Source organism: Cetorhinus maximus, chromosome 21 (assembly GCF_964194155.1).
Source record: "Cetorhinus maximus chromosome 21, sCetMax3.hap1.1, whole genome shotgun sequence".
Lineage (NCBI taxonomy): Eukaryota > Metazoa > Chordata > Chondrichthyes > Lamniformes > Cetorhinidae > Cetorhinus > Cetorhinus maximus.
Genome location: NC_135899.1, coordinates 23,946,968 through 24,091,146, shown reverse-complemented (window position 1 = coordinate 24,091,146; position 144,179 = coordinate 23,946,968). Strand labels below are relative to the sequence as shown.

The 144,179-nt window shown below is 48.7% G+C and overlaps 4 protein-coding genes across 4 annotated transcripts in view; 2 read left to right on the top strand and 2 right to left on the bottom strand.

The window, feature by feature from the left end:
* Positions 1 to 79,380: 79,380 nt before the first annotated feature.
* On the top strand, positions 79,381 to 89,342 carry LOC144695536 (nuclear factor 7, brain-like). Its single transcript, XM_078566410.1, has 6 exons — positions 79,381 to 79,791; positions 79,882 to 79,977; positions 80,070 to 80,300; positions 84,077 to 84,099; positions 84,196 to 84,311; positions 88,807 to 89,342. Exons 1-6 carry the CDS (start codon positions 79,381 to 79,383, stop codon positions 89,340 to 89,342), a joined length of 1,413 nt encoding a protein of 470 aa, XP_078422536.1.
* Positions 89,343 to 97,124: 7,782 nt separating this feature from the next.
* On the top strand, positions 97,125 to 102,887 carry LOC144695364 (zinc-binding protein A33-like). The gene is made up of 6 exons (XM_078566264.1): positions 97,125 to 97,536; positions 97,627 to 97,722; positions 97,821 to 98,054; positions 98,988 to 99,010; positions 99,108 to 99,223; positions 102,335 to 102,887. The coding sequence occupies exons 1-6, from the start codon at positions 97,126 to 97,128 to the stop codon at positions 102,883 to 102,885; spliced, it is 1,431 nt and encodes a 476-aa protein (XP_078422390.1). The 5' UTR covers position 97,125; the 3' UTR covers positions 102,886 to 102,887.
* Positions 102,888 to 112,226: 9,339 nt separating this feature from the next.
* On the bottom strand, positions 112,227 to 119,284 carry LOC144695362 (zinc-binding protein A33-like). Its single transcript, XM_078566263.1, has 6 exons — positions 118,824 to 119,284; positions 118,638 to 118,733; positions 118,306 to 118,539; positions 115,778 to 115,800; positions 115,566 to 115,681; positions 112,227 to 114,146 (listed from the first exon to the last, which is right to left on the bottom strand). The coding sequence occupies exons 1-6, from the start codon at positions 119,232 to 119,234 to the stop codon at positions 113,596 to 113,598; spliced, it is 1,431 nt and encodes a 476-aa protein (XP_078422389.1). The 5' UTR covers positions 119,235 to 119,284; the 3' UTR covers positions 112,227 to 113,595.
* A 23,621-nt stretch (positions 119,285 to 142,905) lies between these two features.
* LOC144695760 (gamma-aminobutyric acid type B receptor subunit 1-like) overlaps positions 142,906 to 144,179 on the bottom strand; it is an 84,574-nt gene continuing 83,300 nt past the window's right edge. Inside the window, 1 exon segment of the mRNA XM_078566733.1 lies at positions 142,906 to 144,179. This exon segment is cut by the window's right edge and continues 1,259 nt beyond it. The gene's annotated coding sequence lies outside the window, so the exon portion shown is untranslated.

Here is a 144,179-nt window from a genome sequence, read left to right as displayed (position 1 = left end):
ATTTCGTTATGGGCCAGGATTTTCGGCTGGTCGGTGAGGGTGTCAGTGTGGGCTCAGCGGGCAGTACCCGGGAGTGGTTGGGATGCCCTTCACTGTCCGCGAGTGGGTTCCCACCGCGATTGGCCGCTTAACAGGCAGCCAATGTGAAACACGGGCTACAGCGTTCAGCACTGCTGGACTGGGGAGAGACGGGAGGAGCGCGAGCATCCGAGGTTCGTGCATTCGCTGGGGTTGGTGTGCGCGGTACAATCTCTCAGGCACAGAGCTGCCTCAGGGAGCTGAAGGTCTTTAAAATCAATGATTAAAAACTCAAGATGTGTTAGAAACGGGTCCCCCTCCTCATCGGAAAATGTTATGAATGAAATTTGTACATTTTTATTTCATTTTTCTTTAATATCCTTCTCACGGAGCTTGTGCATATTTGTAACTGCTGCTGCCACCTTGTAAATAAAGTTCAATGTATCCACCAAGAAAAGTTGCCTGGGAAGTCAACTCTATAGCAAACTGGCAAGGAGGATAAATCAGACCCGGTGCTGCCCCTCATCCAGAGGTTGTGAGTATCTAAGATAATTAAAAAGGGAGGAAGATATACTCATCCGAGATGCCGCAGTTTGGTGGAATCGATCCCTTTGAACCAGCCGCAGGCGACTGGTCTCAATATGTGGAACGTCTTGCGTTCTAGTTTCAAGCCGACGAAATCACCGGGGAGGAAAAGAGGAAAGCGATTCTCCTGAATATTTGTCAGAGCAAAACCTATAGTTTAATTCAAAGTAGACGCCCCCCCCCTCCCTAAGTGTCCCAGATTTGAAGACCTTCAGTAAATTAGTTGACTTTGTTAAGAGACATTTTCAACCCAAGACCTCAGTCACAATGCAGAGGTTCAGGTTCAATGCACAGAATCAAGCCCCAGAGGATACCATTGCTACCTAAGTGGCGAAATTAAAGCAACTAACGGAATATTGTGATTTGGGTGAAACCCTGAATGACACGCTCTGGGGTCGTTTGGTCTGTGGCGTGCAGGAGGAAGGTATTCAGCGAGGATTGCTGGCTGAAGCGGGTCTTGATTTTAAGGAGGTGTTTGAAAGAGCGCTGGCGATGGCAAGCGCTACAAAGGGGCTCACAAGCGACTCAAGGGGCGCGAAATGGCGCCGTTCCCCCAATCGGGCGGGAAAGGTCAGCCAAAAGTGAAAGGGAAATCCAGGACTCGGCTGCGAAGTCGGGAAACAGCTCCCACTCACCGCAAAACTCAGCAGCAAAATGGAAAATGATTTCTCACCGACATGCAAACAAGCAACACTCCGAGCGATGGACAATTTAAAAAGGTGGAGTGTTGTTTTTGCCCCAGGAGTGGACATCTAATGAAACATTGCAAAGCGAGATTTAAACAGGCTTCCAGGCAACAATTGCAGTTCAATGAAGTCTATAGCGTAGGAGAGCCAGAGACAACCAATCCTGACATTCATTCCTTATTCAACACGAAAGTTGGGGAGACAGAGCCAATTATTGTCACAGCGCAAGTGAACGGTAAATCCTGAAAAATGGAAGTAGACCCGGATGTGTTTTCGGAGAACACGCTTTCAGATATTTAAATAAAGATGATCAACAATTACATTTGGAACAAACATCTGCCAAGTTGAAAACGTACACAGGCGAAGGAATCCAGGTTAAAGGTATCAGCAGAGTAACTGTTCATTATAGACACCGATCGACACAACTCCCAGTGATGGTGGCAGGAGATGAAGGACCAAGCCTTTCTACAGAGTAAGATAGCCAGAAGCTTTTTTCCCAGGGTGCAAGAGTCAATTACTCGGGGACATAGATTTAAGGTGAGAGGAGAAAACTATAGACGAGATGTGCGGGGCAAGTTTTATACACAGAGGGTAGTGAGTGTCTGGAATTCGCTGCCAGAGGAGGTGGTGGAAGCAGGTACGATAATGGTGTTTAAGAGGCAGCTTGACAAATACATGAATAGGATGGGAATAGAGGGATACGGACCCCGGAAGTGCAAAATGTTTTAGTTGACGGGCAATATGATCGGCGCAGGCTTGGAGGGCCGAAGGGCCTGTTCCTGTGCTGTACTTTTCTTTGTTCTTTGCTCTTTGTTCTTGGGTGTAGTTGGTTGAAAGAGGTTAAATTAAACTGGACCGAAACTTTCCAGTTGTGGGCAGGGCGACTGTCAGAGCTGCTAAAAAAATGTGTCCTCAAGGGTGAACTGGGGAACAATCTAAAGCCTACAGGCCAAGATTAACATGGATCCAGGAGCAACCCCTCGCTTCCTGAAACCAAGACCGGTGCCAAATGCCCTGAGAGAGAAGGTTGATGCTGAGCTGAACCAGCTAGAGAGGCTGGGCATCAGAAAAGCGCTTCATTTCTCAGAGTGGGCAACACCCCTAGTCCCTGTCCTTAAACCAGACCAGCCCGTCCGGATCAGTGGGGACTGTAAACTGACGGTCAACAGAGCAGCCAAACTGCACAGATACCCTATTCCCAAGATTGACGACCTCTATACCATACTAGCAGGAAGGACAACGTATACAAAGCTCGACATGAGTCACACGTATCAGATAGGTGGAGGGACAGGTAGTATCAAGGAGGCAGGGAGGCTGCAGAAGGATTTGGACAGGTTAGGAGAATGGGCAAAGAAGTGGCAGATGGAATACAACGTGGGGAAGTGTGAGGTCACGCACTTTGGTAGGAAGAATAGAGGCATAGACTATTTTCTAAATGGGGAGAGAATTCAGAAATCTGGAGCGCAAAGGAACTTGGGAGTCCTAGTCCAGGATTCTCTTAAGGTTAACTTGCAGATTGAAACGGTAGTTAGGAAGGCAAGTGCAATGTTGGCATTTATTTCGAGAGGACTAGAGTATAAAAGCAGGGATGTGCTGCTGAGGCTTTATAAGGCACTGGTCACACCACATTTAGAATATTGTGAGCAATTTTGGGCCCCATATCTCAGGAAGGATGTGCTGGCCCTGGATAGGGTCCAGAGGAGGTTCATGAGAATGATCCCAGGAATGAGAGGCTTAACATATGAGGAAGGTTTGAGGACTCTGGGTCTATACTCGATGGAGTTTAGAAGGATGAGCGGGGATCTGATTGAAACTTACAGAATACTGAAAGGCCTGGATAGAGTGGACGTGGGGAAGATGTTTCCATTAGTAGGAGAGAGTAGGACCCGAGGGCACAGCCTTAGAGTAAAGGGAAGACCTTTTAGAATAGAGATGAGGAGAAACTTCTTTAGCCAGAGAGTGGTGAATCTATGGAATTCATTGCCACAGAAGGCTGTGGAGGCCAGGTCACTGAGTGTATTTAAGACTGAGATAAGGGGATGATTGGTAAGGGGATCAAAGGTTACGGGGAGAAGGCGGGAGAATGAGGTTGAGAAACTTATCAGCCATGATTGAATGGCGGAGCAGACTCGATGGGCCGAATGGCCTAATTTCTGCTCCTATGTCTTATGCTCTTACGGTCTTATGCTCTAATTCTTGTGTTCTTGTGTTAAGGAGTGCGGCATGCGTGGAGGCAGGATTCCTCTGGAGTTCCCCAGCAACCCTCCCTACGGCCAGGTCGGATGACCCCACTGCCCATCTCTCCCTACCCCCACAAACCCCCCCCTCCCCCCAACTTTCTCTCCCTCTCTCTCTCCTGCCACCCATGGGATCTCGCACAGCCGCCACGTGGGGCCTGGGCGTGGCTGCGGTTGGTTGGCGCACTGGACGGCGATGTGGGTGAATGACGGGGATGGGGCGGTGGTGTAGGGGGGGGGGTGGTGGTGGAGGACCCCCCTCAATCAAATAAAAACTGCCAATTCCTCCGCTCCCTACCCCCACCTCCACCTCCCCTCCCTCTCCTCCACCTCCCCTCCCTCTCCTCCACCTCCCCTCCCTCTCCCCTCCCTCATGAGTGCCGGAGGAGGGAGAGGGGGGTGGGGCCGCCAAAAAAAAAATCCTCCCCCTTGTGACGTCACAAAGGGCGGGGGCAGGTCCTCGCCAGCTGGCCCCGCCCACTAGCCGACGGTACCACCCTCAACCCCCTGAACCAATCATCACACAGCTCCTACCCCATCCCTCCCCTGATTGGCTTGATGAGGTTGTGACCTAACAATGGGAGAGGGGCTGGGCGCCACTGGCCTTTATAAAGGGGGCAGGGTGCGGGGGTGGGGCCAGCCCTGGCCCCGCAGTCCGTGCTCCGCTGTTACGCACTCGGTGCCCGTTTGTGGTGAAGGGAGAGGGAAGAGGAGGTGAAGGGAGAGGGAAGAGGAGGTGGAGGGTGGGTGGCTGGTCAGAAATGGTCACCCTTGTTGTGGTTGGAGGAGCTCTCGGTGCTGCAGTTAGAGGAAGGAGCCAGGAGAGAGAGAGAGGTGGGAGAGAGAGAGAGGTGGGAGGCGCACCTTCCAAACTGTCCCCATAACTAGCTAAACTAGCACTCCACTAATCCTGACTCCCACTAACCCACCCCTCACTCAAACACACACCACACCTTCTGAACTGTCCCCATAACTAGCTAAACTAGCACTCCTCTCACCACCCCTCACACACACACCACGTCTTCCAAACTGTCCCCATCACTAGCTAAACTAGCACTCCACTAATCCTGACTCCCACTAACTTCTGGCTTCTAACTTTTGGCCCCCACCTCCCCGCCTCCCCCTCCGCCCCCCCCACCTCCCGAAAAAAAAACAAGAAGTTATCACTTGTCACAACCAACCAGGGTTGTTAACTAGCAGGCTGGTAAAACTTGCCCACTAGGTAACTAGGTAGGTGAGTTTAACATTGTTTTTTGTTGCTCGGCGCCGCTGCTAACTAGCGACGTTGACCGTTCGTTTGTTGGTCGGCGCCCCGCTAACTAGTGATGTTGACTGTTCGTTTGTTGCTCGGCGCTGCAGCTAACTAGTGACGTTGACGTGCATTCGTTTGTGCCACTGCTAACTAGTGACGTTGCCCTGTGTTTGTTTGCTGGTCGGTGCCGCTGCTAACTAGTGACGTTGACCTGCGTTCGTTTACTGGTCGACGCCGATGCTAACTAGTTGAGTTCACTTAAAGGTTTTGCTTGGTTAACCGACCGTTTGTTTCGTGCCGTGACACCACGAGTGATGTTAACCATTGTTGACACACAATAAGTTAGAGGCTTTAAAAAAAAACTTAACTTTCCACTCCTATTACTAGTGGCTGCTCACTTTGTAAACCATCAGACTTTTGAAGTTAAACAAATGGTTTAACCAACATTTAAAGCCTGTTATTTCAAGTAGTAAATGGTTCTATCAGTTATTCAATATCAGTAACCAGTAATTTTCTTACTCTGAAACTAGGTGACTCCATCGCTGCAATATTAGCAGGCTGAGCAGGAAGGACATGTGCAACTGATGCTCAAACTGCACCACCGCTGGAGGACATGGACTGCTTCAGTATCTGAGGAGTGGTGAATGGTGCTGAACATCGCGCAATCGTAAGCGAGCATCCTTCAGCTGGAGAGTTGGGGGTGGGGGCACACGAGGGGGATCGGATTATGACCTGGATAGGAAGAACGTGCAGGGCCAAGAGGAGAAGCTGGGGGAGAATGGGCACCCACTCTCAGGTACCAGCTACTCCCTCACTAACACACAGCCTGTCCCACTCTCAGATACCATCTCCTCCCTCACTAATACACTGCCTGTCCCACTCTGATACCAGCACCTCCCTCACTAACAAACATCCTGTCCCACTCGCAGATGCCAGCTCCTCCCTCACTAACACACGGCCTCCTCAGATGCCAGCTCCTCCCTCAATAACACACAGCCTGTCCCACTCTCATACACCAGCTCCTCCTTAACACACAGCCTGTACAAATCAGATACCAGCTCCTCCCTCACGAACACACAGCCTGTCCCACTCTAAAATACCAGCTCCTCTCTTACAAGCACACAGCCTGTCCCACTCAGTTACCAGCTCCTCCCTCACCAGCACACAGCCTGTCCCATTCTCAGATACCAGCTCCTCCCTCACTAAAAAAGCCTGTCCCACTCTCATATACCAGCTACTCCCTCATTATCATAGCCTGACACACACCCAGATACCGTTAACCTCCCTCACTAATACAAAGACTGTCTCATTCAGAGACCATCTACTCTCACTAACACGCAGCCTATCGTACTCTCAGATACCAGCTGCTCCCTCACTAACACAGCCTGTCCCACTCAGTTACCAGCTCCTCCCTCAATAACACACAGCCTGTCCCACTCTTATATACCAGCTCCTCCCTCAATAACACACAGCCTGCCCCACTCTCATATACCAGCTCCTCCCTCAATAACACACAGCCTGTCCCACTCTTATATACAAGCTCCTCCCTCATTAACAAACAGCCTGTCCCACTCTCATATACCAGCTCCTCCCTCACTAACACAGACTGTCCCACTCTTGGATACCAGCTCCTCCCTCACTAACAAACAGCCTGCCCTACTCTCAGATACCAACTGCTCCCTCACTAACACGCAGCCTGCCCCACTCTCAGATACCAGCTCTTCCCTCAGTAACACAGCCTGTCCCACCCAGACACCATCTCCTCCATCACTAGCACAGCCAGTCCCACTCAGCTACCTGCTCCTCCCTCACTAACAGAGCCTATCCCACTCTCAGACACCATCTCCTCCCTCACCAATAAACAGCCTGTCCCACTCTCAGATGCCATCTCCTCCCTCACTAATACACAGCCTGTCCCACTCTGATACCAGCACCTCCCTCACTAACCCACAGTCTGTCCCACTCTGTTACCAGCTCCTCCCTCACTAACACACAGCCTGTCCCACTCTTATATACCAGCTCCTCCCTCGCTAACACAGCCTGTCCCACTCTCAGATACCAGCTCCTCCCTCACTAACACACAGCCTGTCCTACTCTCAGATACCATCTCCCTCACCGACACGCAGCCTGTCCCACTCTCAGATACCAGCTCTTCCCTCACTAACACAGACTGTCCCACTCTCAGAAAGCAGCTCCACCCTCACTAACACACAGCCTGTCCCACTCTCAGACACCAGCTGCTCCATCACTAGCACAGCCTGTCCCACTCTGACACCAGCACCTCCCTCACTAATATACAGCCTGTCCCACTCAATACCAGCTCCTCCCTCACCAGCACACTGCCTGTGCCACTCTCAGATACAAGCTCCTCAGTCACTAACAGACAGCCTGTCCCACTCAGATACCAGCTCCTCCCTCACTAACAGACAGCCTGTCCCACTGTCATACACCAGCTCCTCCCAAACACACAGTCTGCCACACTCAGATATCAGACTCTCCCTCACTAACACACAGCCTGTGCCACTCAATAAAAGGTCCTCCCTCACCAGCACACAGCCTGTCCAACTCCCAGATACCAGCTCCTCCCTCACTAATACAGCCTGTCCCAATCTCAGACACCAGCTCCTCCCTCACTAACACAATCTGTCCCACTCTCAGATACCAGCTCCTCGCTCACTAACACAGCCTATCCCGCTCTCAGATATCAGCTTCTCCCTCACTAACACAGCCTGTCCCACTCTGATAACAGCTTCTCCCTCACTAACACACAGCCTGCCCAACTCTCAGATACCAGCTCCTCCCTCACTAACCCAGCCTGTCCCACTCTTAGATACCAGCTCATCCCTCCCTAACACAGCCCGTCCCACGCTCAGATATGAGCTCCTACCTCACTGACACACAGCCTGGCCCACTCCGATTCCAGCTCCTTCCTCACTAACACACAATCTGTCCCACTCAGACACCAGCTACTCCCTCACTAACACAGCCTGTCCCACTCTCAGATACCAGCCCCTCCCTCACCAACACACAGCCTGTCCCACTCTCAGACACCAGTTCCTCCCTCACTAACACACAGCCTGCCCCACTCTCAGATACCAACTCCTCCCGCACTAACACACAGCCTGCCCCATTCTTAGATACCAACTCCTCCCTCACTATCACGCAGCCTGTCCCACTCAGATACCAGCTCTTCCCTCAGTAACAGTCTGTCCCACTCTCAGACACCAGCTCCTCCATCACTAGCACAGCCAGACCCACTCAGCTACCAGCTCCTCCCTCACTAATACACAGCCTGTCCCACTCTCATATACCAGCTCCTCCCTCACTAACACACAGCCTGTCCCACTCTCATATACCAGCTCCTCCCTCACTAACACACAGCCTGTCCCACTCTCATATACCAGCTCCTCCCTCACTAACACAATCTGTCCCACTCTCAGATACCAGCTCCTCCCTCACTAACGCAGACTGTCCCACTCTCAGATACCAGCTCCTCCCTCACTAACGCAGACTGTCCCACTCTCAGATACCAGCTCCTCCCTCACTAACACACAACTGCCTGACTCAGATAGCAGCTCCTCCCTCACTAACACAGACTGTTCTACTCTCAGATACCATCTCCTCCCTCACTAATACACAGCCTGTCCCACTCTCAATACCAGCACCTCCCTCACTAACCCCCAGCCTGCCACACTCTCATATACCAGCTCATCCCAAACACACAGCCTGCTACACTCAGATACCAGACTCTCCCTCACTAACACACAGCCTGTGCCACTCAATACCAGCTCCTCTCTCACCAACACACAGCCTGCCCCACTCTCAGATACCAGCTCCTCCCTCATTAACAAACAGCCTGTCCCACTCCCGGATACCAGCTCCTCCCTCACTAACACAGACTGTCCCACTCTCAGATACCAGCTCCTCCCTCACTAACAAACAGCCTGCCCTACTCTCAGATACCAACTGCTCCCTCACTAACACGTGGCCTGCCCCACTCTCAGATACCAGCTCTTCCCTCAGTAAGACAGCCTTTCCCACCCAGACACCAGCTCCTCCATCACGAGCACAGCCAGTCCCACTCAGCTGCCTGCTCCTCCCTTACTAACACAGCCTGTCCCACTCTCAGACACCATCTCCTCCCTCACCAATAAACAGCCTGTCCCACTCTCAGATGCCATCTCCTCCCTCACTAATACACAGCCTGTCGCACTCTGTTACCAGCTCCTCCCTCACTAACACACAGCCTGTCCCACTCTTAGATACCATCTCCCTCACTGACACACAGCCTGTCCCACTCTCAGATACCAGCTCCTCCCTCACTAACACGTACCCTATTGTACTCTCAGATACCATCTCCTCACTCACTAACAAACAGCCAGCCCTATTCTCAGACACCATCTCCTCCCTCACAAACACACAGCCTGTCCCACTCTCAGATACAAGCTCCTCACTCACTAACAGACAGCCTGTCCCACTCAGATACCAGCTCCTCCCTCACTAACAGACAGCCTGTCCCACTCAATACCAGCTCCTCCCTCACCAGCACACAGCCTGTCCCACTCTCAGATACCAGCTCCTCCCTCACTAATACAGCCTGTCCCAATCTCAGACACCAGCTCCTCCCTCACTAACACAGCCTGTTTGACTCTCATATACCAGCTCCTCCCTCACTAATACACAGCCTGTCCCACTCTGATACCAGCTCCTCTCTCACTAAAACTGCCTGTCCATCTCTTAGATACCACCTCATCCCTCACTAACACAGCCTGCCCCACTCTCATATTCCAGCACCGACTTCTCTAACACAGCCTGTCCCACTCTCAGCTTCCAGCTGCTCCCTCACTAACACAGCCTGTCCCACTCTCAGTCACCAGCTCCTCCATCACTAACACAGCCTGTCCCACTCAGCTACCAGCTCCTCCCTCACTAACACACAGCCTGTCCCACTCTCATATACCAGCTCCGCCTTCACTTAGACACAGCCTGTCCTGCTCTCAAATACCAACTCCTCCCTCATTAACACACAGCTTGTCACACACTCAGATACCAGCTCCTCCCTCACTAACACAGCCTGTCCCACTCTGATATCAGCACCTCCCTCACTAACCCACAGCCTGTCCCACTCTCAGATACCAGCTTGTCCCTCACTAACACACAGCCTGCCCCACTCTCAGATACCAGCTCCACCCTCACTAACACACAGCCTGTCCCATTCTCAGATACCAGCTCCTCCCTCAATAACACATAGCCTGGCCCACTCTGATACCAGCACCTCCCTCACTGAAACAGCCTGTCCCTCCCTCAGATACCAGCTCATCCCTCACTAACACAGCCTGCCCTACTCTCAGCTAGCAGCTCCTCCCTCAATAACACATAGCCTGGCCCACTCTGATACCAGCACCTCCCTCACTAAAACAGCCTGTCCCACTCTCAGCTACCAGCTCCCACTAACACAGCCTGTACCATTCAGACACCAGCTCCTCCCTCACTAACACACAGCTTGTCCCACTCAGATACCAGCTGCTCCCTCACTAACACAGCCTGTCCCACTCTCAGTCACCAGCTTCTCCATCACTAACACAGCCTGTCCCACTCAGCTACCAGCTCCTCCCTCACTAACACACAGCCTGTCCCACATTCAGACACCAGCTCCTCCATCACTAAGACACAGCCTCCCACTCTCAGATACCAGCACCTCCCTCACTAACACAGCCTGACCCACTCTCATATTCCAGCTCCGCCTTCACTAACACAGCCTGTCCCACTCTTAGCTACCAGCTCCTCCCTCACTAATATACAGCCTGTCCCACTCTGATACTAGCACCCCCTCACTACCCCACAGCCTGTCCCTCTCTCATATACCAGCTCCTCCTTCACTATCACAGCCTGTCCCACTCAGTTACCAGCTCCTTCCTCACTAACACACAGCCTGTCCCACTCTCATATACCAGCTCCGCCTTCACTTAGACACAGCCTGTCCCACTATCAGATACCAGCTCCTCTCTCACTAACGCAGACTGTCCTGCTCTCAGATACCAACTCCTCCCTCACTAACACACAGCTTGTCACACACTCAGATACCAGCTCCTCCCTCACTAACACAGCCTGTCGAACTCTGATAGCAGCTCCTCCCTCACTAACACACAGCCTGTCCCACTCTCATACACCAGCTCCTCCCTAACAGATAGCCTGTCCGACTCAGATACCAGCTCATCCCGCAAGAACACAGCATGCCCCACTCGCAGATATCAGCTCCTCCCTCACTAACACAGCCAGTCCCACACTCAGATACCAGCTACACCCTTGCTAACACACAACCTGTCCCACTCACACACCAGTATTCCCTCACTAATACACAGCCTATCCCACTCTCATATTCCAGCTCCGCCTTCACTAACACAGCCTCTCCCACTCTCAGCTACCAGCTCCTCCCTCACTAATACACATCCTGTCCCACTCTGATACCAGCACCTCCCTTACTAACCCACAGCCTGTCCCACTCTCATATACCAGCTGTGTGTCAGTGAGGGAGGAGCTGGTATCTGAGAGTGGGACAGGCTGTTTGTTAATGAGAGAGGAGCTGGTATCTGAGAGTGGGAGAGGCTGTGTGGTTGTGAGTGAGGTGCTGGTGTCTGAGAGTTTGGGCTGGCTGTGTTAGTGTTTGAGGAGCTGGTATGAGAGAGGGACAGGCTGTGTTAGTGAGGGAGGAGCTGGTGTCTGAGAGTAGGGCTGGCTGTGTTAGTGTTTGAGGAGCTGGTATGTGAGAGGGACAGGCTCTGTGTTAGTGAGCTAGGAGCTGGTATCTGGCTGCATATAAGTGAGAGTAGATGGTCTCTGAATGAGACAGTCTTTGTATTAGTGAGGGAGGTTATGGTATCTGAGAGTGGGACAGGCTGTGATAATGAGGGAGTAGCTGGTATCTGAGAGTGGGACAGGCTGTCTGTTAGGGAGCAGCTCATCCCTCGCTAACACACAACCTGTCCCACTCACACACCAGTACTCCCTCACTAACACACAGCCTGTCCCATTCTCAGAGACCAGCTCCTCCCTCACTAACACATAGCCTGTCCCACTCAAAGACCAGTTACTCTCTCACGAACACACAGCCTGTCCCACTCTCAGATACCAGCTCCTCCCTCACTAACACATAGCCTGTCCCACTCATATTCCAGCTAATGCATCACAAACAGACAGGCTGTCCCACTCGCAGATACCAGCTCATCCCTCACTAACACACAGCCTGTCGCACTCAAATTCCAGCTAATCCATCACTAACAGACAGCCTGTCCCACTCTCAGCTACCAGCTCCTTCCTCACTAACATAGCCTGTCCCACTCTCAGATACCATCTCCTCCCTCACTAACACACAGCCTGTCCCATTCAGACACCAGCTCCTCCCTCACTAACATACAGCTTGTCCCACTCAGTTACCCGCACCTCCCTCACTAACACACAGCCTGTCCACTCAGACACCAGATACTCCCTAACTAACGAACAGGCTGTACCACTCTCAAACACCAGCTCATCCCTCTCTAACACAGCCTGCCCCACTCTCATATTCCAGCTCCGCCTTCACTAACACAGCCTGTCACACTCTCAGATACCATCTCCTCCATCACTAATACACAGCCTGTCCCACTCTGATACCAGCACCTCTCTCACTGAAACAGCCTGTCCCTCTCTGATACCAGCTGATCCCTCACTAACACAGCCTGCCTCACTCTCATATTCCAGCACCGAGTTCTCTAACACAGCCTGTCCCACTCTCAGCTACCAGCTCCTCCCTCACTAACACAGCCTGTACCACTCTCAGACACCAGCTCCTCCCTCACTAATAGAAAGCCTGTCCCACTCTCAGATACCATCTCCTCCCTCACTAACCCACAGCCTGTCCCACTCTCATATACCAGCTGTGTGTCAGTGAGGGAGGAGCTGGTATCTGAGTGGGACAGGCTCTGTATTAGTGAGGGAGGAGATGGTATCTGAGAGTGGGACAGGCTGTATATTAGTGAGGGAGGAGCTGGTGTTAGAGAGTGCGACAGGCTGTTTTAGTGAGGGAGTAGCTGGTAGCTGAGTGGGACTGGCTGTGTTAGTCAAGGAGAAGCTGGTATCTGAGAGAGGGACAGGCTGTGTATTAGTGAGGGTAGAGCTGGTATCTGAGAATGGGACAGGCTGTGTGTTGGTGAGGGTGGAGCTGGTATCTGAGAGTGGGACAGGCTGTGTGTTTGTGAGGGAGGAGCTGGTATCTGAGAATGGGGCAGGCTGCGTGTTAGTGAGGGAGGAGTTGGTATTTGAGAGTGGGACAGGCTGTTTGTTAATGAGGGAGGAGCTGATATCTGAGTGGGACAGACTGTTTGTTAATGAGGGCGTAGCTGGTATATAAGAGTGGGACACGCTGTGTGTTAGTGAGGGAGGAGCAGGTGTCTGAGAGTGGGAGAGGCTATGTGTTAGTGAGGGAGGAGCTGGTATCTGAGAATGGGACACGCTGTGTGTTAGTGAGGCTGGAGCTGGTATATGAGATTGGGGCAGGCTGTGTTTTAGTGAGGGAGGAGCTGGTGTTAGACAGTACGACAGGCTGTGTTAGTGAGGGGGTAGCTGGTAGCTGAGCGGGACTGGCAGTGTTAGTCAAGGAGGAGCTGGAATATGAGAGTGGGGTAGGCTGTGTTAGTGAGGGATGAGCTGGACTCAGAGAGTGACAGGCTGTGTATTAGTGAGGGTGGAGCTGATATCTGAGAATGGGACAGGCTGTGTGTTGGTGAGGGTGGAGCTGGTATCTGAGAGTGGGACAGGCTGTGTGTTAGTGAGGGAGGAGCTGCTATCTGAGAGTGGGACAGTCTGTGCGTTAGTGAGGGAGGAGCTGCTGTCTGAGTGGGACAGGCTGTGTGTTTGTGAGGGAGGAGGTGGTATCTGAGTGTGGGACAGGCTGTGTGTTTGTGAGGGAGGAGTTGGTATCTGAGAGTGGGGCAGGCTGTGTGTTAGTGAGAGCGGAGCTGGTATTTGAGAGTGGGCCAGGCTGTGTGTTAGTGAGGGAGGAGCTGGTATATGAGAGTGGGACAGGCTGTGTTACTGAGGGAAGAGCTGGTATCTGAGATTGGGACAGGCTGTGTTAGTGAGGGAGGAATTGGTGTCTTTGAGTGGGACAGGCTATGTGTTAGTGAGGGAGGAGCTGGTATCTGAGAATGGGACAGACTGTGTGTTAAGGAGGGTGGAGCTTGTATATGAGAGTGGGGCAGGCTGTGTGTTAGTGATGGAGGCGCTGGTATCAGAGTGGGGCAGGCTGTGTGTTAGTTAGGGAGGAGCTGGTATCTGAGTGGGACAGGCTGTCTGTTAGTGAGTGAGGAGATGGTATCTGAGAGTGGGACAGGCTGTGTGTTAGTGAGGGAGGAGATGGTATCTGAGAGTGGGACAGGCTGTGTGTTAGTGAGGGAGGAGCTGGTATCTGAGAGTGGGACAGCCTGTGTTAGTGAGGGAGGAACTGGTGTCTGAGAGTGGGATAGGCTTTGTGATAGTGAGGGAGTACTGGTGTGTGAGTGGGACAGGTTTTGTGTTAACGGGGGATGAGCTCCTCCCTAACACGCAGCCTGTCCCACACTCAGATACCAGCTACTCCCTCATTATCACAGCCTGCCCCACTCTCAGATACCATAACCTCCCTCACTAATACAAAGACTGTCTCATTCAGAGACCATCTACTCTCACTTAAACGCAGCCTAACGTACTCTCAGATACCAGCTCCTCCCTCATTAACAAACAGCCTGTCCCACTCTCAGATACCAGCTCCTCCCTCACTAACAGCCTGTCCCACACTCAGATACCATCTCCTCCCTCACTAACACACAGCCTGTCCCACTCTCAGATACCAGCTCCACCCTCACTAACACATAGCCTGTCCCACTCAAAGACCAGTTACTCCCTCACTAACACACAGCCTATCCCACTCTCAGATACCAGCACCTCCCTCACTAACCCACACCCTGCCACACTCTCATATACCAGCTCCTTACTCATTAACACACAGCTTGTCACTCAGATACCAGCTCCTCCCTCACTGACACACAGCTGGTATATGAGAGTGGGACAGGCTGTGTGTTAGTGAGGGAGGAGCTGGTATCAGAGTGGGACTGACTGTGTTACTGATGGAGGAGCTGGTATCTGAGAGGGTGACAGGCTGAGTGTTAGTGAGGGAGGAGCTGGTATCTTAGAATGGGGCAGGCTGTGTGTTAGTGAGGGAGGAGCTGGAATCTGTGTTTGAGACAGGCTGTGTATTAGTGAGGGAGGAGCTGGTGTCTGAGAGTGGGACAGGATGTGTGTTAGGGACGGGCTGGTGTCTGAGAGTGGGACATTCTGTGTTAGTGAGCAAGGAGCTGGTATCTGAGAGTGGGACAGGCTGTTTGTTAATGAGGGAGGAGCTGGTATCAGAGTGGGACAGGGTATGTGTTAGTGAGGGAGGAGCTCGTATCTGAGGATGGGACAGGCTGTGTGTTAGTGAGGGTGGAGCTTGTATCTGAGGGTGGGGCAGGCTGTGTGTTAGTGAGGGAGGAGCTGGTATATGAGAGTAGTGCAGGCTGTGTGTTAGTGAGGGAGTAGCTGGTGTGTGAGTGGGACAGGTTGTGTGTTACCGAGCGATGAGCCCCTCCCTAACACACAGCCTGTCCCACTCTCATACACCAGCTCCTCCCTAACAGACAGCCTGTCCCACACTCAGATACCAGCTACTCCCTCATTATCACAGCCTGTCTCACTCTCAGATACCATAACCTCCCTCAATAATACAAAGACTGTCTCAGAGACCATCTACTCTCACTTAAACGCAGCCTATCGTACTCTCAGATACCAGCTCCTCCCTGACTAACACACAGCCTATCCCTCTCTCATACCAGCTCCTCAAACACTAACACAGCCAGCCGTACTCCCAGACACCAGCACCTCACTCACTACCACACAGCCTCTCCCACTCTCAGATACCAGCTCCTCCCTCACTAACACACAGCCTGTTAGTGAGGGAGGAGCTGGTATCTGAGAGTGGGACAGGCTGTGTGTTAGTGAGGGAGGAGCTGGTATCTGAGAGTGGGAGAGGCTGTGTGGTAGTGAGTGAGGTGCTGGTATCTGAGAGTACGATAGGCTGCGTTTAAGTGAGAGTAGATGGTCTCTGAGACAGTCTTTGTATTATTGAGGGAGGTTATGGTATCTGAGAGTGAGACAGGCTGTGATAATGAGGGAGTAGCTGGTATCTGAGTGTGGGACAGGCTGTCTGTTAGGGAGGAGCTGGTGTATGAGAGTGGGACAGGCTGTGTGTTAGGGAGGGGCTCATCGCTCGGTAACACACAACCTGTCCCACTCTCAGATACCAGCTCCTCCCTTACTAACACACAGCCTGCCCCACTCTCATATACCAGCTCCTCCCTCACTGACACACAGCTGCCCCACTCTCAGATACCAGCTCCACCCTCACTAACACGCAGCCTGTCCCATTCTCACATACCAGCTCCTCCCTCACTAACATACAGCCTGTCCCACTCACACACCAGCTACTCCCTCACTAATACACAGCCTATCCCGCTCTCAGATACCAGCCCCTCCTTCACCAACACACAGCCTGTCCCACTCAGATACCAGCTCCACCCTCACTAACACACAGCCTGTCCCATTCTCCGATACCTGCTCCTGCCTCACTAATACACAGCCTGTCCCACTCTGTTACCAGCACCTCCCTCACTAACACACAGCCTGTCCCACTCTCATATACCAGCTCCTCGCTCAAAACACACAACCTGTCCCACTCTCATATACGAGCTCCTCCCTCACTAACACACAGCCTACCCCACTCAGATACCAGCTCCTCCCTCATTAAGAGACAGCCTATCCCACTCGCAGATGCCAGTTCCTCCCTCACTAACACACAACCTGTCCCACTCATACCAGCTCCTCCCTAACAGACAGCCTGTCCGACTCAGATACCAGCTCCTCACTCAGTAACACAGCCTGTCCCACACTCAGTTACCAGCTACTCCCTCATTATCACAGCCTGTCCCACTCTCAGATACCATAACCTCCCTCACTAATACAAAGACTGTCTCATTCAGAGAACATCTACTCTCACTACCACGCTGCCTATCGTACTCTCAGATACCAGCTCCTCCCTCACTAACAGGCACTCTATTGTACTCTCAGATACCATCTCCTGACTCACTAACAAACAGCCAGCCCTACTCTCAGACACCATCTCCTCCCTCACTAACGCACAGCCTGTCCCACTCTCAGATACAAGCTCATCACTCACTAACAGACAGCCTGTCCCACTGTCATACACCAGCTCCTCCCAAACACACAGTCTGCCACACTCAGATATCAGACTCTCCCTCACTAACACACAGCCTGTGCCACTCAATACCAGCTCCTCCCTCACCAGCACACAGCCTGTCCCACTCTCAGATACCAGCTCCTCCCTCACTAATACAGCCTGTCCCAATCTCAGACACCAGCTCCTCCCTCACTAACACACAGCCTGTTTGACTCTCATACACCAGCTCCTCCCTCACTAACACACAGCCTGCCCGACTCTCAGATACCAGCTCCTCCCTCACTAACACAGCCTGTCCCACTCTGATACCAGCTCATCCCTCACTAACACAGCCTGCTCCATTCTCAGCTACCAGCTCCCACTAACACAGGCTGTCCCATTCAGACACCAGCTCCTCCCTCACTAACACACAGCTTGTCCCACTCAGATACCAGCTGCTCCCTCACTAACACACAGCCTCCCACTCTCAGATACCAGCACCTCCCTCACTAACACACAGCCTGTCCCACTCAGACACCAGATACTCCCGAACTAACAAACAGGCTGTCCCACTCTCAGAACCCAGCTCCTCCCTCACTAATACACAGCCTGTCACACTCTGATACCAGCTCATCCCTCACTAACACAGCCTGCCCCACTCACATATTCCATCTCCGCCTTCACTAACACAGCCCGTCCCACTCTCAGATACCAGCTCCTCCCTCACTAATATACAGCCTGTCCCACTCGGATACTAGCACCTCCCTCACTACCCCACAGCCTGTCCCACTTTCATATTCCATCTCCTCCTTCACTATCACAGCCTGTCCCACTCAGTTACCAGCTCCTCCCTCACTAACACACAGCCTGTCCTTCTCTCATATACCAGCTCCGCCTTCACTTAGACACAGCCTGTCCCACTCTCAGATACCAGCTCCTCTCTCACTCACACAGACTGTCCCACTCTCCGATACCAGCTCCTCCCTCACTAACACACAGTCTGTCCTGCTCTCAGATACCAACTCCTCCCTCCCTAACACACAGCTTGTCACACACTCAGATACCAGCTCCTCCCTCAATAACACAGCCTGTCCAAATCTGATATCAGCTCCTCCCTCACTAACACACAGCCTGTCCCACTCTCATACACCAGCTCCTCCCTAACAGACAGCCTGTCCGACTCAGATACCAGCTCCTCACTCACTAACACAGCCTGTCCCACACTCAGCTAACAGCTACTCCCTCATTATCACAGCCTGTCTCACTCTCAGATACCATAACCTCCCTCACTAATACAAAGACTGTCTCATTCAGGGAACATCTACTCTCACTACCACGCTGCCTATCGTACTCTCAGATACCAGCTCCTCCCTCACTAACACACAGCCTGCCCCACTCTTAGATACCATCTCCTCCCTCACTAACACACAGCCGGTCCCACTCTCAGATACCAGCTCATCCCGCAATAACACAGCATGCCCCACTCGCAGATATCAGCTCCTCCCTCACTAACACAGCCAGTCCCACACTCAGATATCATAACCTCCCTCACTAATACTAAGACTGTCTCATTCAGAGACCATCTACTCTCGCTTAAACGCAGCCTATCGTACTCTCAGATACCAGCTCATCCCGCAATAACACAGCATGCCCCACTTGCAGATATCAGCTCCTCCCTCACTAACACACAGCCTGCCCTACTCTGATACCAGCTCCTCCCTAACCAACAGACAGCCTGTCCCACTGTCATACACCAGCTCCTCCCAAACACACAGTCTGCCACACTCAGATATCAGACTCTCCCTCACTAACACAGCCTGTCCCACTCTCAGATAGCAGCTCCACCCTTGCTAACACACAACCTGTCCCACTCACACACCTGTACTCCCTCACTAATACACAGCCTATCCCACTCTCAGATACCAGCTCCTCCCTCACTAACACAGCCTGTCCCACTGTCAGACACCAGCTCCTCCCTCACTAACCCACAGCCTGTCCCACTCTGATACCAGCACCTCCCTCACTAACCCACAGCCTGTCCCACTCTCAGATACCAGCTCATCCCTCACTAACACACAGCCTGCCCCACTCTCAGATACCAGCTCCTCCCTCACTAACACATAGCCTGGCCCACTCAAAGACCAGTTACTCTCTCACTAACACACAGCCTGTCCCACTCTCAGATACCATCTCCTCCCTCACTAATACACAGCCTGTCCCACTCTCATATACCAGCTGTGTGTCAGTGAGGGAGGAGCAGGTATCTGAGTGTGTGACAAGCTGTCTGTTAATGAGTGAGGAGCTGGTATATGAGAGTGTGGCAGGCTGTTGGTTAGTGAGGGAGGTGCTGGTAACTGAGATTGGGACAGGCTGTATATTAGTGAGGGAGCAGATGGTATCTGAGTTGGACTGGTTGTGTTAGTGAGGGAGGAGCTGGTAGCTGAGTGGGACTGGCTGTGTTAGTCAAGGAGGAGCTGGAATATGAGAGTGGAGCAGGGTGTGTTAGTGAGGGTGGAGCTGGTATCTGAGAGTGGGGCAGGCTGTGTGCTGGTGAGGGAGGGGCTGGTATCTGAGAGTGGGATAGGTTGTGTGTTATTAAGAGAGGAGCTGGTAGGTGAGAGTGGGACAGGCTTTGTGTTAGTGATGGAGGAGCTGGTATCTGAGAGTGGGGCAGGCTGTGTGTTAGTGAAGGAGGAGCTGGTATTTGAGAGTGTGGCAGGCTGTTTGTTAGTGATGGAGGAGTTGGTATCTGAGTGGGACAGGCTGTGTTAGTGAGGGAGGAACTGCTGTCTTTGAGTGAGACAGGCTATGTGTTAGTGAGGGAGGAGCTGGTATCTGAGAGTGGGACGGGCTGTGTGTTAGTGAGTTTGGAGCTTGTATATGAGAGTGGGGCAGGCTGTGTGTTAGTGAGGGAGGAGCTGGTATCAGAGTGGGGCAGGCTGTGTGTTAGTGAGGGAGGAACTGGTGTCTGGGAGTGGGACACACTCTGTGTTAGTGAGGGAGTAGCTGGTATCTGTGTGGGACAGGTTGTGTGTTAGTGAGGAAGGAGGTGGAATCTGAGTGGGACAGGCTGTCTGTTAGTGAGGGAGGAGCTAGTATCTGAGCGTGGGAAAGGCTGTGTTAGTGAGAGAGGAGCTGGTATCTGAGAGTGGGGCAGGCTGTGTGTTAGTGAGGGACGAGCTGGTATCTGAGTGTGTGACAAGTTGTGTGTTAGTGAGGGAGGAGCTAGTGTCTGAGTGGGACAGGCTGTGTTAGTGAGAGGAGATGGTATCTGAGAGTTGGACAGGCTGTGTTAGAGGGAGGAGCTGATATCTGCGATTGGGGCATGCTGTTAGTGCGGGATGAGCTGGTATCTGAGTGTTGGACAGGCTGTGTTAGTGAGGGAGGAGCTGGTATATGAGTGGGACAGGCTGTCTGTTAGTGTGTGAGGAGCTTGTATCTGAGAGTGGGACAGGCTGTGTGTTAGTGAGGGAGGAGATGGTATCTGAGATTGGGGCAGGCTGTGTGTTAATGAGGGAGGAGCTGGTGTATGAGAGTGGGACAGGCTGTGTGTTTTGGAGGAGCTCATCCCTCACTCTCAGACTCCAGTTCCTCCCTCACTAACACAGGCTGTCCCACTCTCAGATACCAGCTCCTCCCTCACTTACACACAGCCTGCCCCACCTTCAGGTACAAGCTCCACCCTCACTAACTCACAGCCTGTCCCATTCTCAGAAACCATCTCCTCCCTCACTAACACAGCCTGTACCACTCTCAGACACCTGCTCCTCCCTCACTAATACAGAGCCTGTCCCACTCTCAGATACCATCTCCTCCCTCACTAACCCACAGCCTGTCCCACTCTCACATACCAGCTGTGTGTCAGTGAGGGAGGAGCTGGTATCTGAGTGTGTGACAAGCTGTGTGTTAATGAGTGATGAGCTGGCATATGACAGTGTGGCAGGCTGTGGGTTAGTGAGGGAGGACATGGTGTCTGAGAGTGCGACAGGCTGTGTTAGTGAGGGAGTAGCTGGTAGCTGAGTGGGACTGGCTGTGTTAGTCAAGGAGGAGCGGAATATGAGAGTGGGGCAGGCTGTGTATTAGTGAGGGTTTAGCTGGTATCTGAGAATGGGACAGGCTGTGCGTTAGTGAGGGAGGAGATGGTATCAGAGTGGGACAGGCTGTGTTAATGAGGTAAGAGCTAGTATCTGAGTGTGGGACAGGCTGTGTGTTTGTGAGGGAGGAGCTGGTATCTGAGAATGGGGCAGGCTGCGTGTTAGTGAGGGAGGAGTTGGTATCTGAGAGTGGGGCAGGCTGTGTGTTAGTGAGGGGGGAGCTGGTATTTGAGAGTGGGACAGGCTGTTTGTTAGTGAGGGAGGAGCTCATACCTGAGTGGGACAGGCTGTGTGTTAGTGAGGGAGGAGCTGGTATCTGAGAGTGGGATAGGCTGTGTGTTATTGAGGGAGGAGCTGGTAGGTGAGAGTGGGACAGGCTTTGTGTTAGTGAGGGAGGAGCTGGTGTATGATAGTGGTGCAGGCTGTGTGTTAGTAAGGGAGTAGCTGTTATCTGTGTGGGACAGGTTGTGTGTTAGTGAGGAAGGAGGTGGAATCTGAGTGGGACAGGCTGTGTTGTGAGGTATGAGCTGGTTTCTGAGAGTGGGACAGGCTGTGTTAGTGAGAGAGGAGCTGGTATCTGAGAGTGGGGCAGGCTGTGTGTTAGTGAGGGAAGAGCTGGTATCTGAGAGAGGGACAGGCTGTGTGCTGGTGAGGGAGAGTCTGGTGTCTGAGTGACTGGCTGTGTGTTTCGGAGGAGCAGGTGTATGACAGTGGGACAGGATGTCTGTTGGTGAGGGAGGAGCTGGTATCTGAGAGTACGATAGGCTGCGTTTAAGTGAGAGTAGATGGTCTCTGAATGAGACAGTCTTTGTATTAGTGAGGGAGGTTATGGTATCTGACTGTGGGAAAGGCTGTCTGTTAGGGAGGAGCTGGTGTATGAGAGTGGGACAGGCTGTGTGTTAGGGAGGAGCTGATCCCCCGCTAACACACAACCTCTGCCACTCACACACCAGTACTCCCTCACTAACACAAAGCCTATACCACTCTCAGACACCAGTTCCTTCCTCACTAACACAGGCTGCCCACTCTCAGATACCAGCTCCTCCCTCACTAACACACAGCCTGCCCCACTCTCAGATACAAGCTCCACCCTCACTAACACACAGCCTGTCCCATTCTCAGATACCAGCTCCTCCCTCACTAACACATAGCCTGTCCCACTCAAAGACCAGTTACTCTCTCACTAACACACAACCTGTCCCACTCACACACCGGTACTCCCTCACTAACACACAGCCTGCCCCACACTCAGATAACAGCTACTCCCTCATCAACAAACAGCCTGTCCCACTCTCAGATACCATAACCTCCCTCACTAATACAAAGACTGTCTCATTCAGAGAACATCTACTCTCACTACCACGCTGCCTATCGTACTCTCAGATACCAGCTCCTCCCTCACTAACACGCACCCTATTGTACTCTCAGATACCATCTCCTGACTCACTAACAAACAGCCAGCCCTACTTTCAGACACCATCTCCTCCCTCACTAATGCACAGCCTGTCCCACTCTCAGATACAAGCTCATCACTAACTAACAGACAGCCTGTCCCACTGTCATACACCAGCTCCTCCCAAACACACAGTCTGCCACACTCAGATATCAGACTCTCCCTCACTAACACACAGCCTGTGCCACTCAATACCAGCTCCTCCCTCACCAGCACACAGCCTGTCTCACTCTCAGATACCAGCTCCTCCCTCACTAATACAGCCTGTCCCAATCTCAGACACCAGCTCCTCCCTCACTAACACACAGCCTGTTTGACTCTCATATACCAGCTCCTCCCTCACTAACACACAGCCTGCCCGACTCTCAGATACCAGCTTATCCCTCACTAACACAGCCTGTTCCACGCTCAGATACGAGCTCCTCCCTCACTAACACACTGCCTGTCCCACTCAGATTCCAGCTCCTTCCTCACTAACACACAACCTGTCCCACTCAGACACCAGCTACTCCCTCACTAACACAGCATTTCCCACTCTCAGATGGCAGCTCCACCCTCGCTAACACACAACCTGTCCCACTCACACACCAGTACTCCCTCACTAACACAGCCTGTCCCACTCTCAGATACCAGCTCCTCCCTCACTAACACACAGCTGCCCCACTCTCAGATACCAGCTCCACCCTCACTAACACACAGCCTGTCCCATTCTCAGATACCAGCTCCTCCCTCACTAAAACTGCCTGTCCATCTCTTAGATACCAGCTCATCCCTCACTAACACAGCCTGTCCCACTCTCAGACACCAGCTCCTCCCTCACTAACCCACAGCCTGTCCCACTCTCAGATACCAGCTCATCCCTCACTAACACACAGCCTGCCCCACTCTCAGATACCAGCTCCACCCTCATTAACACACAGCCTGTCCCATTCTCAGATACCAGCTCCTCCCTCACTAACACATAGCCTGGCCCACTCAAAGACCAGTTACTCTCTCACTAACACACAGCCTGTCCCACTCTCAGATACCATCTCCTCCCTCACTAATACACAGCCTGTCCCACTCTCATATACCAGCTGTGTGTCAGTGAGGGAGGAGCAGGTATCTGAGTGTGTGACAAGCTGTCTGTTAATGAGTGAGAAGCTGGTATATGAGAGTGTGGCAGGCTGTTGGTTAGTGAGGGAGGTGCTGGTAACTGAGATTGGGACAGGCTGTATATTAGTGAGGGAGCAGATGGTATCTGAGTTGGACTGGTTGTGTTAGTGAGGGAGGAGCTGGTAGCTGAGTGGGACTGGCTGTGTTAGTCAAGGAGGAGCTGGAATATGAGAGTGGAGCAGGGTGTGTTAGTGAGGGTGGAGCTGGTATCTGAGAGTGGGGCAGGCTGTGTGCTGGTGAGGGAGGGGCTGGTATCTGAGAGTGGGATAGGTTGTGTGTTATTAAGAGAGGAGCTGGTAGGTGAGAGTGGGACAGGCTTTGTGTTAGTGATGGAGGAGCTGGTATCTGAGAGTGGGGCAGGCTGTGTGTTAGTGAAGGAGGAGCTGGTATTTGAGAGTGTGGCAGGCTGTTTGTTAGTGATGGAGGAGTTGGTATCTGAGTGGGACAGGCTGTGTTAGTGAGGGAGGAACTGCTGTCTTTGAGTGAGACAGGCTATGTGTTAGTGAGGGAGGAGCTGGTATCTGAGAGTGGGACGGGCTGTGTGTTAGTGAGTTTGGAGCTTGTATATGAGAGTGGGGCAGGCTGTGTGTTAGTGAGGGAGGAGCTGGTATCAGAGTGGGGCAGGCTGTGTGTTAGTGAGGGAGGAACTGGTATCTGGGAGTGGGACACACTCTGTGTTAGTGAGGGAGTAGCTGGTATCTGTGTGGGACAGGTTGTGTGTTAGTGAGGAAGGAGGTGGAATCTGAGTGGGACAGGCTGTCTGTTAGTGAGGGAGGAGCTAGTATCTGAGCGTGGGAAAGGCTGTGTTAGTGAGAGAGGAGCTGGTATCTGAGAGTGGGGCAGGCTGTGTGTTAGTGAGGGACGAGCTGGTATCTGAGTGTGTGACAAGTTGTGTGTTAGTGAGGGAGGAGCTAGTGTCTGAGTGGGACAGGCTGTGTTAGTGAGAGGAGATGGTATCTGAGAGTTGGACAGGCTGTGTTAGAGGGAGGAGCTGATATCTGCGATTGGGGCATGCTGTTAGTGCGGGATGAGCTGGTATCTGAGTGTTGGACAGGCTGTGTTAGTGAGGGAGGAGCTGGTATATGAGTGGGACAGGCTGTCTGTTAGTGTGTGAGGAGCTTGTATCTGAGAGTGGGACAGGCTGTGTGTTAGTGAGGGAGGAGATGGTATCTGAGATTGGGGCAGGCTGTGTGTTAGTGAGGGAGGAGCTTCTTTCTGAGAGTGGGACAGGCTGTTTGTTAATGAGGGAGGAGCTGGTGTATGAGAGTGGGACAGGCTGTGTGTTTTGGAGGAGCTCATCCCTCACTCTCAGACTCCAGTTCCTCCCTCACTAACACAGGCTGTCCCACTCTCAGATACCAGCTCCTCCCTCACTAACACACATCCTGCCCCACTCGCTTATACCAGCTCCTCCCTCACTAACACACAGCCTGCCCCACTCGCTTATACCAGCTCCTCCCTCACTTACACACAGCCTGCCCCACCCTCAGGTACAAGCTCCACCCTCACTAACTCACAGCCTGTCCCATTCTCAGAAACCATCTCCTCCCTCACTAACACAGCCTGTACCACTCTCAGACACCTGCTCCTCCCTCACTAATACAGAGCCTGTCCCACTCTCAGATACCATCTCCTCCCTCACTAACCCACAGCCTGTCCCACTCTCACATACCAGCTGTGTGTCAGTGAGGGAGGAGCTGGTATCTGAGTGTGTGACAAGCTGTGTGTTAATGAGTGATGAGCTGGCATATGACAGTGTGGCAGGCTGTGGGTTAGTGAGGGAGGACATGGTGTCTGAGAGTGCGTCAGGCTGTGTTAGTGAGGGAGTAGCTGGTAGCTGAGTGGGACTGGCTGTGTTAGTCAAGGAGGAGCGGAATATGAGAGTGGGGCAGGCTGTGTATTAGTGAGGGTTTAGCTGGTATCTGAGAATGGGACAGGCTGTGCGTTAGTGAGGGAGGAGATGGTATCAGAGTGGGACAGGCTGTGTTAATGAGGTAAGAGCTAGTATCTGAGTGTGGGACAGGCTGTGTGTTTGTGAGGGAGGAGCTGGTATCTGAGAATGGGGCAGGCTGCGTGTTAGTGAGGGAGGAGTTGGTATCTGAGAGTGGGGCAGGCTGTGTGTTAGTGAGGGGGGAGCTGGTATTTGAGAGTGGGACAGGCTGTTTGTTAGTGAGGGAGGAGCTCATACCTGAGTGGGACAGGCTGTGTGTTAGTGAGGGAGGAGCTGGTATCTGAGAGTGGGATAGGCTGTGTGTTATTGAGGGAGGAGCTGGTAGGTGAGAGTGGGACAGGCTTTGTGTTAGTGAGGGAGGAGCTGGTGTATGATAGTGGTGCAGGCTGTGTGTTAGTAAGGGAGTAGCTGTTATCTGTGTGGGACAGGTTGTGTGTTAGTGAGGAAGGAGGTGGAATCTGAGTGGGACAGGCTGTGTTGTGAGGTATGAGCTGGTTTCTGAGAGTGGGACAGGCTGTGTTAGTGAGAGAGGAGCTGGTATCTGAGAGTGGGGCAGGCTGTGTGTTAGTGAGGGAAGAGCTGGTATCTGAGAGAGGGACAGGCTGTGTGCTGGTGAGGGAGAGTCTGGTGTCTGAGTGACTGGCTGTGTGTTTCGGAGGAGCAGGTGTATGACAGTGGGACAGGATGTCTGTTGGTGAGGGAGGAGCTGGTATCTGAGAGTACGATAGGCTGCATTTAAGTGAGAGTAGATGGTCTCTGAATGAGACAGTCTTTGTATTAGTGAGGGAGGTTATGGTATCTGACTGTGGGAAAGGCTGTCTGTTAGGGAGGAGCTGGTGTATGAGAGTGGGACAGGCTGTGTGTTAGGGAGGAGCTGATCCCCCGCTAACACACAACCTCTGCCACTCACACACCAGTACTCCCTCACTAACACAAAGCCTATACCACTCTCAGACACCAGTTCCTCCCTCACTAACACAGGCTGCCCACTCTCAGATACCAGCTCCTCCCTCACTAACACACAGCCTGCCCCACTCTCAGATACAAGCTCCACCCTCACTAACACACAGCCTGTCCCATTCTCAGATACCAGCTCCTCCCTCACTAACACATAGCCTGTCCCACTCAAAGACCAGTTACTCTCTCACTAACACACAACCTGTCCCACTCACACACCGGTACTCCCTCACTAACACACAGCCTGCCCCACACTCAGATAACAGCTACTCCCTCATCAACAAACAGCCTGTCCCACTCTCAGATACCATAACCTCCCTCACTAATACAAAGACTGTCTCATTCAGAGAACATCTACTCTCACTACCACGCTGCCTATCGTACTCTCAGATACCAGCTCCTCCCTCACTAACACGCACCCTATTGTACTCTCAGATACCATCTCCTGACTCACTAACAAACAGCCAGCCCTACTTTCAGACACCATCTCCTCCCTCACTAATGCACAGCCTGCCCGACTCTCAGATACCAGCTTATCCCTCACTAACACAGCCTGTTCCACGCTCAGATACGAGCTCCTCCCTCACTAACACACTGCCTGTCCCACTCAGATTCCAGCTCCTTCCTCACTAACACACAACCTGTCCCACTCAGACACCAGCTACTCCCTCACTAACACAGCATTTCCCACTCTCAGATGGCAGCTCCACCCTCGCTAACACACAACCTGTCCCACTCACACACCAGTACTCCCTCACTAACACAGCCTGTTCCACTCTCAGATACCAGCTCCTCCCTCACTAACACACAGCTGCCCCACTCTCAGATACCAGCTCCACCCTCACTAACACACAGCCTGTCCCATTCTCAGATACCAGCTCCTCCCTCACTAAAACTGCCTGTCCATCTCTTAGATACCAGCTCATCCCTCACTAACACAGCCTGCCCCACTCTCATATTCCAGCATCGACTTCTCTAACACAGCCTATCCCACTCTCAGCTTCCAGCTGCTCCCTGACTAACACAGCCTGTCCCACTCTCAGTCACCAGCTCCTCCATCACTAACACAGCCTGTCCCACTCAGCTACCAGCTCCTCCATCACTAACACACAGCCTGTCCCACACTCAGACACCAGCTCCGCCTTCACTTAGACACAGCCTGTCCTGCTCTCAGATACCAACTCTTCCCTCACTAACACACAGCTTGTCACACACTCAGATACCAACTCCTCCCTCACTAACACACAGCTTGTCATTCACTCAGATACCAGCTCCTCCCTCACTAACCCACAGCCTGTCCCACTCTCAGATACCAGCTTGTCCCTCACTAACACACAGCCTGTCCCATTCTCAGATACTAGCTCCTCCCTCAATAACACATAGCCTGGCCCACTCTGATACCAGCACCTCCCTCACTAAAACAGCCTGTCCCTCTCTCAGATACCAGCTCATCCCTCACTAACACAGCCTGCCCCACTCTCAGCTACCAGCTCCCACTAACACAGGCTGTCCCATTCAGACACCAGCTCCTCCCTCACTAACACACAGCTTGTCCCACTCAGATACCAGCTGCTCCCTCACTAGCACACAGCCTCCCACTCTCAGATACCAGCACCTCCCTCACTAACACACAGCCTGTCCCACTGAGACACCAGATACTCCCGAACTAACAAACAGGCTGTCCCACTCTCAGAACCCAGCTCCTCCCTCACTAATACACAGCCTGTCACACTCTGATACCAGCTCATCCCTCACTAACACAGCCTGCCCCACTCACATATTCCATCTCCGCCTTCACTAACACAGCCCGTCCCACTCTCAGACACCAGCTCCTCCCTCACTAATATACAGCCTGTCCCACTCGGATACTAGCACCTCCCTCACTACCCCACAGCCTGTCCCACTTTCATATTCCATCTCCTCCTTCACTATCACAGCCTGTCCCACTCAGTTACCAGCTCCTCCCTCACTAACACACAGCCTGTCCTTCTCTCATATACCAGCTCCGCCTTCACTTAGACACAGCCTGTCCCACTCTCAGATACCAGCTCCTCTCTCACTCACACAGACTGTCCCACTCTCCGATACCAGCTCCTCCCTCACTAACACACAGTCTGTCCTGCTCTCAGATACCAACTCCTCCCTCCCTAACACACAGCTTGTCACACACTCAGATACCAGCTCCTCCCTCAATAACACAGCCTGTCCAAATCTGATATCAGCTCCTCCCTCACTAACACACAGCCTGTCCCACTCTCATACACCAGCTCCTCCCTAACAGACAGCCTGTCCGACTCAGATACCAGCTCCTCACTCACTAACACAGCCTGTCCCACACTCAGCTAACAGCTACTCCCTCATTATCACAGCCTGTCTCACTCTCAGATACCATAACCTCCCTCACTAATACAAAGACTGTCTCATTCAGGGAACATCTACTCTCACTACCACGCTGCCTATCGTACTCTCAGATACCAGCTCCTCCCTCACTAACACACAGCCTGCCCCACTCTTAGATACCATCTCCTCCCTCACTAACACACAGCCGGTCCCACTCTCAGATACCAGCTCATCCCGCAATAACACAGCATGCCCCACTCGCAGATATCAGCTCCTCCCTCACTAACACAGCCAGTCCCACACTCAGATACCATAACCTCCCTCACTAATACAAAGACTGTCTCATTCAGAGACCATCTACTCTCGCTTAAACGCAGCCTATCGTACTCTCAGATACCAGCTCATCCCGCAATAACACAGCATGCCCCACTTGCAGATATCAGCTCCTCCCTCACTAACACACAGCCTGCCCTACTCTGATACCAGCTCCTCCCTAACCAACAGACAGCCTGTCCCACTGTCATACACCAGCTCCTCCCAAACACATAGTCTGCCACACTCAGATATCAGACTCTCCCTCACTAACACAGCCTGTCCCACTCTCAGATAGCAGCTCCACCCTTGCTAACACACAACCTGTCCCACTCACACACCTGTACTCCCTCACTAATACACAGCCTATCCCACTCTCAGATACCAGCTCCTCCCTCACTAACACAGCCTGTCCCACTCTCAGACACCAGCTCCTCCCTCACTAACCCACAGCCTGTCCCACTCTGATACCAGCACCTCCCTCACTAACCCACAGCCTGTCCCACTCTCAGATACCAGCTCATCCCTCACTAACACACAGCCTGCCCCACTCTCAGATACCAGCTCCACCCTCATTAACACACAGCCTGTCCCATTCTCAGATACCAGCTCCTCCCTCACTAACACATAGCCTGGCCCACTCAAAGACCAGTTACTCTCTCACTAACACACAGCCTGTCCCACTCTCAGATACCATCTCCTCCCTCACTAATACACAGCCTGTCCCACTCTCATATACCAGCTGTGTGTCAGTGAGGGAGGAGCAGGTATCTGAGTGTGTGACAAGCTGTCTGTTAATGAGTGAGGAGCTGGTATATGAGAGTGTGGCAGGCTGTTGGTTAGTGAGGGAGGTGCTGGTAACTGAGATTGGGACAGGCTGTATATTAGTGAGGGAGCAGATGGTATCTGAGTTGGACTGGTTGTGTTAGTGAGGGAGGAGCTGGTAGCTGAGTGGGACTGGCTGTGTTAGTCAAGGAGGAGCTGGAATATGAGAGTGGAGCAGGGTGTGTTAGTGAGGGTGGAGCTGGTATCTGAGAGTGGGGCAGGCTGTGTGCTGGTGAGGGAGGGGCTGGTATCTGAGAGTGGGATAGGTTGTGTGTTATTAAGAGAGGAGCTGGTAGGTGAGAGTGGGACAGGCTTTGTGTTAGTGATGGAGGAGCTGGTATTTGAGAGTGGGACAGCCTGTGTTAGTGAGGGAGGAACTGGTGTCTAAGAGTGGGATAGGCTGTGTGTTAGTGAGGGAGTACTGGTCTGTGAGTGGGACAGGTTGTGTGTTAGCGAGGGATGAGCTCCTCCCTAACACACAGCCTGTCCCACTCTCATACAGCAGCTCCTCCCTAACAGCCTGTCCCACACAGATACCAGCTACTCCCTCACTAACAGAGCCTATCTCACTCTCAGCTACCAGCTCCTTCCTCCCTAACACACAGCCTGCCCCACTCTGATACCAGCTCCGCCCTCACTAACACATAGCCTGTCCCACTCTCATGCAGCAGCTCCTCCCTAACAGTCTGTCCCACACAGATACCAGCTACTCCCTCACTAACACATAGCCTGTCCCACTCAAAGACCAGTTACTCCCTCTCTAACACAGCCTATCCCACTCTCAGATACCAGCCCCTCCCTCACCAACACAGGCTTTGTGTTAGTGAGGGTGGAGCTGGTATCTGAGAGTGGGGCAGGCTATGTGTTAGTGAGGGAGGAGCTGGTATATGAGAGTGGGGCAGGCTGTGTGTTAGTGAGGGAGGGACTGGTGTCTGAGATTGGGACAGGCTGTGTGTTGGTGAGGGAGGGGCTGGTATCTGAGAGAGGGATAGGCTGTGTATTAGTGAGGGAGTACTGGTGTGTGAGTGGGACAGGTTGTGTGTTAGCGAGGGTGGAGCTGCTATCTGAGAGTGGGACAGGCTGTGTTAGTGAGGGAGAGTCTGTTATCTGAGTGTGGCAGACTGTGTGTTTGGGAGGAGCTGGTGTATGACAGTGGGACAGGCTGTCTGTTGGTTAGGGAGGAGCTTGTGTCTGAGTGGGACAGGCTGTGTTAGTGTGGGAGGAGCTGGTATCAGAGTAGGGTAGGCTGTGAGTTAGTGACGGAGGAGCTGGTGTCTGAGCGAGGGACAGGCTGTGTGTTAGTGAGGGAGGAACTGATACCTGCGAGTGGGGCATTCTGTGTTATTGCGGGATGAGCTGGTATCTGAGAGTGGACACGCTGTGTTAGTGAGTGAGGAGCTTGTATCTGAGTGGGACAAGCTGTGTGTTAGTGTGGGAGGAGACGGTATCTAAGAGTGGGGCAGGCTGTGTGTTAGTGAGGGAGGAGCTGGTGTCTGAGAGTAGGGCTGGCTGTTTGTTAGTGAGTCAGGAGATGGTATCTGAGAGTACAATAGGGTGCGTGTTAGTGAGGGAGGAGCTGGTATCTGAGAGTACGATAGGCAGCGTGGTAGTGAGAGTAGATGTTCTCTGAATGAGACAGTCTTTGTATTAGTGAGGGAGGTTATGGTATCTGAGAGTGGGACAGGCTGTTTGTTAATGAGGGAGTAGCTGTTATCTGAGTGTGGGGCAGGCTGTGTGTTAGTGAGGGAGTACTGGTGTGTGAGTGGGACAGGCTATGTGTTAGTGAGGGAGGAGCTGGTATCTGAGAATGGGACAGGCTATGTGTTAGTGAGGGTGGAGCTTGTATCTGAGAGTGGGGCAGGCTGTGTGTTAGTGAGGGAGGAGCTGGTATCTGAGAGTGCGACAGCCTGTGTTAGTGAGGGAGGAACTGATGTCTGAGAGTGGTATTGGCTTTGTGTTAGTGAGGGAGTACTGGTGTGTGAGTGGCAGAGGTTGTGTGTTAGCGGGGGATCAGCTCCTCCCTAACACACAGCCTGTCCCACTCTCATACACCAGCTCCTCCCTAACAGACAGCCTTTCCCACAGTCAGATACCATAACCTCCCTCACTAATACAAAGACTGTCTCATTCAGAGACCATCTACTCTCACTTAAACGCAGCCTATCGTACTCTCAGATACCAGCTCCTCCCTCACCAACAGACATCCTGTCCCACTGTCATACACCTGCTCCTCCGAAACACACAGCCAGTCACTCAGACACCAGACTCTCTCTCACCAGCACACAGCCTGTCCCTCTCTCAGATACCAGCTCTTCCCTCACTAACACACAGCTTGCCCCACTCTCAGATACCAGCTCCTCTCTCACTAACACAGCCTGTTCCACTCTCAGAAACCAGCTCATACCTCACAACACAGCCTGTCCCACTCAGATTCCACCTCCTTCCTCACTAACACACAACCTGTCCCACACAGATAACAGCTACTCCCTTACTAACACACAGCCTGCACCACTATCATACACCAGCTCCTCCCTCACTAACACACAGCCTGTCCCACTCTCAAATACCAGCTCCTCCCTCACTAACACAGCCTGTCCTATTCTCAGATACCAGCTCCTCCATCACTAACACAAAGCTTGTCCCACTCTCACCTACCAGCTCCTCCCTCAATAACACACAGCCTGTCCCACTCTCAGATACCAGCTCCTCCCTCACTAACACACAGCCTGTCCCACTCTCAGTTACCAGCTCCTCCCACATTAACAAACAGCCTGTGCCACTCTCTGATACCAGCTCCTCCCTCATTAACAAACAGCCTGTCCCACTCAGGTATCAGCTCCTCCCTCACTAACAAACAGCCTGTCCCACTCTCAAATACCAGCTCCCCCCTCACTAACACACAGCCTTCCCCACTCTCAGATACCAACTCCTCCCTCACTAACACGCAGCCTGCCCCATTCTCAGATACCAGCTCCTCCCTCACAAACACACAGCCTGTCCCACTCTGATACCATCTCCTCCCTCACTAACGCACAGCCTGTCCCATTCTCAGATACCAGCTCCACCCTCACTATACACAGCCTGTCCCTCTCTCAGATACCAGCTCATCCCTCACTAACACAGCCTGCCCCACTCTCATATTCCGCTCCTCCTTGACTAACACAGCCAGTCCCACTCAGCTACCAGCTACTCCCTCACTAACACAGCCTGTCGCACTCTCAGACACCATGTCCTCCCTCACTAACCCACAGCCTGCCACACTGTCATATACCAGCTCATCACTCATTAACACACAGCTTGTCACACACTCAGATACCAGCTCCTCCCTCACTGACACACAGCTGGTATGTGAGAGTGGGACAGGCTGTGGGTTAGTGAGGGAGGAGATGGTATCTGAGAGTGGGACAGGCTCTGTATTAGTGAGGGAGGAGCAGGTGTCTGAGAGTGGTACAGGCTGTGTTAGTGAGGGAGGAGATGGTTTCTGAGAATCGGACAGGCTGTGAGTTAGTGAGGGTGGAGCTTGTATCTGAGGGTGGGGCACGCTTTGTGTAAGTGAGGGAGGAGCTGGTATAAGCGAGTTGGGCAGGCTGTGTGTTAGTGAGGGAGGAGCTGGTATAAGCGAGTGGGGCAGGCTGTGTGTTAGTGAGGGAGGAGCTGGTATTTGAGAGTGGGACAGCCTGTGTTAGTGAGGGAGGAACTGGAGTCTGAGAGTGGGATAGGCTGTGTGTTAGTGAGGGAGTACTGGTGTGTAAGTGGGACAGGTTGTGTGTTAGCGAGGGATGAGCTCCTCCAAAAGTGTGGGAGGAGATGGTATCAGAGTGGGACAGACTGTGTTACTGAGGGAGGAGCTGGTATCTGAGTGGGACACGCTGTGTGTTAGTGAGTGAGGTGCTGGTGTCAGAGTAGGGATGTCTGTTTGATAGTGAGGGAGGAGCTGGTATCTGAGAGTACGGTAGGCTGCGTTTAAGTGAGAGTAGATGGTCTCTGAATGAGATAGTCTTTGTATTAGTGAGGGAGGTTATGGTATCTGAGAGTGGGACAGGCTGTGATAATGAGGGAGTAGCTGGTATCTGAGTGTGGGACAGGCTGTCTGTTAGGGAGGAGCTGGTGTATGACAGTGGGACAGGCTGTGTGTTAGGGAGGAGCTCATCACTCGGTAACACACAACCTGTCCCACTCACACACCAGTACTCCCTCACTAACACAGGATGTCCCACTCTCAGATGCCAGCTCCTCCCTTACTAACACACAGCGTGCCCCACTCTGATACCATCTCCTCCCTCGCTAACACACAGCCTGCCCCACTCGCTTATACCAGCTCCTCCCTCACTTATACACAGCCTGCCCCACCCTCAGATACAAGCTCCACCCTCACTAATACACAGCCTGTCCCATTCTTAGATACCTGCTCCTCCCTCACTAACACACAGCCTGTCCCACTCGCAGATTCCATCTCCTCCATCAGTAATACACAGCCTGTCCCACTCTGATACCAGCACCTCTCTCACTGAAACAGCCTGTCCCTCTCTGATACCAGCTCATCCCTCACTAACACACCCTTACCACTCTCAGACACCAGCTCCTCCCTCACTAATAGACAGCCTGTCCCACTCTCAGATACCATCTCCTCCCTCACTAACCCACAGCCTGTCCCACTCTCATATACCAGCTGTGTGTCAGTGAGGGAGGAGCTGGTATATGAGAATGTGGCAGGCTGTGGGTTAGTGAGGGAGGTGCTGGTATCAGAGTGGGACAGGCTGTGTTAGTCAAGGAGGAGCTGGAATATGAGAGTGGGGCAGGCTGTGTTAGTGAGGGATGAGCTGGAATATGAGAGTGGGACAGTCTGTGCGTTAGTGAGGGAGGAGCTGGTATATGAGAGTGGGACAGGCTGTGTTACTGAGGGATGAGCTGGAATATGAGAGTGGGACAGTCTGTGTTAGTGAGGGATGAGCTGGAATATGAGAGTGGGGCAGGCTGTGTTAGTGAGGGATGAGCTGGAATATGAGAGTGGGACAGTCTGTGCGTTAGTGAGGGAGGAGCTGGTATCTGAGTGTGGGCCAGGCTGTGTGTTTGTGAGGGTGGAGCTGGTATCTGAGAATGGGGCAGGCTGCGTGTTAGTGAGGGGGGAGCTGGTATTTGGGAGTGGGACAGGCTGTTTGTTAATGAGGGAGGAGCTGGTATTTGGGAGTGGGACAGGCTGTTTGTTAATGAGGGAGGAGCTAATATCTGAGTGGGACAGGCTGTTTGTTAATGAGGGAGGAGCTGGTATCTGAGAATGGGACAGACTGTGTTAGTGAGGGAGGAACTGGTGTCTTTGTGTGGGAGAGGCTATGTGTTAGTGAGGGAGGAGCTGGTATCTGAGAATGGCACAGGCTGTGTGTTGGTCAGGATGGAGCTGGTATATGAGAGTGGGGCAGGCTGTGTGTTAGTGAGGTAGGAGCTGGTATCTGAGAGTGGGACAGTCTCTGCGTTAGTGAGGGAGGAGCTGGAATATGAGAGTGGGACAGGCTGTGCGTTAGTGAGGGAGGAGGTGGTATCTGAGAATGGGGCAGGCTGCGTGTTAGTGAGGCAGGAGTTGGTATCTGAGAGTGGGGCAGGCTGTGTGTTAGTGAGGTGGGAGCTGGTATTTGAGAGTGGGACAGGCTGTTTGTTAGTGAGGAAGGAGCTGGTATCTGAGTTTGGGACAGGCTGTTTGTTAATGAGGGAGGAGCTGGTATCTGAGAGTGGGCCAGGCTGTGTGTTAGTGAGGGAGGAGCTAGTATATGAGAGTGGGACAGGCTGTGTTACTGAGGGAAGAGCTGGTATCTGAGAGTGGGACAGGCTTTGTGTTACTGATGGAGGAGCTGGTATCTGAGAATGGGACAGGCTGTGTTAGTGAGGGAGGAGCTGGTATCTGAGAGTGGGACAGGCTGTGTTAGTGAGGGAGGAACTGGTATATGAGAGTGGGACAGTCTGTGCGTTAGTGAGGGAGGAGCTGGTATATGAGAGTAGGACAGGCTGTGTGTTAGTGAGGGAGGAGCTGGTATCTGAGAATGGGACAGGCTGTGTGTTAGTGAGGGTGGAGCTGGTATATGAGAGTGGGGCAGGCTGTGTGTTAGTGATGGAGGCGCTGGTATCACAGTGCGGCAGGCTGTGTGTTAGTGATGTAGGAGCTGGTATCTGAGAGTGGGACAGGCTGTGTTAGTGAGGGAGGAACTGGTATATGAGAGTGGGACAGGCTGTGTTACTGAGGGAAGAGCTAGTATCTGAGTGTGGGACAGGCTGTGTGTTTGTGAGGGAGGAGCTGGTATCTGAGAATGGGGCCGGCTGCGTGTTAGTGAGGGAGGAGTTGGTATCTGAAAGTGGGGCAGGCTGTGTGTTAGTGAGGGGGGAGCTGGTATTTGAGAGTGGGACAGGCTGTTTGTTAATGAGGGAGGAGCTGATATCTGAGTGGGACAGGCTGTGTGTTAGTGAGGGAGGAGTTGGTATATGAGAGTGGGACAGGCTGTGTTTTAGTGAGGGAGGAACTTGTGTCTTTGAGTGGGAGAGGCTATGTGTTAGTGAGGGAGGAGCTGGTATATGAGAGTGGGGCAGGCTGTGTGTTAGTGAGGGAGGAGCTGTTGTTAGACAGTACGACAGGTTGTGTTAGTGAGGGAGTAGCTGGTAGCTGAGTGGGACTGGCAGTGTTAGTCAAGGTGGAGCTGGAATATGGGAGTGGGGCAGGCTGTGTTAGTGAGGGATGAGCTGGTATCTGAGAGGGGGACTGGCTGTGTATTAGTGAGGGTGGAGCTGGTATCTGAGAATGGGACAGACTATGTGTTAGTGAGGGAGGAGCTGGTATCTGAGAGTGGGACAGTCTGTGCGTTAGTGAGGGCGGAGCTGGTATATGAGAGTGGGACAGGCTGTATTACTGAGGGAGGAGCTGGTATCTGAGAGTTGGACAGGCTTTGTGTTACTGATGGAGGAGCTGGTATCTGACAATGGGACAGGCTGTGTTAGTGAGGGAGGAGCTGGTATCTGAGAGTGGGACAGGCTGTGTTAGTGAGGGAGGAACTGGTGTCTGAGTGGGAGAGGCTATGTGTTAGTGAGGGAGCAGCTGGTATATGAGAGTGGGACAGGCTGTGTGTTAGTGAGGGTGGAGCTGGTATATGAGAGTGGGGCAGGCTGTGTGTTAGTGATGGAGGCGCTGGTATCACAGTGCGGCAGGCTGTGTGTTAGTGATGGAGGAGCTGGTATCTGAGAGTGGGACACGCTGTGTGTTAGTGAGGGAGTAGCTGGTATCTGTGTGGGACAGGTTGTGTTAGTGAGGAAGGAGGTGGAATCTGAGTGGGACAGGCTGTGTATTAGTGAGGGAGCAGCTCATATCTGAGCGTGGGACGGGCTGTGTTGTGAGGCATGAGCTGGTATCTGAGAGTGGGACAGGCTGTGTTAGTGAGGGAAGAGCTGGTATCTGAGCGTGGGACAGGCTGTGTGCTGGTGAGGGAGAGTCTGGTATCAGAGTGACAGGCTGTGTGTTTGCGAGGAGCTGGTGTATGACAGTGGGACAGGCTGTGTTAGTGAGAGGAGATAGTATCTGAGAGTAGGGCAGGCTGTGTTAGAGGGGGGAGCTGATATCTGCGAGTGGGTCATGCTTTTAGTGCGGGATGAGCTGGTGTATGAGTGGGACAGGCTGTCTGTTAGTGAGTGAGGTGATGGTATCTGAGAGTGCGACAGGCTGTGTGTTAGTGAGGGAGGAGATGGTATCTGAGATTGGGACAGGCTGTGTGTTAGCGAGGGAGGAGCTGGTATCTGAGAGTGGGACAGGCTGTTTGTTAATGAGGGAGGAGCTGGTATCTGAGAGTGTGAGAGGCTGTGTGGTAGTGAGTGAGGTGCTGGTGTCTGAGAGTACGGCTGGCTGTGTTAGTGTTTGAGGAGCTGGTATGAGAGAGGGATAGGCTGTGTGTTGGTGAGGGTGGAGCTGGTATCAGAGTACGATAGGCTGCGTTTAAGTGAGAGTAGATGGTCTCTGAATGAGACAGTCTTTGTATTAGTGAGGGAGGTTATGGTATCTGAGAGTGGGACAGGCTGTGATAATGAGGGAGTAGCTGGTATCTGAGTGTGGGACAGGCTGTCTGTTAGGGAGGAGCTGGTGTATGAGAGTGGGACAGGCTGTGTGTTAGGGAGGAGCTCATCACTCGGTAACACACAACCTGTCCCACTCTCACACCAGTACTCCCTCAATAACACAAAGCCTATCCCACTCTCAGACGCCAGTTCCTCCCTCACTAACACAGGCTGTCCCACTCTCAGATACCAGCTCCTTCCTCACTAACACACAGCCTGCCCCACTCTCATATACCAGTTCCTCCCTCACTAACACACAGCCTGCCCCACCCTCAGATACAAGCTCCACCCTCACTAACACACTGCCTGTCCCATTCTCAGATACGAGCTCCTCCCTCACTAACACACAGCCTGTCCCACTCAAAGACCAGTTACTCTCTCACTAACACACAGCCTATCCCACTCTGATACCAGCTCATCCCTCACAAACACACATCCTGTCCCACTCAGACACCAGCTCCTCCCTCACTAACACACAGCCTGTCTCAATCACAGATTCCAGCTCCTCTCTCACTAACACTCAGCCTATTTCAATCTCAGATACCAGCTCTTCCCTCACTAACACACAGCCTGTCCCACTCTCAGATATCAGCTCCTCCCTCATTATCACAGCCTGACCCACACCCAGATACCATAACCTCCCTCACTAATACAAGGACGTCTCATTCAGAGACCATCTACTCTCACTAACACACAGCCTGTCCCACTCTCAGACACCAGCTCCTCCCTCACTAACATACAGCCTGTCCCACTCAGATACAAGCTCCTCACTCACTAACAGACAGCCTGTCCCACTCAGATACAAGCTCCTCCCTCACTAACACACAGCCTGTCCCACTCTCAGATATCAGCTCATCCCGCATGCCCCACTCGCATGCCTCACTTGCAGATATCAGCTCCTACCTCACTAACACACAGCCTGTCCCACTCTCAGATACCAGCTCCTCCCTCACTAACACACAGCCTGTCCCACTCTCATACACCAGCTCCTCCCTCCCTAACACACAGCTTGTCCCACTCTCAGATACCAGCTCCTCCCTCACTAACACACAGCCTGTCCCACTCACACACCAGTACTCCCTCACTAACCCGCTGCCTATCCCACTCTCAGATACCAGCCTCTCCCTCACCAACACACATCCTGCCCCACTCTCAGATACCAATCCCACCCTCACTAACACACAGCCTGACCCATTCTCAGATACCAGCTCCTCCCTCACTAACACATAGCCTGTCCCACTCAAAGACCAGTTACTCTCTCACTAACACACAGCCTGTCCTACTCTCAGATACCATCTCCTCCCTCACTAATACACAGCCTGTCCCACTCTGATACCAGCACCTCCCTCACTAACACACAGCCTGCCCTACTCTCATACACCTGCTCCTCCCTAACACACAGCCTGTCCCACTCTCATACACCAGCTCCTCCCTCACTAACACAGAGCCCGCCCCACGCTCAGATACGAGCTCCTCTCTCACTAACACACAGCCTGTCCCACTCACGCACCAGTACTCCCTCACTAACCCGCTTCCTATCCCACTCTCAGATACCAATCCCACCCTCACTAACACACAGCCTGTCCCACTCTCAGATACCATCTCCTCCCTCACTCACAGCCTGTCCCACTCTCATATACCAGATCCTCCCTCAATAACAGCCTGTCCCACTCTCATATTCCAGCTCCTCCCTCACTAACACACACCCTGCCCCACTCTCAGATACCAGTATCTCCCTTATTAACATACAGCCTATCCCACACTCAGACATCAGCTCCACCCTCACTAACACACAGCCTGTCCCACTCTCAGATACCAGTTCGTCCCTCACTGACACACAGCCTGTCCCACTCTCAGACATCAGCTCCACCCTCACTAATACACAGCCTGTCCGACTCAGATACCAGCTACTCCGTCACTAACAGACAGCCTGTCCCACTCACAGATACCAGCTCCTCCCTCAAAAACACCCGGCCTGTCCCACTGTCAGATACCAGCTCATCCCTCAATAACACAGCCTGTCCCACTCTCATAGACCAGCTACTCCCTCATTAACACACAGCCTGCCCCACTCTCAGATACCAGATCCTCCCTCATTAACAAACAGCCTGTCCCACTCTCAGAGGGGGACAGGCTGTGTGTTAGCGAAGGAGGAGCTGTTGTCTGAGAGCGGGACTGGCTGTGTGTTAGTGAGGGAGGAGCTGTTATCTGAGAGTGGGACAGGCTTTGTGTTAGTGAGGGAGGAGCTGATATCTGAGTGTGGGGCAGGCTGTGTGTTAGTGAGGGGGGAGCACGTATTTGAGTCCAGAAGGCTGTGTTAGTGAGGGAGGAGTTGTTGCCTGAGAGTGGGACAGGATGTTTATTTTTGAGGGAGGAGCTGGTATCTGAGAGTGGGGAAGTCTGTGTGTAAGTGAGGAAGGAGCTGGTATCTGAGAGTGGGACAGGAAGTTTGTTGGGGAGGAGCTGGTTTCAGAGAGGGGGACAGGCTGTGTGTTAGCGAGAGAGGAGCTGGTATCTGAGAGTGGGACAAGCTGTGTGTTAATGATGGAGGAGCTAATATCTGCGAGTGGGGCAGGCTGTGTGGTAGTGTGGGAGAGATGGTATCTGATAGTGTGACAGGCTGTGTTAATGAGGGAGGAGCTGGTATCTGAGAGTGAGACAGGCTGTGTGTTAGTGAGGGACGAGCTGGTATCTGATTGGGACAGGCTGTTAGTCAGGGAGGAGTTGGTATCTGAGAGTGGGACAGGCTGTTTGTTGGGGAGGAGCTGGTATCTGAGAGTGGGACAGGCTGTGTTAGTGAGGGAGGTGCTGGTATCTGAGAGTGGGTTAGGCTGTTTATTGGGGAGGAGCTGGTTTCTGAGTGGTGCAGGCTGTGTTACTGAGGGAGGACTGGTATCTGAGAGTGGGACAGGCTGTGTTAGTGAGGGAGGTGCTGGTATCTGAGAGTGGGACAAGCTGTGTGTTAATGAGGGAGGAGCTAGTATCTGAGAGTGGGACAAGCTGTGTGTTAGTGAGGGAGGAGCTGGTATCTGAGAGTGGGACAGGCTGTGGTAGTGAGCGAAGAGCTGGTATCAGAGTGGGACAGGCTGTGTTTTAGTGAGGGAGGAGCTGGTGCTGAGAGTTGGACAGGCTGTGTGTTATTGAGGGAGCAGTTGGTGTCTGAGAGTGGGACCATCTGTGTGTTAGTGAGGGAGGAGCTGTTATCTGAGAGTGGGACAGGCTGGGTGATAGGGAGGGAGAAGCTGGTATCTGAGAGTGGGACAGGCAGTGGGTTAGTGAGGGAGGAGCTGGTATCTGAGAGTGGGACAGGCTGTGTGTTATTGAGGGAGCAGTTGGTGTCTGCGAGTGGGACCATCTGTGTGTTAGTGAGGGAGGAGCTGTTATCTGAGAGTGGGACAGGCTGGGTGATAGGGAGGGAGAAGCTGGTATCTGAGAGTGGGACAGGCTGTGTTTCAGTGAGGGACGAGCTGGTATCTGATTGGGACAGGCTGTTAGTCAGGGAGGAGTTGGTATCTAAGAGTGGGACAGGCTGTGTGTTGGGGAGGATCTACTAACTGAGTGGTGCAGGCTGTGTGTTAATGAGGGAGGAGCTTGGATCAGAGAGTGGGACAAGCTGTGTGTTAATGAGAGAGGAGCTAGTATCTGAGAGTGGGATAGGCTGTGTGTTAGCGAAGGAGGAGCTGGTATATGAGAGTGGGACAGGCTGTGTTACTGAGGGAGGAGCTGGTATCTGAGTGGGACAGGATTTGTGTTAGTGAGGGAGGAGCTGGTATCTGAGAGAGGAATAGGCTGTGTGTTAGGGAGGGAGGAGCTGGTATATGAGACTGGGGCAGGCTGTGTTAGTGAGGGAGGTGCTGGTATCTGAGAGTGGGACAAGCTGTGTGTTAATGAGGGAGGAGCTAGTATCTGAGAGTGGGACAAGCTGTGTGTTAGTGAGGGAGGAGCTGGTATCTGAGAGTGGGACAGGCTGTGGTAGTGAGCGAGGAGCTGGTATCAGAGTGGGACAGGTTGTGTTTTAGTGAGGGAGGAGCTGGTGCTGAGAGTTGGACAGGCTGTGTGTTATTGAGGAAGCAGTTGGTGTCTGAGAGTGGGACCATCTGTGTGTTAGTGAGGGAGGAGCTGTTATCTGAGAGTGGGACAGGCTGGGTGATAGGGAGGGAGAAGCTGGTATCTGAGAGTGGGACAGGCTGTGTTTTAATGAGGGACGAGCTGGTATCTGATTGGGACAGGCTGTTAGTCAGGGAGGAGTTGGTATCTAAGAGTGGGACAGGCTGTTTGTTGGGGAGGAGCTGGTATCTGAGAGTGGGACAGGTTGTGTTAGTGAGGGAGCTGCTGATATCTGAGAGTGGGACAGGATGTTTATAGGGGAGGAGCTGGTTTCTGAGAGGGGGACAGGCTGTGTTAGTGAGGGAGGAGCTTGTATCTGAGAGTGGGACAAGCTGTGTGTTAGCGAAGGAGGAGCTGTTGTCTGAGAGCAGGACTGGCTGTGTGTTAGTGAGGGAGGAGCTGTTATCTGAGAGTGGGACAGGCTTTGTGTTAGTGAGGGAGGAGCTGATATCTGAGAGTGGGACAGGCTGTGTTAGTGAGGGAGGTGCTGGTATCTGAGAGTGGGACAGGCTGTTTATTGGGGAGGAGCTGGTTTCTGAGGGGAACAGGCTGTGTGTTAACGAGGGAGGAGCTGGTATCTGAGAGTGGGACAGGTTGTGTGTTGGGGAGGAGCTGCTATCTGAGTGGTGCAGGCTGTGTTACTGAGGGAGGAGCTGGTATCTGAGAGTGGGACAGGCTGTGTGTTAATGAGGGAGGAGCTAGTATCTGAGAGTGGGACAAGCTGTGTGTTAGTGAGGGAGGAGCTGGTATCAGAGAGTGGGACAGGCTGTGGTAGTGAGCAAGGAGCTGGTATCAGAGTGGGACAGGCTGTGTTTTAGTGAGGGAGGAGCTGGTGCTGAGAGTTGGACAGGCTGTGTGTTATTGAGGGAGCAGTTGGTGTCTGAGAGTGGGACCATCTGTGTGTTAGTGAGGGAGGAGCTGTTATCTGAGAGTGGGACAGGCTGGGTGATAGGGAGGGAGAAGCTTGTATCTGAGAGTGGGACAGGCAGTGGGTTAGTGAGGGAGGAGCTGGTATCTGAGAGTGGGACAGGCTGTGTGTTATTGAGGGAGCAGTTGGTGTCTGAGAGTGGGACCATCTGTGTGTTAGTGAGGGAGGAGCTGTTATCTGAGAGTGGGACAGGCTGGGTGATAGGGAGGGAGAAGCTGGTATCTGAGAGTGGGACAGGCTGTGTTTTAGTGAGGGACGAGCTGGTATCTGATTGGGACAGGCTGTTAGTCAGGGAGGAGCTGGTATCTGAGAGTGGGATAGGCTGTGTGTTAGGGAGGGAGGAGCTGGTATATAAGACTGGGATAGGCTGTGTTAGTGAGGGAGGAGCTGGCATCTGCGAGTGGGGCAGGCTGTGTTAGTGAGAGAGTTGCTGGTATCTGAAAGTGGGACAGGCTGTGTTAGTGAGGGAGGTGCTGGTATCTGAGAGTGGGACAAGCTGTGTGTTAATGAGGGAGGAGCTGTTATCTGAGTGGGACAGGCTGGGCGATAGGGAGGGAGAAGCTGGTATCTAAGAGTGGTGCAGGCTGTGTTACTGAGGGAGGAGCTGGTATCAGAGTGGGACAGGCTGTGTTAGTGAGGGAGGTGCTGGTATCTGAGAGTGGGACAAGCTGTGTGTTAATGAGGGAGGAGCTAGTATCTGAGAGTGGGACAAGCTGTGTGTTAGTGAGAGAGGAGCTGGTATCAGAGTGGGACAGGTTGTGTTTTAGTGAGGGAGGAGCTGGTGCTGAGAGTTGGACAGGCTGTGTGTTATTGAGGGAGCAGTTGGTGTCTGAGAGTGGGACCATCTGTGTGTTAGTGAGGGAGGAGCTGTTATCTGAGAGTGGGACAGGCTGGGTGATAGGGAGGGAGAAGCTGGTATCTGAGAGTGGGACAGGCTGTGTTTTAATGAGGGACGAGCTGGTATCTGATTGGGACAGGCTGTTAGTCAGGGAGCAGTTGGTATCTAAGAGTGGGACAGGCTGTTTGTTGGGGAGGAGCTGCTATCTGAGAGTGGGACAGGCTGTGTTAGTGAGGGAGGTGCTGGTATCTGAGAGTGGGACAGGCTGTTTATTGGGGAGGAGCTGGTTTCTGAGAGGGGAACAGGCTGTGTGTTAACGAGGGAGGAGCTGGTATCTGAGAGTGGGACAGGTTGTGTGTTAATGAGGGAGGAGCTAGTATCTGAGAGTGGGACAAGCTGTGTGTTAGTGAGGGAGGAGCTGGTATCTGAGAGTGGGACAGGCTGTGGTAGTGAGCGAGGAGCTGGTATCAGAGTGGGACAGGCTGTGTTTTAGTGAGGGAAGAGCTGGTGCTGAGAGTTGGACAGGCTGTGTGTTATTGAGGGAGCAGTTGGTGTCTGAGAGTGGGACCATCTGTGTGTTAGTGAGGGAGGAGCTGTTATCTGAGAGTGGGACAGGCTGGGTGATAGGGAGGGAGAAGCTGGTATCTGAGAGTGGGACAGGCAGTGGGTTAGTGAGGGAGGAGCTGGTATCTGAGAGTGGGACAGGCTGTGTGTTATTGAGGGAGCAGTTGGTGTCTGCGAGTGGGACCATCTGTGTGTTAGTGAGGGAGGAGCTGTTATCTGAGAGTGGGACAGGCTGGGTGATAGGGAGGGAGAAGCTGGTATCTGAGAGTGGGACAGGCTGTGTTTTAGTAAGGGACGAGCTGGTATCTGATTGGGACAGGCTGTTAGTCAGGGAGGAGTTGGTATCTAAGAGTGGGTCAGGCTGTTTGTTGGGGAGGAGCTGGTATCTGAGAGTGGGACAGGTCGTGTTAGTGAGGGAGCTGCTGATATCTGAGAGTGGGACAGGCTGTTTATAGGGGAGGAGCTGGTTTCTGAGAGGGGGACAGGCTGTGTTAGTGAGGGAGGAGCTTGTATCTGAGAGTGGGACAAGCTGTGTGTTAGCGAAGGAGGAGCTGTTGTCTGAGAGCGGGACCGGCTGTGTGTTAGTGAGGGAGGAGCTGTTATCTGAGAGTGGGACAGGCTTTGTGTTAGTGAGGGAGGGGCTGATATCTGAGTGTGGGGCAGGCTGTGTGTTAGTGAGGGAGGAGCACGTATTTGAGTCCAGAAGGCTGTGTTAGTGAGGGAGGAGTTGTTGCCTGAGAGTGGGACAGGATGTTTATTTTTGAGGGAGGAGCTGGTATCTGAGAGTGGGGAAGTCTGTGTGTAAGTGAGGAAGGAGCTGGTATCTGAGAGTGGGACAGGTTTGGTTAGTGCGAGAGGAGCTGGTGTCTGCGAGTGGGACAGGCTTTGTTAGTGAGGGAGGTGCTGGTATCTGAGAGTGGGACAGGAAGTTTGTTGGGGAGGAGCTGGTTTCAGAGAGGGGGACAGGCTGTGTGTTAGCAAGAGAAGAGCTGGTATCTGAGAGTGGGACAAGCTGTGTGTTAATGATGGAGGAGCTAATATCTGTGAGTGGGGCAGGCTGTGTGCTAGTGTGGGAGAGATGGTATCTGATAGTGTGACAGGCTGTGTTAATGAGGGAGGAGCTGGTATCTGATAGTGGGACAGGCTATGTTAGTCAGGGAGTAGCTAGTATCTGAGAGTCAGACAGGCTGTGTGTTAGTAAGTGAGGAGCTGGTATCTGAGAGTGGGACAGGCTGTGTGTTAGTGTGGGAGGAGCAGGTATCTGTGAGTGCGACAGGCTTTGTGTTAGTGAGGGCGGAGCTGGTATCTGAGAATGGGACAGGCTGTGTGTTAGGGAGGGAGGAGCTGGCATCTGAGAATGGGACAGGCTGTTAGTCAGGCAGGAGTTGGTATCTGAGAGTGGGACAGGCTGTGTTGGTGATGGAGGTGCTGGTATCTGAGAGTGGGAAAGGCTGTTTGTTGGGGAGCAGCCGGTTTCTGAGAGGGGGACACGCTGTGTGTTAGTGAGGGAGGAGCTGGTATCTGAGTGTGTGACAGGCTGTGTGTTAGTGAGGGAGGAGCTGGTATCTCAGAGTAGGACATGCTGTGTGTTAGTGACGGTGGAGCTTGTTTCTGAGAGGGGGACAGGCTGCGTTGGGGAGGAGCTGCTATCTGAGTGGTGCAGGCTGTGTGTTACTGATTGAGGAGCTGGTATCTGAGACTGGGACAGGCTGTGTATTAGTGAGGGAGGAGCTGGTATCTGAGAGTGGGACAGGCTATGTTAGTGAGTGAGGAGCTGGTATCCGCGAGTGGGTCAGGCTGTGTAAGTGATAGAGGAGTTGGTGCCTGAGAGTGGGACAGGATGTTTATTTTTGATGGAGGAGCTGGTATCAGAGTGGGGAAGGCTGTGTGTTAATGAGGAAGGAGCTGGTATATGAGAGTGAGACAGCCTGTGTGTTAGTGCGGGAGGAGCTGGTATCTGAAACTGTGACCGGCTATGTTAGTGAGTGAGGAGCTGGCATCTGCTAGTGGGGCAGGCTGTGTGTTAGTGAGTGGGGAGCTGGTATCTGCGGGTGGGACAGGCTGTGTGCTAGTGTGGGAGAGCTGGCATCTGAGTGTGTGACAGGCTGTGTTTGTGAGGGAGGAGCTGGTATATGAGAGTGGGATAGGTTGTGTGTTAGTGTGGGAGAGCTGGTATCTGAGAGTGGGACAGGCTGTGTGTTAGTGAGTGAGGAGCTTCTATCTGTGAGTGGGACAGGCTGTGTGTTAGTGAGCGAGGAGCTTCTATCTGAGAGTGGGACAGGCTGTGTGTTAGTGAGCGAGGAGCTTCTATCTGTGAGTGGGACAGGCTGTGTGTAAGCGAGTGAGCAGATAGTAGCTGAGAGTGAGACAGGCTGTGTGTTAGGGAGGGAGGAGATGGTATCTGAGAATGGGGCAGGCTGTTAGTCAAGGAGGAGTTGGTATCTGAGAGTGGGACAGTGTGTTAGTGATGGAGGATCTGGTACCTGAGATTGGGACAGGCTGTTAGTCAGGGGGGAGCTGTTACCTGAGAGTGGGACAGGCTGTGTGTTACTGAGGGAGGAGCTGGTATCTGAGAGGGTGGCAGGCTGTGCTAGTGAGGGAGGAGCTTGGATCTGAGAGTGGGACAGGCTGTGTGTTATTAAGGGAGCAGTTTGTGTCTGAGAGTGGGACCGTCTGTGTGTTAGTGAGGAAGGAGCTGTTGTCTGAGAGTGGGACCGACTATGTGTTATTGAGGGAGGGGCTAGTATCTGAGAGTGGGACAGGCTGTGTGTTATTAAGGGAGCAGTTTGTGTCTGAGAGTGGGACCGTCTGTGTGTTAGTGAGGGAGGAGCTGTTGTCTGAGAGTGGGACCGACTGTGTGTTAGTCAGGGGGGAGCTGTTATCTGAGAGTGGGACAGGCTGGGTGATTGGGAGGGAGGAGCTGGTATATGAGAATGGGACAGGCTGTGTTAGTGAGGGAGGAGTTGGAATCTGATTGGGACAGGCTATTAGTCAGGGAGGAGTTGGTATCTGAGAGTGGAACTGGCTGTTTGTTGGGGAGGAGCTGCTATCTGAGTGGTGCAGGCTGTGTGTTACTGAGGGAGGAGCTGGTATCTGAGAGGGTGGCAGGCTGTGCTAGTGAGGGAGCAGCTTGGATCTGTGAGTGGGACAAGCTGTGTGTTAATGAGGGAGGAGCTAGTATCTGAGAGTGGGACAGGCTGTGTGTTAGCAAAGGAGGAGCTGGTATATGAGAGTGGGACAGGCTGTGTGTTAGCAAAGGAGGAGCTGGTATATGAGAGTGGGACAGGCTGTGTTACTGAGGGAGGAGCTGGCATCTGAGAGTGGGACAGGCTGTATGTTAGGGAGGGAGGAGCTGCTTCATCAGACTGGGGCAGACTGTTAGTCAGGGAGGAGTTGGTATCTGCGAGTGGGACAGGCTATTTGTTGGGGAGGACCTGGTACCTGAGAGTGGGACAGGAAGTGTTAGTGAGGGAGGAGCTGTTGTCTGAGAGTGGGACCGGCTGTGTGTTAGTGAGGGAGGAGTGTTATCTGAGAGTGGGACAGGCTTTATGTTAGTGAGGGAGCAGCTGGGTATCTGACAGTAGGGCAGGCTGTGCGTTAGTGAGGGGGGAGCTGGTATCTGAGAGACCGGCAGGCTGTGTTAGTGAGGGAGGAGCTGGCGCCTGAGAGTGGGACAGGTTGTGTGTTAGTGCAGGAGGAGCTGGTATCTAAAACTGGGACAGGCTGTGTTAGTGAGTAAGGAGCTGTTATCTGAGAGTGAGACAGGCTGTGTGTTAGTGAGGGAGGAGCTTGTATCTGAGAGTGGGACATGCTGGGTGTAAGTGAGGGAGGAGCTGGTATCTGAGAGTGGGACATGCTGGGTGTAAGTGTGGGAGGAGCTGGTATCTGAGAGTGGGACAGGCTGTGTGTTGGTGAGGGAGGAGCTGGTATCTGAGAATGGGGCAGGCTGTTATTGAGGGAGGAGCTGTTGTCTAAGAGTGGGACCGGCTGTGTGTTAGTCAGGGGGGAGCTGGTATCTGAGAGTAGGACAGGCTGTGTTTTAGTGAGGGACGAGCTGGTATCTGATTGGGACAGGCTGTTTATTGGGGAGGAGCTGGTTTCTGAGAGGGGGACAGGCTCTCTGTTAGAGAGGGAGGAGCTTGTATCTGAGAGTGGGACAGGCTGTGTGGTAGTGAGGATGGAGGTCGTATCTGAGAGTGGGGCCGTCTGTGTGTTTGTGAGGGATGAGCTGGTATCTGATTGGGACAGGGTCTTAGTCAGGGAGTAGTTGGTATCTGAGATTGGGACAGGCTGTTTGTTGGGGAGGAGCTGCTATCTGAGTGGTGCAGGCTGTGTGTTACCGAGGGAGGTGCTGGTATCTGAGAGTGGGACAGGCTGTGTGTTAGTGAAGGAGGAACTGTTATCTGAGACTGGGACAGGCTGTGTGTTAGCGAAGGAGGAGCTGTTATCTGAGAGTGGGACAGGCTTTGTGTTAGTGAGGGAGGAGCTGGTATCTGAGAGTGGGGCAGGCTGTGTGTTAGTGAGGGGGGAGCTCGTATTTGAGTCCAGCAGGCTGCGTTATTGAGGGAGGAGCTTGGATCTGAGAGTGGGACAGGATGTTTATTTTTGAGGGAGGAGCTGGTATCTGAGAGTGAGACAGGCTGTGTGTTAGGGAGGGAGGAGCTGGTATCTGAGACTGGGGCAGGCTGTGTTTTTAAGGGAGGAGCTTGTATATGAGAGTGGGACAGGGTGTGTGTCAGTGAGGTAGGAACTGGTATCTGAGAGTGGGACAGGATGTGTGTTAGTGAGGGAGTAGCTGGTATCTGAGAGTCAAACAGGCTGTGTGTTAGTGAGTGAGGATCTGGTATCTGAGACTAGGGCAGGCTGTTAATCATGGAGGAGGTGGAATCTGACAGTGGGACAGGCTGTGTGTTGGGAAGGAGCTGGTATCTGAGAGAGGGACAGGCTGTGTGTTGGGGAGGAGCTGGTATCTGAGTAGGGCAGGCTGTCGTAGTGAGGGAGGAGATGGTGTCTGAGATTGGGACAGGCTGTGTGTTAGTGAAGGAGGAGCTGGTATCTGAGAGTGGGACACGCTGTGTTAGTGAGGCAGCAGCTGGTATCTGACAGTCTCATTAAAACACAGCCTATCCCACTCTCAGATACTAGCTCCTCCCTCACTAACACACAGCTTGTCCCACTCTCAGATACTAGCTCCTCCCTCATTAACACACAGCCTGTCCCACTCTCAGATACCAGCTCCTCCCTCAGTAATACAGCCTGCACCACTCAGATAGCAGCTCCTCCCCAACACACAACCTGTCCCACTCTCAGATACCAGCTCCTCCCTCGTTAACACACAGCCTGTTCCCCTCAGAAACCAGCTCCTCCCCAATAAACAGCCTGTCCCACTCTCAGATACCAGCACCTCCCTCACTAACACAGCCTGTCCCACTCTCAGATATCAGCTCCTCCCTCACTAACACAAAGCCTGTCCCACTCTCAGATAACAGCTCCTCCCTCACTAACACACAGCCAGTCCTGCTCTCAGACAACAGCTCCTCCTTCGCTAACACACAGCTTGTCCCACTCTCAGATACAAGCTCCTCCCTCACTAACACAGCCTGTCCCCCTCTCAGAAACCAGCTCCTCCCCTATAAACATCCTGTCCCACTCTCAGATATCAGCAGCTCCCTCACTAACACAACCTGTCCCACTCTCAGATACCAGCTCCTCCCCAACAAACAGCCTGTCCCACTCTTAGATACCAACTCCTCCCTGACTAACAGCCTGTCCCAATCAGATACCAGCTCGTCCCTCATTAAAACACAGCCTGTCCCACTCTCAGATACCAGCTTCTCCCTCCCTATCACCCAGCCTGTCCCACTCTCAGATAACAGCTCCTCCCTCACTAACACACAGATGGTCCCACTCTCAGACACCAACTGCTTCCTCAATAACACACAGCCTGTCCAACTCTCAGCACCAGCTCCTCCCTCACTAAAACACAACCTGTCCCACTCTGATACCAGCTCCTCGCTCACTACCACAGCCTGTCCCACTCTCAGATACCAGCTCCTCCCTCACTAACACACAGCTTGTCCCACTCTCAGATACTAGCTCCTCCCTCATTAACACACAGCTTGTCCCACTCTCAGATACCAGCACCTCCCTCACTAACACAGCCTGTCCCACTCTCAGATACCAGCTCCTCCCTCAGTAACACAGCCTGCACCACTCAGATAGCAGCTCCTCCCCAACACACAACCTGTCCCACTCTCAGATACCAGCTCCTCCCTCGTTAACACACAGCCTGTTCCCCTCTCAGAAACCAGCTCCTCCCCAATAAACAGCCTGTCCCACTCTCAGATACCAGCACCTCCCTCACTAACACAGCCTGTCCCACTCTCAGATAGCAGCTCCTCCCCAACAAACAGCCTGTCCCACTCTCAGATACCAACTCCTCCCTGACTAACAGCCTGTCCCAATCAGATACCAGCTCGTCCCTCACTATAACACAGCCTGTCCCACTCTTAGATACCAGCTTCTCCCTCCCTATCGCCCAGCCTGTCCCACTCAGATAACAGCTCCTCCCTCACTAACACAGCCTGTCCCACTTTCAGATACCAGCAACTCTCTCACTAACACAGCCTGCCCCACTCGCAGATGCCAGCTCCTCCCTCACTAACACAGCCTGCCCCAGTCTCATATACCAGCTCCTCCCTCCCTAACACACAGCTTATCCCACTCTCAGATACCAGCTCCTCCCTCACTAACACAAATCCTGTCCCACTCAGATACCAGCTCCTCCCTCAGTAACACAGCCTGTCCCACTATCATATACCAGCTCCTCCTTCGCTAACACACAGCCTATCCCACTCTCAGATACTAGCTCCTCTCTCATTAACACACAGCTTGTCCCACTCTCTGATCCAAGCTCCTCCCTCATTAACACACAGCCTGCACCACTCAGTTAGTAGATCCTCCCCAACACACAGCCTGTCCCACTCTTAGATACCAACTCCTCCCTGACTAACAGCCTGTCCCAATCAGATACCAGCTCGTCCCTCACTGAAACACAGCCTGTCCCACTCTCAGATACCAGCTTCTCCCTCCCTATCACCCAGCCTGTCCCACTCTCAGATAACAGCTCCTCCCTCACTAACACACAGATGGTCCCACTCGCAGACACCAACTGCTCCCTCAATAACACACAGCCTGTCCCACTCTCAGATACCAGCTCCTCCCTCACTAACCCACTGCCTGTCCCACTCTCAGATACCAGCTTCTCCCTCCCTATCACCCAGCCTGTCCCACTCTCAGATAACAGCTCCTCCCTCACTAACACACAGATGGTCCCACTCTCAGACACCAACTGCTCCCTCAATAACACACAGCCTGTCCAACTCTCAGCACCAGCTCCTCCCTCACTAAAACACAGCCTGTCCCACTCTGATACCAGCTCTTCGCTCACTACCACAGCCTGTCCCACTCTCAGATACCAGCTCCTCCCTCACTAACACACAGCTTGTCCCACTCTCAGATACTAGCTCCTCCCTCATTAACACACAGCTTGTCCCACTCTCAGATACCAGCACCTCCCTCACTAACACAGCCTGTCCCACTCTCAGATACCAGTCCTCCCTCAGTAACACAGCCTGCACCACTCAGAAACCAGCTCCTCCCCAATAAACAGCCTAACCCACTCTCAGATACCAGCACCTCCCTCACTAACACAGCCTGTCCCACTCTCAGATACCAGCTCCTCCCCAACAAACAGCCTGTCCCACTCTCAGATACCAACTCCTCCCTGACTAACAGCCTGTCCCAATCAGATACCAGCTCGTCCCTCACTAACACACAGCCTGTCTCACTCTCAGATACCAGCTCCTCCCTCATTAACACAGCCTGTCACACTATCAGATACCATCTCTCCCACACTACCACACAGCCTGCCCCACTCGCAGATATTAGCTCCTCCATCATTAACACACAGCTTGTCCCACTCTCAGATACCAGCTCCTCTCTCGCTAACACACAGCCTGTCCCCCTCTCTGAAACCAGCTCCTCCCCAACAAACTTCCTGTCCCACTCTCAGATACCAGCACCTCCCTCACTAACAAAGCCTGTCCTACTCGCAGATACCAGCTCCTCTCGCACTAACCAAACCTGTCCCACTCTCAGATACCAGCTCCTTCCTCACTTACACACAGACTTCCCCACTCTCAGATACCAGCTCCTCCCTCAAAAATAAACATCCTGTCCCACTCTCAGGCAACAACTCCTCCCTCACTAACACAGCCTTCTGGACTCAAATACGTGCTCCCCCCTCACTAACACACAGCCTGCCCCACACTCAGATATCAGCTCCTCCCTCACTAACACAAAGCCTGTCCCACTCTCAGATAACAGCTCCTCCCTCACTAACACACAGCCAGTCCCGCTCTCAGACAACAGCTCCTCCTTCGCTAACACACAGCCTGTCCCCCTCTCAGAAACCAGCTCCTCCCCTATAAACATCCTGTCCCACTCTCAGATATCAGCAGCTCCCTCACTAACACAACCTGTCGCACTCTCAGATACCAGCTCCTCCCCAACAAACAGCCTGTCCCACTCTTAGATACCAACTCCTCCCTGACTAACAGCCTGTCCCAATCAGATACCAGCTCGTCCCTCATTAAAACACAGCCTATCCCACTCTCAGATACTAGCTCCTCTCTCATTAACACACAGCTTGTCCCACTCACTGATCCAAGCTCCTCCCTCATTAACACACAGCCTGCACCACTCAGTTAGTAGATCCTCCCCAACACACAGCCTGTCCCACTCTTAGATACCAGCTCCTCCCCAACAAACAGCCTGTCCCACTCTCAGATACCAGCACCTCGCTCACTAACACAACCTGTCCCCCTCTCAGAAACCAGCTCCTCCCCAACAAACAGCCTGTCCCTATCAGATACCAGCTCCTCCCTCACTAACACACAGCCTGTCACAATCTCAGATACCAGCTCTCCCACACTAGCACACAGCCTGCCCCACTCGCAGATACCCGCTCCTCCCTCACTTACACACAGCCTGTCTCACTCTTAGATGCCAGCTCCTCCCTCAGTAACACACAGCCTGTCCCACTCTCAGATACCAGCTCCTCCCTCACTAACACACAGCTTGTAACACTCTCAGATAGCAGCTCCTCCCCAAAACACAGCCTGTCCCACTCTCAGATACCAGCTCCTCACTCACTAAGACACAGGATGCCCCACTCTCAAATACCAGCTCCTTCCTCACTAAAACAGAGCCTGTCCCACTCTGATACCAGCTCCTCCCTCACTAACACACAGCCTGTCCCACTCTCGGGTACCAGCTCCTCCCTCACTAACACACAGCCTGTCCCACTCTCGGGTACCAGCTCCTCCCTCACTAACACACAGCCTGTCCCACTCTCAGTTACCAGCTGCTCCCTCACTAACACGCAGCCTATCCAACTCTCAGATACCCGCTCCTCCCTCAATAACACATAGCCTGCCCCACTCTCAGATACAAGCTCCTGCCGCACCAAAATACAGCCTGTCTCACTCTCAGATATAGCTCCTCCCACACTAACACAGAGCCAGTATCACTCTCAGACACTAGCTCCTCCCTCACTTACACACAGCCTGTCCCACTCTCACAAAGCAGCTCCTCCCACATTAACACACAGCCTGTCCCACTCTCAGACACCAGCTCCTCCCTCACTAAAATACAGCCTGCTCCACTCTCAGATACCAGCTCCTCCCTCACTAACACACAGCCTGTCCCAAACTCAGATACCAGCTCCTCCCTCACTAACACACAGCCAGTCCCACACACAGATACCAGCTCCTCCCTCACTAAAACACAGCCAGTCGCAGTATCAGACACCAGCTGCTTCCTCACTAACACACAGCCTGTCCCACACTCAGACACCAGCTGTTCCCTCACTAACACAGCCTGTCCGACTCGCAGTTACCAGCTGCTCCCTCACTGACACAGCCAGTACGACTCTCAGGTACCAGCTCCAACCTCACTAACACACAGCCTGTCCCTCTCTCAGATAGAAGATCCTCCCTCACTAACACACAGCCTGTCCCACTCGCAGTTACCAGCTGCTCCCTCACTGACACACAGGCTGTCCTACTCTCAGATACCAGCTCCTCCCTCACTAACACAGCCTGTCCCACTCTCAGATACAAGCTCCTCCCTCACTAACAGTCAGCGTGTCCCCCTCTCCGTCACTAGTTCCACCCTAACACATGCTGTCCCACTCAGATACCAGCTCCTCCCTCACTAAGACACAGCCTGTCCCACTCATCTACCAGCTACTCCATCACTAACACACAACCTGTCCCACTCAGATACCAGCTCCTCCCCAACATCGCCTGTCCCACTCTCATATACCAGCTCCTCCCTCACTAACACACAGCCTGCCCCAATCTCAGATACCAGCTCCATCCCAACACACAGCCTGTCACACTCTCAGATACCAGCTCTCCCACACTAACACACAACCTACCCCACTCTCATATACCAGCTCCTCCCTCACTAACACACAGCCTGTCACACTGGCAGATACCAGCTCCTCCCTCACAAACACACAGCCTGTCTGACTCTCAGATACTAGCTACTCCCTCACTAACACAGCCTGTCCCACTCTCAGATACTAGCTCTCCCTCACTAACACACAGCCTGTCCCAATCTCAGATACCAGCTCCACCCTCACTAACACACAGCCTGTTTGACTCTCAGATATCAACTACTCCATCACTAACACACACCCTGTCCCACTCTCATATACAAGCTCCTCCCTCACTAACACAGCCTGTCCCTCTCTCAGATACCAGCTCCTGCCTCACTAACACAGCCTGTCCCACTCTCAGATAACAGCTCCTCCCTCACTAACACACAGCCGGTCCCACTCTCAGACAACAGCTCCTCCTTCACTAACACACAGCCTGTCCCAATCTCAGACACCATCTCCGCCCTCACTAACACACAACCTGTCCTACTCTCAGATACCAGCTCCTCCCTCACTAACACACAGCCTGTCCCACTCTCAGATACCAGCTCCTCCCTCACTAACACACAGCCTGTCCCACTCTCAGATACCAGCTCCTCCCTCACTATGACATCCTGCCCTACTCAGATACCAGCTCCTCCCCAACACAGAGCCTGTCCCTCTCTCAGATACCAGCTCCTTCCCAACACACAGCTTGTCCCACTCTCAGATTCCACCTCCTCCATGACTAACAGCCTGCCCCAGTCTCAGATACCAGATCCTCCCTCATTAACACACAGCCTGTGTCACTCAGATACCAGCTCCTCACTCACTAACACACAGCCTGCCCCACTACCAGACACTAGATCCTCCCTCACTAACACACAGCATGTCCCACTCTCAGATACCAGCTCCTCCCTCACTAACCCGCAGCATGTCCCACTCTCAGATAAGAGCTCGTCCCCAAAACACACCCTGTCCCACTCTCAGATACCAGCTACTCCCCACCACAGCCTGTCCCACTCTCAGACAACAGCTTCTCCCTCATTAACACACAGCCGGTCCCACTCTCAGATTCCACCTCCTCCCTCACTAACACAGAGCCTGTCCCACTCTCAGAAACCAGCTCCTCCTTCACTAACACACAGCCTGTCCCACTCGCAGATACTAGCTCCTCCCTCACAAACACACAGCCTGCCCTAATCTCAGATACCAGCTCCTCCCTCACTAACACACAGCCTGTCCCACTCTCAGATACCAGCTCCGCCATCACTAACCCACAGCATGTCCCACTCTCAGATAATAGCTCCTCCACAAAACACAGCCTGCCCCACTCAGATACCAGCTCCTCCCTCACTAAAACGCAGCCAGTCCCACACACAGATACCAGCTCCTCCCTCACTAAAACACAGCCAGTCCCAGTATCAGACACCAGCTGCTTCCTCACTAACACACAGCCTGTCCCACTCTCAGACACCAGCTCCTCCCTCACTAACCCAGCCTGTCCAACTTGCAGTTACCAGCTGCTCCCTCACTGACACAGCCAGTACGACTCTCAGGTACCAGCTCCAACCTCACTAACACACAGCCTGTCCCTCTCTCAGATAGAAGATCCTCCCTCACTAACACACAGCCTGTCCCACTCGCAGTTACCAGCTGCTCCCTCACTGACACACAGGCTGTCCTACTCTCAGATACCAGCTCCTCCCTCACTAACACACAGCATGTCCCATTCTAAGACACCAGCTCCTCCCTCACTAACACGCAGCCTGCCCCACTGTCAGATACGAGCTCCTCCCTCGGTAACTCTCAGAAACCAGCTCCTCACTGACTAACAGTCTGTCCCACGCCCAGATACAAGCTCCTCCCTCACTTACACACAGCGTATCCCATTCGCAGATACGAGCTCGTCGCTCACTAGCACTCAGCGTGTCCCACTCTCCGTCACTAGTTCCACCCTAACACACACTGTCCCACTCAGATACCAGCTCCTCCCTCACTAACACACAGCCTGTCCCACTCCCAAATCCTCCCTCACTAACACACAGCCTTTCCCATTCTCAGATACAAGCTCCTCCCTCACTAACACACAGCCTGTCCCACTTTCAGACACCAGCTCCTCCCTCACTAACACAATGCATGTCCCACTCTCAGATAGCAGCTCCTCCCTCCCAAACACACAGCCTGTCTCACTCAGATGCCTGGTACTCTCAGTAACACACAGCCTGCCCCACTCCCAGATACCAGATGCTCCCTCACTAATACACAGTCAGTACCACTCTCAGACACTAGCTCCTCCCTCACTAACACACAGCCTGTCCCACTCTCAGATGCCAGCTCCTCCCTCACTAAAACACAGCCAGTCCCACTCTCAGACACCAGCTCCTCCCTCACTAACACACAGCCTGACCCACTCGCAGAAACCAGCTCCTACCTCACTAACAGACAGCCTGCCACACTCTCAGACACCAGCTCCTCCCTCACTTACACATAGCCTGCTCCTCTCTCTGATACCAGCTCCTCACTGACTATCACACGGCCTGCCCCACTCTCAGATACGAGCTCCATCCTCACTGACACTCAGCCAGTAACACTCTCAAACAGTAGCTCCTCCCTCACTAACACACAGCTTGTTCCAATCTCAGATACCAGCTCCTTCCGAACACACAGCCTGTCCCAAACAGATACCAGATCTTCCCTCACTAATACACAGCCTGTCCCACTCTCAGATACCAGCTCCTCCCTCACTAACACACAGCCTTCCCCAATCACAGATACCAGCTCCTTCCCAACACAGCCTGTCCCAATCAGATACCCGATCCTCCCTCACTAACACACAGCCTGTCCCACTCCCAGACACCAGATCCTCCCTCACTAACACACAGCCTGTCCCACTCGCAGATACAAGATCCTCCCTCACTACCACACAGCCTGCCCCACTCTCAGATACCAGCTCCTCCCACACTAACACACAGCCAGTACCACTCTCAGACACGAGCTCCTCCCTTACAAACACACAGCCTGCCCCACTCTCAGATACCAGCTCCATCTGACTATCGCACAGGCTGCCCAAACCTCAGATACCAGCTCCTCCATCACTAACACACTGCCTGTACCACTCACAGATACTGGCTCCTCCCTCACTTACACACAGCCTGTCCCACTCGCTGATACCAGCTGCACCCTCACTAACAGACGGCCTGCCCCACTCTCAGATACCAGCTCCTCCCTCACTAACACACAGCCTGCTCCTCTCTCAGATACCAGCTCCTCTCTGACTATCACACGGTCTGCCCCATTCTCAGATACCAGCACCTCCCTCACTAACATACAGCCTGCCCCACTCTCACATACCAGCTCCTCCCACACTAACATACAGCTGTCACACTCTCAGATACCAGCTCCACCCTTACTAACACACAGCCTGTCTCACTCTCAGATACCAGCTACTCCCTCATTAACAAACAGCCTGTCCCACTGTCAGATACCAGCTTCTCCCTCACTAACACACAGCTTGTCCCACTCTCAGATACAAGCTCCTCCGTCACTAACACAGCCTGCCCCACTCTCAGATACCAGCTCCTCCCGCATTAACACACAGCCTGTGTCACTCAGATACCAGCTCCTCACTCACTAACACACAGCCTGCCCCACTACCAGACACTTGATCCTCCCTTACTAACACACAGCCTGCCCCACTCTCAGATACAAGTTCCTCCCTCACTAACACACAGCTTGTCCCACTCTCAGATACAAGCTCCTCCGTCACTAACACAGCCTGCCCCACTCTCAGATACCAGCTCCTCCCGCATTAACACACAGCCTGTGTCACTCAGATACCAGCTCCTCACTCACTAACACACAGCCTGCCCCACTACCAGACACTAGATCCTCCCTCACTAACACACAGCATGTCCCACTCTCAGATACAAGCTCCTCCCTCACTAACACACAACCTGTCCCACTCAGATACCAACGCCTCCTTCGCTAACACACACCGTGTCCCACTCTCAGATACCAGCTCCTCCCTCACTAACACTCAGCCTGTCCCACTCTCAAAAAGCAGCTCCTCCCTGACTAATACAGCCTGTCCCACTCCCAGATACAAGCTCCTCCCTCACTTACAGCGTGTCCCACTTGCAGATACCAGCTCCTCCCTCACTAACACTCAGCCTGTCCCATTCTCCATCACCAGTTCCTCCCTAACACAGCCTGTTCCAGTCTCAGATACCTGCTCCTCCCTCACTTACACACAGCGTGTCCCAACCGGACACCATCTACTCCCTCACTAACGCACAGCCTGTCCCACTATCAGATACCAGCTCCTCCCTCACTAACACACAGCCTGCCCCACTCTCAGATACCAGCTCCTTCCTCACTAATACAGAACCTGCCCCACTCTCAGATGCCAGGTCCTTCCTCACTAACACAGAACCTGCCCCACTCTCCAATACCAGCTCCTTCCTCACTAACACAGAACCTGCCCCACTCTCAGGTACCAGCTCCTCCCTCACTAACACACAGCCTGTCCCACGCTCAGACACCAGCTCCTCCCTCACTAACACACAGCCTGTCCCAATCTCAGATACCAGCTCCTCCCTCACTAACACACAGCCTGCCCCACTCTCCGATACCAGCTCCTTCCTCACTAACACAGAACCTGCCCCACTCTCAGGTACCAGCTCCTCCCTCACTAACACACAGCCTGTCCCACACTCAGACACCAGCTCCTCCCTCACTAACATAAAGCATGCCCCGCTCTCAGATACCAGCTCCTCCCTCACTAACACACAGCCTGCCCCACTCCCAGATACACGATCCTCCCTCACTACCACACAGCCTGCCCCACTCTCAGATACCAGCTCCTCCCTGACTAACACATGGCCTGCCCCACTCAGATACCAGCTCCATCTGACAATCACACAGGCTGCCCAAACCTCAGACACCAGCTCCTCCCTCACTAACACACAGCCTGTTCCACTCTCAGATACCAGCTTCTCCCTCACTAACACACAGCCTGTTCCACTCTCAGATACAAGCTCCTCCCTCATTAACACACAGCCTGCCCCACGCTCAGATACCAGCTCCTCGCTCACTAACACATAGCCTGCTCCAATCTCAGATACCAGCTCCATCCCAACACACAGCCTGTCCCGCTCTCATATACCAGCACTCCCTCACTAACACACAGCCTGTCCTACGCTCAGATACCAGCTCCTCCCTCACTAACACAGCCTGTCCCACTCTCAGATACCAGCTCCTCCCTCACTAACACACAGCCTGTCCCACTCTCAGATACCAGCTACTCCCTCACTAACACACAGCCTGTCCCACTCTCAGATACCGGCTACTCCCTCACTAACACATATCTTGTCCCACTCTCAGATACCAGCTCCTCCCTCACTAACACACAGCCTGCCCCACTCTCAGATGGCAGCTCCTCCCTCACTAACACACAGCCTGCCCCACTCTCAGATACCAGCTCCTCCCCAACACACAGCCTGCCCCACTCAGATACCCGCTCGTCCCTCACTAACACACAGCCTGTGCCACTATCAGATACCAGTGCCTCCCTCACTAACACACGGCCCGTCTCACTCAGATACCAGCACCTCCCTCACTAACACACAGCCTATGCCACTATCAGATACCAGTGCCTCCCTCACTAACACACAGCCTGTCTCACTCAGATACCAGCTACTCCCTCACTAACACACAGCCTGTCCCACTCTCAGATACCAGCTCCTCCCTCACTAATACACAGCCTGCCCCACTCTCAGACACCAGCTACTCCCTCACTAAAACACAGCCTGTCCCACTCTCAGACACCAGCTCCTCCCTCACTAATACACAGCCTTCCCCACTCTCAGATACCAGCTCCTCCCTCACTAACACAGCCTGTCCCACTCTCAGACACCAGCTCCTCCCTCACTAACACTCAGCCTGTCCCACTCTCAGATACCAGCTCCTCCCTCACTAACACACAGCCTGTCCCACTCAGATACAAGCTCCTCCTTCACTTACACACAGCATGTCCCAATCTCAGATGCCAGCTCCTCCCTCACTAACACACAGCCTGTCCCAATCTCAGATACCAGCTCCTTCCTCACTAACACACAGCATGTCGCAATCTCAGATACCAGCTCCTCCCTCAGTAACACACGGCCTGTCCCACTCTCAGATACCAGCTCGTGGACTAAGCCCCCTATAACTCTAACGCTGGGCCTGGGACCCGTTCTTGTACCAGGTATGAACGAGTGCCGGGTGCATAAGGCGAGAGACCCCTGTCCGGGTGCGAGGCCATTTGTCGGACTCCAGGGGGCACATCATGATGTCTGTGGTTCAATAATAAACACGCGGGGAGTGGTTAGATTTGCCTAGTTACCTACCTGCCCACGGCATCTTCGACATCAGCGTAGGGAGGGAGTATGATGGAGGGAGGGCAGAGGGAGGTGGGGAGGTAGAGACGCTGTGATTGTGGGGAGTGATGGAGGGAGGGTAGTGGGTGGTAGGGAGGTAGGGAGGTGGGGAGGTGGAGTGATGGAGGGAGAGGAGGAAGGTGGGGAGGGGAAGTGATGGAGGGAGGGGGGTTGGGGGTGTGGGATGGGGTGTGGGGGTGTGGTGGGGGGCTGGGTGGGGGAGGTGTGGAGCGGGGTGCACCACTGGAGCATATTTGAAGGCAGGGGAGGCTACTACAATATTTTTAAATTCAGTCATTGAATGTGGGCTCCACTGGATGGGCTGGCATTTATTGCCCATCCCCTAATTGCCCCCTTGAGAAGGTGGTGGGCGGGGATTGGCTGGGGTGGGGAAGTAATGTCCAGTGCTATGCGTGTGAGAGAGGCGGAGAGAAGCAGAAACAGATAACGCAATAGAGAGAATAGGGATGGGAGCAATGGTGGCTGCACTATCCCAGAATTCACTGCAGTACAGAAAGCCCTCTATTAAACTTGCCCTTGCCTGCCATCAGCAGCCTGTCCCATTGACACTCCAGCATCAGGCACCGGGAATCGTGCCAGATTCAAACAGGTTAACTTATTCGATATATCACCTCCCACATCCCCAGGGCTCTCCACAGACAACGGGAAACCTTCGAAACGCGGCCCTTGGTGTAGTACGAGCGAATGGTGCGGCCAATTTACGCACAGCAGGGAAAGGTTGGGCCAATACCCATTGGAGTTTAGAAGAACGAGAGGTGATCTTATTGAGACAGAGAAGATCCTGAAGGGGGAGGGGGCTTGACAGGGTGGATGCTGAGAGGATGTTTCCCCCTCACTGGAGGAAATCTAGAACGAGGGGGGCACAGTTTAAAAATAAGGGGGGTGGGGTTTCCTATTGAAGAGGGAGATGAGGAGGAATTTCTTCTCTCAGTGGGTGGTCAGTATGTGGGATTCTCTCCTCCCCAGAGGGCGGTGGAGGCCGGGTCACTGAATATATCCGAGGCTGAATTAGACAGAGTTTTGATCGATGAGGGAGTCGAGGGTTGTGGGGGAGGGAGGAGGGGGGAGGGACAGGCAGGAAAGTGGAGTTGAGGCCACAATCAGGTCAGCCACGGTCTTATCGAATGGGAGGAGCAGGCTTGAGGGGCCGAATGACCTCCTGCTGCTCCTCATTCTTCTGGTGTTATTGACCTTTGTTGCATGACTTTCCAGGGCTGAAACTGGTCAAGGCTGCATGACCACATAATTGTCAAGTCTGTTGCTGTTGTCTTGCCGCTTGGCTCCTCCCTCTTTCCCTGTTTTGAACATTCCTGGGATGTGGGCGTCGCTGGGCAAGGCCCAGCATTTATGGCCCATCCCTAATTGCCCCCTTGAGAAGGTGATGGGTGAACCGCCTTCTTGAGCCGCTGCAGTCCCTGTGGTGTAGGTCCACCCACTGTCCTGCTATGGAGGGAGTTCCCAGGATTTTGGCCCAGCTGAGGAGTTACAAGGGGAACTGAACATTGTGCAGTCACCCTTGTGGGAGGGAAGGTCATTGATGAAGCAGCTGAAGATGGTTGGGCTGAGGACACTACCCTAAGGAACTCCTACAGTGATGTCCTGAAGCTGAGATGACTGACCTCCAACAATCACAACCATCTTCCTTTGTGCCAGGTATGACTCCAACCAGCGGAGAGTTTTCTCGCCAGGACAGGTACAGCACGAGGTTAGATACAGAGTAAATCCCCTCTACACTGTCCCCATCAAACAATCCCAGGATAGGTACAGCACGGGGTCAGATACAGAGTAAAGCTCCCTCTACACGTGGTCACGCAGTGGACTAACAGATGCTGCAATGGGATGGGCGATGTCTCTGTTGTATCGGGCTGCGCTCTCTGCTGGACGGACATCGGCCCTCTTCAGCCCCACCACCCCCGCGTGTCCTCTGCTGACACGCCGAACATGTCCGCGACCCACGGGCTACGAAGCGCCGTCGGGAGGCAGTGCACGTCTTACGCACAGCAAGATCACGCAAGCAACGCTGAGGTGAACGACCCAGCTAATTGCTCATCGTGGCGTTGGTTGGCCGCAATGAGCACAAGAGGCGTGGGGGGGGTGGGGTGTGTGTGTGGGGTGGGGTGGTGGGGGGGGCAGTGTGTGCGGGGTAGGTGGGGGGAGTGGTGGTGGGTGGGGTGGGTCAGGAGTAGACCCTCCAATAGTGCAGTGTCTCTCTCTGTCTCTCGCTCTCTGTTTCACTCTGCCTCAATCCTGCCCCCTCTCTCTTTCTATCTATCTCTCTCCCTCTCTGTCTTTCTAAATATTGCTGCCCTATTGGAGGGTCAGTAATTGAGGGTGTGCTGCACTATTGGAGGGTCAGTAATTGAGGGTGTGCTGCACTATTGGAGTGTCAGTAATTGAGGGTGTGCTGCACTGACGGAAAGTCAGTAATTGAGGCTGTGCTGCGCTGTCGGTAAGTCAGTAATTGATGGTGTGCTGCACTATTGGAGGGTCAGTAATTGATGGTGTGCTGCACTATTGGAGGGTCAGTAATTGAGGCTGTGCTGCGCTGTCGGTAAGTCAGTAATTGAACGTGTGCTGCACTGTCGGTAAGTCAGTAATTGGAGGTGTGCTGCACTATTGGAGGGTCAGTAATTGAGGGTGTGCTGCACTATTGGAGGGTCAGTAATTGAGGGTGTGCTGCACTATTGGAGGGTCAGTAATTGAGGGTGTGCTGCACTAACGTGAAACCCGCCCTTGGAAACGCTCTGCACTGCCGGTGGGGGTGGGAAGAGAGCGGGCGTGGAAGTCACCGCGGGTGCTGGTGAGTGCTTCCACTGAGCTCCCTGAAGGCAGATAGTTGCCTCAGGGAGCTGCAGACCTCCAAATAATAAAAGAGAGCACAAAAATGCTGCAAAAGATGTCCGTGCGGCAAAATCAAGCACCTGAAAGCAGACCTCATAAAAATACTGACCCCCAATGTTTCTTTCTATCTCTAACGGAGATTTCATCCCACCCTTGGATGAGGTTTCATCAAAAATGCAAAGCCCACCTGGCCGATTGGCCCATTCGCCAACCGTAAGGTTGGACGGGGTCTGGAAAATCACTTACAATTGGGCCGTTAATGAGATTAATCGCCCATCTAATTGCCCACAGATGCTCTTCTGACTTTTGCACATGCCCACCGAATGAAATATCGCGTGGGTGCGTGATGACATTGGGACGCTCGCCCGACATCATCTCCCGCCCCTTCGGGTCAGGCGCACACCCGCCCGCGGGAGGTAAAATTCCGGCCTTGTGCCTTTCCCAGATTGCCATTCCCTCTCTGAAGTTAGGGAACAGATTGACCGTGTGCAATAAGCCTGTCGTGCATTTTTCAGCGTCAGGTATATGTGAGGACATGAACTATGCCTAGGGGTAGGCTGTTGTGTAAGAGCACGGATTTGCGGCTCTAAGGTTTGAATGGAGGATCATTGGTGCAAATCCTGTTTATCGCAGGTTAGGCAGGATAGGTGAGTCATAGAATTTTGGATGGTTACAGTACAGAAGAAGGCCATTCAGCCCATTGTGTATTGCTGGCTATTTGCGAGAACAATTCACCTCTTGCCACTCCCCTGCCTTTCCTCCGTAGCCCTGCAATTTTTTACTCTTCAGGTTAAGATGCAGTTCTCTTTTGAAAGCTTCGGTTGAACCTGCCTCCACCACACTCTGAGGCAGTGCATTCCAAGTCCTAACCGCTCGCTATGTGAAAAAAAGTTTTTCCCTCATGTTGCCACTGCTTCTTTTGACAATCACCTTAGATCTGTGCCCTCTTGTTCTCGATGTTTGCACCAGTGGGAACTGTTCCTCCCTATCTACCCTGTCCTGAACCCCTCATGATTTTGAATGCCTCCATCAAATCTCTGTCAAACTTACTGCTCCAAGGAGAACAACCCCAGCTTCTCCAATCGACCTAACCAACCGAAGTCCCTCATCCCTGAAACCATTCTCGTGAATCTCTTCACTCCCTCTCTCATGCCTTCACATCCCTCCTAAAGTGTGATGCCCAGCACTGGGCACGATACTCCAGTTGAGGCCAAACCAGTGTTTTATAAAGGTTTATCATAACTTCCTTACTTTTACATCCTATGCCCCTATTTATAATGCCCAGGATTTTAACAACTCTCCCTTGCAACCTATACCCCCAGACTCTCTGCTCCTTAATCCCCATTAGAATTGTACCCTTTATTTTATATTGTCTCTCTCTGTTTTTCCTACCAAGTAAATCATGTCACATTTTTCTGCATTAAATTTCATCTGCCACTTTCCCCATCACGCTGCAATCCTTCCTCCAGTCCGCAATACGCCTATTCATCACTAGTCTCTCTTTCCTGTCACCCAGCCAATTTTGTATCCATGTGTCTACTGTCCATTTTGTTCCATGAGCTCTAACTTTGCTCCATAAGTTTGTTGTGCGGCACCTTATCAAATGCCTTTTGGAAGTCCATTTGCACCAACATCAAATGCATTACTCATCGACCCTCTCCGTTACTTCATTGAAAAACTCCCCTTTTAGGTACTTAATTGGCCATTCTGCAGTCTGAGAAAGGAACCATCTATCGAGAGTCACTGTTTTCTGTCCTTAAGTCATTTTTTCAAATCCAAGATGACACTTTCCCTTTTATTCCATGAGCCACAATTTTATGAAAGAAATGTGCATTAGCTGCCAGTCTCTTCTCATAATCGCTCTTTGATTTTCTTATTTGTTTTTTTTTCAATTTCCCTCTGCAACTTCCATATTAAACTTGGATCTCAATTGTATTATCCACCTGACATCTGCCATATGCACCCTTTTTTCTCTGCTTCACCTTACTCTCTAGCTCGTTTGTCCTCCAGGAAGCTCTGAAATTGTTTGCCTTACATTTCTCAGCTGTGGGTATGAAACTTGACTGTACCTCAACCATCTCCACTTTAAACAAAGCACATTGTTCAGTTACAATTTTACCTGCCAATTTCTGATTCCAGTTTATCTGGGCTAGATCCGTTCTTACCCCATTGAAGTTTGCTCTCCCTCCAATTAACTACTCTTACTCTGGATTGATCCTTCTCGTTTTCCACAGTCAACCTCGACCTTATGCAATGATCACCGTCCCCTAAATGCACCCCTACTGACACTTGTTCCATTTGTCCCAACTCATTTGCAATGCTTCCTGATGCAGCTTCAGGGAGGAGTATTTCATCTGGGAGAGGTCTTGCCTAAGTTCAAGCAGAAGATGAATGTCTTCACTCTGGGGTGTGGGCTTGCCTTATATCCTCTGTTCTTGGAAAGTGTCAGCTTCTCCTCGAGTCCTCTGCCTGCTGAAAGCTTGTCCCCTTGGGAGTGAAGAACACAGTTTGGGTCTCCACTCATGGCCCCTGTGCTGTCTACATGTGGGTCGAATATGAGTAGTACTGACACAGCTGTTCCTCATGAGGCACACAGCACTCAAGCTTTACTTCGGGTCCTCCTGTTAATCAAATTTCATTAGAGTGGTGTAACCTTCTTCAGGGATGTGTATCTCCAGACTAAAGGGAAGGTTCCTGTTGAATATTGTGACTTTCCTCTCCTCTTGGAATGATCATATCGAATGGTGGAGTAGGCTCGAGGGGCCGTGTGGTCTACCCCCTTGCTCCTGTTTCTCATGTTAGTTGAGTAGAAGGTGGCCAGCAATTATCCCACTCATTCACTCATAAACCAAGGGTGGTGATGTGGGTCTCCTGTAGAAGTACCTCTCACACTCACTCTTTTACTCAGATACAAGCTTTTGTGTTGTTTCCAAATGTGTGTTGGACTCAAGTGAGACTTATGGAGACAATGGCATCAGCTTACTGCATCCAGGCCTCTCGTTTCTTGTTGTGTCTCTGACTTTGGGGGCTTACCTTCAAGAGATTGTTGGATGGATTGAAATGTGGTTGCCGTCTCTTTATTCATTTCTATCTTCCCTTGCTCCTACTTTTTTTCTTCTCTCTCCTTGAATTCTTTATCCCTCTTTTGCTATTGCCGACTGTGATAATTCCTCACCTCCCTGCCATTCCCGAGCCTCTTTTTATTTTCTGTTGAATGCTTTAACTAAAGCTAATTACCTTCTTCCACTTGGTTCTCGCTTCCCCTCTGCAGCAGCACCCCTCCTTCTTTTTGCTCCTTTAACCTCCCTTTTCATTCATTCTATCTTTCATTTCATTTCTCCCCTTACTTCTATTTCCAATCCACACTATAGCCTTTAGCCCAGATCTTTTGCACATTTATGAAGATCTGTGACTCACTTGGTGTCCACTCAGAACAACAAGGGACTGGCTAGGGGGTGGGAGGGGTGGGAGGGGAGGGGTGGGTGGGGTCGCAGGGCTCATCATCAGGATCACACTAGGAGGTTAAACCCCCATGGGCGGGAGCACATTACTATATCAAAAACCTGGAGCCCCATAAAACCCCAGGGTTCCAGCTGTTAATAGGATCCAAGCCGGCTGGTGAAGCCAAAAGCTTGATGCAGAGCTTTTTATCAAGAGAGTTTATTGACTTGTTCAGTCTCACAGCTCTCCTCCCACTCCACCCAGTGCCCCAGTCATCCCCTACTTATGCTCTTTTGAAAAAAGCAATAAAGGCAAATAAACTAATGAACTAATTGACAGTCCCTTCAAGGGGCACTGTAACACAAAGACAAACCTTGAAAGGATACTTAAATCAAATTAGAATGTTATCTACAGGGCTGATGATATACTCCATCCCCTGCGGCACCCTCTCTCCAGCCCCTGCAGCACCCACTGGTCACTGAAAGCCTCAAATGTATTGGTGGACATCGCATGCATCCTCTCCAGGTACACCTGGGCATGAACATAGCTGTAGAAGAGGAGCAGACAGTTAGTCCAAATGATCTCTTCTGCCTGGACCTGTTAATGTCTGTCCTCAATATATAGACTCTTTTAGAAAAACAAAACTCAATGAATTAAACATAAATCAATAAATGAGGGGGTAAGCAGTCCCTGGCGGGGCAGTGTAATCAAAACAAAATGTCAAAGGAAAGTTACAAAATCAAATCAAAATATAATTTCCAGGGGTGATGATACACACCCGTCCCCATGGCCCCCACCAGTCACAGAAGGCCTCTAGTGTACCAGTGGACACTGCGTGCTCCCTCTCCAGGTTCACCCAGCCGCAAACATAGCCACAGAAGAGGGGCAGACATTCAGGCTGGAAGACCCCCTTGACTGCCTGCTGCCTGGACCTTTTGATGGCTGTCCTCAATTTCTATGCGCTCAACGTACTTAATTAATAAATGCCCTCCACCTGCGTATCCTAACAACATCATCAATGTAACAGTAACACCAGGGAATCATTCAATTGGCCACTTTAAAGGGGCAAGCGTTTGAATGAATCAGGGACAAACTCAATCTCTGACTCAGTTATTGTGCCTTCCCCTCAGCACCGGCCGCTCTGATTCTGGATCGGTGCACAGCGAACCCTTGGCTCATCCTGTCTGAGGACCAGACCAGTGTGAGAGACGGAGAACTGTGGCAGCCGCTCCCAGCCTCTTCAGAGAGATTTGACACCTGGCCTTGTGTCCTGGGATCGGAGGGATTCATATCAGGGAGACACTACTGGGAAGTGGATGTGGGCATCAAGACATGGTGGGGTCTGGTAGTAGCCCGAGAGTCTGCCAAAAGACAAGGGATCATGGACGCGACCCCTGAAGCTGGATACTGGATGGTGTGGCTGTCCCTGGAAGAGGCTACATTGCCTGCACCTGCCCCTTTGATATGTCCCTCATCCCAAGTGTGAATCCCCAGAAGATCGGGGTGTTCTTGGACTATGAAGCTGGGCAGGTCTCATTTTACAATGCGGACAACATGTCCCATCTCCACACTTTCAGCCACATTTTCACTGAGGTAATCTTCCCAATCTTCAGTCCAGGGCTGACTGATGAAGGGAAAAACTCAGCACCACTGAAAATTTTGTGAGGTGAAAGATCACTAACAGGAACACCCCATAATTCCACACCACCCACAGGCCTCCTGCCAGCCTGCAAACTGGCACGTGTCAGCCTCACTTATAGTTGGTTATAGATAATCTAAATCTCACCTGAAGTTAGGACGAGTACAGATTGGGACAATGCCTTGTTTGTGGTATCTGTTTGGTCAATCCTTGCAGTGGAAGCAAAACGTGACAACTGCTCCAGAGAATCTTATAAAATTAAATTTAGGATCAAAAATTCAGAACATCACAGAGACGGGGTGGGAATTAAAAGATGGGCAGAAATACACCAACTTCACTTGAGAAATTAAAGGTGAAGAGGGGCCAGGGGAAGAGGAACTAGCGTGAGGTCTAACACCAGTGGAAAGTACATGACACAGGGGAGCACTGAGGCATGGCAAAGCTTTTATGGGCGAGTCATTAGAGAAGATCATACTGGGATTGAGAGCAGTAGTGGAGACCCCAGTACCTAGAGGAGGAGATGGGTCTCTGTTACCAAGGGCCCTGAACTCACGGTCGTGTAGAAGAAAGTTCAAAGAAGAAGCTCAAATGTGGGTGATAATTAGGCAGATCAATGTATAGCCTGGACTTTGGAGTAAGAAATCAGTGTTTTCATTCATCCAAACAGCGGGGCAACCAGAACCATGGAATGAAAAAGCAAAGGAGAAGGCCATTCGGCCATTGTTTTCTGACAGCTTTTAGGTAGAGTTATAGAGCTAGTCGCTAACCCACTCGTTCCTCCTGAGTTTTCATTTACAAGCACTTATCCAATTGTTTGTTGAAAGATGCTATTGAATCATCTTTCACCACTCTTTCATTCCAGATCGTAACTGTTTCTCCCCACGTGTTGCCTCTGGTTCTTTTGCCAATCACCTTCAATCTGTCAACCCTTCTGCCATTGGAAACAGCCGCTCCTTATTTACGGGACCAAAATGACTCATTGTTTTGAACATCTTTACCAAATCTCCCCTGAATCTTCTCTAGTCCATGACACACAACCTCAGCTTCTCAAGTGTCTCCGCTTAGCTTAGTTCCTTCGTCCCTGGCACCATTCCAGTAAGTCTCTTCAACATCTGCTCAATACCTTGACATCTTTCCTAAAGTGTGGTGCCAAGAGATGAGCACAGGAGATATCACCTTTTGTAACACTAAGTGAACTATATCTGTTTAAAGTCATGCCATTTGGTACAAAGAATGCACCTGTGACATTTAGAAGATGGACAAACAAAGTAATTGCAGGTCTAAGTAATTGTGTGGTTTATATTGATGTTCTAATCATTTTCAGTCAGACATGGGAGGAGCAATTACAGTAACTGGAAGAATTATTTACTTGACTATAAGAAGTTAATTTGGTGATGAACTTCTTAGTTCTGTTGAAGAGTCTTACGGACTCGAAAAGTTAGCTGTGTTCCTCTCCGCAGATTCTGTCAGACCTGCTGAGTTTTTCCAGTTTTTTTTGTTTTTGTTTTGGCTAAAAGTGAATTTGCAAAAGCACAAGTTACATATCTAGGCCATACCATTGTACATGGTAAGGTGGCTCTGAGAGATGCAAAATTCAAGGTTATTGTGATTTCCCAGCGCCTACAACAAAATGAGAAGTTTTGAGATTTCTGGGCATGAGTGGGTTTTACCGGAAATTTTTACCAAATTTTAGCCAAGTGGTTGCTCCACTAACTAAACTATTAAAGAAGTTTCAATGGACACTGGAGTGTCAGAAGGCATTTGATAGTTTGAAAACTGTATTAACTATGACACCAGTTTTGGCAGTACCCAATTGTGCCAAGCAATTTAAGTTTGCCGTTGATGCAAGCGATATAGGCAAGAAGATGACACTGGAACTGAAAAACTGATAGGGTATTTTTTACAGAATCTGAATTACAACAGAGGAAATGTTCAATGATCGAAAAAGAGATGCTGAGTTTGGTGTTAGCATTGCAGCATTTTGAAATTTATGTTGCAAACAATTCACCAGAAACAATTGTTTATACAGACCATAATCACAGAATCACACAGCGCAGAAGAGGTCCTTCGGCCCATCGAGTCTGCACCGACACGTGACCTACCTACCTAATCCCATTTACCAGCACTTGGCCCATAGCCTTGAATGTTATGATGTGCCAAGTGCTCATCCAGGTGCTTTTTAAAGGATGTGAGGCAACCTGCCTCTACCATCTTTTGAAGTTTTTGGAAAACTTTGAGACAAAAGTGCAAGGCTTTTCAGATGGAGTCGATTATTACAACCATTTAATTTACGTATTATACATGCTGCTGGAAGAGAAAATCTGTTCGCAGATGTGTTATCAAGAGTTTGAAGCTTACAGGAAAATAGGTCATTTTTTAAACAAAAAACCTAGACACTAAACTGGAGTGATTTCTGTTGATTCCAAGGACTTGTATTTCTATATTGTTATGTTAATGCAATGTAATTGTGTAATAAGTTCAGGAGATAGTGTGAGATGGGTTATTAAAATGAAGCTGTTTTTTTAGAATTATTCTGGTTCATTTTTCAACAGGCAGGGGAATGTCATGAAGCTATTAATGCATGTAATGTTATTGGAAAATATTTTTCTTTTAAAATAGAGGTTTAGTCTGTGGGTGTGTCTTAATTGTATTAAAGCCAGCTAGTCTGGGTGCTTTATTGTGTACTAGTTTTGAGATGTAAGAGAGGTAGAGTGAATTTGCATTTTTAGCAGAGACCAAGCAATGTTTATATTATATACAGTCACAGGTTATTCAGATGGTCCACGTGTCATTTCAGGTCAGGTCGGGAACAACCGATTGACAGTGTTTTGTTGGTGATCTTTGGTTAATCCATGCAGTGGTGCAAGCTAATCGGAAACCTTCCAGAGAGTCCCATAAAAATCAAATTTAAAGGAATGTTGAGAATCATGGGGGCGCTGTAATGGAGAGAATTAAAACATGGACAGAAATGCATCAAGGGAACCATGGACTCCAGTTGAGCAATTAAAGATGAGGATTGGCAGCGGGGAGGAACTAGGCTGAGACAGAACCCCAGTGGAAAGTACATGACAAAGGGAAGCCTTCTGGAGTATGGCAGTCCTCTTATGAATGATAATGGTTCTCTTCTGTAACTGAATGATCTCCTATTTCAAAGTCTCCCATTGTTCAGTTACTGTTTTGCCCACCAATGTTTTATTTTGATACACATGGGCTAGATCTCTTTCTAACTCACTGATATGAGCCTCAGCCAGTCATGTGTTTTGATACTTCATTGTTCCTTTTTCTGTTTCATAAAGCTGTTTATATTATGAACACTATTTCCCAAATTCCAATACCCTTCCCCCAACACCACTAAATCATACATCACCAGCTGAACTTCATTCGCCAGCACTAGATTTAGGATTGCTTCCTTCCTCGTTGGGCTGGAAAATGCAGATCAAGAAATTTCTCTTCCAGGCATTTTATAAATTCTCTAACCCCACCCCACATTTGACCTTTCCAATTACCAACTATATATCAGGATAATTGACATACCTCATTATCATTACAGCTCTTGTATCTGTCTGTAATTAGCCTACCAGTTTGCTCGCTAACTCCTTCCCACTATTTAGGAACCTGCAGTATACACCCTGTTAGGGGGAAGAAAGTAAGTGAGAATTTATGGTAAGGGAGAATCCATTATAAGGGAATGAATTACTTAAATTAGAATCTACAGGCAGGCCAACACAAACCAGTAAATGAACAGTTAAACCAGATGAACTTTGTACACCCTCAGGGCTTGCAATCACCAGCAAGGTCCTGGGAGCTAGACTGGACATGAATTAAAACTAAAGTAGAATAGGTGACCTGGGAGTCAGGCTGGAGACTTCGGTTGGAAAGCAACTAAGATGAAGTGTGCTCTTCAACAGATAGGGGAAGGGCAGACGGTGCCAACTTAGATAGGAGGGAAAGTCTCTGCCTGGGTGAAAAGTGGGATGTACCTGATGCCAGAGATGTACCTGATCAGTGAAGCATAAATATGCTGAACACTTGTAATTCAGCAGAGTGCTATCTCAAGCTGCCTTGAGATGGTTCTCCCCTTGCAATTGCTCGAATAAATGATCGTGACCTGTACCTTTGACCCTCCTGTGGTCCATTTGTCAAAGATGCCACAACACACCCAGCAGTCAGGAATGTTAAGTTTTCATTAAGCACCTTTTTGGAACCTGGTTTCTGTTTCTGCCACTAAATCATAGCCCAATAATAAAACAAATGCTGAATGGGTGGGACAGAGTATTTAGAAATAAACTGTTTCCAGTGGTTGAGGAGTCAACAATGAGGACTATGGATCAAAATTATTGCAGATCTAGAATGGGGAGCATGAGAAACCACGACAAAGGGAGTCATGAGGCTTTGGAATTGATTTGCAGGGTTAGCGGCTGAGGCATATCTATGTCAGCACACATGCTTAGCTTGAAGAGAGACATGAAGAGAGAAAAAAGAAGGGTTGAAGAGGAACAGGACCAGATTAAATGCGATACGGATTATATCCTTGCTGATGGGCAAATGCTGACATAGACTGTTTATGTCTAATGGCAGGCATTCATGTTGTGCCTTCTATGTCTTTCCTGTACACTCACTCAGATCTCTACAATTGGAAATGTGCTGTGAGCCAAAACAAAATAAAGAGGTGAAGTGTGTGAGCTGGAGGAGATGCTGTCATTTGTAATAACGTTCTTGCCATTCGGGCTTGTAGGCATCTGCTTCCTGTTCATAAAGTGCTAGGACGCAATCATGGAAATGGAGAAAGGATAATGATTCACTAATAACTCAGCACGTTCATCTTGTTGGTTAACTTTTGACACAATGGCACTGGGCGAACAGCTGATAATTATGTGCAACACTTTCTGTTTAACTGCACCTTTGATTTACAAAGTTCCAATAGAATAAGTAAATAGATAGAATGAAACTGCTGTTTGTAACCCACAGGCTAAATTCAGGACATGCAAGTCAAAGGACTGCATAAATCAATCAGGCGCCAGATTTATCCAGATATGTTTAGGGAGGAGGGGAGTGGGGTTTGTGCTTTGGCAAAAAGGAAGAAATAATGAGAATGGGCTGCATAGATTCACAGCAAAATAAGGGGTGACATTATTGAGATTTTTTTAGAGTATCTGATAGTGTGTTTAGACATTTCCTCGGATGGAACAGTCCAGATCAAATGGACAAAACCTTAAAGTGAGAGCTAGGCCCTTCAGGGATGATGACAGGAAACACTCCTTCACACATGAGTTAGTGGAGATCTGGAACTCATCCTCCAAAAGCTGTTGAGGCCAGAGGCCAATCGAACATTTCCACATGGAGTTCGATAACGTTTTTGGTATGTGGCTTGAACTGCTAAATGGCCCAACTCTGATCCAATGTTCTTATGCACTTCTATCCCATATTCTGGAATTTGCTGGTAAGATTGTTCTTAAACATTGGAGCTGATGTGAACGGAGGGTTGGTGGGGCGGGGGGGCGGAGGGTGGGGGGTGGGGGGCAGAGAGAAGGAAAGCTTCGATGGAATGGTGCGCTGGCCAATAAATTAGTTACAAGAAGAACATGTTCTCAAGTGCCTTAAGGGGTGCATTTGAAAATGATTTTTACATAGTGCCTTTAATGTCATCAAACAAAGCAAGATGTTTCACAGGAGCATGTACAGCAAGACATGTCACTGAGCAACATAAGCACATATCAGGTCAGATGACCAAAAGCTTGGTCAATGTGGCAGGTTCCATGCAACGTCTTAAGGGGAAAGGTAAGGTAGAGAGGCGGAGAGATTTCGGGAGGGAGTTCCAGGATTTAGAGTCGAGCCAATTGAAGGAATATCCACCGATGGTGGAATGGTTAAAATCAGGGGTGCAGAAGATGCCAGGATTCGATAAGCTCAGAAAGCTCGAAGAGTTGTGAGGCTGGGGGAGATTTCAGAGGGCAAGGCCATGGAGGGATTTGAAAACAAGGATGAGCACTTTAAAGCCAAGCTGTTTCTTCACCAGGAGCCAATGTACAGCAGCGAGCTCAGGGGTGAGAGAGGAACAGGATTTGATGATAATTAAGGCACAGGCAGCAGAGTTTTGGATGACCTGAAGTTTACGGAGGATAGAATGTGGGAGACCAGCCAGGAGTGCATTGGAATAGTCAGGCCTAGAGGTAACACATAGAATCATAGAACGGTTACAGCACAGAAGGAGGCCATTCGGCCCATTATGTCCATGTTGGCTCTCCGCAACATGCATGAATGTGAGTTATGGTGGGAGATGAGATGAGACAGAGCTGAAGTCCAACAATGTTACTGAGGTGGAAAAAGACAGTCTTAGTGATGGCACAGAGTATAGCAGGAAGTTCACCTTGGGGTGAAATGTGGCATCCAGGTTGCAAACAGTTTGCTTTATTCTCAGGCAATTGCCACCTAGAGGGATTGAGGCAGTGGCCAGGGAAGAGTTTGGAGCAGGACCAAAACAATGGCTTCAATCTTCCCAATATTTGCTTGACTAGAGAAGTGTAAATGTGGGCTCTGTGTCTGCCTATGTGTAAATTTTATAGTTTCTGTACATTTTATAATTTACATGCACACATATAATGCATATATATAATGGGATACGATCGATATAATCATTCTCCTATAATGATGGTTACACATTTGAAACCAAGGTGCTGAAGCATTCCTTCTGAATAACACTATGTATAAATCCAGCAAATTGAGTTGGGTTTATTTTAAGCGGGTGAATTTATGGAAGATTGTCTTTAAATCTCTGAAATTTGGCTCTAAAATGCATTGTAAAGTGAAACTGTTCTTCTCAAGCAATTTAACTTACTGTTCCCTTTACAATCGCTATTCTTGCATATCTGTCCTGATGAGTGCAAGACAAAAAGTTTTGACAGCATGTCTCTTTCTTCAGCAATGCTCAAGAATTGTTTCCTGACACCACGATGGAAGGGATTAGCTTTAATTTTAAGTTTCTGGACCAGACCAGAGGAAATAATTTCTCTTCATCTCCCCTATCAAACTCCTTAATTGTCTTAAGCACCACATTTAGATCATCACTTAATCTTCTATATTCAAGGGAATGCAAAGTGAATTCCTGTGGCCTGCCCTCATTATTTAGCCTTACTGTTCTAGTATCATTCGGGCCAATCCCTTCTGCATCCCTTCCACATGTAGTATATCCTTCCTGAGGGGCTGTGCCCATAAGTTAACGCCGTGTTCCAGATGGGAGGTAAGGATCACCCAGCACTCAACTGAAGGAAGTTTGACTGCAAGCTGAGAAAATGATTGTAAATTTAGCTGGATTACTGTCACTTCTATTCATTCCCGGGATGCGCACATTGCCAGCAAGGGTGGAATTCTTTCAGGAAGCGTGGTATTCTTTGCCCATCTCTAGCATGGGAATCCCCTCCAAAATCACATCATGGGTCGAAAGGCCTCATTTTGTGTGATATGTTACCAAGATTGGATGAACTGTTTGCTTCTCCCTCCTAACCTGTCAGTCCCGAAGAATCAGTTCCAAAATCAGGGTCAGACACTGTGATTAAGCGGCTGTATGTTGTCAATGTTTCCCTAAAACTTCCCCTCACTATTTTTTCTAAAAAGCTGTTTTGTTTCATCACTAAAAGAAAATGTTGATGTTTAGATAAATCAACTTAAAGTTTGACATTGATCGGAAACTGAACTGGACCAGCCATATAAATACTGTGACTACAAGAGCAGGTCAGAGGCTGGGAAGTCTGCAGTCTGTAACTCACCTCCTGACTCCCTAAAGCATGTCCACCACCTACAGGGCACAGTCAGGAGTGTGATGGAATACTCCCCACTTGCCTCGGTGAGTGCAGCTCCAACAAGACTCAAGAAGCTCGACACCATCCAGGACAAAGCAGCCCGCTTGATTGGCACTCCATCCACCACCTTAAACATTCAATCCCTCCACCACAACGCACAGTGGCAGCAGTGAGTACCATCTAGAAGATGCACTGCAGCAACTCGCCAAGGCTCCTTCGCCAGCACCTTCTAAAACCATGGCCTCTACCACTTAGAAGGATAAGGGCAGCAGATGTATGTGAGTACCACCACCTGCAAATCACTCATCATCTTGACTTGGAACTATATTGCTGTTCCTTCTCTGTTGCTGGGTCAAAATCCTGGAACTGCCTTCCTAATAGCACTGTGGATGTACCTACATCACATGGACTGCAGCAGTTCAAGAAGGTGGCTCAAGGGTAATTAGGGATGGGCAATAAATGCTGGCCTAACCAGCAGTCCTCACATCCTGAGAAAGAATAAAAAAACACACACAGCCTACACTATAACATAGGGCTACCAAGGAGAGCATTCTTGTCTTCTCTTTGTATGACTGGGATTCCAATCAGAAACCAAATGTGGGGTAAGTGCAGCGATGGGGCACATAAGCAGAAACAAATTGATGGATATTTTTGTGAAATTAATTCAGAATCAAATGATTTAAAATTTAAGACCAGCCCAATTGATTTACCTCAACCACTTTGACTTCTTTCTGCTATAAACATGTTTTAAAATCAGAATTTGCTTCTGTTTTTTTTTTGGTAAATATGCACGGATAACTGAGGCTGCTCAGATTCACATTTAGGGAGCACTTACCCAAAAACGACATCAGGAGCAGACCAAGATGATACTGGAGATTCGGGGCTTTGTTGGGTGGAGAGAGTGGGTAAGATCAGGCTGTTGCCCTCACTTCACAGATACCTAAGAGGAGACCTAATGGAGATATTGGGGATGATGAAGGCTCCTGAAAGAGCAAGTGGTGAAAAGCTTTTGTCTGGCGAGCAGGCACCATAGATTATAACAACTGGTCAAAGAGCTAAAGGAGAAACGAGGCAACATTTCTTCACATGGGAGGGATGCTGCCATCTGGAAACGCAATTTCTGAAGTGGTGGTGGAATCAGATTTAGAAATTGCCAAAATGCAATTAAACATGTAAAGGTGGAGGACTAATGAGGGCTATGAGGCTAAAGGTTGCGCTGCGTTATGACATTGTACCGGCACAGGCACAGCAGGACAAGTGGTTTCAGCCTGACCTTTAAGATTCTGTGGTTCTGCCCATAGGGATAATGGCCGCTGCACTTATCAACATCAGAATGGATCAAAAGAGGGGGCTTCAGGGATTTGATTGTTAAAGTCCTGTACAGGTGCCCTAAGTGGTGTGTCTGCACTCGCGCATCTTCAGCTAGTCTGATAATTGAGAATAAGGATGTTTTGTTTCATTATTCTTCCTTCATGGGATTTGGGTATTGCCGGCAAAGCCAGCATTCATTTTTTTGGAAAAATTTATTTTATTCATAAATTATCTGGAAGAACATTACAAAACATTTCAAAATGGCCATCAGAAAAAGTGCAATCAGATTCAACTTTTACACATGGATCACGAGGTGCTTCAATACAATTAATGAATATTACAGACATTTCAATATGGTCATAAGAGGCAAAGCGAGCATTCATTGCCCATCCCGAAATGCTCTTGAAGTGAATGGCTTGCGAGGCCAGGTAAGAGTCAACCACTTTGCTGTGGGTCTGGAGTCACATGTAGGCCAGAGCAGGGTAAAGACGGCAGATTTCCTTCCCTAATGGACATTAGTGAACCAGGTGCGTTTTTACAATAGTGTCATGGTCACCATTACTGAGAGGATCTTTCAACTCAAGATTTTTTTAAAAATTGAATTTAAATTTCACCAGCTGCCCTGCTGGGATTTGAGCCTGTGTCCCCAAAACATTAGTCTGGGCCTCTCGCTTCCTAATCCCGTAAACACGATTAGTTTGGCAGCAGCAAACATTGAAACTGAAAGCGGGTTCGAATCAGGAAGTGCTGAGTGTGAACATGGACTCTGGACAGCAGCCCAAGAGCTGGACCGAGGAGGTAAATTGTCCCGTTTGCCTTGATTTCTTCGACGATCCGGTTTCACTGGAGTGTGGACACAACTTCTGCCGCTCCTGTATCACACTGTGTTGGGCACAGGAGGAGAGGAATCCCTGCCCGGAATGTAGAGAGGAGTTTCCGGACAGAAAACTCACAGTCAACCGGGTCTTAGCGAGATTGGCGGAGAAGGCTCGAAAATTAAAGCTGAATCTGGGAGGGAATGAAAAAAAACTTCACTGTGAGGAACATCAGGAAGAATTGAAACTGTTCTGTGAAACTGACAAGAAACTGATCTGTTTGATTTGTAGAGATTCGCGGGAACACAAATCTCACAATTTCATGCCGATTAAAGAAGCTGTTGAAATCTACAAGGTAACATGGAGCAGATTTTATCACCAGATTATTTTATCACACATTCACAGTCTGACCCTTTAATCCTGTGAATTTCTATCCCTATCCCAGGATCAGCTGAAATCATCTTTACAATCTCTCACAGAGAAGAAATCGGTGTTTCTGGAAACGGAACTGAAACAAATACGGAAGTTTGCCGAAGTTAGGGTAAGTTCTCCCTGCGCTGGTTTTCTGGGATCTCGGTTAGTTTTGTTCCCTTTATCGCGGTAAAGGATTATTTTTCACATTTCACTTGGCAGAAACAGTCGAGCAGTCTGCAAACCCACATCACATCCGAGTTCAGGGAAATGCACCAGATTCTCACTGAGAAAGAGCAGCGTTTACTCCGTGATCTCAGGAGGGAAGAGGAGGGGATTCTAGATACGATGGAGAAAAACCTCCGAGAAATTCAAGGCAATTTAAATTCTATTGAGGAAGAGCTTTCAAAGATGCAGAAACAGATGGAACAAGACGGAGTGAAATTCCTGAAGGTGCGGATTCTAATGCGGCTCAGTTGCAAAGTATTTTTTATTTTTTTTGAAAAATATACTTTATTCATAAAATATCTGGAAGAACATTCCAAACCATTTCATAATCACCATCACATAAGTACAATCAGATTCAACTTTTACACATGGATCACAAGGTGCATCAATACAATCAGTGAATATTACAATCATTTCAATATGGTCAATGCAGACAATCAGACAATGGGATTGGAGTTATCAACATACATCATGTTGCTCTCTGAGGTGCTTCAATACAATTATAATACACTTAGCATTCAATGCATACATTCATTTTGAGCTGTACAGCCCGAGGGGCTCTCAACAGTTCCCAGCCCCTCGGTGCACTGTGGGGCAGAAAGGTCTTAGACAGCGACCTTTCCCCATTGCGCCTTTGCAGCGGCTGCCTCAAGCTTTAGTGCGTCCCTCAGCACGTAGTCCTGGACTTTGGAATGTGCCACTCTGCAACACTCGGTCGAGGACAACTCTTTGCGCTGGAAGACCAACAAGTTTCGGGCAGACCAAAGAGCGTCTTTCACCGAGTTGATGATCCTCCAGCTGCAGTTGATGTTTGTCTCGGTGTGTGTCCCTGGGAACAGCCCGTAGAGCACAGAGTCCTGTGTCACAGAACTGCTCGGGATGAACCTCGACAGCAACCACTGCATCTCTCTCCAGACCTTCTTTACAAAGGCACAATCCACAAGGAGGTGAACAACGGTCTTGTCCCCACCACAGCCACCTCGAGGGCAACGTGCAGAGGGGGTGAGACTCCTGGCGTGTTGGAAGGATCTGACAGGGAGGGCCTTTCTCACCACCAGTCAAGTTACGTCTTGGTGCTTGTTGGAAAGTTCTGGCGATGAGGCATTCTGCCAAATGACTTTGGCAGTCTACTCGGGGAACCATCCCACAGGATCCACCCTCTCTTTTTCCCGCAGGGCCTCTAAGACGCTATGTGCTGACCACTGCCTGATTGACTTGTGGTCAAAGGTGTTTCTCTGCATAAATTTTTCCACGAGGGACAGGTGGTACGGCACGGTCCAACTACTTGGAGCGTTCCGCGGCAGCGTGGCCAGACCCATCCTTCGCAACACCGGGGACAGGTAGAACCTCAGCACGTAGTGACACTTGGTGTTTGCGTACTGAGGATCTACGCACAGCTTGATGCAGCCGCACACAAAGGTGGCCATCAGTATGAGGGCGATGTTGGGTACATTTTTTACCCCGTTATCTAGAGGCTTGTACATCGCCTCCCTGCGGACACGATCCATTTTCGACCTCCAGATAAAGCGAAAGATGGCTCAGGTGATCACCCTCGCACAGGAGTCTGGAATGGGCCAGACCTGCGCCACGTACAGCAACAGCGAGAGTGCCTCACACCTGATGACCAGGTTCTTACCCGCAATGGAGATGGAGCATCGCCCCCACATGCCCAGTTTTCTTTTCACCATAGACACTCACTCCTTCCAGTTTCTAACGCATGCCCCGGTCCCTGCGAACCATATCCCCAGCACCTTCAGGCCGTCAGCCCTGATGGTGAAGGGGACAAAGGATCGGTCAGCCCAGTTCCCAAAGAACATGACCTCGTTCTTCCCACGATTTACCATGGCTCCCGAGGCCAGTTCGAACTGGTCGCAGATGTGGATCAGTCTGCGCACTAATAGCGGATCCGAGCAGAAGACGGCGACATCGTCCATGTACAGGGAGGCTTTGACCTGAGTGCCTCCACTGCCTGGGATCGTCACTCCTCTTATGCCCGGATCCTTCCTGATGGACTCAGCAAAGGGTTCTATGCAACACACAAAGAGGACAGGGGAGAGAGGGCAGCCCTGCCTGACTCCAGATTTAATAGGAAAGCTATCTGATTCCCACCCATTGATTGAGACTGCACTACTGATGTTAGTGTAGAGCAGTTGGATCCAGTTGTGGATTCCCTCCCCAAACCCCATTTTGAAGAGCACATCCACCATGTAGGTGTGCGATATTCTATCAAAGGCCTTCTCCTGATCCAGGCTGATGAGGCAGGTGTCCACACCCCTCTCCTGCACATAGGCAATCGTATCCCTGAGCAGCGCGAGGCTGTCAGAGATCTTCCTGCCCGGCACAGTGCAGGTCTGGTCAGGGTGGATCACCAATTCCAGAGTGGATTTGACCTGACTGGCGATGATCTTGGACAGAATCTTATAGTCCACATTCAACAGTGAAATGGGTCGCCAATTTCTAATTTCCTCCCTTTCCCCCTTGTGCTTGTAGATGAGGGTGATGATGCCTTTCCTCATGGATTCTGACATGCTGCCAGCCAGGAGCATACTCTCGTACACTTCTGGCAGGTGTGGGCTGATCCAGTCCCACAGAGCCGAATACAACTCTGCCGGCAAGCCGTCGCTTCCAGGAGTTTTGCTCTTCTCGAAGGTCTCAAGGGCCTTAGTCAGTTTGTCAGGAGTTAGTGGTTTGTTCAGGCTCTCCCGTGTACTGTTGTCTAAGACCTCCAAGATAGAGGACAGGAAGGACTGGGAGGCCGTGCTGTCTGTGGGCTTCACGTCGTATAATCCTATCTGAACTCAATGTTGGACCAAATAGAGCAACTTGCCGAAAGCAAAGTCAAACCGGATGCTTTTATCTATTCCGGGGCCCAGTTGCTCCCCTGTATGACCTTCCGGCTGGCACATGGTCTGCAGGAACGAGTTGCCATGGAACTTGATAATTGTCTTTTTTTCCCCCATCGCACTACGTGGCTTGGCAAATGCAGCCTAAAACGTTTCTTTCAGTGTTTCCCGAGTGCTTGCCTCGAAGTCTCATTGCATCCCAGTTACACTCTGTCATCGTCAACTCTTTTTTTCCCCCTCTCCACAGATGCTGTCAGACCTGCTGAGTTTTTCCAGCATTTCCTGTTTCTGTTTCAGGTTCCCAGCATCCGTGGTGTTTTTTTGTTGCTTTTATTTGCTGTCCGTCAGGGTTTGGGGGTGGAATGTGTGTGTTGGAATCATTTGTGTTTTTGAGTGACATTGATGTTCAGTTCCAGGACCTGACACAAGAATGACAACCCACATCCGGCACCGTCACTTCTTAACTAGGATCATAATTCTTGGCCCTGTTTTCGAATATATCCTCTTCCTCTGGTTCATGGGATGGGCAATAAATGCTGACCTAGCCAGTTAAGCACCCCCACCCCCACCCCCATCCCTAATTGCCTTGCCCAGAGGGCATTGAAGAGTCACATGTTGACCAGGATGGCTAAAGGGCATTAATGAGTCAGATGGGTTTTTACATCAGCTGACAGTGGTTTCATTGCCTTTCAGATTTTTTTTCTTTTAATTATTGAATTCAATCTCCACTGTCTGCTGTGGTGAGATTCAAACCCTGGTCCCCAGAGCGTTATGCTGGGCCTCTGGTTACTAGCCCAGTGACAATGTCACTGCACCACCACTTCCCCATGTGGCTCTCTATCTGTGTGGCATCAGGTTCACAAGGGAAAATGCTCAGAGCAGACTAGAGGCAGCAGCACTGAACGCCACTGAAATAACACACACCACACACACCCCACACACCCCTAGAAAAAGGTAGGACAGTGACACACATAACTGAAATAAAACTTCGCAGGTCAACCTTCATGAGTAACTGAACGTCTCCACCTTTGTCACGTGCCGAAAAATGACTATTTATTCATCGCTGGTTCGGAATTAGCAACAATCTGCGACAATGTGGGTCTCCGGTAATTTGCGGCCAGTCACCATTAACTCACATTTGTGTTTCATTTATTTCAGGAGGTAATGTGCCACAAGAGGAGGTAGGTCACCAAGTCTACTGAAATTCTACAGTTTACTCAAACAACTCAGCAATGCCTTTATGGACAACTTACGACATGAACTGTTCCTATTTACAGGACTGGCGAGGATTACTGTGAACGACCATTAGCAGACGGCAAGCTGTTGCTCGGGAAGTTCAAGGGCCCTGTGCAGTACACAGCGTGGAGACAAATGAAAGAGGCCCTTAACCCTGGTAAAACTCTTCGATTCCATTTCCTGACCCATAAACACGCAGCAGAAGAGCCTAAACCAGCCCCCAGACCCATAGGTTAAATTAAATGCTAATTCTTTTGTCTAGTCCAGAGTTCTGGTCAGGACATTGGTCAATATTTTATTGTCAGCATTCAGGCGTGTGTGATGATAATCATGTTTTTATTCATTCACAGGGTGTGGGCTTTGCTGACTAGGCCAGCATTTATTGCCCATCCCTAATTGCCCTAGAGAAGGTGGGGCTGAGCTGCCTTCTTGAACTGCTGCAGTCTATGTGGTGTAGGTACACTCACAGAGCTGTTAGGGAAGGTGTTCCAGGATTTTGACTCAGCGACAGTGAAGGAATTTTGGATGGTTACAGTGCAGAAGAAGGCCATTCAGCCCATTGTGTCATGCTGGCTCTTTGCAGGAACAATTCACCTCTTGCCACTCCCCTGCCTTTCCTCCGTAGCCCTGCAATTTTTTACTCTTCAGGTTAAGATGCAGTTCTCCTTTACAAGCTTCGGTTGAACCTGCCTCCACCACACTCTGAGGCAGTGCATTCCAAGTCCTATCCGCTCGCTATGTGAAAAAAAGTTTTTCCCTCATTTTGCCACTGCTTCTTTTGACAATCACCTTAGATCTGTGCCCTCTCGTTCTCGATGTTTGCACCAGTGGGAACTGTTCCTCCCTATCTACCCTGTCCTGAACCCCTCATGATTTTGAATGCCTCCATCAAATCTCTGTCAAACTTACCGCTCCAAGGAGAACAACCCCAGCTTCTCCAATCGACCTACCCAACCGAAGTCCCTCATCCCTGAAACCATTCTCGTGAATCTCTTCACTCCCTCTCTCATGCCTTCACATCCCTCCTAAAGTGTGATGCCCAGCACTGGGCACGATACTCCAGTTGAGGCCAAACCAGTGTTTTATAAAGGTTTATCATAACTTCCTTACTTTTGCATCCTATGCCCCTATTTATAATGCCCAGGATATTAACCACTCTCCCAATCTCCCTTGCAACCTATACCCCCAGACTCTCTGCTCCTTAATCCCCATTAGAATTGTACCCTTTATTTTATATTGTCTCTCTCTGTTTTTCCTACCAAGTGAATCACGTCACATTTTTCTGCATTAAATTTCATCTGCCACTTTCCCCATCACCCCCTCAACCCCTCCCCCAAACACACACACGAAATGTTCCAGCAACCTGTCTATATCCTTTTGAAGTTTAACACTGTTCTCCTCACAGTTCACATTTCTTCCAGGTTTTGTAGTATTTGCAAATTTTGAAAATGTCTCTTGGACACCAAAGTCTTGGTCATTAATATATATCAGGAAGAGTGAGCGCCCTGACAACCTAACCTCGCTGCAATCCTTCCTCCAGTCCGAAATACACCTGTTCATCACTAGTCTCTCTTTCCTGTCACCCAGCCAATTTTGTATCCATGTGTCTACTGTCCATTTTGTTCCATGAGCTCTAACTTTGCTCCATAAGTTTGTTGTGCGGCACCTTATCAAATGCCTTTTGGAAGTCCATTTGCACCAACATCAAATGCATTACTCATTGACCCTCTCCGTTACTTCATTGAAAAACTCCCCTTTTAGGTACTAAATCGGCCATTCTGCAGTCTGAGAAAGGAACCATCTATCAAGAGTCACTGTTTTCTGTCCTTAAGTCATTTTTTCAAATCCAAGATGACACTTTCCCTTTTATTCCATGAGCCACAATTTTATGAAAGAAATGTGCATTAGCTGCCAGTCTCTTCTCATAATCGCTCTTTGATTTTCTTATTTGTTTTTTTTTTCAATTTCCCTCTGCAACTTCCATATTGAACTTGGATCTCAGTTGTATTGTCCACCTGACATCTGCCATATGCACCCTTTTTTCTCTGCTTCACCTTACTCTCTAGCTCGTTTGTCCTCCAGGAAGCTCTGAAATTGTTTGCCTTACCTTTCTCAGCTGTGGGTATGAAACTTGACTGTACCTCAACCATCTCCTCTTTAAACAAAGCACATTGTTCAGTTACAATTTTACCTGCCAATTTCTGATTCCGGTTTATCTGGGCTAGATCCGTTCTTACCCCATTGAAGTTTGCTCTCCCTCCAATTAACTACTCTTACTCTGGATTGATCCTTCTCGTTTTCCACAGTCAACCTCGACCTTTTGCAATGATCACTATCCCCTAAATGCTCCCCTACTGACACTTGTTCCATTTGTCCCAACTCATTTGCAATGCTTCCTGATGCAGCTTCAGGGAGGAGTATTTCATCTGGGAGAGGTCTTGCCTAAGTTCAAGCAGAAGATGAATGTCTTCACTTTGGGTTGTGGGCCTGCCTTATATCCTCCAGGCCCAGATCACTACTCTGTTCTTGGAAAGCATCAGCTTCTCCTCGAGTCCTCTGCCTGCTGAAAGCTTGTCCCCTTGGGAGTGAGGAACACAGTTTGGGTCTCCACTCATGGCCTACATGTGGGTCGAATATGAGCAGTACTGACTCAGCTGTTCCTCATGAGGCACACAGCACTCAAGCTTTACTTCGGGTCCTCCTGTTAATCAAATTTCATTAGAGTGGTGTAACCTCCTTCTTCAGGGATGTGTATCTCCAGACTAAAGGGAAGGTTCCTGTTGAATATTGTGACTTTCCTCTCCTCTTGGAATGATCATATTGAATGGTGGAGTAGGCTCGAGGGGCCGTGTGGTCTACCCCCTTGCTCCTGTTTCTCATGTTAGTTGAGTAGAAGGTGGCCAGCAATTATCCCACTCATTCACTCATAAACCAAGGGTGGTGATGTGGGTCTCCTGTAGAAGTACCTCTCACACTCACTCTTTTATTCAGATACAAGCTTTTGTGTTGTTTCCAAATGTGCGTTGGACTCAAGTGAGACTTATGGAGACAATGGCATCAGCTTACTGCATCCAGGCCTCACGTTTCTTGTTGTGTCTCTGACTTTGGGGGCTTACCTTCGAGAGATTGTTGGATGGATTGAAATATGGTTGCCGTCTCTTTGTTCATTTCTATCTTCCCTTGCTCCTACTTTTTTTCTTCTCTCTCCATGAATTCTTTATCCCTCTTTTGCTATTCCCATCTGTGATAATTCCTCACTTCCCTGCCATTCCCGAGCCTCTTTTTATTTTCTGTTGAATGCTTTAAGTAAAGCTTATTACCTTCTTCCACTTGGTTCTCGCTTCCCCTCTGCAGCAGCACCCCTCCTTTTTGCTCCTTTAACCTCCCTTTTCATTCATTCTATCTTTCATTTCATTTCTCCCCTTACTTCTATTTCCAATCCACACTATAGCCTTTAGCCCAGATCTTTTGTACATTTATGAAGATCTGTGACTCACTTGGTGTCCACTCAGAACAACAAGGGACTGGCTAGGGGGTGGGTGGGGGGGTGGGGGGGGGGGGTGGTGGGGTCGCAGGGCTCATCATCAGGATCACACTAGGAGGTTAAACCCCCATGGGCGGGAGTACATTACTATATCAAAAACCTGGAGCCCCGTAAAACCCCAGGGTTCCAGCTTTTAATAGGATCCAAGCCGGCTGGTGAAGCCAAAAGCAAGATGCAGAGCTTTTCTTTATCAAGAGAGTTTATTGACTTGTTCAGTCTCACAGCTCTCCTCCCACTCCACCCAGTGCCCCAGTCATCCCCTACTTATGCTCTTTTGAAAAAAGCAATAAAGGCAAATAAACTAATGAACTAATTGACAGTCCCTTCAAGGGGCACTGTAACACAAAGACAAACCTTCAAAGGAAACTTAACAAATCAAATTATAATGTTATCTACAGGGCTGATGATATACTCCAGCCCCTGCGGCACCCTCTCTCCAGCCCCTGCAGCACCCACTGGTCACTGAAAGCCTCAAATGTATTGGTGGACATCGCATGCACCCTCTCCAGGTACACCTGGGCATGAACATAGCTGTGGAAGAGGAGCAGACAGTCGGTCCAAATGATCTCCTCTGCCTGGACCTGTTAATGTCTGTCCTCAATTTATAGACTCTTTTAGAAAAACAAAACTCAATGAATTAAACATAGATCAATAAACGAGGGGGTAAGCAGTCCCTGGCAGGGCAGTGTAATCAAAACAAAATGTCAATGGGAAGTTACGAAATCAAATCAAAATATAATTTCCAGGGGTGATGATACACACCCGTCCCCATGGCCCCCACCAGTCGCAGAAGGCCTCTAGTGTACCAGTGGACACTGCGTGCTCCCTCTCCAGGTTCACCCAAACATAGCCACAGAAGAGGAGCAGACATTCGGGCTGGAAGAGCCCCTTGACTGCCTGCTGCCTGGACCTTTTGATGGCTGTCCTCAATTTCTATGCGCTCAACGTACTTAATTAATAAATGCCCTCCACCTGCGTATCCTAACAACATCATCAATGTAACAGTAACACCAGGGAATCATTCAATTGGCCACTTTAAAGGGGCAAGCGTTTGAATGAATCAGGGACAAACTCAATCTCTGACTCAGTTATTGTGCCTTCCCCTCAGCTCCGGCCGCTCTGATTCTGGATCGGTGCACAGCGAACCCTTGGCTCATCCTGTCTAAGGACCAGACCAGTGTGAGAGACGGAGAACTGTGGCAGCTGCTCCCAGCATCTTCAGAGAGATTTGACACCTGGCCTTGTGTCCTGGGATCGGAGGGATTCATATCAGGGAGACACTACTGGGAAGTGGATGTGGGCATCAAGACATGGTGGGGTCTGGGAGTAGCCCGAGAGTCTGCCAAAAGACAAGGGATCATGGACGCGACCCCTGAAGCTGGATACTGGATGATGTGGCTGGTCCCTGGAAGAGGCTACATTGCCTGCACCTGCCCCTTTGATATGTCCCTCACCCCGAGTGTGAATCCCCGGAAGATCGGGGTGTTCTTGGACTATGAAGCTGGGCAGGTCTCATTTTACAATGCGGACAACATGTCCCATCTCCACACTTTCAGCCACATTTTCACTGAGGTAATCTTCCCAATCTTCAGTCCAGGGCTGACTGATGAAGGGAAAAACTCAGCACCACTGAAAATTTTGTGAGGTGAAAGATCACTAACAGGAACACCCCATAATTCCACACCACCCACAGGCCTCCTGCCAGCCTGCAAACTGGAACGTGTCAGCCTCACTTACAGTTGGTTACAGATAATCTAAATCTCACCTGAAGTTAGGACGAGTACAGATTGGGACAATGCCTTGTTTGTGGTATCTGTTTGGTCAATCCTTGCAGTGGAAGCAAAACGTGACAACTGCTCCAGAGAATCTTATAAAATTAAATTTAGGATCAAAAATTCAGAACATCACAGAGACGGGGTGGGAATTAAAAGATGGGCAGAAATACACCAACTTCACTTGAGAAATTAAAGGTGAAGAGGGGCCAGGGGAAGAGGAACTAGCGTGAGGTCGAACACCAGTGGAAAGTACATGACACAGGGGAGCACTGAGGCATGGCAAAGCTTTTATGGGCGAGTCATTAGAGAAGATCATACTGGGATTGAGAGCAGTAGTGGAGACCCCAGTACCTAGAGGAGGAGATGGGTCTCTGTTACCAAGGGCCCTGAACTCACGGTCGTGTAGAAGAAAGTTCAAAGAAGAAGCTCAAATGTGGGTGATAATTAGGCAGATCAATATATAGCCTGGACTTTGGAGTAAGAAATCAGTGTTTTCATTCATCCAAACAGCGGGGCAACCAGAACCATGGAATGAAAAAGCAAAGGAGAAGGCCATTCGGCCATTGTTTTCTGACAGCTTTTAGGTAGAGTTATAGAGCTAGTCGCTAACCCACTCGTTCCTCCTGAGTTTTCATTTGCAAGCACTTATCCAATTGTTTGTTGAAGGATGCTATTGAATCATCTTTCATTACTCTTTCATTCCAGATCGTAACTGTTTCTCCCCACGTGTTGCCTCTGGTTCTTTTGCCAATCACCTTCGATCTGTCAACCCTTCTGCCATTGGAAACAGCCGCTCCTTATTTACTGGGCCAAAATGATTCATTGTTTTGAACATCTATATCAAATTTCCCCTTAATCTCCTCTAGTCCATGACACACAACCACAGCTTCTCAAGTGTCTCCGCTTAGCTTAGTTCCTTCGTCCCTGGCACCATTCCAGTAAGTCCCTTCAACATCTGCTCAATACCTTGACATCTTTCCTAAAGTGTGGTGCCAAGAGATGAGCACAGGAGATATCACCTTTTGTAACACTAAGTGAACTATATCTGTTTAAAGTCATGCCATTTGGTACAAAGAATGCACCTGTGACATTTAGAAGATGGACAAACAAAGTAATTGCAGGTCTAAGTAATTGTGTGGTTTATATTGATGTTCTAATCATTTTCAGTCAGACATGGGAGGAGCAATTACAGTATCTGGAAGAATTATTTACTTGACTATAAGAAGTTAATTTGGTGATGAACTTCTTAGTTCTGTTGAAGAGTCATACGGACTCGAAACGTTAACTGTGTTCCTCTCCGCAGATGCTGTCAGATCTGCTGAGTTTTTCCAGTGTTTTTTGTTTTCGTTTTTGTTTTGGCTAAAAGTGAATTTGCAAAAGCACAAGTTACATATCTAGGCCATACCATTGTACATGGTAAGGTGGCTCCGAGAGATGCAAAATTCAAGATTATCGTGGATTTCCCAGCGCCTACAACAAAATGAGAAGTTTTGAGATTTCTGGGCATGAGTGGGTTTTACTGGAAATTTTTACCAAATTTTAGCCAAGTGGTTGCTCCACTAACTAAACTATTAAAGAAGTTTCAATGGACACTGGAGTGTCAGAAGGCATTTGATAGTTTGAAAACTGTATTAACTATGACACCAGTTTTGGCAGTACCCAATTGTGCCAAGCAATTTAAGTTTGCCGTTGACGCAAGCGATATAGGCAAAAAGATGACACTGGAACTGAAAATCTGATAGGGTATTTTTTACGGAAGCTGAATTACAACAGAAGAAATGTTCAATGATCGAAAAAGAGATGTTGAGTTTGGTGTTAGCATTGCAGCATTTTGAAATTTATGTTGCAAACAATTCACCAGAAACAATTGTTTATACAGACCATAATCACAGAATCACAGAATCACACAGCGCAGAAGAGGCCCTTCGGCCCATCGAGTCTGCACCGACACGTGACCTACCTACCTAATCCCATTTACCAGCACTTGGCCCATAGCTTTGAATGTTATGATGTGCCAAGTGCTCATCCAGGTGCTTTTTAAAGGATGTGAGGCAACCTGCCTCCACCATCTTTTGAAGTTTTTGGACAAACTTTGAGACAAAAGTGCAAGGCTTTTCAGATGGAGTCTATTATTACAACCATTTAATTTACGTATTATACATGCTGCTGGAAGAGAAAATCTGTTCGCAGATGCGTTATCAAGAGTTTGAAGCTTAAAGGAAAATGGGACATTTTTTAAACAAAAAACCTAGACACTAAACTGGAGTGATTTCTGTTGATTCCAAGGACTTGTATTTCTATCTTGTTATGATAATGCAATGTAATTGTGTAATAAGTTCAGGAGATAGTGTGAGATGGGTTATTAAAATGAAGCCATTTTTTTAGAATTATTCTGGTTCATTTTTCAACAGGCAGGGGAATGTCATGAAGCTATTAATGCATGTAATGTTATTGGAAAATATTTTTCTTTTAAAATAGAGGTTTAGTCTGTGGGTGTGTCTTAATTGTATTAAAGCCAGCTAGTCTGGGTGCTTTGATATGTGCTAGTTTTGAGATGTAAGAGAGGTAGAGTGAATTTGCATTTTAAGCAGAGACCAAGCAATGTTTATATTATATACAAATATATAATTATACACTAATAAAATTGGTACTATGAAAGGGGTCATCTTTTGTTGGTTTTTAAAACTTTCCCAATCCCCTGGTTTACCACTAATCTTTGCCAAGTTGTATGTTTTTTCTTTCAATTTGATACTATCCTTAACTTCGTTGGTTAACCATGGCTGGCTTATCCCCTTCCTGGAATCATTCTTCCTCACTGGGATATATCTTTGTTGTGAGTCTTGAACTATTTTCTTAAACATCTGTCATTGTTCATCAACCATCTTTTCTGCTAAACTCCTTTCCCAGTCCACTCCACCCAACTGTGCCCTCATTCCTTTGCAACTACCCTTATTTAAGTTTAAGTTCGGGGAGGCAAGGCAGCCCAGTGTGGTAGTGCACAAGCACATTTGGGGTGTGGGGGGAGTGGGGGTGGGTAGGAAAGCAGCTACGCATTAGGGAAACCTTGTATAAAGTGACCATTCCTCCACAGCTGAGACAGTTCAGGCGCAGCCACATTGATACAATTGGAGTTGGGCCTCTAGCTTACCTGCCCACTCAAGTAACGCAGATACCTGAAAGTGCCACCAAATGCTCCAGGCTTTTCACCCCTTGGGCACAGACTGTAAACTAATGAGTGCTTTAGTGGACTGCAGGACAATCAGCCGACAAGTTGGGCAAGTTGTACAATCTCCTTGCGAAAGTTGGCCATGGAGCACTCACTGGTGGAGGTGCTCACAGCCCCTTGCAATGTTATCATTCAGGTTTGGACCTGAAGCCTTCCAAGCCTGCGACCTTTACCACCTAGAAGGACAAGGCAGTAGGCGCATGGGAACACCACAACATGAAGGTTCCCTTCCAAGCCACAGGCCACCCTGACCTGGTCCAAACTGTCGCTCGGTCGAAAACCTGGAGTTCCCTTCCTAACAGCACTGTTGGGAGTATCTGCACCATGTGAATTGCAGAGGTTCAAGAAGGCAGCTCAGCACCACCTTCTCAAGGGCAGTTCGTGATGAAGAATCAATGTTAGCCCAGTCAACAGCGCGCGCATCCATGAAAGTATAATTTTAAAAAAAATCTCAGCAGTTTGACCTTATTCTTTGGCAGGTAAATAAGTAGAACGAAACTGGTATTTGGAACCCATGGAAGTTGACAGAGAGCTGTGTAAAGAGGCCAGCTCCCCCCGCCCGCTCCCACCCAGCGCACCCTGAGCGAGAAAAATTCAGGCCATTTGCACGTGATAGTATTCCCCATGGGAATCTGACAATTCCCGGCCTGGAAAGAATGCATATTTCAACAAATGACCACTCAGATCAAAGATAAACATGTCTAATCACATTAAATTGGTGCCACTCCATGTGTATGATGGTTAATCAGCCTACGTGACCCAACATCATTTAACATCGTTGTCTGTTTTCAGGATGACTGACCATATCAAATCAAAACTTAAACTTTTAGCTCTGGAGAAGAGTCATCTGGACTCGAACCATTAACTGTGTTCTTCTCTCCGCGGACGCTGTCAGACCTGCTGAGTTTTTCCTGCATTTTCTGCTTTTATTTCATATGGCGGCTTCATATCAAATCAACGATGTTTTCTGGGTCCTTCACATATAAGCCTTTAAATGTTTCTTTTGTTTCACGCAATACACACCAATAGTACTCAACAGTGTAAGGGCCTTTGTGAAGCTTCAGCCCCATGCTGCAAAATATGAAGCCTTGGTTATGATTAAGATAAAGAAAGGTATTCATTTATGCAGCTGCCTTCACAACCTCAAGCACACCAACTTGAATTGATATATTGCACCTTTCATGCTGTAAAGTGGTCAAGGGCCTTCACAGGAGGTATTATCGAGGAAAATTCAACACTGAGCCCCACGAGGAGGTATTAGAACAGCTTAGTCAAAAAGGTAGTTTTCAAGGAACGTTTTAAAGGAAGAGAGGGAGGTGGAGAGGTTTTTTGGGAGAGAATTCCAGAGCTCAGGGCCCAGGCTGATGGAGGCATGTGGCCAATGGTGGAATGATAGCTCTAAGAACTGTTCAAGAGGTCAGGGTTGGAGGGGCACAGAGATCTAGGAAGGTTGTATGGCTGGAGAATGTTACAGAAATGGGGAGGGGGCGAGGCCGTAGAATCCTAGAACCGTAGAGTGGTTACAGCACGGAAAGGGCCCATTTGGCCTATCAGGCCCATGCTGGCTCTCTGAAAAAGCAATTTAGATAGTCCCACCCATGCTCTCCCTTATCCCGGAACTTTGCGTTTTCTCCTCCCCCCAGTGCTCATCCAATTATCTTATGAAAACCATGATTGAAAATGCCTGCACCACATTCTCAGGAAGTGCATTCCAATTTGTAACCACCAGCATGTTTGATTGTTTTGCCAATCACTTTTAACCTGTGGCCTCTGGTTCTCGAACTTCCAACAATGGGAACAGTTTCTCAATACCTACTCTGTCTCGACGCCTCAGTATTTCGAACACCTCTATTAAATCATCCCTCAAATTCTGTCTTCTCTGAGCTGAGCAACCACAGCTTTGTCAATCTGACCAGGTTACTGAAGTCCCGCGTATCTGAAATTATCCTCGTTGATCTTTTCTGCTTCATCTCTAAAGCCTTCACATCCTTCCTAAATTGCAGTGTCAGAATTGCACTAAACATGCAGGTTGAGGCTGAACAAAGTTTTGTAAAGATTCATCATAACTTCCTTTGTCGTTTGTCAGTACAGAACTTGAGCATTGCTGAACAAAGAGACATGTCGAAGCTTTTCAGCTTGCACTCATCAGGACACTTCGCAAGAATACCAATATAAGAGGAAAACAACAATTTATACTGTGTGTGAAGAGAGTATGCTGATTGGTTGGCAACTGGACCCTGATTGGTAGAGGCGTTCCCATAGAGAATGCATAGAGAGTGATGGTGACTGACAGTTAACTGCCAAGCATTGTTTGAAATTTAAACCAGCAGCTTGTCCCTGGTTGGTCAAGGCATTGCCCTGAGGAATGAGTCAGTGAATGGCTGTCACTTATTTTGTTTAGCTGAAACAGGCACAATGTGTCTACATGTTGTTCTGTCTGCACCACTGGTTTAAGGTATGGAACGCACTACCTGAAAGGGTGGTGGAATCAAATCCCATAGGACCTTGCAAAAGGCAATTGGACATGCAGGTAAAGAGGGCTAAAAAGCCTCAGTTTGGGACTAAATTAAACACCCTTTTCAAAAAAGCGATATTTACACGAGGAACTGAATGACTTCCCTCCTAAACTGTAAGATTCTGTAATTTCTTTGTCCCACTGGTTGCCCTGGTCCAGCTACAGGAAGTGCACACCAAACATCTAGGTTCATAGGAACAGGAGGAGGCCATTCGGCCTGTCAAGTCTGCTCCACCATTCAGTTAGATTATGGCCAATTGTCGACCCCAATGCCGCTGTCCTGCGCTATCCCCATATCTCTTGATGTCATTGGTCCCCGTAAATCTATCGATTTCTGTCTTGAACATGCTCAATGATTGAGCTTCCACAGCTCTCTGGGGCATGAGAATTCCAAAGATTCACCACCCTCTGAGTGATGAAATTCCTTCTCATCTCAGACTTAAATGGCCTGCCCCTCATTCTGAGTCTGTGTCCCCTTGGTTCGTGACTCAGCGGCCAGGGGAAACATCCTTTCCACACCTCTCCTGGCACTCCCTGTAAGAATTCCCTAAGTTCCAATGAGATCACCTCTCCTTCTTTGAGACTCTAGAGAAACACAGGCCCAGTTTCCTCAACCTCTCCTCATAAGGCAACCCTGCAGTTCCAAGGATTAGTCTGGTGAACCTCCCTCAATTGCAAGTATATCCTTCCTTAGATAAGGAGACAAAAAATGTGAGGCCTCACCAAGGCTCTATACGATTGCAGCAAGACATCTTTACTCCTGTACTCAAAGCCCCCTGTGATGAAGGCCAGCATACCATTAGCCTGTCTGCATGGGTAAAGAGTGGGACTTTGTGATTCGATTGTTAAAGGCCTGTTACACTTTCCCAGTACAGCCCTGCACACACACTGTCAGCTGCAGTCGGAATCGAGCACAGGCTGGTTTTTTTTAAGCAGTTAGGAAGCTGCCTTCCACCCCCACCACCGCCGGATGCTTCTAGAACACTGTCAAGCAACATAGGAACAGGAGGAGGCCATTCAGCCCATCGAGCCTGCTCCGCCATTCAATACAGCCATGCTGACCATCCACTTCAATGCCTTTCATATCCCTTTATGCCATTGGTATTTAGAAATCTGTCGGTCTCTGCTTTAAACATACACAATGTCTGAGCCCCCACAGCCCCCTGACCAAAAACAAAAAAATCTCCTCATCTCCACCCTAGGTGGCTTCCCCCCTTCTTTTGAAATTGTGTCCCCTGGTTCTAGGCTCCCCAACCATGGGGAGAACACCTTATCTGCACCTACTCTGTCAATCCCTCTCGGTGTCTGGTATCTAAAAACTCTATCCAAAAACGATTATGTCACTGAAATAGGCTGCTAGAAAAATCAGATCAAGTTCCTGAATTTGTTGCAATGAAATATTTTAACAATCCCGGGAGACTGAGCACAGATGGGTTTCTGAACACCTTCAATTTCACATTAACGGGGAACACTTAGGGTGGAGATGAGGAGATTTTTTTGTTTTTGCTCAGGGGACTGTGACAGACATTGAGTCTTTTTAAAGCAGAGACTGACAGATTTCCAAATACCAATGGCATAAAGGGATGTGAAAGGCATTGAAGTGCAATGAAGCTCCTTACAACATTAAGCAGACGCACGGGCTGAATCGATTTGTTTCATACGGCGCTTCAGGGCACAGAAAACAAATGAACTGCATTCCCTGAACAAGAGCTTTTCATAGAAAACTTTTACAAGAATATTTCGTGGAGAAATATTGACCAGCGGCGACACCTGCTGGCGGGTTCCAGATAGTGCGGATTCTGTGAGTATTACACTGAGCCTGGTGGAGAAATCGATGAACCGGATAAAGGTGTTTGGCAGCACACCAAGGCCGAAACTGAAAGCGGCTTCGAGTCAGGAAATGCTGTGAACATGGACTCCGGGCAGCAGCCCGAGAGCTGGACCCAGGAGGTAAATTGTCCTATTTGCCTTGATTTCTTCGACGATCCGGTTTCACTGCAGTGTGGACACAACTTCTGCCGCTCCTGTATCACACGGTGTTGGGCACAGGGGGAGAGGAATCCCTGCCCGGAATGTAGAGAGGAGTTTCCGGACAGAAAACTCACGGTCAACAGGAATTTAGCGAGATTGGCAGAGAAGGCTCGAAAATTAAAGCTGAATCCGGGAGGGAATGAAAAAAAACTTCACTGTGAGGAACATCAGGAAGAATTGAAACTGTTCTGTGAAACTGACAAGAAACTGATCTGTTACACTTGTCGGGATGCGCGGGAACACAAATCTCACAATTTCATGCCGATTAAAGAAGCTGTTGAAATCTACAAGGTAACATGGAGCAGATTTTATCTCCAGATTATTTTATCACACTTTCACAGTCTGACCCTTTCATCCTGTGAATTTCTATCCCTATCCCAGGATCAGCTGAAATCTTCTTTACAATCTCTCACAGAGAAGAAATCGGTGTTTCTGGAAACGGAACTGAAACAGACACGGAAGATTTCCGATGTTAGGGTAAGTTCTCCCTGCGCTGGTTTTCTGGGATCTCGGTTAGATTTGTTTTTGTTCCCTTTATCGCGGTAAAGGATTATTTTTCACATTTCACTTGGCAGAAACAGTCGAGCAGTCTGCAAACCCACATCACATCCGAGTTCAGGGAAATGCACCAGGTTCTCACTGAGAAAGAGCAGCGTTTACTCCGAGATCTCAGGAGGGAAGAGGAGGAGATTCTAGATACGATGGAGAAAAACCTCCGAGAAATTCAAGGCAATTTAAATTCTATTGAGGAGGAGCTTTCAAAGATGCAGAAACAGATGGAACAACAAGACGGAGTGAAATTCCTGAAGGTAAAAATTGCCTTGCGGATTTGTTGCAAAATGATAGATGATAGCGCGAAATTTGAGAATTTGGTGAAAAATTCGAAACCGGTTGTTTTGTATATTTCAGGGCGGGTCAGCTCCCTGACTGTCTATAGAATATCCGGATCTTAACACTTAGACCACAATTATTTTTTCTTACATGGGACGTGGGCGTCACTGGCAAGGCCAATATTTGTTACCCACCCCTAATTGCCGTTGAACTGAACCATTTCAGAGTCAACCACATTGCTGTGGCTCCTGAGTCAGATTCCCTTCCCTAAAGGGGACAGAAGTGAACGTTTGCAACAATCTTTTAATTCCACGTTTTATTAGTTGAATTTAAGCGCCACAAGCTATCACGGCCGGATTTGAACCCCAATTTCTCTCCCCACCACCTTAAACTTCACCCTTCTGATATTGCTCAGTTCTGTTGAAGGGTCATGAGGACGCGAAACGTCAACTCTTTTCTTCTCCGCCGATGCTGCCAGACCTGCTGAGTTTTTCCAGGTAATTCTGTTTTTGTTTTGAACCAGAGTGTTAGCCTTTAGATTACTAGCCCAACAACAGTACCACTACACCACCGTCTCCCTGGTATTACTGGTTTCAATTACTCAGCTGTTAATATGCTCCTGGAACTCACATAACTTGCCAGTTACATTGTGTGGGTACGGCGGATGTGAGAGTCACTGTCTCCTGAGTGAGACTGATGTTGGATTCCAGAACCTGAAAACGCAAATCACTTACTCCACTGCACACGCTTTCTATCAGACGCTTTTAGTATGCTTGCTGAAATTTCAAATATATGATCTTTCTGTGTGACACTGGCAGCAGGAATTCGGAATTATCTTCAGCTATGACAATATAGGCGGCCCTCCCGGGAATAGTCTCCGTTAACTCAGATTTGTGTTTTATTTATTTCAGGGTGAACTGTGTCAGAAGAGAAGGTAGGACAACGTGTTTACTGAAATTCTACACCATTTCCTAAAATAACTCAGAATATGTTTCAGGTCAATTTATAACATCAACTATTTGTATTTGCAGGACCAGCGAGGACTATGACGAACGAGCATTGGCAGAGGGCAAGCTGTCAGTTGGGAAATTCAACGGCCCTTTACAATACACAGCATGGAGACAAATGATAGACGCCATTAGCCCCGGTAAAGCTCTTACATTCTATTCTCAGGCATAGAAACCGGAGGAGGTGGTGGCATAGTGGTCCAGCGACCTAGGCTAACTATCCAGGGGTGCGAGTTCTAATCCCACCACAACATCTGGTGGATTTTGAATTAAGTTAATAAATCTGGAATGTAAAGCTATCTGTAGTAATGGGGACCTTGAAGCTATTGTCATTAAAAACCCACTGGGTTCACTGGGAGAAGGAAATCTGCTGTCCCTACCTGGTTTGGACTACCTATGCCTCCAGACCCACAGCAATGTGGTTGATTTGTTAATGCCTTCTGAAATGGCCTCATAAGCCACTCCGGGGGGGGTGGAGGTCGGGGGGGTCGTGGGAAGGGGCGGAGCGTGGGGGTGGTTGGCTGGATGGGTCAGTGTGGATCAGATTGGTCCCAAGAGCCTGGGGTTTGATCCCCGTTCTGGCTGGGCTGGATTCAGGACCTGCCTCCTTGCCCTTGGAGGTAGGACCTTCCTTCAAGAAGGCAAAAAAGGAATATCATGTGGAGATAACCATAATCCTCTTCTATACTGAATGACTGTGATTAATTTGGGGGGAGATGGTGGCACGATGGGTAATGTCACTGGACTAGTAGTCCTGAGGCCCAGGCTAATGCCCTGGTGGAATTTAAATTCAATAAATCAATCTGGAACATAAGGCTCATCTCCATGACAACTATAAAACCCAACTAGATTCACCCTTTGGGGAAGGAAATTTGCCATCCTTACCTGGGCTGGTCTACCTGTGACTCCAGACCCACAGCAATGTGGTTGGCTCTTCACTGCCCTCTGAGATGCTCAGCTCAAGAAGGTGGGCAACAAATACTGGCTTTGCCAGTAAGGCCTGCATCACATGAAAGAATAAAGAAAAAATAATAATTTCGGAGTGGCCTTGTTACAATAGGTCCATCCTGTGTTTTCTACCTTTGGGTATTTGTGTGGCGGTGATCTTCACCAAGAGGTAGGCAGGAACTCTTGAGCATTGACAATAGGCTCCAACCTCTGAATTTATTTTTATTCATTCATGGGATGTGGCTAGGCCAGCATTTATTGTCCATCCCTAATTGCCCTTATTCAGGGGGCATTTAAGGGTCAACCACAATGCTGTCCTTCCCCAAAGGGCATTAGTGAACCAGATGGATTTTTACGACAATCTTAGAAACATAGAAACTAGGAGTAGGAGTAGGCCATTCGGCCCTTCGAGCCTGCTCTGCCACTCATCATGATCATGGCTGATCATCCAACTCAATAGCCTGCTCCCGCTTTCTCCCCATACCCTTTGATCCCTTTCGCCCCAAGAGCTATATCTAACTCCTTCTTGAATCAGCAATGGTTTCTTGGTCATCATTAGACTTTTAATTCCATATTTTTTATTGAATTCAAATTTCATTACCCTGGGTCTCTGGAATACCAGTCAGTGACAATACCACTATGCCACACCGATTGGTGGCAAGTCCTGTTTATCTCATTTTAAAATGGGTGAGGGGGGGTGGGTGGTGGGTGGGGGGGTATTCCATGCAGAGTATGTCTTGTGTAAGGTTCAAGGGGAATGTGGATTCCTTCACTTTGGGTGGTGGGCTCACCAAATTGTGCTTGTTTTCCTGAAGTAATGCACTCTTGCACAGGTGACTATCACTTTTCCTCCCGATTATCATTTTTGAAAGCTGGGGTTTAGCCCACCGGCCTGTGGTGGGCTGGTTTATCTTTCTGCCATTTTCTTTTGAAGAAGGTTGCCACATTTTCAGTTCTCTAACCCTGGGGACACCACCCTGTATCTAAGGAGGGTTTGGAAGATTAAGGCCAATGCCACCATCATTTCTACATTGAATTCCCTCAGCGTTCTTGGATGTATCCTACCCGGTGGTGGTAGTTCATATCAACTTTAAGGACTGCCAGCCCTATCTAATGCCTCCGCTTGATCAATTTTTAGCCCATCTAGTGTCTCAACCACTTCCTCTTTCACTATTGCTTTAGTAGCATGTTAAAGACATGTGAAGTATTCATTTAGTAATTCAGCCATGGGCTCTACCTCTGCAATTAGGCTTGCTTTTTGATTCTTAATCAGCCGCACCCCACCTTCTATTATCATTTTACTATGTATATGCTGATAGACAACTTTTAACTTCCCTTTTATGTTAGCTGCCAGTCCCTCTTCACTTTTCTGTGTTGCTCTTATTTCCCTTTGCACTTGCCCTGTGAACTGTCTATATTCAACCTGGATCCCACTTGTATTCTCAACCTGACATTTGTCATGCGCATCAAACCCCCATCCCGCCACAGGGCCATCTGTAACTTGTTCTTGTGTTTTGCTTTCACAAAGCGCTGACCCTTGTTCTGCTATTAACGCATTCTGCTATCTTACCTTTATGCCACTATTAGCACCTTCCTTAGTCTTTAACACTGCCATTAACACTTCCTTTGTCTTGCACCCATGACATCTTTGTCAAATCTCTCCTGAGCTCCCACCTATCCCTGACCTCCTATTTTGCTCCACCTGCTCCACTCCATCTTAAACAGTATAAAATCCATCATATTTCTACCTCTCTTCAGCTCTGAAGTGTCGTACGGACTTGAAACGTTAACCCTGTTTCTCGCCACACAGATGCTGCCTTATCTACTGATTTTTGCAGCATTTTCTGTTTTTATTTGTCACGGGCGGCCCTTTTTCTGATCCATCTCACTCTCTCCCTCTCTTCCGTCACCAAGGGAGCTCTGGCATTGTTTTCCCTCTATCCATTCCCAAGCCTTTGGTGCCAATTCCTGGTATATTTCTTGAAGGTCTGCGGGTCACTCTGCAGCCATTGGAACAACAGGGGGACGGGGTGGGGCACCGCAGAATTTCTGATTGGGGCTCACAATGTTCAGCCGAGGCCCAGAGAGATTCTAGGAAGCTGAGCCCAGGGTCATAGCCGATTCGAATAACAGAGCCTGGAGCCCTTTAAAGACAACCGAGAACTCAGGAGTCCACTGGAGGGTTACTTGTTTTTTTTTAAAGGAAGTGATTGATTGAATCACAGCAACAAACAAATTCACTGACTGTTATTTTGCTGTTACCCACCAACCCCTCCACCCCGCCCTATCCCCCCCCCACCCAGTTCCAGCCTCTCTAACCCTGGATCCGAATACAGCGAATCGTTGGCTGGTGGTGTCTCAGGACAGGACCAGTGTGAGACTCGGAGGCCGGCCGCAGCACCTTCCTGACACCCCGGAGAGATTTGACTGCGGGCCCTGCGTCCTGGGATCACAAGGATTCACACGCGGGACCCACTACTGGGAGGTGGAGGTGGGGAATAAGACATGGTGGGAGGCAGGGGTGGCGCAAGAGTCTGCCGAGCGGAAACGGAACATCGGCCCAAAGCCTGAGGCGGGCTACTGGAATGTGTGCCTGCTGCCTGGGAGTGGCCATGTTGCCCTCACCTCCCCCTCAGTGACCCCCCTCAACCTGAGGGTGAACCCCCGGAGGCTAGGGGTGTACCTGGACTACGAAGGTGGGCAGGTGTCCTTTTACAGTGCGGACAACATGTCCCACCTTCACACCTTCGCCCACACTTTCACTGAAAGGCTCTTTCCCTTCTTCAGTCCGGGACCGAATGACGATGGGAAAAACTCAGCGCCCTTGGCAATCTGTGGGGTCATGGGTCACTAAGTGATCTATCCCATAATATTCCCCCTGCCTCCTGCCAACTGCAAATCGATAGGTTATCGGTCTCAGTGGCCGGAGGTGGCAATGGTCCAAATGTCACCTGAGGTCAGGGCAGGGACAATGGGGGGGTCATTTTATGTTGGTGATGTCCTGTTTGGTAAATTGGTGCGGTGGAACAAACTGCTCCGGAGATGACTGTAAAATGGTTATTATTATTTTTTTAACAAAAAGCTTCAAGAATGTCAGGAGTCATCAGGACACAGAGAGAAACAGCATTAACAGATTCGCGGGAGTGCTACAAGGGAACCCAGAGTTCAGCTGGGGAGTTAAAGGTCAAGAGGGGGAGGGGAGAGGGACTAGGGTGAGGTGTAACACCCCAGTGAGAAGTACATGACCAAAGGAAACCATCTGAGACACCGTAAACTTTTAAAGACCTGGCATGAGGGAAGATCATGTTGGAGGTGAGGGTCATGCAGGAGACCCCAGTACCTCGACAAGGATGAGGGACTCCTGTCACAAAGGGGCCAGGAATCATGGACGGGTGGGAGCAAGTTAAGGGAAGAACCTCGCGTGTGATGTTTTCCGAGAGAGGAAGGGTAATTAGGTAGATCCATAAATGGCTGCGGCTTTGGTTTCAGGAATCAATTCTTCAAACAGTGGAACATCTAGAAGCATAGAATAACAAAGCATTCGGGCCATTCGGCCCACCATGCCAGTGCCATCTCTTTGGTAGAGCTCTTCAATTAGTCCCAATACCCTGCTATTTCCTGATAGCTGTTGGAAATGTTCACTGGCAAGTATTAAACCAATTTCTTACTTAAACTCACTGCTGAGTCTGTTACCTCCCCGTCAGTACATGCGTTCTAGATCACCACAACTCGCTGTGTAAATTTTCTTCCTCTCATGTCATGTCCGGTTATTTTGCCAATCGTGCTAAATCTATGTCCTCTCAGCCTCTACACCATTGGGAATAATCATTCCTTATTGCCACTATTAAAAGCGTTCATGATTTTGAACTGCCCTATCAAACCTCCTCTGGGCCTTTGCTTCTCTGAAGAGTATAACCCAGTCTCTCACACGTAACTGAAGTCCCTCACCCTGACACCGTTCCAGTGATTCTCTTTTGTAGTTTCTCTGAGCCGTAACGGGACAATGATTGTGACCTGACCTGCATGTACCGAAGGGGAGGTGACAGATTCAATAGCGCTGGGCAACTTCCACAGTACCGCACCCCCCCTTCCCCCCACCAAGAAAGCTAGCTGTGCAGAAACCGCACCCACAGAACAAAGTGGACAATTCAGGCTCAGACTTGAGCAACAGCTGTCCTCCAAAAAATACCCAAGTAATGACGCTGAAGTGACATAGCCAACCTTCAAAACAGCTCAAATCATCCCAATCAGTCGATGGAAATGATGACGGAATATACATTAAATTCAGAAGAGATGGCAATCTCTTCAGTCTGAGATGACTGAAATCCTCAACCAAGTTATCAGAGACGATGATATTTGGATTGCTGTTTTCCAATGGCTGGGCCCACGTTTCATGCTGTGAGTATGACCTTCAAAGGAACACGGGCTGTTTCAAAAGTGGCTGACAACTATGGGAAAACCGTCAGCTTAAGGGAGACAGAGATAGTCCATCAGCCGCCACCAAGTTCTGACTATACCCCACCTACTATCAATGACTCAACCCTTAAAGCTGTAGATAACTTCAGCAACCTCGGAAGCACAATCTCCAGAGAGGTCCGCCTTGACAACGAGGTGGCAAATAGAATGGAAGCTGCCAATGATGCCCCGGGAACACAGGACAAAGGCCACTGAGGTTGCTTTGTTGAAAATGATGACGAATTAAGGAACTGCCACAGGGGGGATTAATGCATCATGGCTGGGATATAAAGACACTTCTGCTGCTAAAATTCACTCCAGCAGAGAAAGGGGAACCTGCAACAGAAGCTGTGTAGGGTGCAAGATGCATGGTGGGCCAAAGAAGCCAGAGAGCTTTGTGTCTATGCTGACAGCCACCTGTTTACAGTGCTGAAGGGGAATCTCTCCCCACAGACAGGGCAGTTATCAAAGAGCTCGGGGCTGAACACTTTGGGGGCTGTGCTTAACCACCCACCCACCGTAAATGGGGCAGCTACATACAAGCTTCCTGACTGGCCCGAATGTGAGGACCTGGACAGCAAACCCTCTGTCGTGACAAAGCCATCAGATCCCCAGCTGCAAGGAAGGCTCCAGGTTGAACAGGATCCTGTGAGAAATTTACACATCTGGCGGACCCCACTTAGCCATCAGACTCACACAATTGAATCCCACAGAATGTGAGATTAACAAACCATACCTCAGGAGTTCAAGGATGCCACCTTTGTTCACTCATACAAAGGAAAAGGACAAAAGTCTGCCTGTGTCAACCGCAGATGAACCTCGCTGCTTGTGACGGCTGGTAATAATCTAGCAAGAGTTCCAACTCAACAGACTGATAAGCCATGTAGCAGAACCAGTGCTGCCAGGAAGTCAAGTGGGTTCAGGAAAGGCAGAAGCACTTGTGACATGATCTTCACTCTTCGGCAGATATAAGAGAAATGCTGCAAACAACAGATGTGACTCTACTGAGTCTTTGTTGATCTGATGAAAGCCTTTGAAACAGTAAAAACAGATGTCTTGTGGGAAGTCTTAGCCAAGCTTGGATGCCCTGATACAGCCGAAAACCTGGCAGAGCAGTTTCATGATGGAATGACAGCCAGAATTGCTGACTGTCATGAATACACTCACCCCTTTGACGAGACAAGTGGCGTGAAGCAGGGGTGTGTCATGGCCCCTGTGCCCTTCAGCACATTCTTTGTTGCTGTGCTTTCTGGGACAATTGATGGAAATGTTGATGGAACGTGCATCCAATTTAGCACAGATGGCAATCTCTTCAACCTGAGATGACTGAGATCCTCCACTAAGGTTTCAGAGATGATATATGAATTGCTGTTTGCCAATGACTGGGTCTCCATGTCACACTGTGAGCATGGCCTTCAAAGGATCATGGACTTCTTCAAAAGTAGCTGTTGCCTATGGGAAAACCATCAGCTTAAGGACGACAGAGATAATCCACCACCAACTTCTGACTATACCCCACCCACTATAACTAACAGTGACACAACCGTTAAGGTTGCAGATAACTACACCAATCCCAGAAGCACAATCTCCAGAAGTGTCCTCGTTGACAGTGAGGTGACAATAGATTTGCCCGTTTATGCAAGAGACTGTGGAGGAAATGAGGCATCAAACTTAGAACAAAACAAAACATCTTCTCTAGCCTGGGAGACATGGACTATGTTTTCCAGACATATTGAGCAGTTGGACAGGTTACACATGAGGTGCATTTGGAACATCATGGGCTTCAACTAGGAGAATAAAGTGCGCAACACTGAGGTGCTTCAAAGAACAGTAGTGTCTGGAATTGAACTCATCATCAGAGCCCAACTAAGATGGAGAAGCTAAAAGCAGCTTGAAAACACAGGAGTTTCTTAATGGAACCAGTAAGTATGGTTAAAGGGCCGTTATTTTAATTAGAGATATAAAGCATTCATGTGGGCCTCAGAATTAAAGGGTCATGGTGATGAAGGTAAGGACAATTAGCTAACCTTTCCGCTTGGAGCATCCCAAAGTATGTCACATTTCCATAGAGTTGGGTCCCTTTGTTTAATTTATCTGTGTGTGTTTGGTCACAGAAAGCAAGCAGTCAGCAGTCAGCTTGTCTGGAGCCTGGAGAAGGCAGAAAGATAGAATCTGAAAGGGGTTGTAAAGCAGCTGTGGGACCATAGCAAAAGTGTTTTCTGATTTTAAAAGTCACAAAGCAAGAATGCAGTGAGGCCCTGAGCTTGCGCTCAGGACTCCACAATTATGAGGTTTTGAAGGACAGTTGAAGGGTCACTTAGCCAAGAGCTAACGTAAGGATCCCCATGAAATCTCGCACCTTGGCGAATAACTGGAACACTGAAGATAATTCAAAGTGAATTCCAGACAGCTGTGGCATAACTTTGCTTGGTTCCAAAGAAGAAATGAATGAACTCTACAGGTTATGTAAAGTATAAGGGAACTCTTGTGGGGGAAAGTAAAAGGTTTATACTATGTATTTACAAGCAATAGTGTTGTTAGTAGTGTTTGCTTTGTTTATTTTTTTAATATACAGTAAAGGTTGTTTTTGTTGAAAACGTGAAATCTTGTGGTGCAGTTCTTTCAGTTAATCCCTGGGTGCTCGAATTTCTCTTTAAATGTTAACAGTCATAACAACATCACAAGTCAGGAGTGTGATTGAATACCCTCCACTGGCCTGGATGAGTGCAGCTTCACCAGTATGCCAGAGGCTTGACACTATCCAGGAGAAAGCAGCCCACTCGATCAGCACCCGACTCGCTGTATTAAACTTTCACCCCCCCACCGCTGATGCACAGTAGCAGCTGTGTGTACCATCTACAAGATGCACTGCAGCAACTTACCAAGGCTCCTTAGACAACACCTTCCAAACTCACAACCTCTGCCACCTAGAAGGACAAGGGCAGCAGATGCATGGGAACACCACCACCTGCAAGTACACCTGCAAAACACACACCATCCTGACTTGGAACTATATCACCGTTCCTTCACTGTCGCTAGGTCAAAATCTTGGAACTCACTCCTGAACAGCACTGTGGGTGTACCTACACCACATGGACAGCAATGGTTCAAAAAGGCGGTTAGGAATGGGCAACAAATGCTGGCAATGCTCACATCCCATGAAAGAATTAAAGAATTTTAAAATCCAATGGCTCTATTTCAAAGAACACTTGCTGTTACTGGGATCTTACCGTGCACAAATTGGTTGCCACATTTCCCACATTCAACCAGTGACGATGCTGCAAAAGAACGTCATTGGCCTTTAAGTCCTTTGGGAAATCCTGAGACGGTGGAAAGGGGCTATAAAATTACAAGTTTTTGTTCTTTCCTTCTTTCTAACCCACCCATTGAGAAATTGACAGGAGTGGGGGCAATGCTGGTTTCACTCCAGCATGACCTTAAAGTCAATTGGAGTAATCTGGCATGCATAGTAAAACTGGGGTTCCACTCAATCTCCCAGGCTACCTGCCTGACGGCTGAGATTAAAATCACCTCAGTCTGTACCTCACCTGTAAACAATAGCATTTTGCTTCTTCTAATACTCCTCATCCTGCTTAACAACAGTGCGGGTACATCAGGAAAAATAAATATGAACTGATTGGCCATGAAGAGCTTTGGGCCGGGTTAAAGATATGAGCTGCTACTATTTAGATCAGTGCTTTCACACGCGATTAAGATTGAAGGGCATTAAGGGTAGATTTTCACCTTCAGTTTCAGGAAGTGTTGTAGGGGTGAGAGTTGGGGGGGGTGAGGTGGGGGTACAGGGCAGATAGGAGACTCAGGCGATCATTTACATTGGGGTTACAATTAGGTTTAGAGGGAGTTTTAGGTCATGAATTCACCAGGCCCCTTTGACAGCATCTTCCAAACTCACAACCACCACCAAACATATGCCAAACATCAACAAGAGAACCTGCTGGCATTCCCTTCCTTTCAAATTAATGAGAGGGAAAGTCCAGCAAAGTACAAAAACCTACCCTGTAGAATTGTGCAGCTTAGCGGGGAGGCCATTCTACCCATCAGGCCTGAATGGGCTCTTTGAAAGCCTTAACGAAACCCTTAAAAATTCTCCTAACTCCCTCTTCATTTTGCTGGTGACGATCTTAAGCTTTTTAAAGTTATATTGAGTTTCTCAGCACTGAGACAGGTCATTGAGCCTAACTGGTCCATGCCGGGGTTTACGCTCCACCTGAGCCTCCTCTTAGCCCTCTTCACCTCACCATATCAGCACAATGTTCTATCCTTTTCTCTGTTATATACATATACAATTTCCCCTTATCTGTGCTCTTTGCCCCAACCCCTTGCGGTAGCCAGTGCCATATTCTAGCTTTTCTCTGGGTAAGTAAAATGTTTCTTCTGGCTTCCTTATTGGATTTATTCATGACTATCTTATATTTATTTTTTTATTATTCATTCACAGGATGTGGGCTTCGCTGGCTGGGCCAGTATTTATTGCCCATTCCTGGTTGCCATTGAGAAGGTGGTGGTGAGCTGCCTTCTTGAGCCGCTGCAGTCCCTGTGGTGTAGGTACACCCACAGTGCTGTTGGGGATGGAGTTCCAGGATTTTGACCCAGCGACGGTGAAGAGACAGTGATATATTTCCAAGTCAGGGTGGTGAGTGGCTTGGAGGGGAACTTCCAGGTGGTGGTGTTCCCGTCCATCTACTGCTCTTGTCCTTCTAGATGGTAGAGGTTGTGAGTTTGGAAGGTGCTGTCAAAGGAATCTTGGGTGAATTCCCGCCCTAAAACTTCCTCTAAGTTCCACGGTGCCGTAGCCATGGACCAATGGGGAATGTGTCGTGCAGGGGTCTTACATGCTGTGCAGAAGCAGTGGCCCCTTTAAGTTGCCTGCATGCATGGTCCAGTGGCAGTCTGCGAGGGACTGTGCAGTCCAACAAACAGGCCATACAGGGACATTAGAGGGAACTTGTTCATGACCTGTAGTTATTGTCCTTCCTACAAATGGAAACGTCTTCTCTGTATCTACCCTACGAAAGCCCTTCACAATTTGAAAGACTTCGATCAGTTCACCTCTCCTAGAGAAAAGAATCACAGTCTGTTCAGCCTTCCCTGACAGTTATAACCTCTCAATTCCGGTGTCATTCATGTAAATGTTTCCTGCACTTTCTCTAGTGTTTTAATAACCTTCGCTCCTCCCCGCCCACCCCAGCATGTGATCCCTCCGTTCACAGTTCACATCTCAGCCTCAGAGATTTACACTCAACCGCCCCTCCCGCCCCACCACCACCACTCTCTCTCTGGCCAGTCCCACTTTTCCCATTGTGATGCTCCATTTGAGCCCGCCCTTCAGTCACCCCACTTTCCATTCAGGGCGGCATCATGGGCCTCCACTTGTATTTCAACGAGAAACAGGGCCAAGGAAAAGCAGACGTGGGGGTTTGGCAGGCGGTGACTGGTGGCGTCTGGTGACCTGTCATTCTCAGCAGCACTTTGCAGGCGACCAGCTGACTGACCGCAACCAGAGGGACGCTTGGGTCAACTTGGTGTAGTAACCTGAAGGAGAATTCATGTTCAAAATACTGTGGAGAAGACGGCTGAACCTAGTATCTTTAATATATTTTAATATGTATGAAGTATGTGCTTGCATATATTTAGAACATGCTTATTATGGTACTAGAATTAAAAGTAACATGTTTTTATATAGGACAATACACCATATACAACCATACATCTTAGCATTTGGATTCCTTTGAACACAGAATGTTGGGTTACAAATATAAGATTCCAGGACACATTCCAGGAAAAATGGGCTACTCCTGCCCCATGTGTCTCCAAACATTGGAAAGCTTCCTCATTGAAAGCTTTGATTTTTCTTAAACGTCTCAATTGTACCAGGCCCTTCATCCTCTATACACAGTGGGATGCAAATAGAGTTAATGCAACCTGCTCTCATATTATAACCTTTTAGCTGATCATTCTGATAAAACTGAACTGCAAGCCTCACGGCCTACCACTCCCCACCTCCCCCCAACCCCGTCCCAAGGCGAACATATCATTCCTGAGATGAGGTGGACAGGCCTGACTGTAGTGCTCCCAATGCGACCTAACGAGAACCTGATAGTATTACTTCCACCTTTTTCGTATATCTGTTACTTCGAGGTAAAGGCAGAGGAAAGAAATATATATCAGAAAGATAACAACGCCCAGAGAGTTTCAAGGGTAACTTTAGTCTGAATTAGCAGACATGAGCACCATGGGATCGGGTGGAATGCCGGTCTCAGCCCACTGAATATTAATCTCCATTGGCTTTCATGCTGATAGAACAGGTCAAGAGGGATGGCACAGCCCATCTCCCTCACTCCTGTGCTCTGGCCAAGAATTTCTATTAACCTAAATGCTAACCTGTCCCACGCCCTCCCCCTTGCCTCCCCCCCGCTCCGCCTCATTCCCCTCCCCCTCTCTCCCCCTCAACCCCCTCCCCCTCACCCTCACCTCCTCTCCCCCTCCCCCCACCCCTGCCCCTCACCCCCACCTCCCTCCCCCTACATGCACCCCCCACCACACTTACCCAAATGCTGACAAAACCGGCTTCGAACCCAATGCCTCCTCCCAGGATATATCCAGTGATATCCAGTCCCCGATATATTTACAGTGTTCTGGCCTGTCTTTTCTGAATTTTGCCGGTGGATTTTAAGTCCCTCCTTTGCTCCCCTGCCCAAGAATGAGGCCAATTTATGGGTGAGCTAGAGGAGGAAGTGCAGTTAAATGGAAAGCGTTGCATCAAAGGGTGAATTGCGTCAAAAGGAAAGCTATAAAATGAATGCCTTCCTGTCCTTTAATCAGAATTCTGACCTCGCTGCATTCTAAAAGGTCACGACCTGAAATGTTAATTCTGGTTCCCTCTTTGCTGGATTTTTCCAGCGTTTTCCGTTTTGATTTCAGATTTCCAGCAACCACAGTATTTTGCTTTTTTCCCATTATTCTTTCACAGGATGTGGGCGTCGCTGCTAAAGCCAACATTTATTATCCATCCCCAATTGACCTTGAACTGAGTCAGCCACATTGCTGTGGGTCTGGAGTCACATGTTGGCCAGACCGGGTAAGGACGACTGATTTCCTTCCCTGAACTTACAACCACCGATGACGGCTGCATGGTCACCATGACTGAGACGAGCTTTGAATTTAAATCGCACCGGCTGCCATGGCAAGATTTGTCCGCAGAGCATTAGCCTGGGCCTCTGGATTACTAGTCCAGTGACATTACTGCTATGTCACCTCCTCTCCCCTCCCTCCCCCACAACCCTAACCCCCCCACCACCATGTACTTGCAAGCTAAAGTTGGCAAGGCTGTGGCAAAAGGCAGAAAGACATTGGGACTAATTGAATAGCTGCAACAAGGAGCCACTACAGGCAAGATGGACCAAATGCCCTTCTTCTGTTCTTTGTCATTCTATGATTCTGTGTGTCCCACTGTTTGAGGAATGGGAACAGTGATTCCTTACAACAAAATCCAAGCCATATATAAGTCTGCCAAATTATTCTGCGTCCTTTTGCCAGTACGTGACACAGTACTATTTCAGAAAATATCACTTGAGTGTCTTCCCCTAACGCTGCAATTCCCGATCATGTCTTCTGTAATCAAGATCCCCCCCCACCCAACCCCTCTCCTCTTATATTCACCGGTTTGTGATATATCCTATATATCTCAGAGCAATGCAGAGATGACACTTTTTTAAGTGTGCAACAGTTTTATTTAGGAGAGTTTCAAAATATCTCGGCATTCACAAAACGTCTGCACCATGCTCCTCCTAGCTCCAGTTTTGAGTAGCTTCTCTGATATCTGATTACTTTGCTCTGAGCCTGCACCCAGGCTTAACCAATCAAGCACAGTGAGCATAGATCATTCACCAGGCTCACATAATCAAGCACAGAACAATTGAACACTGCCGACTTCTGGCACCCCTGAAATTGCCCCCTCTAATGCTTCATCTACCAAAATTTTGCCGTATCTCAGAAGGTCTCCCTTTATCATGTACTTTACACTGGTGTTTTCTCTCGGAGGCCACAGATACCTAAGACAGGCAGTCGACTATTTTAAGATAATAAGCAATAGTTTAGATATTATGCATTACCTAATTAGACAGAAAAAGTAAATGGCCCATGACAGTTGAGAGCGGTTTAATGATCCCAGAGAACAGATAGTTGGTGCAGACTGTGTTGATCTCAGTAGCTTGTGATAACAGCATTCTGCTCTCTAGTCACAAGTGTTGGCAATGCTTCCCCCGATCTTCGTCCTCCTCCTCGTCCATCCGAAGAAGACAGCTGCTGACAAGCACTGCCACCTCAGCAGGACTCGCCCCTGGCCCTGAGCACTTGTTCATATACCCTTTTCCTGGGAGATGGTAGCTTACCCAGTGTCGGTCATCTATCAAAACCCTTCTGGCCAATGATACAGGGGGCATGTACCCAAACCGTCAGGGTGGTTACCACCCCCCCATTGTTCACCACCCTGTTTGAGGTCAGCTTTTTAGTTTACGTCATGCTGAAGGTCATATCCTGGTCCTTTCTAAACACTTGCACAGATAGGATGGTGTCTCGTGCACCCCTTTAACAGCTTAGGAATGTCAACATGGCAGCCTGAATCAAGTGACCTTGGTGTTTCTAGGGACTGTTTAGAAGTCAAGGTGTTTAGAAATTCTCCTACCAGAGAGAGAACCAATGTTGTTTAGCAAATCTCAAAGATTGCATACTATCCTGAATATGCCAGTGTTTTAAAGACCCCAATTTCTTACACTTTCTCCTGCCCATCTTTAATTGTACCTTCCTAAGTGGACACAGGTTCTCCTGCTATATTTCTGCCTGTGCATTAATGCTGTATATCTCCGTGCCCTGCTGATCCTCGGTGTTCTTGAAGCTTTTTCTTTAAAAATACGATTTTTCAGTCGTTCCTGTAGTTTCCACGAGTTTTTTCCACTGCACCGATTAACCAAACTAATATTATCAATAAGACCTTGTCACTTTATTGAAGATGGCATGACCTGTGAGAGAGGCTGATGCTCATCAGTTTACAGGGGACAGGTGGATAATGTGACCTCATGCGATGGCCCGGTTAGTGGCCTTTGAACCCGCAGATGCTCAGAGGTGCTCTGTTTTTCCCGCCATCATTTGGTCCCGGAAAGAAGAATGCTAAGAGTGTCTCAGTGAAAGTGTGGGTGTAAGTGTGGAGATGGGACATGCTGTCTGCATTGTAAAATGACACCTGTCCGGCCTCATAGTCCAGGAACACCCCAATCTTCTGGGGACCCACACCCAGGGCGAGTGGGGTGTCGGAGTGGGAGGTGCCGGCAACATAGCCTCTTCCAGGCAGCAGGCAAACAGTCCAGTAGCCTGCCTGAGGCCTTGGGTCGATTCGCCCCTTCCTGTTGGCAGACTGTCGGGCAAGTCCCAGACTCCAGCATGTCTTGTTCTGCACCTCCACCTCCCAATAGTGTTTCCCTGATGTGAATCCCTCCGATCCCAAGGCATAGACACAACAGTCAAACCTCTCCGGGGTGTCAGGGATCTCCTGCGGTTTGTCCCTGAGTCTCAAACTGGTCTGGTCCTCAGACACCATGAGCCAGGGATTGGCTGTTTTCGGATCGAGAGTTAAAAAGGCTGGAGCTGGGGGTTAAGTTAAAATAACACAAGTCAGGTGATTTAGTTTTGTGCTGGGACTTATTAAAATAATAAAAACAAAACGGCTATAAAGTGGCAATTTGGGGGATATGTGAGAACTCTTTTTCTGAATGGGCCCCAGGTTCTGAGAAGAGAGTCTGCTCTCACCTGAGGTTTGTCCTTTTTTACTTATTCATTCATTCACGGGATGTGGGCACTGCTGGTTAGACCAGCATTTATTGCCCATCCCTAATTGCCCTTGAGAAGGTGGCTCATCTGACATAACGGCCGAAGGTGGAAGACACATGACAGAACGATTTTGCACACGGCTTCTCTGTTCCTCAATCTCATGGTGATGGTGAGCTGCAAACTGGCAAAACCACACCAACTGAACAAGCTTTACAAAGCTATAATCCCGGCCAGAGGTTTCTCCTCTCTGACCATCCCACTTGCAGGGTGTAGAAGGTTCAAAGAACCAAGCAGTCTCAAATTCACCACAATTCTGTCAACACTTTTCTCCACAAAAAGAACAAAGTTCTTCACAACTTCAGGATGTTCGAAAGCGCTTTTCAGCCAATGAAAAGACTTCAGAAGTCCCTATGACTGCTGTCTTCTTGGAGCAGGTGGTGGCGCAGTGGCAATGGTCTGGGTCAGGGTAATGCTCTGGGAATCTGGGTTCAAATCCCACCATGGCTGATGGTGAAATTTGAATCCAATAAAAATCTGGATGACAACCACAAAACCATTGATTGTCTTTAAAAGCTAATGGCCTTCAGGGAAGCAAATCTGTTGCCCCTACCTGGTCTACATGTGACTCCAGCCACTGGAATAAGAGGTAGTTTTTTTTCATTCTTTTGTGGAATATGCACATCCCTGGGTAGGCCAGCATTTGTTGCCTACCCTAATTGCCCTTGAATTGAGTGGCCAGGCCACTTCAGAGGTCAACCACATTGCTGTGGCTCTGGGGTCACATGGAGGCCAGGCCAGCAGATTTACAGCATTATTGAACCAGATGGGTTTTTTACAATTGATAATTTCATGGTCATTCATCATTACTGAGACTAGCTTTCAATTCTAGATTTATTCATTAAATTCAAGTTCCACCAGCTGCATAGTGGGATTTGAACCCATGGCCCCAGAGCATTAGCCTGGGCATTTGGATTGCTAGTCCAGTGACATTACCACTATGCCATCATCTCCCCATGTGAGCCCATAACCTTCTAGCTCAAGAGGTGTGAATGCTTCCAACTGAGCTATGGTTAACATCAAAGAGACTCCTTAATGATGGATATAAAATATTGACTAATGTCCTGGCTCCAGATTGGAGCTGGACATCCCAGATCATATACACTCGAGTCTGGGAGCCAGATTAGAATCATCACATCTTGGGTTTATATATCAGGAAAAAGAATATAAGAGTTTTACCAGGGCTAATTGCGTCAATCATTTCTCTCCATGCCATGTACTGTACTGGGCCGTTGAACTTTCCGATTGACAGCTTGCCCTCTGCTAATGGCTGTTTGTCATAGTTCTCACTAGTCCTGTAAATATTAAACAGTTGATGGAAAATGGCTGTAAAAATTTTCCTGTATTATCTTAGTAGATTGTGCAAAGTTTCAGTGAACATCTTTTCCTACCTCCTCTTTTGACACATTACCTCCTGAAACAAATAAAACACAAGTCAGAGTTAATGGTAACTGATCAGATATACCCAGAAAGCAGAAATTATACATGCACTGCAAAAAGCGGATGATGATCTCAAATTCTCACTGCCAGAGCCTTGGAGATAGAACATAAGAACAGAGAATGAGGAGCAGGAGTGGGCCATTCAGCCCTTCGAGCCTGCTCTACCATTCAATAAGATCATGGCTGATCTGATGATGGTCTCAACTCAACTTTCCTGTTTGCCTCCCCCATAACCCTTGACTCCCTTGTAGATCAAAAATCTATCTAACTCAGCCTTGAATATATTCAGCCTTGAATATATTCAATAAGCCAAACTCCACTGTTGTCTGGGGTGGAGAATTCCAAAGACTAATGACCCTCTGAGAGAAAGAATTCCTCCTCATCTCCATCTTAAATGGAAGACCCCTTATTTTGAAACTGTGCCCCCTAGTTCTAGATTCCCCATGAGAGGAAATATCCTCCCAACATTTACCATGTTGAGCCCCCTCAGAATCTTGTAGGTTTCAATACGATCACCTCTCATTCTTCTAAATTCCAATTGGCATAGGTTAAATCTGCTCAACCTTTCCTCATAAGGCAACTCCTCCATCCCAGGAATCACCCTGGTGAACCTTCTCCGAACTGCATCCAATTCAAGTGTGGTGGTAGTGGTGTGTGACAGTTCACTCAGGAAGTCCGAGTTGCTATGGCAACATGCAATTTTACTTGCATGTTGCTGTTGGGAGCTATGGATAGTGATGGTAGAGGCTCCAACATTCTTTCCTTCACATGGCTGACCAGGAATCCCTAATGTAAGTATACCCCTGCTCAATAAGGATCACACTCTTGACGTGGCTTCACCAATGCCCTGTACACTAAGGATACTAAGGGAAGCGAGAGTGGAATTGCAGAGGTACTGGCCAGAACTCTCCAATCTTTCTTAGATTCAGAGGTGGTGTTAGAGGAGAATTGCAAATGCTACGCCCCTGTTTAATAAAGGATAAGCCCAGCAACTACAGGCCAGTCAGTGTAACCTCAGTGTGGGGAAGTTTCTAGAAATCATAATTCAGGATGAGGTTAACAATCAGCTGGGCAAATGCGGGATAATTAAGAAAAACCTGCATGGATTTGTTAAGGCCATATTGTATTGAACTAACTTGCTTGAATTTTTTGATAAGGTAACAGAGAAGGTTGATGAGGGCAGTGCTGTTGATATGGTGTACGTGGGTTTCCAAAAGGGGTCTGGTAAAGTGCCACACAACAGACTTGTCAGTAAAGCTGGAGCTCATAGAATAAAAGGGACGCTAGCAACATGGATATGGAATTGGCTGAGTGACAGGAAACAGAGAGTGGTGGTTAACAGTTGTTTTCCAGACTGGAGGAAGGTGTTCCACAGGGATCAGTGTTAGCACCCCTGGTCTTCCTGATATATATTAATGACTAGGCAGGACGTAATTTGCAGATGATAAAAAAAACTTCTGAAGTACTGTGAACCAAGGGGATAGTGTGGAACTTCAAAAGGATATAGACCGGTTGGTGGAATTGGTGGGCAAGTGGCAGGTGAAATTTAATGCAGAGAAGTGTGAAGTGATTCATTTTGATAGAAAAACATGGAGACACAATATAAACTAAAGGATACAATTCTAAAAGGGGTGCAGCAGCAGAGGGACCTGGGTGTATATGTGCATAAATCATTAAAGGTAGCAGGACAGGTTTGGGGAGTGTTTAATAAAGCATATGGTACCCTGGGCTTTATCAGTAGGGACATCCAGTACAAAAGCAAGCAAGTTATGTTAAACCTGTACAAAACCGGCTTAGCCTCAACTGGAGTATTGCATCCAGTTCTGGCCACTGGACACTTTAGGAGGGATGTGAAGGAACTAGGGATGGTGCAGAAAAGATTCATGGGGTGGAATTTTACGCCAATGGGATTTTACGGTCCTACCGAAGTTGAGTTTGATTTTTGATTGGGTTTTGATTGGCTCGTCGAATTTTGCAGCCGCGCCTCCACCACAACAGGGCCGTAAAATTCCAACCACGGCAACGGTTCCCGGGCTGAGGAACTTCAGTTAGGTGGGTGGGTTGGAGAAACAGAGATGGCAGATTGAAGGTAATTGGTCCAAGGGAGCAATGGGGACACGAGGGGGAACCGGTTTTTTTAATGCAGCGAGAGGTTAGGGTCTGGAATGCGCTGACTGAGAGCGTGATGGAGACAAGTTCACTCGAGGCTTTCGGGAGAGACTTGGGGTTATTTCCTGAAAAGTAAAATGTGCAGGGCTATGGAGGGGGGGGCGGGGGGGGGGCGGTGAAGGGGGTGGGGAGTGGCACAAGGCGAATTGCCCCTTAAGAGGGCCAACATAGAAACGAAGGGCTGAATAGCCTTCTTCTGTGCTGTGACCACTCAATGATTCTCACCTATGATTTAATCTGTTTAAATCAGTTTGCAGCTGCGCAGCAGATGTTGCATTTATTTGAAACTAACCTGCAACATAATCCTCACCTTCAGGAATTTCACTCCGTCTTGTTGTTCCATCTGTTTCTGCATCTTTGAAAGCTCCTCCTCAATAGAATTTAAATTGCCTTGAATTTCTCGGAGGTTTTTCTCCATCGTATCTAGAATCTCCTCCTCTTCTCTCCTGAGATCTCGGAGTAAACGCTGCTCTTTCTCAGTGAGAACCTGGTGCATTTCCCTGAACTCGGATGTGATGTGGGTTTGCAGACTGCTCGACTGTTTCTGCCAAGTGAAATGTGAAAAATAATCCTTTACCGCGATAAAGGGAACAAAAACAAATCTAACCGAGATCCCAGAAAACCAGCGCAGGGAGAACTTACCCTAACATCGGAAATCTTCCGTGTCTGTTTCAGTTCCGTTTCCAGAAACACCGATTTCTTCTCTGTGAGAGATTGTAAAGATGATTTCAGCTGATCCTGGGATAGGGATAGAAATTCACAGGATGAAAGGGTCAGACAGTGAATGTGTGATAAAATAATCTGGAGATAAAATCTGCTCCATGTTACCTTGTAGATTTCAACAGCTTCTTTAATCGGCATGAAATTGTGAGATTTGTGTTCCCGCGCATCCCGACAAGTGTAACAGATCAGTTTCTTGTCAGTTTCACAGAACAGTTTCAATTCTTCCTGATGTTCCTCACAGTGAAGTTTATTTTCATTCCCTCCCAGATTCAGCTTTAATTTTCGAGCCTTCTCCGCCAATCTCGCTAAGACCCGGTTGACCGTGAGTTTTCTGTCCGGAAACTCCTCTCTACATTCCGGGCAGGGATTCCTCTCCTCCTGTGCCCAACACCGTGTGATACAGGAGCGGCAGAAGTTGTGTCCACACTGCAGTGAAACCGGATCGTCGAAGAAATCAAGGCAATAGAAGCAATTTACATCCTCGGTCCAGCTCCCGGGCTGCTGTCGGGAGGCCATGTTCACACTCAGCACTTCCTGATTCGAACCCGCTTTCGGTTTCGATGTCCCCGCGGCACTCCCGAACACAAGCCGGCGAGGAATGGGACTGACTGGGCCGAATGGCCTCCTTTTGTGCCCGTAAAGCCTCTCTCTCTGCGAATCTTCTGACTCTACCAACTCATTCGGTTCAATGGTTTTCCCGATCAAGTTCACGTCAATGCTCAGGGCGTTCACTTTCCCCCTGTTACCCTTAGCAGGACCTGCGTCAATAGGTGTCACTGCAGGGTAATAGTTGTCAACCGGGTATCCCTGGAGGCTTTCTGCAAACGTTCTTGTCAGGGGAATAGGGTTCCTTTATTCGATTCACACCGTGCACCTGTCTCATGCCACTGACGGAGCCACGAAACAAAGAATCCCTGAAGCTGTTGAAATAATTACTCTCATCTTAAACTTGCTGTAGGTGACGCGCACGCTTATGGTAGTTATTCTGGATGAAAGCAAAATGCGGCGGATGCTGGAAATCTGAAACAGAAAATGCTGGAAAAGCTCAGCAGGTCTGACAGCATCTGCGGAGACAGAAACAGAGTTAACGTTTCGAGTCCGTTTGACCCTTCTTCAGAGCTACAGAGAAATAGAAATGTGATGAAAGTTATACTGTTTAAGGTGGGGAGGGGGGCGGGGTGAAGTCGGATAGAAGGCCAGCGATAGATGGGCACTAAGGAGGGATTGACAAAGATGTCATGAACTGAAGGACAAAGGGAGTGTTAGAATTATTCTTTATTTGTTAAAATACTTACTAAATATATATACTATATGCTATACTTACTATATCCTATACCATTATTATACTATCTAGTATATAATTTAATCTTTTCTGCTGCAGTTTATTTATGCAATATATATAATAAAGTGAATATAATATTTTGGTGCTGCGGATGAAGTGTTATGTTGCTACTTACTTCCTACAGCTGGTAGCTAGTTAAACGCGGAAAGATTGTATCTCCTGCCCTTCAATCGTTCAGATTCCGGTCCATGTTCCTTACAGCCGGACCCGCCACAAATATCCAGCAAGTCCATTGCAAAATAACGCACTCCGCATGAACCGGACGCTGTACCTTGAGTATCCTGCCATCCATTCTTAATTAGCTCATTTTCTTAGATAATATCACCACCTTCAACACCCCTTTGTTCCTTTTGTCTGTGACATCTTTTGATTATCTGCTCCTATCACTGCTTGCTTGTCCCTACAACCACACCCCCCCCCCTCAACTTCTCTCTCCCCCCCGCCCACCTTAAACCAGCTTATATTTCACCCCTCTCCTAACTATACTCAGTTCTGTTGAAGGATCGTGAGGACTCGAAACGTCAACTCTTTTCTTCTCCACCGATGCTGCCAGACCTGCTGAGTTTTTCCAGGTAATTCTGTTTTTGTTTACGTCCTGCATGCCGGCCGCAATCAATCCTGATTTTAAAGCAGCGCGCACCAGTATCAGGCCAAAAGGTCTCGGAGTTAAACTGACTCGACGACTAACAATGAGTTAACAGATACAAATCATCCATGATTTCATTGAACGGTGGAATAGATGCTTTTGGGCTGGATGACTGACTCCTGTTCCCGTGTTTCTAATTGGCGAACACCACCGTTTGACCCAAAATGGACATTGATATGCTTTCTGGGCTTTGTGTATCGTGTTTTGGGCTCCTGAAGGAATATCACAGCAGCCCCGGCTGTAGTTCAGTGATCAATGAGAGCCTTGCACAGGGCAATGATGATTCACCCACAGTAAGCGGGATGTTATCAGGTTACCCTTCACTTCTGGGTAAAAACAAATACCAAATCTTTTCCCCGTTCACCCCTGTGCTCACTGACCGACATTGGCTCCTGGCCTGATTTTAACATTCTCATCCTTGTTTTTAAACCCCTGATCTCATGGTCTCACCCCTCCCTATCTCTGCAATCTCCTCCAGTCCCACAACCCTCCCGGATCTCTGTGCCCCTCTCATCCTGGTCACTTGAGCATCCCCAATTTTAATCGCTCCACCTAGTTGCCTGGGCCCCAAGCTCTGGAATTTCCCTCTTCACCTCTCCACCTCTCTACCTCACTTTCCTCATTTAAAGACACTGCTTAAAACCTACCTCTTTGACCCAGCTTTTGGACCCCTGACCAAATATCCTCACCCTGTGTCATATTTTGTTTTATAATGAAGTGACTTGGGATGTTTTATTGTGTTTAACGTGCTATCTAAATATAAGCTGCCATTTAGTAGTATAGAACTTGAGTATTGCTTTAAAAAAGACATGCTATCAAAGCTTTTCATCTTATACTTATCAGGACAGATTCACAAGAATGCCAAATCTCAAAGGGAGCAACAATGTATACTGCATGAGAAGGAAGTGTTGATTGGTTGGCAAGTGGATTATGACTGGTAGAGGCACTGCCATGAGGTATATAAGTTGTTGTGGGCTCATGGTTATGAATGGGGGTGGGGGGGGGGGCAGGAATTTTACTTGAGATTTCTGCAACTGTTCCCTGCAGCAAGATGTTTAATCTTTTTTTTCCCCCGGGCAAGTTTCTGGGATGCAATAATAATGTGAAGCAACAAAAGTGAAAAGTGGGCTCATGATGTTCACATTTGTACACCAGAATATCATTTCCTGTGAGGTTTGTATAGCTGGGGAAGTGGTGAGGAACTCCATCCTGGGCCAAGGCATGGTTCCTTGAATTAATAATTCATGCAGCTGTTTCCTCACTTCTCTGTGAGATGAAAAGACTCAAGCATACCATGACCATGATGTTAAAACTGGATTCTAACCGTAATCCTAATGCTAGCACTAACCAGTGTTGTTATAGCAGGCTTCCAATGCTAACCATAATGCTAAGCCTAACACTAACCCCCAGCCTAACCAAGGACAGGTCTAGGCATTCACAACTGTCCCAGGAGACCTCATTCGCTCTTTGTCAGTGATGGCACTGTAAGATATAACATTCCCGTTCAAATAAACTTCTTTTCAAATGCTGCATAGAATCACAGAATTGTTGTTTGGTAGTACAGAGCTTGAGTATTGCTGAAGAAAGAGACATGTCGAAGCTTTTCATCTTGCACTCATCAGGACACTTTGCAAGAAAGCCAATATAAGGGGAAAACAACAATTTATACTGTATGTGAAGATTGGTTGACAAGTGGACTCTGATTGGTAGAAGTATTGCCATGAAGAATGCACCAGTGATGGTGATTGACAGTTAACTGCCAAGGATTGTTTGAAATTTAAACCTGGAAGTTTGACCCTGATTGGTCAAGGCACTGCCCTGAGGAATGAATCAGCAATTGGCTGTCATGTATTTTGTTCAGTTGAAAAAGGCACAATGTGTGTACATGTTCTTTCTGTCTGCAAAGAACAGAGCCCTGTGTATTAATATATGTAGTTTCCAATACATGCAAGTGTGCCACATTGTGAGCCCGACTGACAATCTTAAATTAGTTGTCAGCATAATTTTTAGCACATGGAGGATTATTTAGCAAATGTTGTTCAATCGCGGAATCATATCTAATGTTGGGCACTATTTTTATGCCTTGACCAATCAGGGTCAAATTGCCAGGTTTAAATTTCAAACAATGCTTGGCAGTTAACTGTCAGTCACCATCATTGGTGCATTGTCTATGGCAATGCCTTTACCAATCAGAACCCACTTGCCAACCAATCAGCACTTTCTTCACATACAGTATAAATTATTGTTTTCCCCTTATATTGGTATTCTTGCAAAGTGCTCTGATGAGTGCAAGATGAAAAGCTTTGACATGTTCCTTTCTTCAGCAATAAGCACAGAATTGTTTTGGCACAGAAGGACGCCATTCAGCCCATCATGTCTGCACCAGCTCTCCGAACCAGTGATTCATTTAGTACCATTCCCCAGCCTTCTCCCTGTAACCCTGCACATTCTTCCTCTTCAGATAACAGTTTCATTCCCTTTTGAATGCTCCAATTTGTAAGCCAATATATATATTTTTTTAATGTATTCATCACATTTAACAGTGTAATTGTTTCTTTATTTCTTTTCTATTAATGAATGCTTGAGATCCAGCTACACTTGTAATTACAAACCCTGTCAACTCCACTTACAAGGGTTAGGTCTGGTGTTGATGTCAGTTACTGAGGAAATGATTCTCTATCGCAAGTGTATGAACTGTTCCATTCCATCGCGTGATTGGCAGTAGGGAACTCTGAACAACTGGAACCTCGTATTTGGTAATGCAGTTATACTGAGAAAGCTAAAGGATTCCCACTGTTTGGCTGTAATTGGATAGCAGGGCTCCTATGTTTTGCATTGTAGTAAAGGAGACATTTTCAACAGGAATTCAAGCACAGGCAGCAATGTTGGAACACATCAGTGTAGAGGTGTATCTAAACTTCCATTTGAATGAGATTTGCTAAGTTGTACAGCACCTGGTCAACAGGTTCCAGCGACTGACCAAACAAAACTCTTCAGCATACAGTTATGTCTGCGAAGTTGACCCAAGCAGTCAACATGGCATACCAATCGCTATCTATAGGGTTCCTCTGGGTTTATTGGGTCCCTTGACCCATGTTCCTTTATGTTTTTCTATGCACATTGGTTACAATATACAAGAGAAATCTTAATAATAGAACTAGGTTGAGACACAAGTGCTTGGGAATATCTGGAAAGAAGTACACTATGTTCCACCATTCAATTAGGCCATCATTACTCCATCTACCCACTCTCCCTCCATAGCCTTGAATATCCTACTGAACAAAAATCTCTTAGAGTCAGTTTTGAAACTGCCAGTTGACTCCCAGCCTCACTTCTCTCTTGGCAGAGACAGAAGGAGCATGTCCACGCATTGCACAATGTTCAACTAAACAAAAGCTTGTGGGGCAGACATTCCCTGGTTCATTCCCCATGGCAATGCTTTGACCAATCAGTGTCGACCTGCCTGGTTTGAATTTTAACAGAAGCTTGGCAGTTAACTGTTCCCTGCTGCATTCTCCATGGCAAAACCTGTACCATTCATAGTCCACTTGCCAACCTACCAGCACTCTCTTCTCATGCAGTATAAATTGTTGTTCGCGTTACTGTTAGTATTCTTGCAAACTGTCCTGATGAGTGCAAGATGAAAACCTTCAGCAGCATGACTCTTTTTTTCAGCAATACTCAAGTTCTGTGCTACCAAACAACAATCAGACCATGAGAGGGTGTTTCCTTACTCCATGTAATATTAAAATTATAAAATGAATCTTTCCTTCTGAAAAAAAAAGCCCTTTGCTGCACAGTGTTCACTCTTGCCAATTTTATTCCTCAATCAACATCACAAGAACAGCCAAACTGGTCATGACTACATTGCTGTTTGTGAAAGTTTACTGTGCGCATATTGGCTGCCACGTTTCCGAAATCACAACAGTGACCACAGTGCAAAGGCTGTAGAGCGATCTGAGACACCTGGTGGTCGTGAGAAGTGCTATATAAATGCAAGCTTTTCTTTTCTCTTAATGGAAACCTACAAAAATACTTAGCCAGTAAGTATTGTCCTGCCGCGACTACTGTTGGCTGGGCCCAGCTAAGTTTAAATGAGGAAATGTATTCCCTGAGCACTGTGGTGAACTTGATTGGGAAATCGCTGGCCCCAACGCATTGGGGAACACACATGCATGAAAACTGATAGCGGATTGAATCAGAAATCACTGAGTGTGAACACGGCCTCCTGGCAGCAGCCCGAGAGTTGGACCGAGGATGTAACTTTCCCCCATTTGTGTTGATTGCTTCACCGATCCGGTTTCACTGGAGTGTGGATACAACTTCTGCCGCTCCTGTATCGCACGGTGTTGGGAACGGGAGGAGAGGAATCCCTGCCCGGAAGGGAGAGAGGGGGTTCCGGACAGAAAACTCAAGGTTAACAGGAATTTAGCGAATCTGGTGGAGAAAGCTGAAAAATTAAAGCTGAATCTAAAGGAGAAGGAAAATAAATTTCACTGTGAGGAACATCAGGAAGAATTGAAACTGTTCTGTGAAACTGATCTGTTTGATCTGTGGAGATTCGCGCGAACACAAATCTCACAACTTCATGCCGATTAAAGAAGCTGTTGAAATCTACAAGGTAACATGGAACAGATTTTTATCACCTAATGATGTTATTATAGTCTGCAACGGCTTCTATTTATACAGTCTTACAATGCACAATTAATCACGGAGCTAGAAAAAGCAATATTAGGGCAAATGGCCAAACCTTTTGATCAAAGAGGTAGGTTTTAAGGGAGCATCTTAAGGAAGAAAGGGACGTAGAACAGTAGAGAGGTTTAGGGAAAGAATTTCAGATCTTCAGGCCTGGGTATCAGTTAAAATTTGGGATGTCCAAGGGGCCAAAATTGGATGACTGTTGACATATTGGGGCAGTCATTTGGTAACACAGAAGTTGAGTATAGCTGAAAAAGGAGACACGCTATCGAAGCCTTTCATCTTGCACTCATCAGGGTAGCTCGCAAGAATACCAATTGTAAAGGAAACATCAAATTTATACTGCATGAGAAGAGGGTGTTGATTGGTAGGCAAGTGGATTCTGATTTGTAGAGATTTTGCCATGGAGAATGCACCGGGGAATAGTTAACTGCTAAGCTTTTGTTCAAATTCAAACAAAGCAGGTCGACTCTGATTAGTCAAGTCATTGCCATGAGGAACCATGCTTCATTCCCCATGGTAATGCCTTGACCAATCAGAGTCTCCTGCCTGTTTTGAATTTGAACAAAAGCTTGGCAGTTAACTGTTCCCTGGTACATTCTCCATGACAATGCCTCTAGCAATCAGAGTCCACTTGGCAACCATTTGGCATTCTCTTCTCATGCAGTATAAATTGTTGTTCCCTTTACAATTGGTATTCTTGCATCTGTCCCGATGAGTGTAAGATGAAAAGTTTCAACAGAATATCTCTTTTCCAGCAATATCTGTTGTGCAGCTGGAGGAGATTGCAGAGATAGGCGCTAGTGGAAAGGAACATAGTGGCAGATGCTGATCAGATGGTCTCAACTTGAATATCAAAGAGGTCCATGAACTCTTTGCTCTTCTGGTTTGATGTGAAGGGAGAAGAGACAGTGGAAATAGGTTTAAGAAGATGATTCATAGTGGGGAACAGAAGCTGGGGGTTATCTTTCCATTCCAGGATGATCTTGGAATAATGAGTAGTTTAGCAGAATCCCACTGCTTTACGTGGTCCAGCCAGACCTGACAGAGAATGGATAAACCAGTTGTCCACTATAGCAAGAAAAGTTGGTACCCAAGTGATTAGGAAGGCAAATGGAATTTTGTCATTTATTGCAATGGGAATGGAATATAAAGGGTAGGGATATTTTGCTACAGCTCTGCAGGGCCTTGGTGAGACCATATCTGGAGTACTATGTACAGCTTTAGTCCCCTTATTTAAGGAAGGATACAAATGTGTTGGGAGCTGTTCAGAGAAGGTTCGCTTGAGTCATACATGGGATGGGGAGTTTATCTTACTAGAAAAGGTTGGACAAGCTGGGCCTGTATCCATTGGAGTTTAGAAGATTGAAGGGTAATCTTATTGAAGAGGGGCCTAGGATCGGAACAAAGAAGATAAGTGAGCACAAGTGCAAAGTGGAACCAGAATTATGGGCCTGGTCAGGAGCAGCAGCCAAAACGTGAACATGAATGGACTCAGGGAAAACTCAAATTACACAGGCCTGGGATATAAAAATTAGGATACAATGAAACCTGACATCAGTAATTGGGAAATAAGAAAGAGAGTCATAGAGGTCTACAGCACAGAAAAAAGGCCCATCGAGTCTGTGCTGGTCAAACAAGTACCTAACTATTCTAATCCCATTTTCCAGCACTAGGCCCATAGACTTGTATGCCATGGCATCACAAGTGCACATCCAAATACTTCTTAAATGTTATGAGAGTTTCTGCCCCTACCACCCTTTCAGGCAGTGAGTTCCAGATTCCCACCACCCTCTGGGTGAAAAAATTCCTCCTCACATCCCCTCTAAACCTTCTGCCCCTCACCTTAAATCTATAGCTCCTGGTTATTGATCCCTTCACCAAGGGGAAAAGTTCCTTCCTGTCTACCCTATCTGTGCCCCTCATAATTTTATACACCTCAATCATGTCCCCCTCAATCTCCTCTGCTCCAGAGAAAATAACCCCAGTCTCAGCGGTGGCTGGGGACACTGTGGAGTATCCATGAGGTGGAGAGTATCGTGGATAGTGCGTATAGAGAGGTGGACACACCGCAGGCTAAGAGTCCACAGGCAGGAAGGGAATGGGTGACCACCAGGCAGAGCAAGAGGACTAGGCAGGCAGTGCAGGAATCTCCTGTGACTATTCCCCTGCAAAACAGATATACCACTTTGGATCCTGTTGAGGGGAATGGCCTCTCAGGGGAAAGCAGCAACAGCCAATTCGTTGCACCACGGTTGGCTCTGCTGCAAAAGGGAGGAGTAAAAAGTGTGGGAATGCAATAGTTATAGGGGATTCAGTTGTAAGGGGTATAGATAGGCATTTCTGTGGCCACAAATGAGACTCCAGGATGGTATGTTGCCTCCCTGGTGCCAGGGTCAAGGATGTCTCAGAGCAGCTAGAGGACATTCTGAAGGGGGAGGGTGAAGAGCCAGTGGTCGTGGTACACATTGGTACAAACATTACTTAGGTAAAAGGAGGGATGAGGTCCTAAAAGAAGAATATAGGGAGTTAGGAAGTAAGTTGAAAAGTAGGACCTCTAAGGTAATGATCTCAGGATTACTACCAGTGCCACTTGCCAGTCAGAATAGAAATAGTAGGATATATCAGATGAGTACTTGGCTGAAGAGATGGTGTGAGGGGTAGGGTTTCAGATTCCTGGGACATTAGGACCAGTTCTGGGGGAGGTGGGACCAGTACAAACTGGATGGGTTACATCTGGGCAGGACTGAGACTGATGTCCTAGGGGGAATATTTGCTAGAGTGGTTGGGGATGGTTTAAACTAAAATGGCAGGGGGATGGGAAACTATGCAAGGAGTCAGAAGAGGGGGGAATCAAGGACAAGAACAAAAGACAGAAAGCGGAATAAGGAAAGTGATAGGCAGAGAAATCAAGGGCAAGAATCAAACAGGTCCTCAGTGAAAAATAGTGGGAATGGGACAAGTAATGTTAAAAACACAAGCCTTAAGGCTTTGTGCCTTAACGCTAGGAGCATTCGCAATAAAGTGGATGAATTAACTGCGCAAATAGATGTAAACAGGTATGATATAGTCAGGATTATGGAGACATGGCTGCAGGGTGACCAGGGATGGGAACTGAACATCCAGGGGTATTCATTATTTAGGAAGGACAGACTAAAAGGAAAAGACGGTGGAGTTGCATTCCTCGTTAAAGAGGAAATTAACGCAATAATGAGGAAAGATATTAGCTCCAATGATGTGGAATCTGTATGGGTAGAGCTGAGAAACACTAAGGGGCAAAAAACGTTAGTGGGGGTTGTATATAGACCCACAAACTGTAGTGGTGATGTTGGGAATGGCATTAAACAGGAAATTAGAGACGTATGCAATAAAGGAACATTTGTGATTATGGGTGACTTTAATCTGTATATAGATTGGGCAAATCAAATTAGTAACAATACGGTAGAGGAGGAGTTCCTGGAGTGTATACGGGATGGTTTTCTGGACCAATACGTTGAGGAACCAACTGGAGAACAGGCCATCCTAGACTGGGTATTGTGTAATGAGAAAGGAATAATTGGCAATCTAGTTGTGCGAGGCCCCTTGGGGATGAGCGACCTAATATGATAGAATTCTTCATCAAGATGGAGAGTGATGTAGTTGATTCTGAGACTAGGGTCCTGAATCTTAATAAAGGAAACTATGATGGTATGAGGCGCGAGTTGGGTATGATGGGTTCGGAAACGTTACTTAAAGTGATGACAGTGGATAGGCAATGGCAAACATTCAAAGAGTGCATGGGTGAACTGCAACAATTGTTTATTCCTGTTTGTCGCAAAAGTAAAACAGGAAAGGTGGCCAAACCATGGCTTACAAGGGAAATTAGAGATAGTATTAGATCCGCGAAAGAGGCATACAAATTGGCCAGAAAAAACAATTGGCCTGAGGATTGGGAGCAGTTTAGAATTCAGCAAAGGGGGCCTATGGGATTGATTAAGAAGGGGAAAATAGAGTACGAGAGTAAGCTTGTGGGGAACATAAAAACTGACTGTAAAAGTTTCTATAGGTATGTGAAGAGAAAAAGATTGATGAAGACAAAAGTAGGTCCCTTACAGTCAGAAACAGGGGAATTTATAATGGGGAACAAAGAAATGGCTGACCAACTAAATACATACTTTGGTTCTGTCTTCACAAAGGAGGACACAAATAACACACCAGAAATGTTGGGGAACACAGGGTTTAGTGAGAGGGATGAACCAAAAGAAATCAGTATTAGTAGGGAAATGGTGTTGGGGAAATTGATGGGATTGAAGGCCGATAAATCCCCGGGGCCTGATAATCTACATCCCAGAGTACTTAAGGAAGTGGCCCTAGAAATACTGGATGACTTGACGGTCATCTTCTGATATTCTATAGACACTGGAACAGTTCCTACAGATTGGAGTTTAGCTAATGTAACCCCACTATTTAAAAAGGGAGGTAGAGAGAAAACAGGGAACTGTAGACCAGTCTGCCTGATGTCGGTAGTGGGGAAAATTCTAGAGTCCATTATAAAAGATTTAATAGCTGAGCACTTGGAAAACAGTGGCAGAATTGAACAGAGTCAGCATGGATTTACGAAAGGGAAATCATGCTTGACAAATCTACTGGAATTTTTTGAGGATGTAACTGGTAGAGTTGATGAGGGGGAGCCAGTGGATGTGGTTTGTTTGGACTTTCAGAAGGCTTTTGACAAAGTCCCACATAAGAGATTAGCATGTAAAATTAAAGCGCGTGGAATTGGGGGTAGTGTATTTAGATGGATAGAAAACTGGCAGACAGGAAACAAAGAGTAGGAATAAACAGGTATTTTTCTGAATGGCAGGCAGTGACTAGTGGGGCACTGCAGGGATCGGTGCTGGGACCCCAGCTATTCACAATATATATTAATGATTTAGTTGAGGGAACTAAATGTAATATCTCCAAATTTGCAGATGACACAAAGCTGGGTGTGAGGGTGAGCTGTGAGGATGATGCAGAGATGCTCCAGTGTGATTTGGACAAGCAAATGCATGGCAGATGCAGAATAATGTGGCTAAATGTGAGGTCATCCACTTTGGTAGCAAAAACAGGGAGGCAGATTATTATCTGAATGGTTATAAATTGAGAGAGGGGAATGTGCAATGAGACCTGAGTGTCCTCGTACACCAGTCGCTGAAGGTAAGCATGCAGGTGCAGCAGGCGGTAATAAGGCAAATGGTATGTTGGCCTTCAGAGTGAGTGGATTCGAGTACAGGAACAGGGATGCCTTGCTGCAATTATACAGGGCCTTGGTGAGGCCACACCTGGAATATTGTGTGCAGTTTTGATCTCCTTATCTGAGGAAGGATGGTCTTGCTATAGAGGGAGTGTAGCAAAGGTTTACCAGACTGATTCCTGGGATGGCGGGACTGACATATGAGGAGAGATTGAGTCGGTTAGGATTATATTCACTGGAGTTCGAAAGAATGAGGGGGAATCTCACAAAAACCTATAAAATTCTAACAGGACTATACAGGGTAGATGCAGGAAGGATGTTCCCGATGGTGGGGGAGTCCAGAACCAGGGGTCACAGTCTGAGGATATGGGGTAGTCCATTTGGGACTGAGATGAGGAGAAATTTATTCACCCAGAGAGTGGTGAGCCTGTGGAATTCGTTACCACAGAAGGTAGCTGAGGCCAAAACATTGTATGTTTTCAAGAAGGAGTTAGATATAGCCCTTGGGGTGAAAGGGGTCGAAGGGTATGGGGAGAAAGTAGGGACAGGATACTGAATTGGATGATCAGCCATGATCATGATGAATGGTGGAGCAGGCTCGAAGGGCTGAATGGCCTACTCCTGTTCCTATTTTCTGCATTTCTATCCAATCTCACCTCATAACTAAAACTCTCCGGCCCAGGCAAATATTCAGGAGACAATGAGCGGTGGGGTGGCGGGGGCGGAGAGATGAACTAGGATTGAAGCCAGAGGTCCCGTGGTGGGGTAAGAATGACTTCTGCAGGGTGCAGTCAGCATGGATGGACTACTGTCTGAGCTTGGAGGCAGCTGTAGCGAGTGAAGTCCACAAGCTGATTTTCCCGGGCTGAGTGTCGATGGACGGACTGACAGAGACGCTTGTGCGGGAGTGAGGGTGCAGGAAGTGTACACGGTCAATCGCCAGGGTCAGGAAGGTGCTCGCCAAGTTGGGAGACACCATGAGATCCAGGGAGCAGCCGAGGTTCGCTCTTCGGCCCAGGGGAGAAGAGCGAGTGACTGGCCAGAAACCGACGGAAGCTGACAAACCGGTAGAACCAGTGGCATCGTCACCGGCTCGGCGGGAGAGCGAAGCCTGTCAGCCAATGCAGTGGTGTGGGGAGGGCTGGAAAAATGATCAAGGTCGCCTTAGATGTTGCAAAGGAACAGCAGATCAGAGGAGAAGCCGCGTCTAGCCAATGTAGCCCAGAGCGGAGGCGTGACCTTGATGTGGGGAGGAGTCCAGGAATTTGAAGCCAAGTTTGAGACAAGATTTCTATTTATTTTAGTCAAAAAACTCTTCCATAATTCCCAGAGGAAAGGAGAAGCAGATCAGAGACACTTTTTTATTTTGTGATTTTTTTTTCTCCCCCCATAACCAGGGCCAGCTGAAATCTTCTTTAGAATCTGTCACGGAGAGCAAGTCAGTGTTTCTTAGAAACGGAACTCAAACAGGGGCAGCGGATTTCCGAAGTTAGGGTAAGTTCTCCCTGCGCTGGTTTTCTGGGATCTCGGTTAGATTTGTTCCCTTTATCGCGGTAAAGGATTATTTTTCACATTTCACTTGGCAGAAACAGTCGAGCAGTCTGCAAACCCACATCACATCCGAGTTCAGGGAAATGCACCAGGTTCTCACCGAGAAAGAGCAGCGTTTACTCCGAGATCTCAGGAGGGAAGAGGAGGGGATTCTAGAAACGATGGAGAAAAACCTCCGAGAAATTCGAGAGAGTTTAAATTCTATTGAGGAGGAGCTTACAGAGTTGCAAACACAGATGGAACCAAAAGACGGAGTGATAATTGTTGAAGGTGAGAATGATATTGTGGACCAGTCGCAAAATAACAGAGGGTGCCTGACATAGAATGTATAACGTAATTACAATTCTATAGAGGCACTTAGGAATGGAACATGCTGCATGGAGAGAAGATGAATTTTATTGCACTTTCTATAATTTTTGGTTGAACTATATTGTAAAGTATTTTTTTTACACAAATTTCATAAATAAAGTGTATTTTTGGGGGAAAAAATAACAAGAGAGCAATGTTGAAATAAATAAAGCGTTTGCTGAAACTGATTTAAATCGATTGTTTTATTTTCCCGGTGTGTAGGGCTCCCTCACAGTCTGCAGAATTCAGGCAACCTGTTGCTGTGAACTTGATACTTCAACTTGCAATTCTTCCTCGAGGCTAGTTCTCTCCGGCTCCATGGTGAATGTGTGGGTGGATCTGGTGCGGCGTGAGTGTGAGAGTCAGTCCCCGGTCCCCGGCATCACAAGTCACATTTTTCAACTGCGCCCTCTCGCTGTCAAAGGTTTTTCAAATAATATAAAAGCAAAATACCGAGGATACTGGAAACGTTAAATAAAAACAAAAAAATGCTGGAAAAACTCCAACAGGTCTGACAGCATCTGTGGAGAGAGAAACAGTTAAGGTTTCGAGTCTGTGTAAGAAGGGTCATACAGACTGGAAACATTAACTCTGTTTCTCTCTCCTCAGATGCTTTCCAAATAATGTTTACTAACATTTCTGCCGACTGGCTGCCAAACATACCTCCTGCTTCGATCCGTGCGGTTTCTATCTGTGCAAACAGCTGACAATATGGGAGAATGTTCAGTGAGAAACAGCCGCAGCCGCAGCGACAGAATAACACACACAAGGCAAGTGTCTGGCCATTGGCAAACATCTATGAAATGAAACGGCGCAGATGAACCCGAGTGGGCGCTGGATGTTTGCACATTTGTTACCTGCCAAAAATGACTATTTTTTTCATTCAGTGCGGATTCCGTATCATCAACAGCCTGTAATCATGTGGATGTGATATCTATTGTCCGGTATAGCTGCTCAGTCTCCGTCAACTCAGATTTCCCCCCTTTATTTATATCAATAGGAAACATGTCAGAACAGGAGGCAGGACACGGTGTTTACTGAAATCTAGGATTTAGTAACCTTTTTTTCCACTAAAATTTTAGTGGAATTTTTGTACAATAATTCAGCAAAGTGTCGACGATCAGCTGTCTAATATTTACAGGACCGGTCAACACTAGGATGAATGACCATTAACACATGACGAGCTGTCGATCAGGGTATTCAAGGGTCCTGTCACAGAATCCTTACAATGCAGAAGGAGGCCATTCGGCCCATCGTGTTCTGCACATGCCCTCCCAATGAGCATTATGACTCATTGTCATTCTCCTGCCTTTTCCCCGTAACCCTGCACATTGTTTCTATTTAACTGATCATCTGACTCCTTGAATGCCTCGATTGAAACTGCCTCCACCGCACTTCCAGGCAGTTCATTCCAACCCCTAACTACTCGCCCTGTGAAACATTTTTCTCTAACTTTGCTTTTGCTTCTTTTGCGAATCATTTAGATCTGTGCCCTCTCGTTCTCGATCCTCTTACGAGCGGGAATAGCCTCTCCCCATCAACTCTGTCCAGCTCCCTCAAATCTCCTCTCAGCCTTCTCCTCTCCAAGGAGAACAGTCCCAACCTCTCCAATCTATCCTCATAGCTGAAGTTTCTCATCCCTGGAACCATTCTTGTAAACCTCTTCTCTCCCGTGTGTTCACATCCTTCCTATAATGTGATGCTCATAACTGTACACAATATTCCAGCTGAGGTCTAACTAGAGTCTTATATAAATTCAGCATAATCTCCCTGCTCTAATACTCTTTGCCCCAATTGATAAAGCCCAGGATACTATATGCTTTATTAACTGCTCTCTCCACTTGTCCTGCCACATTTAATAATTTATGCACATATGCACCCAGGTCTTTCTGCTCCTGCGCACCCTTAAGAGTTGTATCCCTTATTTTATATTGTCTCTCCATGTTCTTCCTACCAAAGTGCAACACCTCACACTTCTCCACATTGAACTTCATCTGCCACCTATCTGCCCACTTCACCAACTTGTCTATGTCCTCTTGAAGTTCTATACTGTCCCCCTCACAGTTTACAATGATTCCAAGTTTTGTGTCATTTGCAAACTTTGAAATTGTCCCCTGCACTCCAAGATCTAGATCATTAATATGTATCAGGAAAAGCAAGAGTCCCAATACCGACCCCTGGGGAACTCCACTACAAACCTTCCTCCAGTCAAAAAATATCCATTACTCACTGTTTCCTATTACTCAGCCAATTTTGTATCCATATTGCTACTGTCCCTTTTATTCCATGACCTACAACTTTTCTCACAAGGCTGTTGTGCATTCTATGAGCTATAACTTTGCTTACACATGGAGAGAAGTGATAGAAGCCATTAACTCTGGTAAAACTCTTATATTCCATTTCCTGATCTATAAATCCAGATGAGAAGATCCTAACCCAGCTCCTAATCCGCACGTTAAATGATAATTTATGACTTTAACTTTGGACTCTCTCCTAATGCCTCCTCTCTTGTCCCCTTTCATTACTGTGATTATGCATCCTATTCATAGTCACGTGGCAGTACAGAGTTTGAATATAGCTGAAAAAAAGCATCACACCGTGGAAGCTTTTTGCCTTGCAGTCATCAGGACAGAATTGCAAGAATACCAAATCTCAAAGGGAGCAACAATTAATACTGCTTGAGAAAAGGGTGCTGATTGATTGGCAAGTTGACTCTGATTGGGTGAGGTGTTGCCATGGGGAAGCATTGGAGGCAATAGTTCACTGGTGCATTCTCCATGACAACACCTCAATCAATCAGAGCTGATTTGCCTCTGGTGTTCCCAAAGGTTTATCCTTGGCTTCCTCCTCCTAATTCTCATCTATGTTACCCCTCATTGGGCGTCGCAATGTTAGTTTTGCACATGTATATGATGACAGCAGGGAGAGATAGCAGCATAGAGGTAATGGCACTGGAGTAGTAATCCAGAGGGCCAGGCTAATGATCTGGGGGAAGATCATTCCCACTATAGCAGCTGGTGGATTTTAAATTCAATTAATTAATAAATCTGAAATACAAAATCAGTAAATGACCATACGATTGATTGTTGCAAAAACCTATCTGACTCACTAATTTTCTTTAGTGAAGGAAATCTGCCATTCTTGTCTTGTCTACATGTCAGCCCAGACCTATAGCAATGTGGTTGATGCTTAACTGCCCTTTGAAATTACCTAGCAAGTCCCTCAGTTCAAGGGTGATTAGGGACAGGTAACAAATGCTGGTCTTGCAGTGATGCCCTATCCCATGAAAGAATAAAAATAAAAGCCAACTTAGCCTCCACAGCATTCCTTCTGACACTTCTACTGTCTCTAAATTGTCATTAGGTAGTACAGAACTTAAGTTTTGCTGAAAAAGAGACATGTCTAAGCTATGCCCCTAAATTGTCTGACATCCAGCTAAGTATTTCTCCAGTTAAATACTTTGAAAGCCAAAAACATCACTGTCAGTCCCTACCACAAGCTCTGTTCCCTAGCCACCCACTCCATCCTTCTCTCTGTCAACTGCTTGAAACAGTGCCAGAGTGCTCGCAAACTCGGCATCATATTTAACTCCGAGGTGAGTTTCTATTGCACGTCAGTAACATCACTATATTTGTCCAATTCCATGTCTTTAACATCATCCGACTCTCCCCCTGCATCAACCTGCCACCTGCTCAAACCCTCATCTATGCCTTTGTGACCTCCAGTTGTGACTATTCCAACTCACACCTTCTCCAGGAATGTGTATCCCTTGGATGAAGAGGAGGAGGTGGGCAGCATTTGTCCCATCTCCACTCACACATCAGCTTGGAGTGTTCTGGGGACTGTGAGGAGAGTCTCCTGTAGAAATTCTGCTTCCACTTGTCGTTCGATGTAGATTAGTTCTGTATTTCCGAGTGTGTGTTGGAGTCAATTGAAACTTATGGATATAATGATATCGTTTGTTTCATGTTGCATCTCTTGTGTTTTTTATTTATTCATTCATGGGATGTGGGCTTCACTGGCAGGGCCAGCATTTATTGCGCATCCCTAGTTGCCCTTGAGAAGGTGGTGGTGAGCTGCCTTCTTGAACTGCTACAGTCCATGTGGTGTACGCACACCCACAGTGCTATTAGGGAAGGAGTTCCAGGATTTTGACCCAGCCACAGTGAAGGAACGGTGATATATTTCCAAGTCAGGATGGTGTGTGGCTTGGAGGGGAGCTTCCAGGACGTGGTGTTCCCATGTGTCTGCTGCCCTTGTCCTTCTAGATGGGTAGTGGTTGTAGGTCTAAGGAGCCTTGGTGAATTCCTGCAGTGCATCCTGTAGGTGGTACACACTACTGCTACTGTGCATCAGTGGTGGAGGGAGTGAACGTTTGTGGATATGGTGCTAAACAAGTGGGCTGCTTTGTCCTGGACGGTGTCAAGCTTCTTGAATGTTGTGGGAGCTGCACTCATCCAGGCAAGTGGGGAGTATTCCATCACACTCCTGACTTGTGCCTTATAGAAAGTGAACAGGCTTTGGGGAGTCAGGAGATGAGTTACTTGTTGCATGATTCCTAGCCTTTGAGCCGCTCTTGTAGCCATATTTATATGGCTAGTCCAGTTCAGTTTCTGGTCAATGGTAACACCCAGAATGTTGATAGTGGGGGTTTCAGTGATGGCAATGCAATTGAACATCAAGGGGAGATAGTTGGATTCTCTCTTGTTGGAGATGGTCATTGCCTTACACTTGTGTGGTGCGAATGTTACTTGTCAGCCCAAGCCTGGACATTATCCAGGTCTTGCTGCATTTGGATATGGACTGCTTCAGTATCTGAGGAGTCGCGAATGGTGTTGAACATTGTGCAATCATCAGCGAACATCCCCACTTCTGACCTGATGATTGGAGAAAGGTCATTGATGAAGCAGCTGAAAATGGTTGGACCAAGGACACTACCCTGAGGAACACCTGCAGTGATGTCCTGCAGCTGAGGCTGACCTCCAACAACCACAAACATCTTCCCTTGTGCTAGGTATGACTCCAGCCAGCAGAGAGTTTTCTCCTGGATTCTCATTGATTCCAGTTTTGCAAGGGCTCCTTAATCCACACTCAGTCAAAATTCAGCCTTGATGTCAAGGGAAGTCACTCTCACCTCACCCTGGAAGTTCAGCTCTTTTGTCCATGCTTGAACTAAGCCTGTAATGAGGTTAGGAACTGAGTGGCCCTGGCAGAACACAAATTGGGCATCAGTGAGCAGATTATTGCTAAGCAAGTGCCACTTGATAGCCCTGTTGATGACTCCTTCCATTACTTTACTGATGATCAGGAGTAGACTGATAGGGCGGTAATTGGCTGGGTTGGATTTGTCCTGCTTGTTGTGTACAGGACATACCTGGGCAATTTTCCACATAGCTGGGTTGATGCCAGTGTTGTACCTGTACTGGAACAGCTTGGCTAGGGATGTAGCAAGTTCTGGGGCACAAGTCTTCAGTATTATTGTCAGAATATTGTCAGGGCCCATAGCCTTTGCAATATCCAGTGCCTTCAGCTGTTTATTGATATCACATGGAGTGAATCAAATTGTCTGAAGACTGGCATCTGTGATGCTGGGCACCTCTGGGGAGGCTGGGATGGATCATCCACTCGGCACTTCTGGCTGAAGATTTGCAAATGCTTCAGCCTTATCTTTTGCACTGATCTGCTGGGCTGAGGATGGGGATATTTGTGGAGCCTCCTCCCCCAGTGAGTTGTTTAATTGTCCAACACCATCTATGACTGGATGTGTTAGGACTGCAGACCTTAGATCTAATCTATTGGTTGTGGGATCACTTAGCTATGTCTATCACTCGCTGCTTATGCTGTTTGGCATGCAAGTAGTCCTACGTTATAACTTCACCAGGTTGACACCTCATTTTTAGGTATGCCTGGTGCTGCTCCTGGCATGTCCTCCTGCACTCTTCATTGAACCAGGGTTGATCCCTTGGCTTGATGGTAATGGTAGAGTGGAGGATATGCCGGGCCATGAGGTTACAGATTGTGTTCGAGTACAATTCTGCTGCTGCTGATGGTCCACAGCACCTCATGGTTGCCATTCTTGAGTTGCTAGATCTGTTCGAAATCTCCCCCATTTATCACGGTGTTAGTGCCACACAACAGGATGGAGGGCATCCTCAATGCGAAGGCGGGACTTTATCTCCACAATGACTGTGCGGTGATCAGTCTTACTGATACTGTCATGGACAGATGCATTTCCGGCAGGTAGGTTGGTGAGGGTGAGGTCGAGAATGTTTTTCCTTCACCACCTGCTGCAGACCCAGTCTAGTATCTATGTCATTTAGGACTTGGCCAGCTAGGTCAGTAGTGGTATTACTGAGCCACTCTTGGTGATGGACATTGAAGTCCCCCACCCAGAGTACATTCTGCACCCTCAGTGCATCCTCCAATTGGTGTTCAACATGGAGGTACACTGATTCATCAGCTGAGGGAAGGTGGTACGTGGTAATCAGCAGGAAGTTTCCTTGCCTACATTTGACCTGATGCCATGAGACTTCATGGGGGTCAAGAGTCAATGTTGAGGACTCCCAGGGCAACTCCCCCCCGACTGTATACCACTGTGCCGCCACCTCTGCTGGGTCTGTCCTGCCGGTGGGATGGTGATGGTGGTGTCTGGGACGTTATCTGTTAGGCGTGATTCCATGATGACTATGTCAGGCTGTTGCTTGACTAGCCTGTGAAATAGCTGCCTCTCCCAATTTTGGCAGATGTTAGTAAGGAGGACTTTGCAGGGTCGACAGAGCTGTGCTTGCCGTTGTCATTTCCGGTGCGTAGGTCAATCACAGTGTCACACAGAGCAGAAGTGGCCCTTCGGCCCATCGAGTCTGCACCGACACATGAGAAACACCTGACCTACCTACCTAATCCCATTTACCAGCACTTGGCCCATAGCCTTGAATGTTATGACGTGCCAAGTGCTCATCCAGGTACTTTTTAAAGGGTGTGAGGCAACCCACCTCCACCACCCTCCCAGACAGTGCATCCCAGACCGTCACCACCCTCTGGATAAAAAAGTTTTTCCTCACATCCCCCCTAAATCTCCTGCCCCTCACCTTGAACTTGTGTCCCCTCGTGACTGACCCTTCAACTAAGGGGAACAGCTGCTCCCTATCCAAAACAAAAACAAAAGTACCTGGAAATACTCAGCAGGTCTGACAGCACCTGCAGAGAGGAATACAGTTAACATTTCGAGTCTGAATGACTCTTCATCAGAACTAAGGAAAAATAGAAAAGAGGTGAAATATAAGCTGGTTTAAGGCGGGGTGGGGCAGGTAGAGCTGGATAGAGGGCCAGTGATAGGTGGAGATTACTCCCTATCCACCCTGTTGATGCCCCTTATAATCTTGTACAGCTCGATCAGGTCGCCCTTCAGTCTTCTCTGCTCCAAAAAAAACAACCCAAGTCTATCCAACCTCTCTTCATAACTTAAATGTTTCATCCCAGGCAACATCCTGGTGAACCTTTCTCTGCACCTCCTCCAGTGCAATCACATCCTTCCTATAATGTGGTGACCAGAACTGCACACAGTACTCCAGGCTGTGGCCTCACCAAGGTTCTATACAACACCAACATGACCTCCCTACTTTTATAATCTATGCCTCGATTGATAAAGGCAAGTGTCCCATATGCCTTTTTCACCACCCCACTAACATGCCCCTCCACCTTCAGAGATCTATGGACACACACTCCAAGGTCCCTTGGAAAAACTCAGCAGGTCTGACAGCATCTGCGGAGAGTGACACAGTTGACTTTTCGAGTCCGTATGACCCTTCATCAGAACTAAGACATATAGAAATGAGGTGAAATATAAGCTGGTAGAAGGGGGATGGGACAGGAGAGCTCGATGGGGGGCCAGTGATAGGTGGAGGCCAAGAAGAAATGGAAAGCAATGAAGGTGAACAGGGCAAAAGAGATAGGCGGAAATCCTGTCGGAGAGAAGAGCAATACCTCTTCAAGGTAGACATTCCTTGAAGTGAGGTGGCAGTCAAATTAAACACTAAGCTAAAAGCAAAATACTGCGAATGCTGGAAATCTAGAACAAAAACAAAAATACCTGGGAAAACTCAGCAGGTCTGACAGCATCTGTGGAGAGGGACACAGTTGACGTTTCGAGTCCGTATGACTCTTCATCAAAACTAAGACATGTAGAAATGAAATGAAATATTGGCCGGTAGCTCTCCAGTCCCTCCAACGACAGTGCCACAGTGGACAGAAGAGGAAGTTCAAGAAGGTGATGGAGGCTAAGTCCAGGAAGCGGAGGCCCAGGTAAGTTCAGGGGGGTCCCAGGACAGGCAGGGCTGGGAAGGCCTGTGAGGGGGCGGGGGGACAATCAGGAGTTCAGGGAAGAGGCCGGGGTACAGAGGGAGGTCCGGAGACCATCAGTCCTTAAGAGGGGGGAGGAGGGCGCCCGACATCAGAAGGGGGCTTCTGATGGAGGCGACAATCCCCCCACTCTTCCTTCCCTTTGATGTATTTCAGGCTTCCCCCATGGAGGTTCAATATTCCCGCCAGCCTTAAAAATTGAGGCTGGGCAGGAAACGGCCCTTAAGTGGCCAATAATTGGCCACTCAAGAGCTTCAATTGGGGCGAGGGTGGGCTTCCCGTCCGATGCCTTGCCCACCCCAGCGTATAATCCCTGTGTGCTTGGGGCGAGTGGGAACCCAGAGGGAATCCCGTCCATTCAATTTTATGCTCCCCCCCGCCTAAAAACCCAACGGTGGGGGACCGTAAAAATCCTGGCCCATGTCTTGTCGGTGACATTTGTTTGGTTAATCTGCATGCTGGAGGAAACTCGCGGCAACTGCTTCAGAGAATCGTATGACATTAAATATTACAAAAACCTAAAGAACACTGGGAATCATCGGGAGACAGAGACCAAGAGCATGAAAACATGGGCAGAAGTACACCAAGAGAATCACAGATTCCATTTGAGGGGTTAAAGGTAAAGAGGAGCAGGGGAGAGGAACCCAAGCCCCTCTGAATGCAAAATTTCCTATTCTCTCACCACCTAAAAATATATTCTGTGTTTTTATTGCTTCCTTTCGAAGTGGACAACTTCATGCTATGCTGCCTTGTAATCCATCTGCCATGTTTTCTACCCACTCATAAATCTGTCTATATCACTCTGTAGCCTCTTTGTATCCTCCTGAATGCTTAGTTTCCCATCTAACTTTGTATCATCAGCAACCTTGGATACATTACCCTCCATCCCCTCTTCTAAATCATCAATATAGATTGTAAATAGCTTCAGCCCATGTACCAATCCTCGCTAGTTGCAGCCTACCAATCCGTAAAGTATCCAGTTTTGTTTGTTTTCCCTGTTTACCGTCCAATAACCAATCATCGTTCCACATTAATATGTTACGCCCCAATCCCATTAATCCTAATTTAGTGTAATAACTTCTTGTGTGGCATCTTATCAAATGTTATTTGTAAAACCAAATCCAAACACACTACATCTACCGATTCCCCCTTATCCATCTTGCTCAGTGCATCCTTGAAGAAACTCTAACAGATTTGTCAAACACGGTTTTCCTTTCATAAATCCGTGTTGACTTTGTTACTTATATTAGGATTTTCTAAAGCGTCCTGTTACCGAGTGCCTCATAATAGGAGCCTAACATTCTCCTTAATAATGATGTTAAGCTAATTGGCCTTGAGTTACCCATGTTCTCTCTTCCCCCTTTCTTCAGTTATGGTATTATGTTTGCTACCTTCCAATAATTGGGAACTCTTCTAGGAAAATCTAAGAATTCTGCAACCTCAAAACAAATGTATTTACTATCTCTGCAACGACCTCTTTAAAAAGCCCTAGGATCTAGGTCATCAGATCCAGGCCAGACAGTCTTGAGTCTCAGCTAATTAAGTGTTTTTTGAAGTGCTCCTGTAATGTAGGAAAGGTGGCAGATAATTTGTACACAGCAAGATCCCACAAACAGCGATGTGATAAATGGCCGGATTTCTCATGATGTTGGCTGAAAGATACATCTGGGCCAGTACGTTAGGGAGAATTGCCATGCTCTTCTTCAAAACTGTGGCCTTGGGGTCTTATCTAAAAGACAGTACAACACTCTCTCAGTACTGCACCGGAGTGCCAGCCTTGGGTTTTGAGCTCCCTGCTTTTAGATTGGGATTCAAACACACAACCTTCTGTCTCAGAGGCAAGAGTGTTACTGCTCATGCGGCAACTTCACTGGAAAGCCTTTCCGCCACCTTTATAATGCTGCTAGCACACTAGGGCCGGAGCGCTTCACGTACCTTGTTACTTTGCTCACGATTCAGACCCTTGTGCCGGAACGCGCGCTATTATAATCAGTACTTTAACTGTAGCAACAACCACAAGGTACTGTAACATAATATACAGAAGCATTTTATTAGAAATAAGTCTTTTCCCAATTACAGTGAGTCTGGTGTTAAAGCCATCCATGCATCAAATGTCAAATCCTAATCAGTCGGCGCAATGTACATTGTAAATGATCACCAATATAACAGAAAAATACGGTTGCAATCCACTATGGCACTCTAAAGTAGCAGTTTGTACAACCTGACGCAGCATGAGCCAAGAATCAAACGTGACTCAATTGGAAGAATACAGATAAGACAGCCAAAAATCGCTAAAATAAAAGTTTATCCAGTAAGGTCGGATTGAGTTGCCATCGTTATAGGAGAACAGGACTGTGCAGATCCTGAAAGCAATTAAGAGCAACAGGACTGTGACGGCTGCAGCTCCCATCCTTTGTTCAATTAGGCCACAGGGTTGACATTGGAATTGAACTGGGGACGAGCACAAAACAGGTGCAATTGAACTTGGCAGCCGTTTCCCCCCCTCAGGCTGATATTCAGTGCTGGTGAAGTCAAGGCAACCGAATGTCAGACTGGGCGTGCAACGGGTGGCCGAGACGATACCGTCCGTTTTGCGCCCTTCCCCCGGCCCACGTTTCAATTTCCGGCCGGCCACCAGCTGGGACTTATGCACGGGGTGAGAATGACGCCTCCACACTTCTTAACAGCCACATGGTATTAGCAATGGATTCTCTCCGCACTCTGGCATGTTTATCGAATGGTGCTTTCTCCATTAATTAAAAATTCAGTGATTGGCTGGTCCCGAACCGCTGGAAAGACTTGGCGTAGGTCCTTTGCCAATAAAGGACAGAGCACACGCTGTGAGACCTCGAATCTGCACCTGTCCGGACTAAAGCACCCAAGTTATTGTAGGCAACAATTGCATCAGGAGGGGTTGTAGTGGAGATTGTCCACGTGTGGTCGATTATAAACCCCTTCAGGGTTTCTTCTGGTCCCAGTGAAAATCCTACATATGTTCTGTTTTACAGGTTGATTACAATGAAGATTGAAATACCATCTTCCATGGCTCACGTATCATTTTCCTGCAGGACACTGTACCCTACTACCCTCACCCCCAAGCTTCCCGGGTCGAAGAGAGAAGTTGGGGTTGAAATTGGATCAAAACCAGCAACAATCGAACGAGTTTGCAAATCCTTCCATTGCCCCTAACTCAACAGCCAGGATCGATAAAATTCACCAGAGCTGGGGACTCCGGGTCAGGCCTTGGAAACCGTGGCGAGGGAGTTTATCCCTTTAACAAACTCCCCTTGTCTGCGACATGAA

What these genes read in the sequence shown, in the direction of transcription:
- LOC144695536 (XM_078566410.1), top strand. Translation starts at nt 79,381, where the DNA reads ATGGACTCTGGACAGCAGCCCAAGAGCTGGACCGAGGAGGTAAATTGT. An exon ending in ACGGAGTGAAATTCCTGAAG is followed by an intron (nt 80,301 to 84,076) that starts GTGCGGATTCTA and finishes CATTTATTTCAG; the next exon opens with GAGGTAATGTGCCACAAGAG. An exon ending in GAAAGAGGCCCTTAACCCTG is followed by an intron (nt 84,312 to 88,806) that starts GTAAAACTCTTC and finishes CCTTCCCCTCAG; the next exon opens with CTCCGGCCGCTCTGATTCTG.
- LOC144695364 (XM_078566264.1), top strand. Translation starts at nt 97,126, where the DNA reads ATGGACTCCGGGCAGCAGCCCGAGAGCTGGACCCAGGAGGTAAATTGT. An exon ending in AAGCTGTTGAAATCTACAAG is followed by an intron (nt 97,537 to 97,626) that starts GTAACATGGAGC and finishes TCCCTATCCCAG; the next exon opens with GATCAGCTGAAATCTTCTTT. An exon ending in GGAAGATTTCCGATGTTAGG is followed by an intron (nt 97,723 to 97,820) that starts GTAAGTTCTCCC and finishes TTCACTTGGCAG; the next exon opens with AAACAGTCGAGCAGTCTGCA.
- LOC144695362 (XM_078566263.1), bottom strand. Translation starts at nt 119,234, where the DNA reads ATGGCCTCCCGACAGCAGCCCGGGAGCTGGACCGAGGATGTAAATTGC. An exon ending in ACGGAGTGAAATTCCTGAAG is followed by an intron (nt 115,801 to 118,305) that starts GTGAGGATTATG and finishes TATTTGTTTCAG; the next exon opens with GAGGTAATGTGTCAAAAGAG. An exon ending in GTAATGTGTCAAAAGAGGAG is followed by an intron (nt 115,682 to 115,777) that starts GTAGGAAAAGAT and finishes TAATATTTACAG; the next exon opens with GACTAGTGAGAACTATGACA.